Source organism: Carcharodon carcharias, chromosome 8 (assembly GCF_017639515.1).
Source record: "Carcharodon carcharias isolate sCarCar2 chromosome 8, sCarCar2.pri, whole genome shotgun sequence".
Lineage (NCBI taxonomy): Eukaryota > Metazoa > Chordata > Chondrichthyes > Lamniformes > Lamnidae > Carcharodon > Carcharodon carcharias.
Window position 1 is genome coordinate 114,277,892 of NC_054474.1, and position 144,179 is coordinate 114,422,070.

At 47.5% G+C, this 144,179-nt stretch overlaps 1 protein-coding gene, 1 non-coding gene and 1 pseudogene across 2 annotated transcripts; all 3 read right to left on the reverse strand.

Moving 5' to 3' along the window:
• Nucleotides 1-20,741: 20,741 nt before the first annotated feature.
• Nucleotides 20,742-100,108, reverse strand: LOC121281338 (ectonucleoside triphosphate diphosphohydrolase 2-like). The gene is made up of 9 exons (XM_041194246.1): nt 99,686-100,108; nt 46,354-46,471; nt 45,074-45,224; nt 41,804-41,963; nt 38,488-38,718; nt 37,439-37,708; nt 31,648-31,767; nt 30,476-30,613; nt 20,742-21,201 (listed from the first exon to the last, which is right to left on the reverse strand). The coding sequence occupies exons 1-9, from the start codon at nt 99,797-99,799 to the stop codon at nt 20,998-21,000; spliced, it is 1,506 nt and encodes a 501-aa protein (XP_041050180.1). The 5' UTR covers nt 99,800-100,108; the 3' UTR covers nt 20,742-20,997.
• Nucleotides 24,124-24,209, reverse strand: trnastop-uca. The gene has a single exon. It is a non-coding gene; the product is annotated as a tRNA-Sec (tRNA).
• LOC121281680 lies at nt 26,444-26,562 on the reverse strand (annotated as a pseudogene).
• Nucleotides 100,109-144,179: the final 44,071 nt, after the last annotated feature.

A 144,179-nucleotide genomic window follows, 5' to 3' on the forward strand; every position in this document is an offset into this window, starting at 1 on the left:
GGGCTCTTGGTGCAAAATAGGGCATGGGTCATTGGGTGGTGGGTTTCTGCAGGAGTTGTAATTTATAAAGATTCCACTTTGATTTAAAGCTTGATCATTATTACTGTAAGAAAAATCCTAATTTTTATTGCACAGTTTCAGAATGTGACATTTCCAGTGTGCAGTAAATTGTGTTCCTTCCACAGTCATGATTTAAATTAGAGCAATCAATCAATGGTATTTGTTCTTCTAGATCTAACTCCTGGTTGCTGAAAACCAGCCTGGGAATGAAGAGAGCAAACTTTAATATGTACAGAGGGGCCAGCACTGTCCATCAAGGCTATAGTCCATTTACATGACTTGATGTAATGATTAAGGGCAATCTAAATGCTTCTCAAATTGTTCAAAGAGCTATCTGGTTTGTTAGCTGCACTGGGAAGTGAAGACAATTAAGAATATCCTGCTTTGCTCTGTGTGTCTTTTGTTGCTTAATTGTCCCTGTGGAATTATTCAGCCATAATGAGTACTGATGGCACAGAAAGCACTATCCCAGAAAGCAATTTGCAGTAGACGAGAAATGCTCTTGGCTCGGAAGATCAAGATGTAGAATCAATTTGGGTGGAGATAAGATAAAGCAAGGGAAAGAAGTCACTGGTGGGAGTAGTTTATAGTATTGTCTATCCCTTACCAACAAGGATAATCGTCTTCAATGAGTCCAAAGATGGCTGATTCATAATCTGCAGGCTTTATGGCACGTAGGACATTTGTTGTTATGTGGGACATCTGGCTGTGCGTTACCAGTTTGGGTCATGGTTCTTTGGACTAGTTTATAGACCACCCCTAACAGTCGCTACACTGGAGGACAGAGTATACATCAAGAAATAATGGGGGTCTGTAATAAAGGAACTGTAATAATCCTGTATGACTTTATTCTTCAAATAGATTGGACAAATCAAATTGGCAAAGGAAGCTTTGAGGACAAGTTCATAGAATGTACTCGGGACAGTTTCTCAAAACAATATGTTGTGGACCCAACCAGGGAACAGGCTATTTCAGACCTGGTCATGTGTAAAGAGACGGAATTAAATAATGATCTCACAGTAAAGGATCCGCTTGGTAAGAGTGATCATAACGTGATAGAATTTCACATTCAATTTGAGATTGCGAAAGTTAGGTCTGAAATTAGTATCTTAAACATAAATAAAGGCAATTACAAAGGTAGGAAGAGAGAGTTGACTATAGTAGGCTTGGAAAAAGTAAGACGTTTAATTAGATATTTAATAACTCAACAGATATATAATGGGGGGGGTGGGGAAACGGTGGTGTGATGATAATGTCACCAAACTAGTAATCTAGAGGCCCATGCTAATTCTTTGGGGACAAGGGTTCAAATCCTGCCATGGCAGTTGGTGGAATTTAAGTTCAGTTAATAAAAATCTGGAATGAAAAAGTTAGTCGTGGTTATGATGACCATGAAACCATTATCGATTGTCAGAGGCTGGGAATTCTGCCGAGTGTAACTCAGCTTCTGACTTCCCAAAGCCTGTCCACCATCTACAAGGCACAAGTCAGGGGTGTGATGGGATACTCTCCACTTGCCTGGATGAGTGCAGCTCCAACAACACTCAAGAAGCTCAACACAATCCAGGACAAAGCAGCCCACTTGTCTGGCACCCCACCAACCACCTTCAACATGCATTCCCTCCACCACCAATGCACAGTAGCAGCAGTACCATCTACAAGTTGCACCTCAACAACTCGCCAAGGCTCCTTAAACAGTACCTTCCAAACCCACGACCTCTACCGTCAAGAAGGACAAAGGCCTAAACACATGGGAACACCACCACCTGGAAGTTCCCCTCCAAGCCACTCACCATCCTGACTGGGAAATATATCGCCGTTCCTTCACTGTCGCTAGGTCAAAATCCTGGAACTCCCTCCCGAATAGCACTGGGTGCACCTACACCACTCGGACTGCAGTGGTTCAAGAAGGTGGCGCAATAAATACTGGCCTAGCCAGAGAAGACTATGTCCTGTGAAAGAATTTTTTAAAAATGTAAAGCATATATATATTCCATTGAGAAAGAAAGATTCTACGTGATGGATGTATCATCCGTGGCAAACCCTAGCAAGTTAAGGATAGTATCAATTTGAAAGAAAAGGCCCACAATGCTGTGAAGATTAGTGGTAGGGAAACTAAAGGCTGACAAGTCCCCTGGACTTAATTGCCGGCATCCTAGGATCTTGAACAAAATGGCTGCAGAGATAGTCATGCTTTGGTTGTGGTCTTAGTGTTCCCTAGGTTCTGGATAGGATGAGTGGATTGGGAAACCACAAACGTAGTATTTCTATCCAAGACAGGAGGGAGTCAGAAAGCAGGAAATTATGGGCCTAACATCTCTAACGTCTGTCAGTGGTCAAATGCTAGAATCCATTTTTAAGGAGGTAGTAGCAGGATATTTAGAAAATTATAACACAATCAGACAGAGTCAATGTGGTTTCATGAAAGGGAAATCATGAAAATGTTGACAAATTTACTAGAAATTTTTGAGGATGTGACAATCAGAGTGGATAAAGGGGAACCCATAGATGTGGTGCATTTGGATTTCCAAAATGCATTCTCAACCCCAGAGAGTTGTGGAGGCTGGGTCATTGAATATATTCAAGGCCAAGATAGACAGATTTTTGAACAATAGGGGAGTCAAGGGTTGTGGGCAGAGGTCTGAAACCTTACTGACAAGAAGAACTATTTCTTAAATTTAGTCAAAAACACATCAATAGCCACAATGCTGTTGGTTAATAACAAAGAAAAACAAGACAGACACACATTTATGGATTTTGATGCAATGCTGTTTTACTGACAATAATGAAAGAGGACATTTGATTATCAACATTTTAAAGATTTTGCTAATTGAATGATGCTTTCTCACAAGTATAATGTTAGTAAAAGTTTAAAACAACAAAACAAGCAATTTAATCAACACCAACTCCTTCCTTAAATAAAAAGCTCTTACTTAAATACAATTTCTGCTACTGGATTTCTGTTTGATATCTGGACAGTAAGCTGTCATTTTCATTTTCAACAGGATTGTAACCTTGAATCATTCAATTGGCTTCTCACCTTGCTTTGTCTAGAATTCATACTGGAAAACACTTGCTGACACATGAACTGAATTTCTATCCTTGCCCTGCTGCCAGGTGATATCTGAAGCCATTTTCACTCTTCTGTCCCTCATGGCCTTTGCAAATAAAGGCATATCTTTAATTTTTTGGATGATTTCATTTTTGTTTTTGAAATCACTGTACAGCTGCTTTGAGAATTTGATAAAACACTCTTACATATTCACCATCTGTGAACATCTTTCCTTGTTTCACAATCTCTTGAACTACCACAAAACCAACAGCAGGTGAGCAACCTAATGATTTCACCCACTTGGCAAACTTGTTTCTAGATTCCTCTGCCTTATTCTTCAGCTTCTTCATCACTTTCTTTTGGGCTTCTCCAGCTGGATAACTTTTAGCTAAAGCACTCTGCATTTTAACCAAATACCTCTCAAGATTTGATTTCTTCTTGTTGGCAAATTTCTCATTGTAAATCACACACACACACAGACCAGGTGAATGTGGGATGTATGCCCATAAATCATTAACCCAAACTGTGATCTACCCAACAGAAGGATCTTTTCCTGCAATGGAATTCCCAGGACATCCTGAATCTTGAATTCTGGACAGTTCCAATTTGAAAAGGAATTGAGATTTAAGTGTGAACTAAGGTAGTGACATAACCTTGGCCTTGAATCTAATGTGGGGCAGGATTGGAGTGTGTGATGGGGCGGGGGCGGGGTGGGGTTGAGTGTTAAACTGGCCTTGCCAATTCCAAAGAAGAAAAAGGTTCAGCCAACCAAATATCTAAATTGTCCTCCATAACAACTGAATCCACCTCATCTTGTTTAAATTCACCAGTATTTTCAACAGTAAGTTCGTCTTCATGGTCTGACCATTTGCTTTGCTTTTTCAGGAGATACAGGTTTAATCCTGCCTCCTTTTGTGCAAGCAGCTCATTTTTTTCTGCAGGGTAAAATCTTCTTTAACTGCTTTAGGAACTTTATTGAATTTATTTCAATGTTCAGCTAGGATGGATTGATAATCCTTTTTATTTAGTTCATGAATTCTATTAATCTCTTCTTGTTTTTCTTTACTCCACTGATTTTTTTTCCAATTCACCTTTGGCAACTGCTGCTAGTTGTTTTTTTCTGAAGTTCTAATTTGTGTTCTAGAGCAGGTATTTTTCCCTGCAGTTCTGTTGTATTAATACTGGATCCAGCTTTCTCAGTTTCTTTCAAGCATGTTTCATCTATTCCTCATCATTCAATTATTGTTACTGTCTGCTTTGCCACATTTTGTTCATGCTTTTTATGCAGTTTTAGTTCAAGTTGTTTGTAGTTCTCTGGCACATCTTTAGTAAGAACATCAATCTTAGCAGCAGATTCATTAAGAGTAAGCTTTTTCTTCAAATCAACTAGCTTTTCCTGTAAAACAATAGTTTCAGCTGCCTCAGTAGGCTTTCCCAAAACCCCTGAAGACACCAAAACTTATCCCCAGCCAAGTAATTCCCTATCAAAAAATACACACATTTCATGGGAAAACTAGGAACATCACCAATGATAATAGAGCCAGTGACCAAGTCACATTTTAAATCAACAAGGGAATAGGTAATTAATTTCCACCACTCCCCTGAATTAATACATTTGCATTCCATGAACTACTTGGAGCAAACTTCATGTCAGCTGCCAATATCAGTGACTGTATCTCGAAGGATGACACTTGACTTGCTTGCCTTACGAGACAAACATGGGGACACTTTACCCTCAAACAATATTTCTGTAGATTTCTACACCAAAATTCACTCCAAAGTAAGCATGGGAGAAACCTGCTTGTCATGAGCTTTACTCACTAGAACAGTGTTGTCCAGAGGGACACTACAAATGTTACAGGCATTTTTTTTTTCACTTCCAAAACTCAGCCTTCACATGTTCTTTTTTATGACAAAAAAAGCAGTTTGAACCAAACTTATCCACTGGATTTCCTTTTTTACTAACTTGAGTTTCTGTGTCTTTATCTTTTCCATATTTCTCAATAGAGCCAGATTTCTTTTCATTATGAAACTTCCTATATTTCCAATTTTTCTGCAAGTTTCCAAATTGGGGCCTGTTACTAAAATAATTGTGAGTCAATTCAGAATCATCTGCTATGACAGTGGTTTGTCTTATGAGCTTTATGTTCTTCCAGGTGGGACCTTATTCTCAAAGGGACACTATTTTTGAGTTCTTTCAGCAGAATCACTTCACTAAGGCTCTCAAAGTCTTGCTCAATCTTCATCAATCCACACCACCAGTCAAACACCATTTCCTTCACTCTCGCAAATTCCACATAGGGCCGGCCCTGTTTCCTCTTCAAATTTCTGAATTTCAGTCTGGTACCAATTCAAAGGCATTGAGAACAGCAGCCTTTACTCTGTCATAGTCAACAAAATGTTCTTCTCTGAGAGATGAGTACGTCTCTTTCCCTAAGAGAACACTAAGTAGTAGAAATAGTTGTTTGGTAGTCCAGATCTTGAGTATTGCTGAAAAAAGAGATATTTCGAAGCTTTTCATCTTACACTCATCAGGACACCTCGCAAGAATACCAATATAAAGGGAAAACAACAATTTATACTGTATGTGAAGAGAGAACTGGTTGGTTGGCAAGCAGACTCTGATTGGTAGAAGCGTTGCCATGGAGAATGCACTAGTGATGGTGACTGACAGTTAACTGCCAAGCATTGTTTGAAATTTGAACAAGGCAGCTTGACTCTGATTGTTCAAGGCATTGCCCTGAAGCATGAGTGAGTGAATGGCTGTCATTTGTGTTGTTTAGCTGAAACAGGTGTAATGTGTCTACATGTTCTTTCTCTCTGCAAAGAACAGGGCCTTGTGTATTAACATACTGGAAACTACATATATTAATACACAGGGCCCTGTTCTTTGCAGACAGAAAGAACATGTACACACATTGCACCTATTTCAACTAGGCAAAATAAGTGACAACAATTCACTGACTCATTCCTCAAGGCAATGCTTGACCAATCAGGGTCAAGCCGCCTGATTTAAATTTCAAACAATGCTTGGCAGTTAACCATCATTCACCATCACTAGTGCATTTTCCATGGCAATGCCTCTACTAATCAGAGTCCACTTGCTAACCAATCACATACAGTATAAATTGTTGTTTTCCCCTTATATTAGTATTTTTGTGAAGTGTCCTGATGAGTGTAAAACAAAAGTCTTCAACATGTCTCTTTTTTCAGAAATACTATGTAGCAGCATAGACCAACTTCTGTAGGTGATTCAAAATACATGACAATTTTCTCAAATGACATAAAATATATTTCTGCACCCTCCTCACTGAATTTAGATACCAATTGTTATGAACAGGAGGGGCTTTAATTTAAACACCCCTGATTTCTCCTCTCTCCACCCGTCCATAAACAGAAAGGTGTTTTGATTTGCTTCTCCCTTTATAAGCGATGGCATATTTCCCAACCTCTCAGTTTTGGCATGATCCAATTTCTATTAATAATCCCACATCAAACTCAAAATACGGTAAACTCAGAGGGTTAGTTTATTTGCACATACTCAAACAAGGGAGGGGTTCGCTACATAGCCCCTGTGCATTCATACAATAAAGAGGCATAGAGTAAGAAAGATTTACAAAGCAAAGACCATGAAGAAAAGAGTTATTGTTCCACATGAGTCCAGAGTCCAGAATCAAAGTCCAATGGTATATTCCTTCACAGAGGTCGGTAGACTGAAAATTGGGGATGCTGGATAATTTGCTTTTCCAGTAGAGATGATTTCCGTAATGAGATGAATTAGTTTTGTAGGCGATGGTTCAGTAGTTCCCGTGGAAACAGTACGGATGTGGCCAGGCATTCAAACCTGGACAGAGCCCATTTTCTGTGCTGCTGCTTGGTAGATGGAAAGATGGCAGACTGAGCTTTGCAGATCCACAAGCAAGGGGGGTCATATCACATGACTTCTACCTCTCCACTTTGACTTTGACAAAGGGAGTTTGCAGGGTCCTTTGTCCTAGCAGATGAATCAGCTGTGGTTGGCCAGGCCTGGCTTATGAAAGGTCTTTGTATAGTTCCCTTTGAATTTGGTCATTGCAGCCCACAGGGGTTGTTAGCATCTCTTCAGAGATAGCAAGGTACAAGTTTCTGCAATACTGCCAAGTAGTTCTTATTGTTTGGGGGTCATAGCCAGACATAGCTTCAGCTATTTTAAAAGGTCATTACCCAGTTTTAAAATTTTAGAAATTGATCAAAAATATACAGTGTGAGGTCATGGTCCCATTACACAAGTGAATATTCTTTGCCAAATCAGAACTACAAGGAGTTTGCTCTGGGTCATCCTCAACTTTCACCCTCAAATGCAAGTACTTTGAGCCTTTCTCTTTCCAACTCTAATTTCTCCCTCTCTACGCTTGATTTTCCTCTTTTCCTCAATCTACTTTTGTCTTTTTTCTTCCTCCTTCCCTCTCTTTCTAACTTTTCACTTTCAAATTCAAGCTTTATCATTTTAAATTTAAGTCAAGCTAGTTGTTGTTGATCACTTGCAGAAACATCCTTTTCCTTCTTAAACTTCAGGAGATTTGCCAATTCTTCAATGATTCCTGTCTCCTTGCTCCTACTTTTAAGCTGACCCCCATTCCCTCTGCTACAGCCTTTAAATTATATTTTGTCAACTGTTCCAAGGCAATAAAAGACATGTTCTTTCTGTCCACAAAGGCTTGAACATCGAAGTTACTCATGTTAATCCCCAGTGAATACAGTAAAATTAAACGTGATATCTTGTTTGATTAAGTTCCGGAAAATTCAGGTGAGCTTGTTTTAAAGTCTAATTTGGTTCAGATCCCAGACAAGCCCCTAATTTTGTTATGATCTCCATGGAGACCAACAAACTAGAAGAACCAAATTTGCAAAATGACTCCAATGAAAAAACATAATGGACACTATTTCAATTTTTATAACTTTTACCTTAAAATCAAACCAAAATCAACATAAATTAAATATGAACAGGTAATTTGCATTCAATATAAACAATCAATTACTCTTTAAATGATAACTACAACAAAGAAGGATCTCACAGATTTCTCAGGTATCTGTTCAGCATATATGGCATCAATCTCAGCAAAAAGTCATTTAAGACACTATCTTCAGTTCTGTTGAAGGTTCATGAGGACTCAAAACGTCAACTCTTTTCTTCTCCGCCGATGCTGCCAGACCTGCTGAGTTTTTCCAGGTAATTCTGTTTTTGTTTTACAAAGTTGTCATACTAGCTGCATCACACTGAATGGGCATGGGTTAATCACACCATCAGTCAGGCCTGGGAGGTGGGGGATCCACAGCCCATTCCTCACATTTATCAACTTGAATAGTGTCTCAATTCAAGCTGTAAATTGATGTTCATTTTTTACAACTATAGTTTGGCTGAGTAGCTCACTGTTCCTATCTGATCAGTGAATTTTAACAGGCTTGTGTGGAAATCCAGGGTTCAAAGTTTGTTTGCTTTTCATTGCCATTGTTTCAGATAATCCTTTGAGTGGCCAGCAAAGAACTGGCAGTCGACCCAGATTAAAGGTTGGCACTGTTGTCTCCCAGGCAACAATTGTGTGTGCGTAATGTTACCTCTAACTCGACTATCGCAACGCACCAATGTACTCCTGGCTGCTCTCCGGTATTCTACCCTCCGTAGATTCAAAATCTTGCTGCTTGTGTCTTAACTTGCAGCAAGTCACATTGCTCCATCACCACTGTGCTCGCTGACCTGCACTGACTCTGGGTCAAGCAACGTCTTGATTTTAAAATTCTCATCCTTGTTTTCAAATTCTTTCATAGTCTCACCCCTCCCTATCGCTGTAATCTCCTCCAGCCCCACAAGCCTCTGAGATATCCGAACTCTTCTAATTCTGGAGTCTTCGCTGTGCCTTCAGCTGCCCGGGCCCTAAACTCTGGAATTACCCCATTAAACCTCCCTGTCTCTGTCTGCCCTTCCCTCCCCCTTCAAGATGCTCCTTACAATCTACTTGTCTGATCATGGTTCTAGTCACCTGCTCTAACATCTCATTATGTAACTTGGTGTCAAATGTTGCTTTTTAATCATTGTATGAAGCTCCTTCAGGCATTTTATCACTTTAAAGATGCTGTGTAAATATAAATTGTCATTATTGTTCTGTGTCTTTCTCACCTCCCCTCCGCTGCCATGCTCAGTTGTTGCCAGACACTGATTGTTCTCTGAAACAAAAACAAAAATACCTGGAAAAACTCAGCAGGTGTGACAGCATCTGCGGAGAGGGATACAATTAACATTTCAAGTCTGTATGACTCTTCATCAGAACTAAGGAAATAGAGAAATGAGGTGAAATATAAGCTGTTTGAGGAGGGGTTGGGGCAGGTAGAGCTGGATAGGGGGCCACTGATAGGTGGAGGCAAAGAAGAGATTGCCAAAGATGTCATAGACAAAAGGACAAAGGGGTGTTGACGGTGGTGATATTATCTAAAGGATGTGCTAATGGGGACATTAAGGGTAGCAAGCAGGAAAAGCTAGTGGCAGATGGCACTAGTGGGGGTGGGGTGGGGGGAAGAGATCGAAATGGGCTAAAAGGTGGAGGTAAAACAATAGATCAAAATAAATTTAAAAATAGGTGGGAAAACAAATATATATATATTTTTAAATTATAAATTATTGGAAAAAGGGGCATCGGAAAGGGGGTGGGGTTGGAGGAGAGAGTTCATGATCTGAAATTGTTGAACTCAATATTTAAGTCCAGAAGGCTGTAAAGTGCCTAGTCGGAAGATGAGGTGCTGTTCCTCCAGTTTGCGTTGAGCTTCACTGGAACATTGCAGCAGGCCAAGGATGGACATGTGAGCATGAGAGCAGGGTGGAGTGTTGAAATGGCAAGCGACAGGGAGGTCTTGGTCATGCTTGCGAACAGACCAAATGTGTTCCACAAAGCAGTGACCCAGTCTGCGTTTGGTGTCTCCAATGTAGTGGAGACCGCATTGGGAGCAGTGAATGCAGTAGACTAAATTGAGGGAAGCGCTGCTTCACTTGAAAGGAGTGTTTGGGCCCTTGGATGGTGGGATGGGGTAAGTAAAGGCGCAGGTGTTGCACCTTCTGCAGTTGCATGGGAAGGTGCCATGGGAGGGGGTTGAGGTGTAGGGGGTGATGGAGGAGTGGACCAGAGTGTCCCGGAGGAACGATCCCTGCAGAAAGCCGTCGGGGGGGGTGAAGGGAAGATGTGATTGGTGGTGGCATCATGCTGGAGTTGGCGGAAATGGCGGAGGATGATCCTTTGAATGCGGAGGCTGGTGGGGTGATAAGTGAGGACAAGGGGGACCCTATCATGGTTCTGGGGGGAGAGGAAGGTGTGAGGGCGGATGCATGGGGGATGGGCTGGACACGGTTGAGGGCCCTGTCAACCAACGTGGGTGAAAATCCTTGGTTAAGGAAGAAGGAAGACATGTCAGAGGAACTGTTTTGGAAAGTGGCATCATCGGAACAAATGTGACGGAGGCGAAGGAACTGAGAGAATGGGATGGAGTCCTTACAGGAAGCGGGGTGTGAGGAGCTGTAGTCGAGGTAGCTGTGGCAGTCGGTAGGCTTGTAATGAATATTGGTGGACAGTCTCTCACCAGAAATTGAGACTGAGAGGTCAAGGAAGGGAAGGGAAGTGTCAGTGATGAGCCATGTGAAAATGATGGAGGGGTGGAAATTGGAAACAAAATTAATAAATTTTTCCAAGTCCCGACGAGAGCATGAAGCAGCTCCGAAGTAATCATCGATGTACCAGAGAAAGAGGTGGGAGGGGGCCTGAGTAGGACTGGGACAAGGAATGTTCCACATACCCCATAAAGAGACAGGCATAACTGGGGCCCATGCGGGTACCCATAGCCACACCTTTTATTTGGAGGAAGTGAGAGGAGTTAAAGGAGAAATTGTTCAGTGTGAGAACAAGTTCAGCCAGACGGAGGAGAGTAGTGGTGGATGGAGATTCTTCAGGCCTCTGTTCCTGGAAGTAGCGGAGAGCCATCAGACCATCCTGGTGGGGGGTGGAGGTGTAGAGGGATTGGACATCCATGGTGAAGAGGAGGTGGTTGGGGCCAGGGAACTGGAAATTGTTGATATGAAGTGGGGCATGAGAGGAATCGTGGATGTAGGTGGGAAGAGACTGGACAAGGGGAGAGAGAATGGAGTCAAGTTGGCAAGAAATGTGTTCCATGGGACAGGAACAGGCTAACATGATCAGTCTGCCGGGACAGTCCTGTTTGTGGATTTTGGGTAGGAGGTAGAAGTGGTCTGAGGTTGGGAGACTATGAGGTTGGAAGCTGTGGAGGGAAGATCTCCAGAGGAGATGAGGTCAGTAACAGTCCTGGAAACAATGGCTTGATGTTCAGTGATGGGGTCATGGTCCAGGGAGAGGTAGGAGGAAGTGTCTGTGAGTTGACGCTCAGCCTCTGCAAAGTAGAGGTCAGTGCGCCAGACAACAACAACACCACCCTTGTCAGCGGGTTTGATGACAAATTCAGGGTTGGACCTGAGAGAACGGAGTGCAGTAAGTTCAGCGAGAGAGAGATTAGAATGGGTGAGAGGAGCAGAGAAATTGAGACAGCTGATGTCACGCCGACAGTTCTCACTGAAAAGATCAAGAGCAGGTAAGAATCCAGAGGGAGGGGTCCAGGTGGAGGGAGAATATTGGAGGTGGGTAAAAGGATCCGTTGAACAGGGAGAGGATTCCTGCCCAAAGAAGTGAGCACGGAGATGAAGGCGGCAGAAGAAGAGTTCAGCACCGCGCCGAGCTAGAAATTCATTGGGGTGAGAGCGTAAGGGTATGAAACTGAATCATTTGCTGAGCACTGAACATTTAGCATCAGAGAGGTGAATACATGGCCGGGGCTGAGATTGGAGGACGCGTTGGGGACAGAGGGACGGGCAGGGGTAGAGGGTCCTGGATGCGTGTGGGTGTCGATGAGTTGTTGGAGCTTGCGTTCCTTTGCACCTGAAAGAAAGAGACAAAGTCCCTTGTTGAGGTGGCAGTTGAGACGGAGAATAAAATGAAACTGGGAGCAAGGACAGATTAGAGATAGGGTGCGTAGGTGTTGCAATCGGTGATTTTTGTCTGACTGCCTTATGGGACTGATCTTCATTCAGCAGTTGGATTTCTTCCTCACTAATTATGAAAGCTGTTTTCACTGTGCCAGGGAGACTATCACTCACAGGTTACCTTTTCTTATTTCATTGAGGATTCTGACTGTCACTCCCAAACTAGAGGGGAAAGAGGTTAAAGTTCAGCCCATGCAGGACAAACACAGATGGGAGTGGATCAACTGACCTTAGTGGAAATGAACGTCAAGCAGGTGAAGGATACAGCAGAGGAGGCCATTTCGCCCATCGCGCTTATACGAACTCTTTAAAAGAGTTATTCAATTGGGCCCAGACCCCTACTCTTTCCCCATAGCCTTGCAATCTCTCCTATTCAAATATTTATCAATACCCCTTTGGAAAGTTCCTACTGAATCTGCTTCCACTGCCTATTCAGGCAGTGCATTCCAGATCACAACAACTTGCTGTGTAAAAAAAAAAAAAATCCTCAACTGCCCCAATTCTCTTTACTCCAGATTCTCTGGTGACTGAACCCTCTGTCAGTGGAGACATTTTTCCTTACTTACTCCATCACAACCCTTCATAATTCTGAACCCTTCTATTAAATCTCCCCTTAACCTTTTCTAGTTGAAGGAGAACAATCCCAGCTTCTCCAGCCTCTCCACATAATTGAAGTTTCTGAAAGCATTAGGATCATTTGATTACACAAGTAAAAACATTAAGTCTAGTCCTAGGGCTTCCTAACAGCAGCATCAACATATCCTGACTGTTACACTTTCACAAGGCCCAGTCCTGGATATGATTAATAGCAGCATCCTGAAGATCAGTGTGGGTAAGTGGGAGGGCAATTGCCCCATAGGACAAATCAATTCGGACCAGTTTTTTCATGTTTTTTGTTCTTGGTGAGGAAGGGTAATGAGGGGAGGGTATCTTGGGGAGGGTATCTTGGGGAGGGTATCTTGGGGAGAGTATCTTATGGGGAAGGTAATTGGGGAGGGTAATTGGGGGAGGGTAACTGGGAGAGTGTAACTGGGGGTAAATGAAAGGTGACAATTGGGGAAGATTAATAAGGAAAGAATATTGTGAGAGGTATTGCTGTGTTCAGAACTGGATTCCTGATATGGCGTGGCCTTGTTTAATGGTTTGCTACACTGGGATCCAGTGGGCTCTGGATGGAGTTTCTGCAGTTTTCTGTCAGGCTATGAGGTGGGGCCCTCCGGTGATCTTTGCACAGTGATTGGAGCCTGAGGTGGGCTGGAAGAGCTTATCTTCTCACAGAGATGGAGGCCCAGGATGCACTGTGTGATGGCCAGTGCTCTGCAATTCACACCAACTCTCCGGCAGATTATCTTTTCATTTGTCTCGCTGCTGTTTGTAGGATCTTGCTGTACACACCATGATTGTCACGTTTCCTAAATTACAACAATGACTACACTACAGGAGTATTTCATTGGCTGGTAAATGGCATTAGTTGGCGGGTGGGGAGGGGACAGGGTATGTAGGTCCATCTGGTGTAAGGGACATTAATGTTCAGTCGCTGAAACCCCACTGTACCCACCTGCCTGTTATAATACTGAGTGCCACCTTCAGCTCACAGATGGATTTCCCACACTCAGCCATACCTGTCTGTCTCAGCTCATTCCCATGTTCCCACAGGCCTGTTCGCTTTGGGTCAGTACCCAGTGAAAGCATTGCCAGAGGTGTCGAGGCAACAGCATTGGGATTGAGTACAATGATCCTTGGAATATGCCTGGGGCAGTCTCTTGTGGCTCTGATGTTCCTGGTCCTTCTGGACCATACTCACTTATGGCCCTCATCTTGACTGGGGGTGGGTTTTCTGAGTGATGTGAGGGAGTTGTGTTGGGCTGTGGAACATTTTTCACGGGGGCCTGCCTGGAGGCTGGGCTGATTGACAGGATGTCTGTTGTGGGGGTAAGAGGGAAGTGGGGGACGATCCTCCAGAGGAGGCAACATGGGGAGAGACTGTTGTTGGGGTAGTGGAAGCATGGATGGGTATGTGGCCAGATCTGGGGTGTGCTGGGGGCAGGGTGCTGCAATCCCATGATGGGGGGTCTCCAACCTGGGGGTTAGTGGTGGGGGATTGTGGTCCCCTGGGAGGGGGGAAGGGTTGCTAATCCTTTGGGGGAGGGTCATAGCAAGTAATAACCCTAGGGGGGTACCAGTGGGAGGGAAAATGCTCCTGTTCATTTCGACCCACAAGCAGTGCTGGAAAGACATCCTGGGATTGTCGAAGTTGGCTAGCCTTACAGCTGGAAGGCAGACTAGATTTGAGGGCCCCAACTCTTAGCCCTGGAGATGGGTGGGATTGAGATTTTATATATTTTCATATCTTAACCAAACCCAAACCGCCCGCTTTTGGGAGTTAAAATTCCTCTCAAAGACTCTGAAACGTGGAAAGGCCCATTGAATCCCAACCCAGAGCCCCAGCTTATGCACTGAATTCTCCCCCTCCCCACCAACACCCCAGCCTTCCACCCCCGGCCCACCCTGGTTACCCCACATGCTTAACTGGTCAGCACCTCCTTCCTTTTAGAAAGACAGAGAAAGTAACCTCACATTTGTAAAGTATCAAATAAATATTTATTCAAACTATGGCCCATGACATCAGCTGCAGGAACACCCGAGATGCTCTTCAATATTGCATACACCATGCAGGCAGAAACCAGAACTGACAGTCAGCCTGACCCTTCTGTGAATATGGAGGCTCACTGGGGGCTCAGACGGATGGCAGGGAGGGGAGGGCAGGCTGAGGGGGCAGGCTGAGGGGGCAGGGTGAGAGGGCAGGGTGAGAGGGAAGGGTGAGCGGGCAGGGTGGGATGGAAGGGTGAGGGGGCAGGGTGAAGGGGCAGGGTGAGGGGGCAGGGTGAGGGGGCAGGGTGAGGGGGCAGGGTGAGAGGGAAGGGTGAGAGGGAAGGGTGAGGGGGCAGGGTGAAGGGGCAGGGTGAGAGGGCAGGGTGAGAGGGAAGGGTGAGGGGGCAGGGTGAGGGGGCAGGGTGAGGGGGCAGGGTGAGAGGGAAGGGTGAGGGGGCAGGGTGAGGGGGCAGGGTGAGAGGGCAGGGTGAGAGGGCAGGGTGAGAGGGAAGGGTGAGAGGGCAGGGTGAGAGGGAAGGGTGAGGGGGCAGGGTGAGGGGGCAGGGTGAGGGGTCAGGGTGAGAGGGCAGGGTGAGAGGGAAGGGTGAGGGGGCAGGGTGAGAGGGCAGGGTGAGAGGGCAGGGTGAGAGGGCAGGGTGAGAGGGAAGGGTGAGAGGGAAGGGTGAGGGGGCAGGGTGAAGGGGCAGGGTTAGCAACACATAAACAACTAGACAAAAATCTAAGGTCCATCCTCTCTGGCCTTCACCATCCTGGGAGTTACAGATAGAACACTAACAGGATCCTTCACTAATCAGAGCACCCCGTCTCTCTCAATTAGTCTACAACAGTTCGACTGTGGTGAAGAGTAGCCCCTCGGTGTACGTTAACCAGCTTATCAGAAAGATGTTTCCGTACAGATTGAAAATGCTGGATGGGAAAACAGTAACTGGGGGGAGGGTAACTGGGCGAGGATAACAGGGGGAGGGTAATTGGGGAGGGTAACAATGGGATAACAGGGGGAGGGTAACAGGGACAGGGTAATGGGGGAGGGGTAACTGGGGGAGGGTAACACTGGGAGGATAGCAGGGAGAGGGTAACAAGAGAAGGGTAACAGGGGCAGGGTAACAGGGAGGGCAACTGCCCAATAGGATAAATCAATTCGGACCAGCTCTCTTATTTCCCAGTTTTTACACGTTTTTTGTTCTTGGTGAGCAAGGGTAATGAGGGGAGGGTATCTTGGGGAGGGTAATTGGAGGAGAGTAATTGGGGAGGGTAATTGGAGGAGGGTAACTGGGGGAAGCCTTGTGATTGGGAAAGGTGATACAGAATTTTATTTTTATTCATGTAGAATGTGGGTGTCAGTGACAAGTGCAGCATTTATTACCCATCCCTAATTACCCTTGAGAACCAGCTTCTTGAAGATAACTTGAGTGCCTTGCTGGGCCATTTCAGAGGGCAGTTTAGAGTCAGCCACATCGCTGTGAGTCTGGAATCAGATGTGGGCCAGACCAAGTAAAGACAGTAGATTACAATAACCCAGCAAGTTTCACATTACTGATACTATTTTGTTTATTAATGTTATTAGTTAAATAGTTTTTATTAATCATTCAATTAACTGAATTTAAATTTTCCAGCTGCTGTGATGGGATTTGAACTCAGCTCTGGATCATTAATCCAATCCCGATATTTAGATTACCAGTCCAGTAAGATAAAGCACTCAGTATTTTCAAGGCTGCTTCAGTCCCGGTTCAATCTGAGTTAGCCACCCAGGGGTATGAGACCCACTAACCATGCCGTTTGATGGGGATGGTTACAAACAGGGCTAGCAAGGAAAGGCAGCTGGACCTTTAAACAGAATTGGACCCCAGTTGGACTGAATGAGGCTGTGCCTGCGTGTGACGTTCATGTGAACGGTCAGCCTCTTAAAAAAGGATGTGTTGGGAAACTGGGCTTAAACTAGTTGGATTGATTTTCCCCGGGGACACAGGAGGATCTGCCCCTTGGTCTGGGATTGGATTGATATTGAAAGCGGGAGCTGTTGTAAATAGAAGTTCTGAGCTCTGCACTGCTTGGGGCCCCATTGTTTCCTGACACAGTAACACTTGAACAGGCCGCGGGCACTGGCAGTCCCAGCTGCACCCTCTGGGTTTCAGAGTCACATTATAATGAACACCAAAGTCAGCTGGTCACTCATAATTCAAACAATCAGAATTAAAACCCAACTGAAGGTTCCATTTGAAATGTTTCAACCAGTGCCAGGCTCCATGCACACACTGGCACATGCTACGGTGCCAGCACCCTTCCAGCCTAATTCACCTCCAAAATGTACAAGCTGAGGGCACCTCACCTGCCTGCTCTGTGCTGCACAAGGGAGGCTGAAGGAAGCATCCTCCAGCTCGGGCTTTGGACAGTTCGGAATTGGATTGATTGACCTGATCCCTGATCCCTGTCATGAAGGGGTTAACCAGGAAGAACAAGCTGAGGAATCATGGTGGATCTTTCTCAGCAAATGAAAATCGAGTCAGAGAGCATAACCAAGGAATTAGTTGAAGGAGAGACATCAAGAGGCAATGAGGCAGCTTACTGCAGAGTGAAGAGGGATTGAGGGATATGGGAGAGGGCGGGTAGGCGGGGTGGAAAGATATGGGAGAGGGCAGGTAGGTGGGGTTGAGGGATATGGGAGAGAGCGGGTAAGTGGGGGTTGAGGGATAGGGGAGAGGGCACGTAGATGGGGGTTGAGAGATATAGGAGAGGGTGGGTAGCTGGGGTTGAGGGATATGGGAGAGGGAGGGTAGGTGAGGGTTGAGGGATATGGGAGAGGGTGGTTAGGCGGGGTTGAGAGTTATGGGAGAGGGTGGGTAGGCGTGTTTGAGGGATATTGGAGAGGGCACATTGGTGGGGTTGAGGGAAATAGGAGTGGGCAGGTAGGTGGGGTGGAAGGATATGGGAGAGGGCGGGTAGGTGGGGTTGAGGGATATGGGAGAGGGCGGGTAGGTGGGGTGGAAGGCTTTGGGAGAGGGCGGATAGGTGGGTGTTGAGGGATATGGGAGAGGGCGGGTAGACGGGGTTGATGGATATGGGAGAGGGCGGGTAGGTGGGGGTTGAGGGAAAAGGGAGAGGGCGGGTGGGCGGGGTTGAGGGATATGGGAGAGGGTACATAGCTGAGATTGAGGGATATGGGAAAGGGCACGTAGTTGGGGTTGATGGAAATAGGAGTGGGCAGGTAGGAGGTGTGGAAGGATATGGGAGAGGGCGGGTAGGTGGGGTTGAGGGATATGGGAGAGAGCGGGTAGGTGGGGTGGCAGGATATGGGAGAGGGTGGGTAGGTGGGGGTTGAGGGATATGGGAGAGGGCAGGTAGGCAGCGTTGAGGGATATGGGAGAGGGTACATAGATGGGGGTTGAGGGATATGAGAGAGGGTGGGTAAGCGGGGTTGAGCGATATGGGAAAAGGTGGGTAGGTGGGTTTGAGGGATATTGGAGGGCACATAGGAGGGATTGAGGGATATGGGAGAGGGCAGGTAGGCAGGGTTGAGGGATATGGAAGAGGGCACATGGGTGGGGTTGAGGGATATGGGAGAGGGTGGGTAGGTGGGTTTGAGGGATGTTGGAGGGCACATAGGTGGGATTGAGGGAGATGGGAGAGGGCGGGTAGGCGGGATTGAGGGATATGGGAGAGGGCACATAGGTGGGGTTGAGGGATATGAGAGAGGGCGGGTAGGTGGGTTTGAGGGATATTGGTGAATGCACATAGGTGGGGTTGAGGGATATGGGAGAGGGCAGGTAGTTGGGATGGAGGGATATGGGACAGTGTGGGTAGGTGGGAATTCCATATATCAAGATGGTTTGACTATCTCTGACAGACTTTTCCTGCTCCTGCAAATTGTCATGGTTATACAGTGAGAGGGAGAGAGGGTCAGTGAGGGGTGGGTTGGGGGGGGAAGTGGATGTGGGGTTGAGGAATATGGAATTGAATGTTGCAAATGCTTCTTGGGAATGCTAAATTACATTAAATCTGCTTTGAGTGGTGCCTCAGGAGATCCTGCTAGTGAAGCAAGGAGCTTGAACATGACCCAGTTCTGGACCTGCACTGAATCCTGTGGTTAGTTTTAAACACAATTAGATGAGGACTAAGTGGGGATGGGAGTGAGGGGTATTTGCAGTGGAGCGAGGAGCTGGGGTAAAGGGGAGTGAGAGTGAGGGGGTGGGGTAAGTGGGGGTGGGAGTGAGGGGCTCGTGTGGTGGGAGTGAGGGGTACGTGTGGTGGGAGTGAGGGGTACGAGTGGTGGGATTGATAAATATGAATGGTGGGAGTGAGGGATATGTGTGATGGGAATGAAGGGTACATGTGGTGGGAGTGAGGAGTACGTGTAGTGGGAGTGAGGGGTACGTGTGGTGGTAGTGAGGGGTAGGTGTGGTGGGAGTGAGGGGTACGTTTGGTGGGAGTGAGGGGTAGGTGTGGTGGGAGTGAGGGGTAGGTGTGGTGGGAGTGAGGGGTAGGTGTGGTGGGAGTGAGGGGTAGGTGTGGTGGGAGTGAGGGGTGCGTGTGGTGGGAGTGAGGGGACGTGTGGTGGGAGTGAGGGGACGTGTGGTGGGAGTGAGGGGTACGTATAGTGGGAGTGAGGGGTTTGTGTGGTGGGAGTGAGGGGTACATGTGGTGGGAGTGAGGGGTACATGTGGTGGGAGTGAGGAATACGTGTGGTGGGAATGAGGGGTACGTGTAGTGGAGTGAGGGGTACGTGTGGTGGGAGTGAGGGGTACGTGTGGTGGGAGTGAAGGGTACGTGTGGTGGGAGTGAAGGGTACGTGTGGTGGGAGTGAGGGGTACGTGTGGTGGGAGTGAGGGGTACGTGTGGTGGGAGTGAGGGGTACGTGTGGTGGGAGTGAGGGGTAGGTGTGGTGGGAGTGAGGGGTAGGTGTGGTGGGAGTGAGGGGTAGGTATGGTGGGAGTGTGGGGTAGGTGTGGTGGGAGTGTGGGGTAGGTGTGGTGGGAGTGTGGGGTAGGTGTGGTGGGAGTGTGGGGTAGGTGTGGTGGGAGTGTGGGGTAGGTGTGGTGGGAGTGAGGGGTACGTGTGGTGGAAGTGAGGGGTAGGTGTGGTGGGAGTGAGGGGTAGGTGTGGTGGGAGTGAGGGGTAGGTGTGGTGGGAGTGAGGGGTAGGTGTGGTGGGAGTGAGGGGTAGGTGTGGTGGGAGTGAGGGGTAGGTGTGGTGGGAGTGAGGGGTAGGTGTGGTGGGAGTGAGGGGTAGGTGTGGTGGGAGTGTGGGGTAGGTGTGGTGGGAGTGTGGGGTAGGTGTGGTGGGAGTGAGGGGTAGGTGTGGTGGGAGTGAGGGGTAGGTGTGGTGGGAGTGAGGGGTAGGTGTGGTGGGAGTGAGGGGTAGGTGTGGTGGGAGTGAGGGGTAGGTGTGGTGGGAGTGTGGGGTAGGTGTGGTGGGAGTGAGGGGTGCGTGTGGTGGGAGTGAGGGGTGCGTGTGGTGGGAGTGTGGGGTAGGTGTGGTGGGAGTGAGGGGTAGGTGTGGTGGGAGTGTGGGGTAGGTGTGGTGGGAGTGAGTGGTAGGTGTGGTGGGAGTGAGTGGTAGGTGTGGTGGGAGTGAGTGGTAGGTGTGGTGGGAGTGAGGGGTACGTGTGGTGGGAGTGAGGGGTACGTGTGGTGGGAGTGTGGGGTAGGTGTGGTGGGAGTGAGGGGTAGGTGTGGTGGGAGTGAGGGGTAGGTGTGGTGGGAGTGTGGGGTAGGTGTGGTGGGAGTGTGGGGTAGGTGTGGTGGGAGTGAGTGGTAGGTGTGGTGGGAGTGAGGGGTACGTGTGGTGGGAGTGAGGGGTACGTGTGGTGGGAGTGAGGGGTAGGTGTGGTGGGAGTGAGTGGTAGGTGTGGTGGGAGTGAGGGGTAGGTGTGGTGGGAGTGAGGGGTAGGTGTGGTGGGAGTGAGGGGTAGGTGTGGGAGTGAGGGGTAGGTGTGGTGGGAGTGAGGGGTAGGTGTGGTGGGAGTGAGGGGTAGGTGTGGTGGGAGTGAGGGGTAGGTGTGGTGGGAGTGAGGGGTACTTGTGGTGGGAGTGAGGGATAGGTGTGGGAGTGAGGAATAGTATGGTGGGAGTGAGGGGCTTTGTTAATCTCTTGCTGTTAGTATGTGGCACAGTGTAAGGGGCTACAACCCTCCAGTCAGATTGAGAAGTGCCACTGGTGGGCTCGAGTTAGTAAAACTAAGATTCAAGCCGAGGGATTGCTCCATACACTACAACACTGAGTCATTCTTCACTGAGCGAGATGACAAGACAAAGAGCAGGACTCCTGCTACAATCACCAGGATACAGATGACAATGAGGACTGCCCAAGCACCAAGCATCTGGACTTTCCAGGTACCAGGATCTTCAGCTGGTATCATGTTTGTGAGATTGAGCATGTAGCCCAGTGCCCATCCGATGGTGCTGCCCCCAGCCTGAAATAGGGAAAAAACAAGAAGGATGGTCAGGGGCAATGCAGCAGCAGTGAAGACAGCAAATCAGAATAGGAGGATGGGTTCAGGGGAAGAGAGTGACAGAGAGAAAGAGACAGAGAGAGACACCAAGAGAGAAAGAGAGAGAGAGAGAGAGAGTATGAGACAGAGAAAGAGAGAAAGACCAAGAGAGATTGAGACAGAGACCCTGAAAGGCAGAGAAAGAAAGATCGACTGAGAAAGAGAGAGGCAGAGAAAGAGTGAAAGACAGATGGAGGCAGAGAAAGAGAAAGAAAGAGAGAGACTGAGGGGGAGAGAGACAGAGAGAGAGTGAGACCCCGAAAGTGAGAGCGTCAGACAGAGAGAGACCAAGAGAGAGAGAAAATACACACGCAGGGCGGAATCATCCCAGGTTTGCACTTGGTGCGGTAGCGAGCGGGAAAAAGGCCGTTTTACCCACCAGCCACAATGACGGCTTTTCACACCGTATCGCCCCGATCCCGCCTCATTAATTATGCTGTCCTGGGAAACGCCGTTTCCATGGCGGGCGGGCCCCCATTTGCCCACCACGCCATCAAAGGGGAACAAAGAACTAAGAACAAAGAAAAGTTCAGCACAGGAACAGGCCCTTCGGCCCTCCAAGCCTGCACTGATTATATACTGCCTGTCAAACTAAAACATTTTGTACTTCCAGGGTCTGTATCCCTCTATTCCCATCCTATTCATGTATTTGTCAAGCTGCCTCTTACACACCACTATCGTACCTGCTTGCACCACCTCCTCTGGCAGCGAATTCCAGACCCTCACTACCCCCTGCGTAAAAAACCTGCCCCACACATCTCCTCTAAAGTTTTCTCCTCTCACCTTAAATCTAGGTCCCCTAGTAAATGACTCTTTCACCCTGGGAAAAAGCTTCTGACTATCTACTCTGTCCAAGCCACTCATAATTTTGTAAACTTCTATCAAGTCGTCCCTCAATTTCCGTTGCTCTAGTGAGAACAATCTGAGTTTCTCCAACCTCTCCTCATAGCTAATAACCTCCAGACCAGGCAGCATCCTGGTAAACCTCCTCTGCACCCTCTCCAATTCCTCCAAATCCTTCTGGTAATGTGGCGACCAGAATTGCACGCAATATTCCAAGTGTGGCCTACATACACCTCACTGCTTCATCACACTGGGCGCCATATTTAAAGTGCAGCCACGCGCACACCTCTCAGTGTTTCCAGCCCAGGACTGCTGCACGAAGACATGGCCCGAAAGGCAAGAAGACTTCAGCCTCCGGGTTTCATGACGCGTCCCTCGAGCGTCTTTCGGAGGCTCACGTGATGTCCTCTACCCCCACCCCCGCTCTGGCCGCAGGATGGGTAGCAACATCACCAATCTGGCTTGGGAGGTGGTGGCAGCGGAGGGGTCAGCACCAACGCCCTTCAAAACAGGATAGCCACCCAGTACCACAAGAGGATGAATGATCTCCTCCATTCCACCACGTAAGTCACTCTTTTCATCACTCTCAACTCACACACTCACAAATCCATCACATATCTACAGGGATCTCACTCACTGCCTGTTCAAGAGACATCACCATTCACTCTCTCACACTCACTGTCATTGTTCTCAACCCTGTCCATGGGACCCCTCACCACCCACATAGGCCAGGCATACTTATCATCTGGCCTGGCAGGTGTCCTGCTTACACTTTCTTGATCTCTATCCATGCAGGATGAGCCAGCACATAACAAGAGGGAGAGGTCACAGACCAGTGGAGGAACACCTGAAATCAAAGTCTTCACAGACTTTGAAAACAGAGCCATCCAGCTGGCCGGCAGGAACTCAGCCGGTCCTGTGCTGATGGTGAGGTCGGTGCTGCTCTACCAAGTGAAGATCCAGCAGTGCAACATCCATCAGGCAACTGCTGTGAGTGATGTGTCCTCTTTCACAGGCCACTGCCATGCACCAGTTATCTCCCCATGCTTCCACAGGCACATCTGGAAAACAGCTGACGGAGTCCACGACCCAGGACCTCCAATCAAGCCCTCTGAAGATGAATCTGGAGGCACCCTCCTTGAAGTCCCGTCACAGTGCTCACCCACACCTTCCACCAGCACAGAGACACACACCTCAGTGGGACCTAGCTTTAGAATAGCCTCGGGATCACAGTCAAGTGAACATATTGCACTGTCTGATCCACAGCAGCAGGGACTTCCCCAGGTCCCCGGCACTTGGAGCACTGCTGGAACCAGAAATCTGCTGAGTCCAAGTCAGATGACAAGCCTCTGGACTCTTTCATACTTCAGTTGCTGGAGCTGCAAAGGCAAGCTCGGGAACATCGGGAAGGGATGTCCGCTGCACCCCTCAGATTGCAAGGCATGATGGAGGAGTCTGTCCGTCTTCAGTCTGAGGTGATAGCGCTGGCATACTAACGCACTGAGGCTGCCATGGAGACCTTGGTCCAGGACATCACTCCTGCAGTGCTGCGCGGGCTTAACTCCAATGCTGATGCCATAGTTGGCTTCCAAAGTGTGTATGTGAGAGGGATGCTGGGCAGCTCGGTCTCACTTCAGCTACCTCTTCCGCTCGCGGAGTCAGCCAGGGGCCCTCTGACAACCATAGGGAGGAGGATCAGCTGGTGCACACTCTGGGGCCATCCACCCAGGGGGCTCCGGGAGTGTCCGGCCCATCCGTGTCCCCTCTTCCTGTGACCTCAGCAGCTCCAGTTGCACAGGCCAAGGAGGATGCCACCACCACACAGCAGGACCCCGAAAGCAGGCCGGGGCCCTCCAAGTCTCGGCCCTCCAAGGGACGCCCGCCAAGGTAATCACAGACAGGGAGTCACAGTCAGCCTCCACCTCCGCTGTGGATGTCCGGGGAGCACCAAGACACAGCAGCAGATGATGTACTTTCCAAGACGCAACCATTGAGCAGTCACACCTGAATGTTGGAATTGACCTCTCTGTCACTAGACACCTACAGGTTTGAAGCCTGCACCCCAGACCACTGAGTGTCATGCAGGTTAGCAGATGATGTAACTCTTTCGAGTACAAACTCGTTTCCATCTGTTCCTATTCAGATGAAGTTACATTGTTTCATAGTTTGCCATTGTGAGATTTGAACTCTTGATAATCTTTTAAATGAAAACCAAATCAACAAAATTAGGATAAATCAGGCACAGCCCCTAATTCAGGTCAGCTGTAAAACCAAGAACAAAGTTTAAAGGAAACTTACAAACTTTAAATCAAAATGTGATTAAAGGGGTCAACAAAACACCCCAGTCCCCGCGGTGCCCACCGAGCACGGAAGGCCTTGAGAGTGCCAGCAGACACCGCGTGCTCCTTCTCCAGGGACATCCGGCAGCGAACGTAGCCACGGAAGAGGGACAAACAATCGGGCGGAACTCCCCCGTCGATCGCCCGCTGCCTGGACCTGTTAATGGCCAACTTGGCCAGGCCCAGGAGCAGGTTCACGAGGAGGTCCTCCTCCTTCCCGACCCCCTTCCGCACCGGGTGCCCATAGATCAGGAGCGTGGGGCTGAAGTGCAAACAAAACATCAATAAAAGGTTTTTCAAATAACTAAAAAGGGAGTGCAGCCTACAACACCCTATGTATACATGGTCCACGGACTCCACAAGACCGCAAAAAGGGCATGTGTCCTGAGAGTCCGTGAACCTATGCATCCTCTTATTATAAGGGACTGCTGCATGCAACACCCTCCAACCCAGGTCCCCGATAGAAAGGGGGAGGACACCTCCGTAGAGGGACTCCCATCGGGGGCCTCCGCTGCCGGACGGCAACAAGGCACGCCAGGGCGTGTCCAGTCGACGGACAAGGGCGAGAAAATGGAAGGTGTGCAGCAGCAGTCCGTACAAAAAGCCCCTCTTTGCCGTGCCAAAAGGCACAGAGGGCATGTCCCCGAGGCGGCTCATATTGCGGGGCACCAGCACCCGAGGGAGGGTTCGGGGCTTGGGGCCAATGTGGAATTCCGTCCGAACAGGGGAACGCTCAGACGGAAGACCACCGCGCACCTGGGCCACCTCAAGACCCAAAATAACGTCGGGTCCGAGCACGACCGTTCTCAGGTCTTGGATGGCATCGGCTGCAACCTGGACACTCACAGACGCGTGTCGCGCCAACTCCTGCGGGAGCATCCAGCCCAGTCCTCCGCCACCCAGCACGTCCCCGATCCTGGTCACCCCTGCAGCCACAGCCCTCCTCTCCGCCAACCACTGAAAAGGACGGAGGGGCGGATTCCTGAGCAGCGGCTCTCTGACGATAGCCGCTACTCCTGACGGGGGAGAGCTGCATCGCGAGGCGACCACTTTCCAGACTTTGATCAGGTCCTGGTAAAAGACGGGCAACGCCTGCAAGGAGCCACCGAGGCCCAGCTGTTCTATAAACAGGAGCTGCACGTCATAATTCAGGCCATGCACCTGACGGAAGAAATACGTCATCAGGGCACACCATCTAGGAGGAGGCTCGACGTAGAGGTATCGCTGCAGGGTCTGAAGGCGGAAAGTCGCCACCTGTGTGCGTAGGCACACTAGCGCCTGACCACCCTCCCTAAGCGGGAGACTCAGAACCTCGGCAGCGACCCAGTGTAATCTTTGTCCCAGAAGAAGTCGACTAACAATCTCTGGATTCTTGTGACAAAGTCCGGGGGAGGGGTCAAAGTGACCAGCTTGAGATTTGAACTCTTGATCTTAGGGTTACAAGCCCAGTACCATAACCACTTGGCTATTTAGGGCAAGCCATTAAATTTCACCAGTGGGATTTGAACCCATGTCTCCAGAGCATTAGCCTGGGCCTCTGGCTTACAAGTCCAGTGATATTAGCACTACGCCACCATCACCATTTATTTCAGCAGATGATGTAACTCTTTCGAGTACAAACCCATTTCCATCTGTTTCAGATGAAGTTACATTGTTTGCCATTGTGAGATTTGAACTCTTGAGGTTGGGGTTGCAAGCCCAGTACCATAACCACTTGGCTATTTAGGCCAAGCTAATCAAATTCACAAGTGTAACTCTTTCGAGTACAAACACATTTCCATCTGTTTCAGATGAAGTTACATTGTTTCATAGTTTCCCATTGTGAGATTTGAACTCTTGATACTCTTTTGAGTAAACCTGTTTCCATCTGTTTCAGATGAAGTTACATTGTTTCATAGTTTGCCATTGTGAGATTTGAACTCTTGATCTTGGGGTTACAAACCCAGTACCATAACCACTTGGCTATTTAGGCCAAGCCCCAAAGCCAACTGCACCTGGTATTCCCAGGCAGTCTCCCATCCAAGTACTAACCAGGCCTGAGTCTGCTTAGCTTCCGAGATCAGACGAGATGAGGCCTTTTCAGACTAGTATGGCCGTAGGCTAAAATCCGTAGTTTGGCACGTTTATGTGCTTAGCCGCCGGCTGAACCAGACATTGTGAGATTTGAACTCTTGATCTTGGGGTTACAAACCCAGTACCATAACCACTTGGCTATTTAGGCCAAGCTCAGCAGATGATGTAACTCTTTTGAGTTAAAACCAATAAAACCAAATTAACAAAATTGGGATAAATCAGGCACAGCCCCTAATTCAGGTCAGCTGTAAAACCAAGAACAAAGTTTAAAGGAAACTTACAAACTTTAAATCAAAATGTGATTAAAGGGGTCAACAAAACACCCCATAATATGTAACTCTTTCAAGTACAAACACATTTTCCATCTGTTCCTATTCAGATGAGGTTACATTGTTTCATAGTTTGCCATTGTGAGATTTGAACTCTTGATACTCTTTTGAGTAAACCTGTTTCCATCTGTTTCAGATGAAGTTACATTGTTTCATAGTTTGCCATTGTGAGATTTGAACTCTTGATCTTAGGGTTACAAACCCAGTACCATAACCACTTGGCTATTTAGGCCAAGCTCAGCAGATGATGTAGTTGCACAGCCTGGGCCTGGATGTTAATCGCTTATACATTATGTTCACTATTATTAATAAATTCCCAAGACTGTCTCCCTACCTATGGCTCCTTGTTCTGATGAGCAGTGTTCATGTCACTCAGATGGGAAACCTTTCTGCACAAGATAAAAGGCAGGTGTCTCAGTCCAGGGCCTCTTCACTGTGGCCTGTGCAGCCTTCAGACCAGTGATGGTCCAGTCTCACACTCCCTGGACATGTTAGTGATGCCTGCACCTCGGCAGTGCTGGTCATTGCTGCCAGAATATAGTGGGCAGATGCCACAGAGTTCTCTCTTTCTCTCTGTGTGCTCTCAGCACCTTTAAGCTGGGGCTGACCCCCATCACACCAGCATCTGCGACCAGCGATGCTCTGCACTAACTCCTGAAGGGCTCAGGTGCAGAAGGAGGACAAAGGATCAGATGCTTCTAAAGTTTCACGGCTGCATCTCTATGATATAACCCTGATCACAGAGTGCAAGTGAGCTGCCCTCAGCCACACAGGAGTCAGACATTCTCAGAGGCTATGTGAAGATCTATGGAGTGTCCTCACTGCATTCTCCACAAAAAAGCAGCTATGAGGGCCTCCTGAGCGTGCCTGTCTCATATGGCCTCATTGCTGTCATCTTCGCCTTCGAGGACCTCCTCACCTTCATCAACATTGATGCCCTCCTCATCAGAGGAGACCTCCAGCTCCTCCTCAGTCAGCTCCTCTCACCATTGCAGCACCAGGTTGTAAAGGGCACAGCAGACAACGATGATGCATGAAACCCTCTGTGGACTATATTGCAGGGCTCCACCAGACCGGTCCAGGCACCGGAACCTCATTTTCAGCATCCCAATGGTCTGCTTCACCAAGTTGCAGCGTCGCTCTGCTGCAGTCTGAGGCCGCTAGAAGGGTGTCATCAACCATGTCCTCTGGGGGTAGCCCTTGTCCCCAAGGAGCCAACCCTGCAGCCTCTGTGGATCCAGGAAGACATCAGGGATCGGAGACCAACTGAGGATGTGGGAGTCGCGCACACTCCCTGGAAACCGTGCTCAGACCTGCAGGATGTGTTTGTAATGGTCACACACCAGCTGCATATTCAATGAGTGGAAGCCCTTGTGGTTGACATAGTTGACCGGGTGCTGCAATGGAGATCTGAGTGCCAAGTGAGTGCAGTCGATGGCACCCTGCACTTGTGGGAAACCCGAGATCTGGACAAATCCAGTTGCTCTTGCATCCTGGCTCTCCTGGTCCCTCGCGAAGGTGGCATCCATGACCTCATGGATGTATTTTTGGGTGGAGGCTTGAGAACTCCCACAGAGGTCACCTGTGGAAGCATGAAAGGAGCCATTGGCATAGAAATTGAGCGCTGTGGTCACTTTCACAGCCGCTGGTGGTGGATGCCTCCATATCCCCATGGTGCCAAATCCTGCAGAAGGTGGCAGATATGACTGACCAGTTCCCTAGACATGTGCAGTGTTTGGCGACAGTGGTTCTTGGTCATCTGCAGGAATGAAAGATGGCATCTATAGACCCTGGGTCTAGCTAGCGCTGACCAGCGATGGCTCGCTGTGGCCCTTCATCGGCATGTGCAGGAGCCCCAGCCACCCTTTCTTCCTGAGGGTGCTGCTTCTCCCTCTGCACAGCCAGGCGTCTCCATCGCTCTCTTCTCCGTCGTCTCCACTATGCTACAAGGCATACAACTCGGTCACCAGGCTCCATGCTCCTGATGTACTCCTCCTGCAGGATGAAAGAGAGAGATGTGTGGGTTAGCATGGGTGTTCTAAGAACCTGCCTTGGTTAAGTCTGAAGGGCCTTAATGCATCCCAGAGAGTGCTGGCCGCCACTTGGATGGCCAGAGTTTATTGCGCTGCATGGCTGCCCGAAACCCCACCCACCTCCACCCCACTCCGCCCAACCGATTGGCCTCAGCTTTGCTCACTGGACTGCACACTGTGCTCTCAGCTCAGGCGTAGGCATTCTCCTAACCCACACTGCAACACTGCACTGTTAGCTTGAACCATGGGGGGCACTGGTCGAAACTGGGATGCTGACATTGCAAGGGGCTGTGAGCACCTCCAGCAGTGACCGCCCCATGGCCAGCTTTAGCAAGGAGATTGTACAACTATTCTTCAGTCCACTAAACCGCTCATTATTTTGCAGTCTGTGCCCGAGGGGTGAAAAGCTCTGGAGCATTTAGTGACACTTTGATGCCTGCATATTGCTTGAGTGGGCAGATAAGCTAGAGACCCGACTCCAATGATATCAATGTGGCTGAACCTGAACTGTTTCAGCTGCAGAGGAATGGTTACTTTATACAAGGTTTCCCTGATGCATGGGCACTTCCCTCCCCCCCACACTGCACGTGCTTATGTGCCACCATCAACCAAAGGGCAGCCCTTGCCCCCCCACCCAACTTGCCTCAGCCGCTGGGCAGCCCTCAACCTTGAAGTCCAAGAGGCGACCCTAGCGAGCGCTGCACGCTTTTACTGTGCACTCACATCGAGTTTCCCTCGTAGTGCAGCTCACCAGGTGCATGCCTTATATATGCTGCTGTGAAAAGCCACCGTCCTCAGACCATCCAGCATGGGGGGATAATTCCGGTGGGATTGGCATGATGATATGCTGATTTTTTACAATGGGGTTCCCGATGTCTGATAGCGAGAATTGTGGCCGGTCATTGATGGGCAGAGCGGAAGATTGCAAACTGGTTTCATGATGTTGTGAATCTGATTTTTGGCCTTTTTGCCATATTGTCTGCTCGTGCTGCTGAACACACCTGATGCCAGCAGGCACGGAAAATTCCACCCACAGAGATCGAAAGAGAGACACACACAGAGACCCAAAGAGAGAGAGAAAAATAGGCAAAGAAGGAGAGAGTGAGAGATATGGACACACAGAGAGAGGCTTAAACAGTCACAGAGAGAGAGATAGAGCAAAGGGGAGAGAGATGGAGCATGACAGGGAAAATAAGGGGCAGAGACAGATGAATACAGAGACTGTGGCAGAAATAGGAAAAACTTAAGAGATTGAGAAAGACATAGAAAGATAGTGTGCAAGGGAGTGAAAGTAAAACAGAATGAGTTAAGAACTCAAATAGAGGAGAGAGAGATAGATGGAAACAGTCAGACCAACCGAAGGAGACAGATGATAGAGTGAGACACCTTATGTGAGAAACAAACAGAAAGGCGGAGAAAGACAAAGACAGAGAGGGAAGGAGAAATGATAGATGAAGGGTAAATAATCTCTGCAAAAAGTCAGAGAGACCATGAGGCAGAGAGAACAATTGACACAAATGAAGACAGAGAGAGAGAGTCAACAGGCAAGTTACAGCGATGACAGAGGTTAAACTCTGACCTTTTTCTGGAATGAGATATTTTTAAATGTTTCGTTGTTGAATTTGTAGCCTCTGGTTGTCAGGATATGAATGTAGGAAGCAGTTGTGCAATAATCCACAAGTCTTTTCTCTGTCACATTGGGTGCCATCTCCTTCAGCTGCAGGAGAAAGGAACAGAGTTAGAATCACTGGAATACAGGACTGCCCATTCAGTTAGAGCAGACATAAAGATCAGCCCTGCTGCTCTTCAGTGTGGACTGGACACAGGAAATGAGTGCAGCCCGGCCTGGGCTGGATACTGAGGCACAACCAAGGTTGGGCCTCGAGAAGTTTCACATGAGGTCAGCAGGCAGCAGGAACCGGCTGGGCTTCCCAGACAGTTCATTGGCAATGGTCCTCGGGAGGACCTGGGAGGAACTCTGGAGCAGAAGGTGGGGGGGGCGGTGGGGCGGGGGGGGGTGGCGGTGAGGAATAGAACATGAGGAGGGAGGGAGTGATTGGGAGAAATGGATGATTAAGGAAGAGAGTGGGCTGATCATGAGAGAAAGAGGTTTGGGAAAGAGGCCGAGATGGTTTGTGAGTGAAATGACATTCTGGCGAAACAGAGGGGTCGGGAGAGAGAGGGGTTTTGGGAGGGGGAGTGGACTTACGAGAGAGAGAGGAGTTTGAGGGAGAGAGTATTGAACAGTGAGAGGATTAGAAGACAGAGAAGGATAAGAAGCAAGGAGGGGTTGGGAGAAAAAGAGGGAGTTCAGGAGAGTAAGGGAGTGCAGAAGGGAGAGGGGTTGCAGGAGAGCAAGGAGGTGCAGGAGGGAGAGGGGGTGCATGGGGGAGAGAGGGTGCAGGAGGGAGAGAGGGCGTGAAGGAGGGAGAGGGTCTGCAGTGGGGAGAGTGGGTGCAGGAGGGAGAGGGGGTGCAGGAGAGAGAAGGGTGCAGGGGGTTGGGGGTGCAGGGGGGAGAGGGGGTGCAGGGGGAGAGGGGGTGCAGGATGGTAAAGGGGTGCAGGAGGGAGAGGGGGTGCAGGAGGGAGAGGGGTTTTGGGGGAGAAGAGGATTTTGGAGAGGGAGGGACGTGAGACAGAAAGGATTGAAAGAAAGAGAAGGATAGATAGCGTGGGCATTCAGAAAATGGGGATGAAAGGAACAAAGCCTGTGTGATGGTTTCTGTTCGCGCCTCTGTTATTTACAGTCACCTTTTTGAAGTCCATCGAACAGATGATATCAGCTGCTTCCTTCAGTTCACTGGTTGAAGTAATTCTCTTATTCAAAGTGTCCTTCAGGAAATCCAATGTGTAATAGAATGCTGCAAAGGCCTGGTCATGGAGAAGAGGCAATATTATCAGATTAACGGTAATCACCAGCTAAAGTAAATTGATAAAACCTCAGCTGTAACAGAAGGAAATCCATAAACAGGATTAAACAGAGTGCAGAGAATTGATATTCATTAGAAAGTGTCTCATGCTGGGGACAGAACTCTGGACAGAACCAGGGTTTGTGAGAGAAACATACAGATCTAGTTAGCCTGAGTATGGTCCCGGGCAGGTACAGCATGGGGTTAGATACAGAGTAAAGCTCCCTCTACACTATCTCCATCAAATACTCCCAGGACAGGTACAGCACGGGGTTAGATACAGAGTAAAGCTCCCTCTACACTGTCCCCATCAAACACTCCCATGACAGGTACAGCACAGGGTTAGATATAGAGTAAATCTCCCTCTACGCTGTACCCATCAAACACTCCCAGGACAGGTACAGCACGGGGCTAGATACAGAGTAAAGCTCCTTCTACACTGTCTCCATCAAATACTCCCAGGACAGGTACAGCACGGGGTTAGATACAGAGTAAAGCTCCCTCTACACTGTCTTTAAATACATATTCCACCTTTCTATAGAAAACAGCAAGAACAGTTGCTGTCACTGGAGAGAACATCCCTGCTCTTCTCCAAAATGATACGATAGGGTCTTTTAGATGACTGGGAAGACAGATGGGACCTCGGTGCCATGGCTCACCTGTAAGATTAATAAATGATTTCACTTTACGGGTTCCTATGAACAGTTTCCAAACAAATCATCTCTCGTTCCTGAAGAACTCAGAGTTATCTGGGAGGGTCAGTAACCTTGAGTGAAAGATGGGCTGAAGGAGATTCCTGAAGGGAATAGGAAAGCCAGGAGGAAAGCAGTGACAGGTGAGAATGCCAAAGGGCACACTTGAGACACTACAGTAATGGTTATTAACCCAAGCTAGAGTGGGTATGAGGAAAGATCACTGATCCAGATTTGGGAGGAGCAGAGCCTTCGCACAGGGGACATGCATTGGTTAAGATTTCTTTGTAATAGAGGACAATATCATGAGGGAGGGGACTAAGTGATGAGGATAGTGAGCCCAGAATGCTGGCATACAAGGGTGATGGATGCCTGCCATTCTGAGATGGGCGTGGACACAGAGCTCTGCATTGTCTACAGGACAGAAGGGTAAGGGAGCAACAGATGAAAGGTTTGGATGAGTTTGAAGTTTGGATACTTGCTCCCATGTCCCATGGGTTACCTCATGTTCCTGCTGCCTGAGTTACATGGTTAAAGTTAGACTATCTAATCAAAACCTCATCAACTTTTTTGAGGAGGTAACAGAGAGGGTAGACAATGAGAGAGGTTCGAAACATGAGGGATGGAACTACAGTTGAAATCCACGTGGGGTAAGTCGGAGATGGAGACAGTCACTGAGGAAGGAAATATGGCTATTAAAGTGAGTTTTCATCCCTCATGTTTCGAACCCACCCAGGATTATAGGTATCTCTGGGATATACAAAGCTCCTCGGACTGCTGTTCTCATCACATCCTGAGTGCCATGCGCCGCCACATGAACACACTCGACCTCTCCCTCCAGCAGCAATGACACACCCTATTTCTAAGCTGTCCTTGCCCCCAGTTTCATTTTATTCTTTGTCTCATCTGACACCTCAACAAGAAACTTTGTCTCTTTCTTTTTGGTGCAAAGGAACGCAAGCTCCAACAACTCAACACCACCAAGGCCCATCCAGGACCTTCCACCCCTACCCGTCCCTCTGTCCCATCCCATCCTTTAATCCCAGCCCAGGCTGTGTATTCACTATACCCCCTGACTTCCCCTCTCTGATGCTGAACGTTCAGTGCTCAGCAAAGGACTTGGTTTCATACCCTTACGCCCTCATCTCAATGAATTTCGGGCTCAGCACGAAGCTGAACTCTTCATCCGCCACCTTCATCTCTGTGCTCACTTCTTTGGACAGGAATCCTCCCCCTGTTCAACGGATCCTTTTACTCGCCTCCAATATTCTCCCTCTGCCTGGACCCCTCCCTCTGGATTCTTACCTGCTCTTGATCTTTTCATTGCGAACTGTCGGCATGACATCAGTCGTCTCAATTTCTCTGCTCCTTTCACCCACTCTAACCTATCTCTCTCTGAACTTGCTGCATTCCATTCTCGCAGGTCCAACCCTGACATTGTCATCAAACCTGCTGACAAGGGTGGTGCTGTTGTTGTCTGGCGCACTGACCTCTACCTCGTGGAGGCTGAGCGTCAACTTGCAGACACTTCCTCCTACCTCCCCCTGGACCATGACCCCACCACTGAACCTCAAGCCATTGTTTCTAGGACTGTCACTGACCTCATCTCCTCTGGAGATCTTCCCTCCACAGCTTCCAACCTCATAGACTCCCAATCTCAGACGGCCCGCTTCTACCTCCTACCCAAAACCCACAAACAGGACTGTCCCGGCTGACCGATCTTGTCAGACTGTTCCTGCCCCACGGAACTCATTTCTTGCTATCTTGACTCCATTCTCTCTCCCCTTGTCCAGTCTCTTCCCACCTATATCCATGATTCCTCTCACGCCCCACATCATATCAACAATTTCCAGTTCCCTGGCCGCAACCACCTCCTCTTCACCATGGATATCCAGTCCCTCTACACCTCCATCCCCCACCAGGATGGTCTGAGGGCTCTCCTCTTCTTCCTCGAACAGAGGGCCGAACAATCCCCATCTTCTACTACTCTCCCCCATCTGGCTGAACTTGTTCTCTCACTGAACAATTTCTCCTTAAACTCGTCTCACTTCCTCCAAATAAAAGGTGTGGCTATGGGTACCCGCATGGGCCCCAGTTATGCCTGTCTCTTTATGGGATATTTGGAACATTAATTGTTCCAGTCCTACTCTGGCCCCCTCCCACAATTCTTTCTCCGGTACATCAATGACTACTTCGTGCTCTCGTCTGGACCTGGAAAAATTTATGAATTTTGCTTCTAATCTCCACCCCTCCATCATTTTCACATGGTCCATCTCTGACACTTCCCTTCCCTTCCTTGACCTCTCAGTCTCAATTTCTGGTGATAGACTGTCCCCCAGTATTCATTACAAGCCTACCAACTCCCACAGCTACCTTGACTACAGCTCCTCACAACCCGCTTCCTGTAAGGACTCCATCCCATTCTCTCAGTTCCTTTGCCTCCATCCCATCTGTTCTGATGATGCCATTTTCCAAAACAGTTCCTCTGACATGTTTTCCTTCTTCCTTAACCAAGGGTTTCCACCCACGATGGTTGACAGGGCCCTCAACCGTGTCCGGCCCATCTCCCACACATCCGCCCTGACACCTTCTTCTCCCTCCCAGAACCATGATAGGGTCCCCCTTGTCCTCACTTATCACCCCACCAGCCTCCGCATTCAAAGGATCATCCTCCACCATTTCCGCCAAGACCAGCATGATGCCACCACCAAACACATCTTCCCTTTACCACCCCGGCAGCATTCCGCAGGGATCATTCCCTCCGGGACACCCTGGTCCACTCCTCCATCACCGTCTACACCTCATCCCCCTCCCATGGCATCTTCTCATGCAACCGCAGAAGGTGCAACACCTGCGCCTTTACTTCCCCCCTCCTCACTGTCCAAGGGCCCAAACACTCCTTTGAAGTGAAGCAGCATTTCACTTGCACTTCCCTCAATTTAGTCTACTGCATTCGTTGCTCCCAATGCGGTTTCCTCTACATTGGAGAGCCCAAACGCAGACTGGATGACCCAGACCTCCCTGTTGCTTGCCATTTCAACACACCACCCTGGTCTCATGCCCCCATGTCTGTCCTTGGCCTGCTGCAATGTTCTAGTGAAGCTCAACGCAAACTGGAGAAACAGCACCTCATCTTCCAATTAAGCATTTTACAGTCTTCCGGACTTAATATTGAGTTCAACAATTTCAGATCATGAACTCTCTCCTCCATCCCCACACCCTTTCTGATTCCCCTTTTTCCAATAATTTATATATTTTTCTTTTCCCATCTATTTCCATTATTTTTAAATGTATTTCCATCCATTGTTTTATCTCTACCTTTTAGCCTATTTCGATCCCTTCCCCCCACCCCACCCCCACTAGGGCTATCTGTCCCTTGCTCATCCTGCTTTCTACCCTTAATGTCACCATTAGCACATTTCTTAGCTAATATCACCACCGTCAACACCTCTTTGTCCTTTTGTCTATGACATCTTTTGGCTATCTCCACCTATCACTGGCCCTCTATCCAGCTCCAACCTCTCCCCCCACCCCCCCAAACCAGCTTATATTTCACCTCTTTTCTATTTTTCCTTAGTTCTGGTGAAGAATCATACAGGCTCGAAACGTTAACTGTATTCCTCTCCGCAGATGCTGTCAGACCTGCTGAGTTTTTCCAGGTATTTTTGTTTTTGTTTTGGATGGATTGCTAGTTGGCTTCATGACAGAAAGCAGAGAGTGGGAAGAGATGGGTAATTATTCAGAGTGACAGAAGGTGGGAAGCAATGTTCCACAAAGATCAGTGCTGGGACCACTGCTGATCACAATTTACATTAACAGTTCGGACTTTGGAATCAAAAATACAATTTCTAAATTTGTAGATGACACCAAATTGGAGAGGGGATGGTCAATACTGAGGAGGACTGCAACAAATACAGGGGGACATTAATAAACTTGCAGAATGGGCAAATACTTGGCAAATGAAGTTCAACACAGATAAATGTGAGATGGTACGTTTTGGTAGGAAGAATAGGGAGGTCACTTATTACTTGGAAGGTGTGGGCCTGGGTAGGGTAGAGGAATAAAGGGATCTCGGAGTACAAATACATCATTGAAAGTTGCTCCACAGGTTAGCAAGGCTATAAAAAAGCAAACCAAGCACTAGGTTTTATTCTAGAGGGATGGAATATATTTAAGGCTGGGGTAGACAGATTTTTGGTCTCTCAGGGAATTAAGGGAAATGGGGAGCGGGCAGGAAAATGAGGTTGAACCCCTCAATCTGCTATGATCATACTGAATGGCAGAGCAGGATTGACAGGCTGAATGGTCTACTTCTGCTCCTAACTCTTATATTCTTAATAGTAGGAAAGTTATACTAAGCCTGTGTCGAACCTTGGTTAGACCCACATCTAGAGCATTGTGTGCAGTTCTGGTTCTGCCTTATTATGAAAAGGATACAGAGGCACTGGAGAGGGTGCAGAGAAACTTTACAAGGATGATAGAAATGTGTGGGTATACATATCAGGAAATGACTGACAGGCTTGGTCTCTCTTCAAAAAGGAAAGTTTAGGGGTGACCTAACAGAGGTCTATAAAATTCTGAAAAGTTTTAAAAGAGTGGATACAGGGGGAATGTTTCCTCTTGAGGGGAAGAGCATAACTAGAGGCCGTCAATATGAGAGTCCACCAAGAAATCCAAAAGGGAATTCAGAAAAAACTTCTTTACCCAAAGAGTGGTGTGAATGCGGAACTCACTACCACAGGGAGTGGTTGAAGTGAATTGTATGAATGCACTTAAGAGGAAACTAGACAATCATGTGAGGGAGAAGGGGATGGAAGGTTACAAGGAAGATTTAGATGAGAAAATATGGGAGGAGGTTTGAGTGGAGAAGAAACACTGACATGAATTGGTTGGACCACATGGCCTGTATCTGTACCAATATGTAAACTAATGTAAAATTACCAGAAAGCTGCCAGTAACCTCGGGCTGATATACGTTGTTGAAGGCACAGTTGCTGTGGGTGCATGGAGTAAAGCTGAAGATGGAGCTGACAACTTTAGAACACTCGTCTGGGTTTGAAGAGCCTCTGAAAGTTACAGTACTCTGACGTAAATAATCTGGAGCACTCTCATTAGCAGTGCACCAGCTGCCGTATATAAAGTCCTGTGAGTAATTGAAGTTGTAGCCCTTTGGCATGCATGGGTTGATAATGTCACTCTTGTAACCTTGGGCCTGAGGAAAGAACAGAAGGACTGAGAAGTAATTAGACTTCTGACTACAAAATCAAACTCCATCAATCCCACCCACCCACTTCTTCCATGTCCCTCGACCCCACCTACCCACCCTCACTCCATACCTCTCAATCCCACCTACCCACCCTCTCCCCAAATCCCCCAATCCCACCCTCTCCCCAAAACCCCAACCCACCCTCTCCCCATATTCCACAATCTCATCCTCTCCCCATATCCCACCCCCTCCCCAAATCCCATATCCCTGAACACCACCTACCCACCCTCTCCCCATATTCCTCAATCCCACCTACCCATCCTCTCCACATATCCCTCAATCTCACCTATCCACCCTCCCCCATTTCCCTCAATCCCACCTACCCACCTCACTCCATATCCCTCAATTTCACCTACCCATCCTCTCCACATATCCCTCAATCTCACCTATCCACCCTCCCCCATATCCCTTGATCCCACCTCCCCACTCTCACTCCATATTCCTCAATCCCACCTACCCAGTCTCACTCCATATCCCTCAATACCACCAACCCATCCTCACTCCATATCCCTCGATCCCACCCACCCTTCACTCCATCTCACTCAACCCCGCCCACCCTGACTCCATTCCTCAATCCCACCCATCCACCCTGCCCCATATCCCTCGATCCCATCTACCCACCCTCTCCTCCTATCCTTCGATCCCACCTACTCACCCTCTCCCCATATCCCACAATCCCACATGCAAATTGCATGAAATCCTTTAATGAAAGTATAGTGTCTTACCAACATCATTTTCGAGAACACTTTCTTCATGACCTGGTCTCTCCCATAACAGAGGTAGCTATGAGTGTACACTTTATAGTCATGGCCATATAGACGTAGAGAGAATTCACTTTTAGGATCATCTATCTTCTGTATAGTGGGTACGAAGGAGATCTGGGTGGATGCTCCTCCTAGGTCCATTGCTCCCACGGTACTTTTTGCTGGCTTAATCCACCCTCCGAACAATCCGTACTGTAAAGTAAAGGAACGTGATTCATGAGATATTTGTGTTACTCAGTCTGACACAGGGAACAACACAGTCGACACTGTGGGGTAGGTGATGCACAACATCTGAAATTGTCCTTTTCTTCAACATGCCTCATCTCCAATTGGGAGTTGAAAGTGGAAGGTAAGAATTTGCAGGTACAGAAAAAGTCTATTACAGATAGTTAAAACCACCTTGGAATCATATAGTATTCCCACCTATCCACATCCCTCAATCCCACCTATCCAACTTGCAGAAGTGCGGGAAAGGGACAGCATACATAGACCTTATGGGAAGTGGCGGGGGAGGTGTGATGGTTCTTGCCTGTCTAATGGGTGAAATGATGAGTTTATGTTGATTATCTGCTTCACCCCAACTATTCCCATTCCTTATGCTCTCACCATCACAAAGATGCTGCTTTAACTCATTGCCAAGCAGTATTCCTGGGCTGTCACCTGTTGCTGCATTTCCTTTTCTCTGGGAATGGATGTGTGTTGGGTAACTTCCATTCCACTTCTTCTTGAGTTCTCTGTCTGATTGCAGGTCTGACCCACAGCACCATGTCCTCCACCATGGGTAGGGCAAGGATGCAGATCCTGAATCCACCCCACCCAGAACAGGGATCAATCCCAGTGCTTTTGGCATCAATTGGATCCACCGGCCATTTGACAAACAGAGGTGACCAACCCTGAAAAGGGGTTTGAGTTGCTATGGCAGCATATGCTTTTACATGGATGTTGCCTCTGGAGCTATAGATAGTGATGATGAAGGCTCTGATTCCTTTCCATCACATGGCTGATCAGGAATCTATCCTACTCTTATAGAGTGTGCTGGATTTACAAATTTATACTCTACGTGTTTGGCCACGTTATGAATGCACCTTCCTTGGCCATCAAGTCCTGGAGTGGGACTTGAACCCTGAGCTTCTGGTTTAGAGGTCGGGACTCTACCCATTGCACCACAAGACCTCCCTCTTCCATTCCACCTCTGGGCAAACAAATTATCCAAGTGAATTCTCTCTTTAAAAAAAACTATAACTTCCTGTTTGCATGAATCCAAATGAGAGGGTGTTATGACCCAGCAGTTGGTGAAGACTGAATTATTTAAAAATCCCAGAGGGAAACTTTAAACAATTACCATAACCATTATTTTCATTTCGCATGTTTGAAATGCAACTCTGAATACAGGCATAAAACCACCAGTTCTCAGGAGGTTTTTATATCAAACTACATGAGACATTTATTAATTTACACAAGTGAAATATATACACATGGCTACAAATTACTACGCTCATAACTTTTAACAAATTCCCAAACTAATCTCCATTAAGGCAACAGCAACCCAAGCACCAGGCAAAGCATTTTCACCTTACGAATTTAAAACGAGGTTCTTTTCATTTTGGTTCCTTTGCAGACAATTGTAGGCTTACAGCTGCTTTGATCTTACATTGCCTCTGTCCTGCACACACAAAACTGCTGAAGTTATACCCAGCACTTCTCTTTGAATGTAAATTCTCATTGTATCACCAGCCTCTTTGATCTCCACCTTTTCTAACAATAAAACCTCTTTCATAGTGCCAATTTTATTCGTAATATAAACATTGCTTGGGCTCTGCTAGCTCGGTGCCAGATTTCACTCCCCTTCTTAAATGCTCTATTCAACAAAATGCAAATGCACTCTAACTAGTATGCATCAAAGCGCCCAGACTAAATGGTTTTAGTCCTAAAGCTCTATTTAAAAAAATTCCAACAATATTATATACATTAGTAGCTTCATGACAGAGGGCATGGTATCAGATTAATACCTCTACACCCAGAGGACACAGTAATGGTACTCACAGTAACAATAACTCTACTGCAGTAACAATAACTGTATTGCCATGAACTCTGCACTTTAAAAACTTGTATTTGTGAGTTCTGCCTTTAATCCAAAGAGAAACTAAGTTAGCACTGGGAAAGAAATTTTTCATTGGATTTGTTAGCTGTCAGATCATCTCTAAGAAGCGACCTGTGACTTGACATTGCTATGGAGGAGAGGTGAGAAACCAAAAAAGGCAAATCATCGAATGGTTGCTATGCAGAAGGAGGCCATTCAACCCATTGTGCCTGTGCTGGCTTCCTGAAGGAGCAATTTTCCCCGTAGACCTGCACATTTTTCATTTTCAGATAATGATTCAATTCCCTTTTGAAAGCCTTGATTGAACCCCCCACCCCATCCGGTTCCACCACACTCTCAGGCACATGTTTCAGATCCTAACCACCCGCTGTGTGGAAAGGTTTTCCCTCATGTTGCCATTGCTTCTTTTTGCAAATTGCCTTAAATCTGTGCCCTCTGTCTCTCAATCTTTCCACCAGTGGGAACTGTTTCTCCCTATCTACTCTATCCAGACACCTCATGATTTTTGAATACCTCTATCAAATTTCCCCTCAACCATCTCTTCTCCAAGGAAAACAGTCCCAACTTCGTCAACCTATCTACATAACTGAAGTTCCTCATCCCTGGAACCATTCGCGTGAATCTTTTCTGCACCGTCTCTAATGTCTTCACATCCTTTCTAAAGTGTGATGCCCAGAACCGGAAACAATGCTCCAGTTGAGGCTGAGCCAGTGTTTTATACAAGTTTAATATCATTTCCATTTACATCACTATTGATAAAGCCCAGGATACTATATGCTTTACTAAATGCTCTCTGAACCTGTCCTGCCACCTTCAATGATTGATGCACATAAGCAGGTCACTCTGCTCCTGCACCCCCTTTAGAATTATACTCCTTTTTATATTGTCTCTCCATGTTCTTCCTACCAAAGTGAATCACTTCACACACTCTGCATTAAATTGCATCTACCACTTTATCCACCCATTCCATCATTCTGTCTGTGTCCTTTTGAAGTTCTGCCACTATCCTCCTCACAATTCACAATGATTCCAAAGGCAAAGGCAAACTTTGAAATTGTGCCCTGTACACCAAGGTCTAGGTCATTAATATATATCAGGAAAAGCAGAGATCTTAATACCGATCCCTGGGAAACTCCAATATAAACATCCCATCAGTTGGAAAAACAACCATTTTACCTTTATGAAGTTCTCCTGCAGGTAGTTGGCTGTAATCCATCCGAAAACCCCCTCCTCATTTCCTGTCAGGATCTTTGCTCCCTGGTAGTTAAAGTTGTAGGATCTCAGGGTGGTAATAATGGAAGTCAGGATCCTATTGGTAGCCTCAGGATCAGTTAGACTGTGGAGAAACAAAGATAAGGGATATGGTTGCTTAGTGTTGTGGGATTGTCCTGGTAACTTTGAGATGAATGGCCAGATCAGTTTCTTGGCAGGGCGCTGGAGCTGGGGTAGGGTGGTGGATGGACAGGAAACTGTCCACACCCCCAACCCCTGAGAGATTTTAACTCCAGGCCTCACCTCAATGGCCCCCTTCAGCCTCCCACATGACTCCATTATTTACTGATCAAGGGGGAGTGTTCTGAGTGTAAACTGACATGCTCCCTCATGTCCTTTAGGAAGGGGGGCTTGCCACCCGTCCATCGACCCTACCATCCCTCCCTATACCAACCACCCATCCCTCGGTCTAACACCCATCTCTGGACTTACCATCCATACCTCGGCCTACCACTGCTCCTTGGGCCTACCACCTGGGCTGTCACTGAATGAAACACTAGGGTCACCAACTGTGATTAAATGTATTCCTGGAGGTTTCATCACATGACTTGCCCCCATGTTCTAGCCATTTGTTGGCCAACACATCCATCCTGGTGATGCACTGCCTTCCTACACCAATTGGAAAGCAAAAAGGCTCATTACCCAATTGGATGATCCTTGACTGTCAGCCAAACAGCCCTTTTTTGTTTCATTTTATATCTAGTAAAGAGAAATGTTCAAAGCAAATTACAAAAAACAATCATTTTTTTAATGCCCCGATGATTTTTCTCCAAGGTTACCAACAGCATTGTCCTGGAGATTGATCTTCAATTCCTGGAGGCCAATCCTGGAGGGTTGATAACCCGAGAAACACTCCATTGACTCCCTCATCTGGAGTGTCCCATGGAACTGATGGATTCAGCATTTACTCCCCTCATTCTCAAGTTTCTTTTTTTTCTCTCTCTCCCAATCTTTATCTTTTCTCTGCCTCTTTCTCGCCTTGTCTCTTGCTCCCTTCCCATTTTTGTCTCCATCTCATCTCGCTACATTTCTCAACCTCCTACATCCTCTTTTCTGTTCTCTTTCTGCCTCCTCAGCTCTCCTTCTCACCATTTTCTCCCCCTCTCTCTCTGCCTCAGTCTCTTAGTCTCCTTTCAATCTGACTCCAGACCCACAGTAAGGTGGTTGACTCTTAATTGCCCTCTGAAATGGCCTAGCAAGCAGCCAGTTGGATCAAACCTGTTACCAGTAGTTCAAGAGGATGTTCTTGCTACTGAGAGGTTTCTTTATTCTTTCATGGGATGTGGGCGTCACTAACAAGGCCAGCATTTGTTGCCCACCCCTAATTGCCCTTGAACTGAGTGGCTTGCTAGATCATTGCAGAGGGGAGTTAAGAATCAACCACATTATTGTGGGTCTGGAAAAACATGTAGGCCAGACTGGGTATCAGAGTACCACAGTACCTTTACAGTGCAGAAGGAGGCCATTCAGCCCATCGAGTCTGCAATAGATCTCTGAAAGAGCATTCCACCCAGTCCCACTCCCCTGCCTCATCCCCATAAACTTGCACATTCTCTCTTCTCAGATAGCAATCCAATTCCCTTTTGAATACCTTGATCGAACCTGCCTCCATCACCCTTTCAGGAAGTTTGTTCCAGACTCCAAACACCCTCTGGGTGAAAACATTTTTCCTCCCATCACATTTACTCCTTTTGTCAATTATTTTGAGTCTGTGCCCTCTAGTTCTTGATGTTCTCTTGAGTGGGAGCAGTTTCTCACTATTTGCCCTCTCCATACCCCTCAGGATCTTGACTACCTCCATCAAGTCTCCTCTCAGCCTTCTTTTCTCTAAGGAAAACAGTCTCAACCTCTCCAATCCATCCTCATAGCTACAGTTCTTCATCCCTGGAATCATTCTTGTGAATCTCCTCTGTACTCTCTTCAATGTCTTCACATCCTTCTTCAAGTATGGCGTCCAGAACTGGATGCAGTACTCCAGATGGAGCTAACTAATTTCTTGTACAAGTTCAATATGACCTCCTTCCTCATGTGCTCAATGCCCCAATTAATAAAGCCTAAGATGCTATATGCTTTATTAACTGCTCTCTCAACATGCCCCGTTAACTTCAATGACCTATGTACGTATACACTGAGGTCCCTCCATTTCTGCACCTCCTTTATGGTAAAGGTGGCAGACCTCCTTCCCTAAAGGTCACTAATGAACCAGAAAGGTTTGTATAACAATGAATTATAGTTTCATTGTTACTATTACTGAGACTAGTTTTTTTTTAAAATTCCACCAGCTGCTGAGGTGGGATTTGAGCCCATGTCCTCAGAGAATTAGGCTGACTCTGCAGATTATTAGTCCAGTAACATTATCACTGCACCATCATCTCCCCCATTGTGAAGCACAATCCAATCAGTGACAGACAGGGCCCTCCCCAGAGCTTCCTTTTATTCTACAGGATGCATATGTCACTGGCAAGACCAGCATTTAATGTCCATCCCTAACCATCCTAATAGAGAGAAGATGGTGATGATCCACCTCCTTGAATACAACTGAGTGGCTTGCTACACCATTTCAGAGGGAGTTCGGAATGCTGTGAATCTGGAGTCACATGTAGGCCAGACCGGGCACTGGATTTCTGTCTCTAAAGGACATTAGTGAACCAGATGGGTTTTCACAACAATCCGGTATTTTCATGGCCACAATTACTGAGATTGGCCTTTATTCCTGATTTTATTTATTAATTGAATTTAAATTCCCCAGTTTCTGCAGTGAAATTTGAATTCCAGGTCTGGATTTCTAATCCAGTAACATATCCACTCTGCCATTTTGGGATTTGAATTTGTACTTCCAGTAACATCTTTACACCGCTGAATAGTAACTGAGCAAAGGCACTCTTGTATGTGTTCCATGGGAATTCCTGGATCTAGCCAGCATTTTGGGGATTATGTCACCTCTGTGTCTAATGTTCCATGAGACCATGAGAATGACTAGGGCCCGATAGTGATTGGTGGAGAGAGTGCACGGCTTGTGGTGGTTGGTGGAGAGTGTGTACGACCTTTGGTGATTGGTGTGAAGGGCATATGGCCTGTTGGTGACTGGCAGAAAGAGTGTATGGCTCTTTGGTGATTGGTGGAAAGAGTATACAGCTCTTAGTGATTAGTGCAGAGCACAGAAGCATTACCTACCTCAGCAAGCGCATCCCAGCCGTAGCGCCAAGGTAGAGGGGGGTCTCAGCATGTCGCCCTGAGGGAATAGTTTTCACAGATTGATCAAGGCAAGGTTTCAGACTCTTTCCAGCTCCTGGCGGGTCTGCTACATAACTTGAGATTCCAGGACCTACAGAACGACATTGAACATGGCATCAGTACATTTGGAATTTCTGTGCCTGGAGTGTGTATGACTTGTTTATCTCCTCCCACACCCCAGCCCTAGAGAAGGACAGTGTGATTCCCTCCAGTGTTTTGCAAAAACCCCCATCTTTCATAGATCGCACCTTTGATGGCTTCACAAAACATTTTTATCGAGGCAGAATATCCCCTCCCCACCACAGGGGGCCAATGAACCCCATTTACAGACAACCCATCCAAGCTCAGACTAGCTCAGTCTGAACCAGCAGTCAACTCAGAGCCTCACATTGTGCTGAATTTGAGCTGGATTAATAATGGCTCAAAGAAAGCAAGAACTCCTCAAGTGAAAACACTCCCAGGGCAGGTACAGCACGGGGTTAGATATAGAGTAAAGCTCCCTCTACGCTGTACCCATCAAACACTCCCAGGGCAGGTACAGCATGGAGTTAGTTACAGAGTAAAGCTCCCTCTACGCTGTACCCATCAAACACTCCCAAGTCAGGTACAGCACGGGGTTAGATACAGAGTAAAGTTCCCTCTACACTGTACTAATCAAACACTCCCAGGACAGATACAGCATGGGGTTAGATATAGAGTAAAGCTCACTCTATTGTGTCCCCATCAAACACTCCCATGACAGGTACAGTACGGGGTTAGGTACAGAGTAAAGCTCCCTCTACACTGTCCCTGTCCCAAATGTAGATCCGACCTGCTAACAGCGCCTGCTAATACCCCATCCCAGGACCTACCCCTCCTCCATCTCCCCTTCTCATTCCACTAACAATCTGCTCAGTTATTTCACCCTCAGCCACTTTGAATTATTTGCCTCATTTCTCCCTTCTCCAAAACCTGCTCCCTCTCCTCTTGCACATGCCAACGATTTTCTGTGTAAAATAATTTAATCTAATCATGTTCTGCCCCTTCCCTGCTGTAGGCCCAAGCCTGTGGTATGGTTGTTGAATCTGTGGTAATCTCGCTGGAGTTACTGGGGCTGGGGATAGGTGAGTGAAGAGGCTCTGGTTGGCTTGTTTCTGTTGAAGGCCTGTACTGAGGCTAAGCGCTCACAACAATTCTCTGTTAATTCAGCTGCCATTCCCGGATGGTCTGTTGGCCTTTACCTTCCACGTCACATTTGACCTCCTCAGTCACGATGCCCGTGTCATTCTCTTTCCCAGCCGGCCATTTGTAAATAAACAGGGTGGTGTGAGAGGAACCAGCATCAATGACAATACCATACTGTGGGAACAGAAAACAAGGAATGTACTTTAGAATGCCTTTGTCATATATAAGTTTAGGAAGAGCAGAGTTGATAAATAAAATATCTATAGGACTGGACTGGATAAATGCCACAATGGATTTTATGTTATTGGGACTCAGTGAAGAACACTCTCAGCTTCAAGACCCACTCCAGAGACATGAACAAAGTCCAGGCTGTCACTCCAGTACTGAATGAATGCTGCACTGTCAGAAGTGCCATCTTTCAGATCAGACATTAAGCCAAGACCCAATCTGCTGTCTCAGGTGGCTGTACAAAGTTTCATGAGCTTTAAAGAACAGCAGGGGGCTTCACCCTGGAGGCCTGTCCAATATTTATCTCTCAATCAACATCACAAAACTACGCAGATTATCAGCTCATTAACACATTGCTGTTTGTGGGACCTTGTCACATTTGAATTTTTTCCAGATGTCCTACAGTGGTGACTACACTTCAAAAAGTACTGAATTGGCTATAAGGCAATTTGTTTTATCCTGAGGATGTGAAGGATGCTATATAAATGCATGTTTTTATTGTCTGGGTCTGAGACTGAGTTGGGTATGTTAAAGCATTGACGGTCAGTACAGGGCAAGCTATGTTCAGTGAGTGTGGGTCTGAGTGTAGCATACAGCAATGATTTGCTACAAAGATAAAAACAAAAAAAACTGCGGATGCTGGAAATCCAAAACAAAAACAGAATTACCTGGAAAAACTCAGCAGGTCTGCCATATCGGCGGAGAAGAAAAGAGTTGACATTTCGAGTCCTCATGACCCTTCAACAGAACTGAGTGAACATTAGGAAAGGGGTGAAATATAAGCTGGTTTAAGGTGTGTGTGGCGGTGGGGGGTGGGGGGGTGGTGGGTGGGGGTTTGTGTGGGGGGAGAGAAGTGGAGGGGGTTGGTGTGGTTGTAGGGACAAACAAGCAGTGATAGAAGCAGATCATCAAAAGATGTCACAGACAACAGAACAAAAGAACACATAGGTGTTAAAGTTGGTGATATTATCTAAACGAATGAGCTAATTAAGAATGGATGGTAGGGCACTCAAGGTACAGCTCTAGTGGGGGTGGGGGGAGCATAAAAGATTTAAAAATATTTAAAAATAATGGAAATAGGTGGGAAAAGAAAAACCAAATAATTTATTGGAAAAAACAAAAGGAAGGGGGAAGAAACAGAAAGGGGGTGGGGATGGAGGAGGGAGCTCAATACCTAAAGTTGTTGAATTCAATATTCAGTCCGGAAAGCTGTAAAGTGCCTAGTCGGAAGATGAGGTGTTGTTCCTCCAGTTTGCGTTGGGCTTCACTGGAACAACGCAGCAAGCCAAGGACAGACATGTGGGCAAAAGAACAGGGTGGAGTGTTAAAATGGCAAGCGACAGGGAGGTTTGGGTCATTCTTGCGGACAGACCGCAGGTGTTCTGCAAAGCAGTCGCCCAGTTTATGTTTGGTCTCTCCAATGTAGAGGAGACCGCATTGGGAGCAACGAATGCAGTAGACTAAGTTGGGGGAAATGCAAGTGAAATGCTGCATCACTTGAAAGGAGTGTTTGAACCCTTGGACGGTGAGGAGAGAGGAAGTGAAGGGGCAGGTGTTACATCTTTTGCGTGGGCATGGGGTGGTGCCATAGGAGGGGGTTGAGGAGTAGGGGGTGATGGAGGAGTGGACCAGGGTGTCCTCAACCCCCTCCTATGGCACCACCCCATGCCCATGCAAAAGATGTAACACCTGCCCCTTCACTTCCTCTCTCCTCACCGTCCAAGGTCCCAAACACTCCTTTCAAGTGAAGCAGCATTTCACTTGCATTTCCCCCAACTTAGTCTACTGCATTCGTTGCTCCCAATGTGGTCTCCTCTACATTGGAGAGACCAAACATAAACTGGGCGACCACTTTGCAGAACATCTGCGGTCTGTCCGCAAGAATGACCCAAACCTCCCTGTCGCTTGCCATTTTAACACTCCACCCTGCTCTTTTGCCCACATGTCTGTCCTTGGCTTGCTGCATTGTTCCAGTGAAGCCCAATGCAAACTGGAGGAACAACACCTCATCTTCCGACTAGGCACTTTACAGCTTTCTGGACTGAATATTGAATTCAACAACTTTAGGTCTTGAGCTCCCTCCTCCATCCCCACCCCCTTTCTGTTTCTTCCCCCTTGCTTTTGTTTTTTCCAATAAATTATTTGTTTTTTCTTTTCCCACCTATTTCCATTATTTTTAAATATTTTTAAATCTTTTATGCTCCCCCCACCCCCACTAGAGCTATACCTTGAGTGCCCTACCATCCATTCTTAATTAGCACATTCGTTTAGATAATATCACCAACTTTAACACCTATGAGTTCTTTTGTTCTGTTGTCTGTGACATCTTTTGATGGTCTGCTTCTATCACTGCTTGTTTGTCCCTACAACCACACCAACCCCCTCCACTTCTCTCCCCCCCCTCCCCCAACACCTTAAACCAGCTTATATTTCACCCCTTCCTTGGATTCATTCAGTTCTGTTGAAGGGTCATGAGGACTCGAAACGTCAACTCTTTTCTTCTCCGCCGATGCTGCCAGACCTGCTGAGTTTTTCCAGATAATTCTGTTTTTGTTTTATGATTTGCTACAAGCCTGGTTAGGTGTTTTCATAGAGACTAGAATGGTTACAGCACAGAGGCCATTTGGTCTGTCATGTCTGTACTGGTTCTCTGCAAGAGTTACTCAGCCAGTCCCACTTCTCTGCCTTTCCCTGTAGCCCTGCATATATTTTCTCTTCAGATAACAATCCAATTTCCTTTTGAAAGCCTCCATTGACCCTGCCTCCACCGCACTCTCAGGCAGTGAATTCCAGATTCGAACTACTCGCTGCGTGAAAAATGTCCCTCTGGTCTTTGGCCTTTCCACCAATGGAAACAGGCACCTCATGATTTTGAACACCTCTATCAAATCTCCTCTCAGCCTTTCCTTCACCAAGGAGAACAGTCTCAGCATCACCAATCTGTCCACATAATTGGAGTTCCTCATCCCATTCTTGTGAATCTTTTCTGCACTCCCTCTAATGTCTACGCACCCTTCCTAAAGTATGGTGCTCAGAACTGGACACAGTGTTCCCATTGAGACCAAACCAACGTTTTAGAAAGGTTCACTGTAGCTTCCTTGCTTTTGTACTCTGTGTCTCTATTAATAAAACCCAGGATTCTGTGTGCTTTATTAACCACTTTCTCTACCTGCCCTGCCTTCAATGATTTGTGCACACATATCCCCAGGTCCCTCTGCCCCTGAATCCCTTTGAATTACACCCTCTATTTTATTTTCCCACTCCTCATTCTACCTACCAAAATGAATCAGTTCACACTTCTCAGCATTAAATTTCATCTGCCCCGTGTCTTCCCATTCTACCAACCTGCCAATGTCCCCTTGAAATCTATCACTATCCTCCTCACAGTTCACAAGATTTCCAATTTCCATGTTGCCCCAAATTTTGAAATTATGCCCTCCACAGCCAGGTCTTGGTCATTAATATAGATCAAGAGAAGCAGGGTTCCAAACTCTGACCTGTGGGACAAAACTACAAACCGTTCTCCAGGGCAAAAACAACCTTTCACCACAACTCTCTGTTTCCAAATTTCTCATTGAGCCAGAAAAATAGTGCTGTTGAAAATTCTCCTGAGCACACTTCAGAAACTCTTTTACCTTTCTGCCCTTTATACTACTATTGCAGCCTATATATGAATAATGGAAAACCCCAAGAAAACGATAAACAGTCATTTGGTAGAACAGAAGTTGAGTACTGCTGAAAAAAAAGAGAGACATCGGAGCTTTTCGTCTTGCACTCATCAGGACACTTTGCAAGAATACCAATATAAGGGGAAAACAACAATTTATACTGTATGTGAAGAGAGTGCTGATTGGTTGACAAGTGGACCAGTGATGGTGACTGACAGTTAATGCTTGCCCAGCCAGTGAAGCCCATGCCCCATGAATGAATAATTTTAAAAAGACTCTGAATTAAAGAGAGGAAGCCACGGGGAGTAGAATTAAAGCAAAGTGGGATTGCTAGAAGCCAGAAGGTGAAGCAGTGATGTCTGTTGGCATAGCTGAGTATCTGGGAGAGTGCATGGCAGGCGAAGCTTTAATGCACATGGTGATCCAGGGGAGAGTAACATTGGAAGGAGAGATCGAAACCCTGGAGGTGGATCCTTGTTGAAGATGTTCCAGAAAAAGTGTCATTTGGGAGAAGATCCCAAGGTAAGTTCTTCGAGAATGAAGATTGGAAACTCTGATGAGAAAGACGGAGTTTCCATGAGCCCAGTTTGCTCACAGAGTGATGAGGGTCTGGGGGGAGTTGATGAGAGATCCATAGCATCTGTTTGGGTGGCTCTGTCACTTGATCTTGGAGTGTAGTGTATCCAACCACAAGTCACCTCTTGATTTACATGGGCTGTATACTTACTGTGAAGATTAAAGTATAAGATTTTGTAACTTGTATTATCCTTACAAATCTGTATATATCTGTAAAGGCATGGCTGTGAGTGAAGGCGTGGTGTGATACAGTTCCTTTTACTTCATCAATTCCTGTGACTAATTTGTTTTCCTGTCCTTGTCTCTTGGCCAGGTCTTTGTAAGTATTTAGATTAAGCTTCCTTTGTGGTTTGACTATGTGGCAATATGCCTTAGATTTTATCTTCAAAGATATGATGCTCCTGACATGCCAATTGCCAGAACAGCATTTTGGGCCTCGAAGGGAGTGGGCAGAGCACATGCCCTTGAAATCTCTTTGTTCTACAGTAATGGAGTCCAGTACGTGCCAAAGTTCTACACTATATAACAACAACCCCACAAGTGTCTTGTTAATTCTTTCTTTCGGTTTCAGCGAACCATTTCTAAGATGCAACAATCCACTGCACTTCTTTCTATTACTCTGCAGAGATCATATCTCACAGTAAATAGAAGCCATTGCCCCTGTAACTGGCTGCCATTTCGCTGCAGGCAGTATCCAGTTTGTTGAACAACATCTGCCAGCTACACCCATAGAACAAAGGACACTTTAATATGTTGCAGTCTGATAGTTTTTTGATCAGTATTATTCCTGCTAGCAGTCTAAACCAGGGTACACTCCAGTGCAGCACTGAGGGAATGCTGCAGTGTCGGAGGGTCAATACTGAGGGAGTGCTGCACTGTTTCAGGGTGAGTGCTGAGGGAGTGCCGCACAGTTGGAAGGTGAGTGCTGGGGGAGTGCTGCACTGTTGGAGGGTCAGTGCTGAGGGAGTGCTGCAGTGTCAGAGGGTCAGTACTGAGGGAGTGCTGCAGTGTCAGAGGGTCAGTACTGAGGGAGTGCTGCACTGTCAGGAGGTCAGTGCTGAGGGAGTGCTGCACTGTTGGAGAGTCAGTGCTGAGGGAGTGCTGTACTGTTGGAGGGTCAGTGCTGAGGGAGTGCTGCACTGTTGGAGGGTCAGTGCTGAGGGAGTGCTGCAGTGTCAGAGGGTCAGTACTGAGGGAGTGCTGCACTGTTGGAGGGTCAGTGCTGAGGGAGTGGTGCAGTGTCAGAGGATCAGTGCTGAGGGAGTGCTGTAGTGTCAGAGGGTCAGTACTGAGGGAGTGCTGCACTGTCAGAGCGTCAGTACTGAGGGAGTGCTGCACTGTCAGAGGGTCAGTACTGAGGAAGTGCTGCAGTGTCAGAGGATCAGTACTGAGGGAGTGCTGCACTGTAGGAGGTACCGTCTTTGGATGAACATTGAATTGTCTACCTTCTCAGGTGGATATAAAGGTTCCCATGGCACTGTGTTGAAGACAAGCAGAGGAATTTTCCATGGTGTACTGGGCAATATTTATAGAAACATGGGAACAGCAAGAGGCCATTCAGCCCCTTGAATCTATCTCAACATTCAATGAGATCATGGCTGATCAGGAAACTAACTCTATATACACACTTTTGCCCCATACCCCTTAATACCTTTAGATAACAAAAATCTATCAATCTCAGATTTAAATTCAACAATAATCTCACATCAATTGTCATTTTCAGAAGAGAGTTCCAAACTCCTCTCAAGCCTTGTGTGTAGAAGTGTTTCCTAATTTTAGGCCTGAACAGTTTGACTCCAATTTTTAGACTTAATATCTCAAGTCCTGGACTCCCCAACTACCGAGAATAATTTCTCTCCATCTACCCTATCTGTTCCCCATAATATATTGAAAAATTAAATCAAATCACCCCTTAACTTTCTAAATTCCAGGAATACAACCCTAGTTTGTGTAATTCCTTCCTATAATTTAACCTTTGGAGTCCAGGTATTATTGTGAGAAATCTAGACTGCACTCCCTTCAAGGCCAATATATCCTTCCTGAGATATGCTGCCCAGAACTGCTCACAGTAACTCCAGGTGTGGGTCTAACTGGGCTGTGTATAGCTGAAGCATGACTTCTACCCCCTTGTATTCCAGTCCTCTCAATATAAAGGCCAGCATTCCATTAGCCTTTTTGATTATTTTCTGTACCTGTTCAGGGCATTTTAATGATCTATGTACCTGGATTCCCCAAGTCTCTTCAAACCTCCACCATATCCAGCTTTTCACCACTTAGAAAGTCTCCTTTTCAATCCCTTGTTTGTTCAAAGTGGATGACCTCATATTCGCCTATAGTGAAATCCAATTGTCCCAGTTTTACCCATTCACCTCATTGCTTTTTTTTATGAATTCATGGGCTCTCAGTGTTGCTGGCTAGACCAGTATTTGTTGCCCATCCATAGTTGTCCTTGAGAAGGTGGTGGTGAGCTGCCTTCTTGTCCATGTGGGGTAGGTACACTCACAGCGCTGTAAGGGAGGGAGTTCTAGGATTTTGACCCAGCGACAGTGAAGGAATGGCGATATATTTCCAAGTCAGGATGGTGAGTGGCTTGGAGGGGAACTTCCAGGTGGTGGTGTTCCCATTGATCTGCTGCCCTTGTCCTTCTAGCCTTTGAGATGGTAGTTGTCATGGGTTTGGAAGGTGCTGTCGAAGGATCCTTGGTGAATTCCTGCAGTGCATCTTGTAGATTGTACACACTGCTGCTACTGTGCGTCGGTGGTGGAAAGAGCAGATGGTTAAGGTGATGGATGGGGTGTCAATCAAGTGGACTGCTTTGTCCTAGATGGCATCAAGCCTCATGAGTACACTCCATCAGGAAAGTGGGGAGTATTCCATCACATTCCTGACTTGTTTCTTATAGATTGTTAACAGGCTTTGGGGAGTCAGGAGGTGAGTTACTCACTGCAGAATTCACAGCATCTGACCTGCTCTTGTAGCCAGAGTGTTTATACTAACAATTTTGAACCAGGTCAATAATTTACATTCAACTCTATGAACTCCAGCTTCAGCTAACAGTCTCTTATGAAGTACTCCTCTCCCCCATGTGTCAGAGTATCTCTGATTCACAGAGATAAAAACAAAAAACTGCGGATGCTGGAAATCCAGAACAAAAACAGAATTACCTGGAAAAACTCAGCAGGTCTGGCAGCATCGGCGGAGAAGAAAAGAGTTGATGTTTCGAGTCCTCATGACCCTTCAACAGAACTGAGTGAATATTAGAAGTGGGGTGAATATAAGCTGGTTTAAGGTGGGGGGTGGGGTGGGGGGAGAGAAGTGGGGGGTGGTGTGGTTGTAGGCACAAGCAAGCAGTGATAGGAGCAGATAATCAAAAGGTGTCACAGACAAAGGAACAAAGAAGCGTTGAAGGTGGTGATATTATCTAAACGAATGTGCTAATTAAGAATGGATGGTAGGGCACTCAAGGTACAGCTCTAGTGGGGGTGGGGTGGAAGACTAGCAGTGCATACAAGATTTAAAAATAATGGAAATAGGTGGGAAAAGAAAAATCTATATAAATTATTGGAAAAAACAAAAGGAAGGGGGAAGAAATGGAAAGGGGGTGGATTCACATTTGAGCTCAGTGACTCTGAGCCAGAGATTCAAGACAGTAATGTCCACTGTAGATGTGTTCACTCAGGACAGATTCACTGTTTATAAACACCCACATACTGCAGTCCAACACATAATCTCTGTCATATCTTAGTCCAAATTCTCTTATTTATAACAAGTTTTTAGTCTGTTGCCAGCTTTTTTTTCTTTTTCTAAGCACTAAGCAGTAGACAAAAACTTTAAATTCTTACTTCCTCAACTTTTGCTACAAGTATTTGGAGGCAAAAAATCTCCTTCCCAACTTATACCAAATTTCCAACTTTAGCACTGTTAATGCTCACTCTCTTTTCACCATTATACTGTGTGGTAACAGCTTCTATTCACATAAACAGACCTTTTTGAGTCACACCCAGGTTACAACAGCTAATAGCAATCACTTATATTTTCATAGTGACTTTAACATAATGAAATGCCCCAAAGTGCTTCACAAGAACATTTTAAAACAGAGTATGACCCTGAGCCACATGAGGAGACATTGGGTCAGCTAACCAAAAGAATGCTCCAAGAGGCAGGCTTTAAGGAGTGTCTGAAAAGAGGAAAATGAGATAAAAAGTCAAAGAGGGTGAGTGAGGGAATTTCAGAGCTTAGGGCAAAATTTTACCTCCCTGTCGAGGATGTGGGTACGTAAAATGCAGCAGCCTGTGCAAAAATCCATTGACTTTGGCAGGTCTGTAAATATCCGCTGGTGTAAAATTCCACCCTAGGTATCAGGCAGCTGAAGGCACGGTCACCAAAGGGGGAGTGATTAAAATCAGGGATGCTCAAGAGTCCGGAAGTAGAGGAGCTCAGCAGAGATCTTGGAGGGTTGTGGGGCTGGAGGAGATTCCGAGATAGGGAGGGATGAGGCCAAGGAGGGATTTAAAAACAAGAATGAGAATTTTAAAATCGAGGCGCTGTTTAACCTGGAGCCAGAGTGGTTGAGTAAACATGGGGGAGATAGGAAAGTGGGATTTGGTACAAATTAGCACATGGACAAAAGAGTTTTATATTTCCTCAGGTTTAGAGAGGGTAGACCGTGGGAGAGCAGTCAGAAGTGTGCAAGAAATGGGGAGCTTTAAGAAATTATATCTTTCAGAATTGTTGTGGGATTGCTTGGCATCACATAAGGGCCACCTCAGCAGAAATACTGTTTTCTTTGTCTCTGGAAAAACGTGAAATGTCGAGATTTTGTGGTTCAGACTTCCATATTAACATTCTTTAATCAGTAGGAAAGTGTCTTTAGTCCATACAAATGTCTGGTAAGGGCTATCAAATGACACTCAGCAGGAGGCAAACTAAAAAGTGACCTTGAGCTAAGAGACAGTCAGTGGGGAGGTGACCATCCTGGCATCTTGGGTATCTGTCCTGTATTCATTGGTTAGAAAGGTTCAAACAAGTGATTGACATTGGGTCAACTACCAACTCCTAGAAATAAAGTACATTAATGAGCACTCGGAGATCAGTTTAGTCCTCAACAGGAAGCTGCCTTCTTCACATGAACAAGGGACCAGGGAAGACTGAGGAAGACGGAGGAAGAGTTTCAGAATACTTTGATGAGAGAGCAGAATGCTGAGATCAACACACTCTGTGCCAAGTGTCAATACGACCTCTGGGATCAGTGAACTGCTCTACATTGTCATGAGTCCTATACATTTCCTCTCTATTCAGCTAATGCATCATATCTAAACAGTTGCTTCTGAATAAACTTAATAAGCTACCTCAAAATTACCTAGAAATATTTGGCTGCCTATCATGTATTTATGGCTCCCAGAACCAAAATCCTTACAGACTGGTGTCAGAAGTGGGACCCACAATAATTGGGGTGTTATTGGCTTGAAATTTGAGAAACATCAGTCTTAGGCTGTAATTAAATGCATGTGGAGTAGTTATTGAGTGAAGCCAGGTGTCACAATGGCATTGGCATACCCTTGGGAATGACTGATAGAGAGTTGGATAGAAAACAGGTGCACCTGGAGCAAGATGTCCTGGGAGGTGTATGTTATGATCGAGCAGTTGGCAAAGCTGAGTTACTTTTTTTTTAAATCCCAGAGAGAAACTTTAAACAACTGTCATGACCTATACAAAACAAAAACAGAATTACCTGGAAAAACTCGGAATTACCTGGAAAAAAAATTCTGTTTTTGTTTTGGATTTCCAGCATCCGCAGTTTTTTTGTTTTTATATCTGTCATGACCTATAATTGTAAGTGTAATGTTTGAGATGCAACTCTAAATTCAGGAATTATACTGCCAGTTCTTGAGAGGTTTTATATTAAGTAAATTAAAGATTTTATTAATTTACACAAGTGAAAAATATACACATGGCTACAAATTACTACGATCATAATTTTGAACAAATTCCCAAACTAATCTCCATTAAGGCAACAGCAACCCATAGACTTAAGCAAACACCAGGCAAAGCATTTTCACCTTACTAATTCAAAATGAGGTTTTTTTTTAACTTTGGTTCCTGTGGAGTCAGTTGGAGGCTTGCAGCTGCCTTTTGATCTCAAACTGCCTCTGCTCTGCACACCCAAAACGGTTGTCTTGTTTTACCTACCACTGCCAATTGAATGTTAATTCTTGTTGTATCAACAACCTCTGAACTGAACCTCTAACAATAAAACCCCTTTCATAGTACCAATTTTACTATCCTCTTCACAGTTCACAATACTTCCAAGTTCATGTCATCAGTGAACCACCATATTCAGTCACCACATCCCCGCTCAAAAGGTAAGTTTGCATCGGAATATGTTGCAGGAAGGTTAGGTGTTCACTTTATTCCAGCGGCAGCCCTGTCTAGATTCCAGCCTTGGAGGAAGTTACATTCAGACCATGATCTCCTGAGGGTTTTGGGTGTGGGTGTGGGGTGGGGGGGGAGATGACTACGAGATGCCCACACACAGAGAGTGCGGACTGTCTTTCAGGGTGAAACAGATTTGGAATTGAGGGGGCAAGTGAGTGATGATGGTGGGGGGAGTGGGGGGTGAACAGTTCTTGACGGCATAAAGAATCAGGCATTACTTGGAAAATCTTTACTCGAGTCTAAGCTCTGTTTCTCCCCAAGTTCCTTATTCCCTTCCGTCTTACCCACACATGGTCCTCTGTCTCTCTGCAACTGTACCCCGTGAGAGTTGGTGTGTGTGGAACCCGTACTCCACTGAGAGTCAGTGTGAGTGGAACTGTACCCCAGTGATAGTCAGTGTGTGAGGAACTGTACCCCAGTGATAGTCAGTGTGTGTGGAACTGTACCCCAGTGAGAGGCAGTGTGTTTGGAACTGTACCCAAGTGAGAGTCATTGTGTGTGGAACCAGTACCCCAGTGATAGTCAGTGTGTGTGGAACTATACCCCAGTGAGAGTCAGTGTGTGTCAAACTACCACAGTGAGAGTCAGTGCGTGCGGGAGTATACCCCAGTAAGAGTCAGTGTGTGTGGAACTGAACCCCAGTGAGAGTCGGAGTGTGTGGAAATGTATGCCAGTGAGAGTCAGTGTGTGTGGAATCCGTGCCACAGTGACATTCAGTGTGTGTGGAACCCATACCATAGAGAGAGTTGGTGTTTGTGCAACTGTACCCAAGTGAGAGTCGTTATGTGTGGAAAAGTACCCCAGTGACAGTCAGAGTGTATGGAACAGTACCCCAGTGAGAGTCAGTGTCTGTGGAATTGTATCCCAGTGAGAGTTAGTGTGTGTGGAACCCATCCCCCAGTGACAAACAGTGTGCGTGGAACACGCACCACAGTGAGAGTTGTTGTCTGTGGAATTGTACCACAGTGAGAGTTACTGTGTGAGGAACTGTACCCCAGTGAGAGTCAGTGAATGTGGAACCCGTGCCACTGTGAGAGTCAGTGTGTGTGGAATCAGTCCACCAGTGAAAGTCAGTGTGCGTGGAAACCGAACCAAAGTGAGAGTTGGTGTCTGTTGAACTGTACCACAGTGAGAGTCAGTGTGTGTTGAACTGTACTCCAGTGAGAATTATTGTGTGTGGAAATGAACCCCAGTGAGAGTCAGTGTGTGTGAAACCCATATCCCAGTGAGAGTTGGTGTTTGTGGAACTGTACCCCAGTGAGAGTCAATGTGCGTGGAAGCTGCAACAAAGTGAGAGTTGTTGTCTGTGGAACTGTACCACAGTGAGATAGTGTGTGAGGACCTGTACCCCAGTGAGAGTCAGTGTGTGTGGAACCAGTCCCCCAGTGAAAGTCAGTGTGTGTGGAAACCGCACCACAGTGAGAGTTGGTGTCTGTTGAACTGTAGCACAGTGAGAGTCAGTGTGTGTTGAACTGTACTCCAGTGAGAAACATTGTGTGTGGAAATGACCCCCAGTGAGAGTCAGTGTGTGTGAAACCCTTACCCCAGTGAGAGTTGCTGTTTGTGGAACTGTACCCCAGTGAGAGTAAGTGTGTGTAGAACCTGTACCCAAGTGAGAGTCAATGTGTGTGGAAATGTACCCCAGTGAGAGTCAGCGTGTGTGTAAATGCATCCCAATGAGAATCAGTGTGTGTGAAACGGTACCCCAGTGAGAATCAGTGTGCGTGGAACTATACCCCAGTTAGAGTCAGTGTGTGTGGAACTGTATCCCAGTGAGAGTCAGAGTGTCTGATAACGTGTAGCAGGAAGGGTCAGTGTGTGTGGGACTGTACCCCAGTGAGAGTCAGTGTGTGTGGAACTGTATCCCAGTGAGAGAAAGTGGGTGTGATAATGTACCCCAATGAGAGTCAGTGTGTGCGGAACTCTTCCCCAGTGAGAGTCAGTGTGTGTGTGGAACTGAACCCCAGTGAGAGTCAGTGTGTGTGCAACTGAAATAAAAACAAAAAAACTGCGGATGCTGGAAATCCAAAACAAAAACAGAATTACCTGGAAAAACTCAGCAGGTCTGGCAGCATCGGTGGAGAAGAAAAGAGTTGACGTTTCGAGTCCTCATGACCCTTCGACAGAACTTGCGTTCGAGTCCAAGAAAGAGTTGAAATATAAGCTGGTTTAAGGTGTGTGTGTGGGGGGCGGAGAGATAGAGAGACAAAGAGGTGGGGGGGGGGGGGGGCGGTGTGGTTGTAGGGACAAACAAGCAGTGATAGAAGCAGATCATCAAAAGATGTCAACGACAATAGTACAATAGAACACATAGGTGTTAAAATTAAAGTTGGTGATATTATCTAAACGAATGTGCTAATTAAGAATGGATGGTAGGGCACTCAAGGTATAGCTCTAGTGGGGTTTTTTTTTATTTATATAATGGAAATAGGTGGGAAAAGGAAAATCTTTATAATTTATTGGAAAAAAAAGGGAAGGGGGAAACAGAAAGGGGGTGGGAATGGAGGAGGGAGCTTACGACCTAAAGTTGTTGAATTCAATATTCAGTCCGGAAGGCTGTAAAGTCCCTAGTCGGAAGATGAGGTGTTGTTCCTCCAGTTTGCGTTGGGCTTCACTGGAACAATGCAGCAAGCCAAGGACAGACATGTGGGCAAGAGAGCAGGGTGGAATGTTGAAATGGCAAGCGACAGGGAGGTTTGGGTCATTCTTGCGGACAGACCGCAGGTGTTCTGCAAAGCGGTCGCCCAGTTTACGTTTGGTCTCTCCAATGTAGAGGAGACCACATTGGGAGCAATGAATGCAGTAGACTAAGTTGGGGGAAATGCAAGTGAAATGCTGCTTCACTTGAAAGGAGTGTTTGGGTCCTTGGACGGTGAGGAGAGAGGAAGTGAAGGGGCCCCAGCTATGCCTGTCTCTTTATGGGGTATGTGGAACATTCCTTGTTACAGTCCTACTCCGGCCCCCTTCCACAACTCTTTCTCCGGTACATCGATGATTACTTCGGTGCCGCTTCATGCTCTCGTCAGGACTTGGAAAAATTTATTAATTTTGCTTCCAATCTCCACCCCTCCATCATTTTCACGTGGTCCATCTCTGACACTTCCCTTCCCTTCCTTGACCTCTCTGTCTCAATCTCTGGTGATAGACTGTCCACCAATATCCATTACAAACCCACCGACTCCCACAGCTATCTCGACTACAGCTCCTCACACCCCGCTTCCTGTAAGGACTCCATCCCATTCTCTCAGTTCCTTCGCCTCCGTCGCATCTGTTCCGATGACGCTACATTCAAAAACAGTTCCTCCGACATGTCCTCCTTCTTCCTTAACCGAGGTTTTCCACCCACGGTCGTTGACAGGGCCCTCAACCGTGTCCGGCCCATCTCCCGCGCATCCGCCCTCACGCCTTCTCCTCCCTCCCAGAAACATGATTGGGTCCCCCTTGTCCTCACTTATCACCCCACCAGCCTCCGCATTCAAAGGATCATCCTCCGCCATTTCCGCCAACTCCAGCATGATGCCACCACCCAACACATCTTCCCTTCACCCCCCTTATCGGCATTCCGTAGGGCTCGCTCCCTCCGGGACACCCTGGTCCACTCCTCCATCACCCCCTACTCCTCAACCCCCTCCTATGGCACCACCCCATGCCCACGCAAAAGATGCAACACCTGCCCCTTCACTTCCTCTCTCCTCACTGTCCAAGGACCCAAACACTCCTTTCAAGTGAAGCAGCATTTCACTTGCATTTCCCCCAACTTAGTCTACTGCATTCGTTGCTCCCAATGTGGTCTCCTCTACATTGGAGAGACCAAACGTAAACTGGGCGACCGCTTTGCAGAACACCTGCGGTCTGTCCGCAAGAATGACCCAAACCTCCCTGTCGCTTGCCATTTCAACACTCCACCCTGCTCTCTTGCCCACATGTCTGTCCTTGGCTTGCTGCATTGTTCCAGTGAAGCCCAACGCAAACTGGAGGAACAACACCTCATCTTCCGACTAGGGACTTTACAGCCTTCCGGACTGAATATTGAATTCAACAACTTTAGGTCGTAAGCTCCCTCCTCCATTCCCACCCCCTTTCTGTTTCCCCCTTCCCTTTTTTTTCCAATAAATTATAAAGATTTTCCTTTTCCCACCTATTTCCATTATATAAATAAAAAAAAAACCCCACTAGAGCTATACCTTGAGTGCCCTACCATCCATTCTTAATTAGCACATTCGTTTAGATAATATCACCAACTTTAATTTTAACACCTATGTGTTCTATTGTACTATTGTCGTTGACATCTTTTGATGATCTGCTTCTATCACTGCTTGTTTGTCCCTACAACCACACCCACCCCCCCCCCCACCTCTTTGTCTCTCTATCTCTCCGCCCCCCACACACACACCTTAAACCAGCTTATACTTCAACTCTTTCTTGGACTCGAACGCAAGTTCTGTCGAAGGGTCATGAGGACTCGAAACGTCAACTCTTTTCTTCTCCGCCGATGCTGCCAGACCTGCTGAGTTTTTCCAGGTAATTCTGTTTTTGTGTGCAACTGAACCCCAGTGAGAGTCAGTGTGTGTGGAACCAGTCCCCCACTGACAGTCAGTGTGCGTGGATCCAGCATCACAGTGAGAGCTGAGGTCTGGGGAACTGTACCCCAGTGAGAGTCAGTGTGTGTGGAACTGTAGCCCAGTGACACTCAGTGTGCATGGAACAGTATCCTAATGAGAGTCAGTGTGTGTGGAAATGTATCCCAGTGAGAGTCAGAGTGTGAGGAAATGTACACCAGTGAGAGTCAGTGTGCATCGAACTGTACCCCAGTGAGAGTCAGGGCGTGTGGCACTGTACCCCAGTGAGAGTCAGTGCGTGTGCAACCCGTACCACAGTGACAGTCATTATGTGTGGAACGCCATACCTCGGTGGGAGTTGGTGTCTGTGCAACTGTACCCCAGTGAAAAAACAAAAACAGAATTACCTGGAAAAACTCAGCAGGTCTGGCAGTATCGGCGGAGAAGAAAAGAGTTGACGTTTCGAGTCCTCATGACCCTTCGACAGAACTTGAGTTCGAGTCCAGGAAAGAGCTGAAATATAAGCTGGTTTAAGGTGTGTGTGTGGGGGGCGGAGAGATAGGGAGACAGAGAGGTGGAGGGGGGCGGGTGTGGTTGTAGGGACAAACAAGCAGTGATAGAAGCAGATCATCAAAAGATGTCAACGACAATAGTATAATAGAACACATAGGTGTTAAAGTTAAAGTTGGTGATATTATCTAAACGAATGTGCTAATTAAGAATGGATGGTAGGGCACTCAAGGTATAGCTCTAGTGGGGTTTTTTTTATAATGGAAATAGGTGGGAAAAGGAAAATCTTTATAATTTATTGGAAAAAAAAAGGAGGGGGGAAACAGAAAGGGGGTGGGGATGGGGGAGGGAGCTCACGACCTAAAGTTGTTGAATTCAATATTCAGTCCGGAAGGCTGTAAAGTCCCTAGTCAGAAGATGAGGTGTTGTTCCTCCAGTTTGCGTTGGGCTTCACTGGAACAATGCAGCAAGCCAAGGACAGACATGTGGGCAAGAGAGCAGGGTGGAGTGTTAAAATGGCAAGCGACAGGGAGGTTTGGGTCATTCTTGTGGACAGACCGCATTCCATTCTCTCAGGTCCAACCCTGACATTGTCATCAAACCCTCTGACAAGGGTGGTGCTGTTGTTGTCTGGCGCACTGACCTCTACCTCGCGGAGGCTGAGCGTCAACTCGCAGACACTTCCTCCTACCTCTCCCTGGACCATGACCCTACCACTGAACATCAAGCCACTGTTTCCAGGACTGTCACTGACTTCATCTCCTCTGGGGATCTCCCTCCCACAGCTTCCAACCTGATAGTCGCCCAACCTCGGACGGCTCGCTTCTATCTCCTACCCAAAATCCACAAACAGAACTGCCCCGGTAGACCGATCGTCTCAGCTTGCTCCTGCCCCACAGAATTCATTTCTCGTTATCTTGACTCCCTTCTCTCTCCCCTTGTCCAGTCCCTTCACACCTACATCCGTGATTCCTCTGACACCCTACGTCACATCAACAATTTCCAGTTCCCTGGCCCCTACCGCTTCCTCTTCACCATGGACGTCCAATCCCTCTACACCTCCATCCCCCACCAGGATGGTCTGAGGGCCCTTAGCATCTTCCTCGAACAGAGGCCCGAACAATCCCCATCCACCACTACTCTCCTCCGTCTGGCTGAACTTGTTCTCACACTGAACAATTTCTCCTTCAACTCCTCTCACTTCCTCCAAATAAAAGGTGTGGCTATGGGTACCAGCATGGGCCCCAACTATGCCTGTCTCTTTATGGGGTATGTGGAACATTCCTTGTTGCAGTCCTACTCCGGCCCCCTTCCACAACTCTTTCTCCGGTACATCGATGATTACTTCGGTGCTGCTTCATGCTCTCGTCAGGACTTGGAAAAATTTATTAATTTTGCTTCCAATCTCCACCCCTCCATCATTTTCACGTGGTCCATCTCTGACACTTCCCTTCCCTTCCTTGACCTCTCTGTCTCAATCTCTGGTGATAGACTGTCCACCAATATCCATTACAAACCCACCGACTCCCACAGCTATCTCGACTACAGCTCCTCACACCCCGCTTCCTGTAAGGACTCCATCCCATTCTCTCAGTTCCTTCGCCTCCGTCGCATCTGTTCCGATGATGCTACATTCAAAAACAGTTCCTCTGACATGTCCTCCTTCTTCCTTAACCGAGGTTTTCCACCCACGGTCGTTGACAGGGCCCTCAACCGTGTCCGGCCCATCTCCCGCGCCTCCGCCCTCACGCCTTCTCCTCCCTCCCAGAAACATGATAGGGTCCCCCTTGTCCTCACTTATCACCCCACCAGCCTCCGCATTCAAAGGATCATCCTCCGCCATTTCCGCCAACTCCAGCATGATGCCACCACCAAACACATCTTCCCTTCACCCCCCTTATCGGCATTCCGTAGGGATCGCTCCCTCCGGGACACCCTGGTCCACTCCTCCATCACCCCCTACTCCTCAACCCCCTCCTATGGCACCACCCCATGCCCACGCAAAAGATGCAACACCTGCCCCTTCACTTCCTCTCTCCTCACCGTCCAAGGACCCAAACACTCCTTTCAAGTGAAGCAGCATTTCATTACATTTCCCCCAACTTAGTCTACTGCATTCGTTGCTCCCAATGTGGTCTCCTCTACATTGGAGAGACCAAACATAAACTGGGCGACCGCTTTGCAGAACACCTGCGGTCTGTCCGCAAGAATGACCCAAACCTCCCTGTCGCTTGCCATTTTAACATTCCACCCTGCTCTCTTGCCCACATGTCTGTCCTTGGCTTGCTGCATTGTTCCAGTGAAGCCCAACGCCAACTGGAGGAACAACACCTCATCTTCCGACTAGTCACTTTACAGCCTTCCGGACTGAATATTGAATTCAACAACTTTAGGTCGTGAGCTCCCTCCCCCATCCCCACCCCCTTTCTGTTTCCCCCTTCCTTTTTTTTTCCAATAAACTATAAAGATTTTCCTTTTCCCACCTATTTCCATTATAAAAAAAACCCCACTAGAGCTATACCTTGAGTGCCCTACCATCCATTCTTAATTAGCACATTCGTTTAGATAATATCACCAACTTTAACACCTATGTGTTCTATTATACTACTGTCGTTGACATCTTTTGATGATCTGCTTCTATCACTGCTTGTTTGTCCCTACAACCACACCCCCTCCACCTCTCTGTCTCTCTATCTCTCCGCCCCCCACACACACACCTTAAACCAGCTTATATTTCAGCTCTTTCCTGGACTCGAACTCAAGTTCTGTCGAAGGGTCATGAGGACTCGAAACGTCAACTCTTTTCTTCTCCGCCGATGCTGCCAGACCTGCTGAGTTTTTCCAGGTAATTCTGTTTTTGTTTTGGATTTCCAGCATCCGCAGTTTTTTTGTTTGTACCCCAGTGAATGTCTTTGTGTGTGGAAATGTACCCCAGAGAGAGTCACTGTGTATGGAAGAGTACCCCACTGCGAGTCAGTGTGCGTGGAACTGTATCCCGGTGAGAGTGAGTGTGTGTGGAAACCATCCCCCACTGACAGTCAGTGTGCGTGGAACCTGCACCACAGTCAGAGTTGGTGTCTGAGGAACTGTACCACAGTGAGAGTCAGTGTGTATGGAACAGTATCCCAGTGAGAGTCAGTGTGTGTGAAACCCATACCCCAGTGAGAGTCAGTGTGTGTGGAACTATTCCCTAGTGAGAGTCAGTGTGTGTGAAACCAATACCCCAGTGAGAGTCAGTGTGTGTGAAACCCATACCCCAGTGAAATTCAGTGTGTGTGTGGAACTGTACCCCAGTGAGAGTCAGTGTGTGTGGAACTGTTCCCCAGTGAGAGTCAGTGTGTGTGAAACCAATACCCCAGTGAGAGTCAGTGTGTGTGAAACCCATACCCCAGTGAAATTCAGTGTGTGTGTGGAACTGTACCCCAGTGAGAGTCAGTGTGTGTGAAACTGTATCCCAGTGAGAGTCAGTGTGTGTGAAACCCATACCCCAGTGAGAGTCAGTGTGTGTGGAACTGTACCCCAGTGAGAGTCAGTTTGTGTGAAATCCATACCCCAGTGGAGTCAGTGTGTGTGGAACTGTACCCCAGTGAGAGTCAGTGTGTGTGAAACCCATACCCCAGTGAAATTCAGTGTGTGTGTGGAACTGTACCCCAGTGAGAGTCAGTATGTGTGAAACTGTATCCCAATGAGAGTCAGTGTGTGTGAAACCCATACCCCAGTGAGAGTCAGTGTGTGTGGAACTGTACCCCAGTGAGAGTCAGTTTGTGTGAAACCCATACCCCAGTGGAGTCAGTGTGTGTGGAACTGTACCCCAGTGAGAGTCAGTGTGTGTGAAACCCATACCCCAGTGAAATTCAGTGTGTGTGTGGAACTGTACCCCAGTGAGAGTCAGTGTGTGTGGAACTGTACCCCAGTGAGAGTCAGTGTGAGTGGAACTGTACCAGAGTGTGAGTCAGTGTATGTGGAATCCATGCCACAGTGACAGTCAGTGTGTGTGGAACACGTACCCCAGTGAGAATTGGTTTCTCGGCAACTGTACCCCAGTGAGAGTCGTTGAGTGCAGAAACGTACCCCAGTGAGACAGAGAATGGGTGTAACAGTGCCCCAGTGAGAGTCAGCGTGGGTTGAACTGTATCCCAGTGAGAGTCAGCGTGTGTGGAACCCGTCGCCCAGAGACAGTCAGTGTGCTTGGATCCTGCACCACAGTGAGAGTTGGTGTCTGAGGAAATGTACCCCAGTGAGAGTCAATGTGTGTGGAAATATACCCCAGTGAGAGTCAGCATGTGTGGAAATGTACCCCAGTGAGAGTCAGCGTGTGTGGAACTGTACCCCAGTGAGAGTCAGCGTGTGTGGAAATGTACCCCAGTGAGAGTCAGCGTGTGTGGAACTGTACCCCAGTGAGAGTCAGCGTGTGTGGAAATGCATCCCAGTGAGATTCAGTGTGTGTGAAACTGTACCCCAGTGAGAATCAGTGTGGGTGGAACTGTACCCCAGTGAGAGTCAGTGTGTGTGGAACTGTATCCCAGTGAGAGTCAGAGTGTCTGATAACGTATACCAGGAAGGGTCCGTGTGTGTCGAACTGTACCCCAGTGAGAGTCAATGTGTGTGGAACTGTATCCCAGTGAGAGACAGTGTGTGCGGAACTCTTCCCCAATGAGAGTCAGTTTGTATGGAACTGTACCCCTGTGAAAGTCAGTGTGTGTGGAAATGTATCCCAGTGAGAGTCAGTGTGTGTGGAACTGTACCCCAGTGAGAGTCAGTGTGCGTGGAACCTGCAACACAGTGAGAGTTGTTGTCTGTGGAACTGTACCACAGTGAGTTAGTGTGTGAGGAACTGTACCCCAATGAGAGTCAGTGTGTGTGGAACCAGTCCCCCAGTGAAAGTCAGTGTGCATGGAAACCGCACCACTGTGAGAGTTGGTGTCTGTTGAACTGTAGCTCAGTGAGAGTCAATGTGTGTTGAACTGTACTCCAGTGAGAAACATTGTGTGTGGAAATGACCCCCAGTGAGAGTCAGTGTGTGTGAAACCCTTACCCCATTGAGAGTTGGTGTTTGTGGAACTGTACCCCAGTGAGAGTAAGTGTGTGTAGAACCTGTACCCCAGTGACAGTCAGTGTGTGTGGAAATGTACCCCATTGAGAGTCAGCGTGTGTGTAAATGCATCCCAGTGAGAATCAGTGTGTGTGAAACGGTACCCCAGTGAGAGTCAGTGTGTGTGGAACTGAACCCCAGTGAGAGTCGGAGTGTGTGGAACTGTATGCCAGTGAGAGTCAGTGTGTGTGGAACGCGTGCCACAGTTACATTCAGTGTGTGTGGAACCCTTACCATAGAGACAGTTTTTGTCTGTGCAACTGTACCCAGGTGAGAGTTGTTGTGTGTGCAAAAGTACCACAGTGAGAGTCAGAGTGTATGGAACAGTACACCATTCAGAGTCAGTGTCTGTGGAACCCATCCCCCAGTGATAAACAGTGTGCGTGGAACCCGCACCACAATGAGAGTTGTTGTCTGGGGAATTGTACCACAGTGAGAGTTACTGTGTGAGGAACTGTACCCCAGTGAGAGTCAGTGTGTGTGGAATCAGTCCCCCATGAAAGTCAGTGTGCATGGAAACCGAACCAAAGTGAAAGTTGGTGTCTGTTGAACTGTAGCACAGTGAGAGTCAGTGTGTGTTGAACTGTACTCCAGTGAAAAACATTGTGTGTGGAAATGACCCCCAGTGAGAGTCAGTGTGTGTGAAACCCTTACCCCAGCGAGAGTTGGTGTTGGTGGAACTGTACCCCAGTGAGAGTAAGTGTGTGTAGAACTGTACCCCAGTGAGAGTCAGTGTGTGTGGAAATGTATCCCAGTGAGAGTCAGCGTGTGTGGAAATGCATCCCAGTGAGAGTCAGTGTGTGTGAAACGGTACCCCAGTGAGAATCAGTGTGCGTGGAACTGTACCCCAGTTAGAGTCAGTGTGTGTGGAACTGTATCCCAGTGAGAATCAGAGTGTCTGATAACGTATAGCAGGAAGGGTCACTGTGTATCGAACTGTCCCCCAGTGAGAGTCAGTGTGTGTGGAACTGTATCCCAGTGAGAGAAAGTGGGTGTGATAATGTACCCCAGTGAGAGTCAGTTTGTGCGGAACTCTTCCCCAGTGAGAGTCACTGTGTGTGGAACTGTACCCCAGTCAGAGTCAGTGTGTGTGTGTGGAACTGAACCCCAGTGAGAGTCAGTGTGTGTGCAACTGTACCCCAGTGAGAGTCAGTGTGTGTGGAACTGTACCCCAGTGAGAGTCAGTGTGAGTGGAACTGTACCAGAGTGAGAGTCAGTGTATGTGGAATCCGTGCCACAGTGACAGTCAGTGTGTGTGGAACACGTACCCCAGTGCGAATTGGTTTCTCGGCAACTGTACCCCAGTGAGAGTCAGTGTGTGTGGAACTGTACCCCAGTGAGAGTCAGTGTGAGTGGAACTGTACCAGAGTGAGAGTCAGTGTATGTGGAATCCGTGCCACAGTGACAGTCAGTGTGTGTGGAACACGTACCCCAGTGCGAATTGGTTTCTCGGCAACTGTACCCCAGTGAGAGTCGTTGAGTGCAGAAACGTACCCCAGTGAGACAGAGAATGGGTGTAACAGTGCCCCAGTGAGAGTCAGCGTGGGTTGAACTGTATCCCAGTGAGAGTCAGTGTGTGTGGAACCCGTCGCCCAGAGACAGTCAGTATGCTTGGAACCCGCACCACAGTGGGGGTTGGTGTCTGTGGAACTGTACCCAAGTGAGAGTCAATGTATGTGTGGAACCGTACCCCAGTGAGAGTCAGTGTCTGAGGAACTATACCCCAGTGAGTGTCAGTGTGTGTGGAACTGTACCCCAGTGAGAGTCAGCGTGTGTGAAACTGTACCCCAGTGAGAATCACTGTGGGTGGAACTGTACCCCAGTGAGTGTCAGTGTGTGTGGAACCCGTCGCCCAGAGACAGTCAGTGTGTTTGGAACCCGCACCACAGTGAGAGTTGGTGTCTGTGGAACTGTACCACAGTGAGAGTCAATGTGTGTGTGGAACTGTACCCCAGTGAGAATCAGTGTGTGAGGAACTGTACCCCAGTGAGTGTCAGTGTGTGTGGAACTGTACCCCATTGAGAGTCAGTGTGTGTGAAACTGTATCCCAGTGAGAATCACTGTGGGTGGAACTGTACCCCAGTGAGAGTCAGTGTGTGTGGAACTGTATCCCAGTGAGAGACAGCGTGTGTGATAATGTACCCCTGTGAGAGTCAGTGTGTGTGAAACGGTACCCCAGTGAGAATCAGTGTGGGTGGAACTGTATCCCAGTGAGAGTCAGAGTGTCTGATAACGTATAGCAGGAAGGGTCAGTGTGTATCGAACTGTACCCCAGTGAGAGTCAGTGTGTGTGGAACTGTATCCCATTGAGAGAAAGTGGGTGTGATAATGTACCCCAGTGGGAGTCAGTGTGTGCGGAACTCTTCCCCAGTGAGAGTCACTGTGTGTGGAACTGTACCCCAGTCAGAGTCAGTGTGTGTGAAACCCATACCCCAGTGAGAGTCAGTGTGTGTGTGTGGAACTGAACCCCAGTGAGAGTCAGTGTGTGTGCAACTGAACCCCAGTGAGAGTCAGTGTGTGTGGAACTGTACCCCAGTGAGAGTCAGAGTGTCTGATAATGTATAGCAGGAAGGGTCAGTGTATATCGAACTGTACCCCAGTGAGAGTCAGTGTGTGTGGAACTGTATCCCATTGAGAGAAAGTGGGTGTGATAATGTACCCCAGTGGGAGTCAGTGTGTGTGGAACTCTTCCCCAGTGAGAGTCACTGTGTGTGGAACTGTACCCCAGTCAGAGTCAGTGTGTGTGAAACCCATACCCCAGTGAGAGTCAGTGTGTGTGTGGAACTGAACCCCAGTGAGAGTCAGTGTATGTGGAACTGTACCCCAGTGAAAGTCAGTGTGTGTGAAAACCGCACCAAAGTGAGAGTTGGTGTCTGTTGAACTGTACCACAGTGAGAGTCAGTGTGTGTTGAACTGTACTCCAGTGAGAATCATTGTGTGTGGAAATGAATCCCAGTGAGAGTCAGTGTGTGTGGAACCAGTCCCCCACTGAAAGTCAGTGTGCGTGGAACCAGCACCACAGTGAGAGTTGGGGTCTGTGGAACTGTACCTCAGTGAGAGTCAGTGTGTGTGGAACTGTAGCCCAGTGACACTCAGTGTGTGTGGAATGGTTTCCTAATGAGAGTCAGTGTGTGTGGAAACGTATCCCAGTGAGAGTCAGAGTGTGAGGACATATACACCAGTGAGAGTCAGTGTGCGTCGAACTGTACCCCAGTGAGAGTCAGTGCGTGTGGCACTGTACCCCAGTGAGAGTCAGTGTGTTTGCAACCCATATCACAGTGACAGTCATTATGTGTGGAACCCCGTACCGCGGTGGGAGTTGGTGTCTGTGCAACTGTACCCCAGTGAATGTCTTTGTGTGTGGAAATGTACCCCAGAGAGAGTCACTGTGTGTGAAAGAGTACCCCACTGCGAGTCAGTGTGCGTGGAACTGTATCCCGAAGAGAGTGAGTGTGTGTGGAACCCATCCCCCACTGACAGTCAGTGTGCGTGGAACCTGCACCACAGTCAGAGTTGGTGTCTGAGGAACTGTACCACAGTGAAAGTCAGCGTTTGTTGAACTGTACCCCAGTGAGAGTCAGTGTGTGTGAAACCCATACCCCAGTGAGAGTCAGTGTGTGTGGAACTGTACCCCAGTGAGAGTCAGTGTGTGTGAAACCCATACCCCAGTGGGAGTCAGTGTGTGTGGAACTGTACACCAGTGAGAGTCAGTGTTTGTGAAACCCATACCCCAGTGAGATTCAGTGTGTGTGGAATCCGTGCCACAGTGACAGTCAGTGTGTGTGGAACACGTACCCCAGTGCGAATTGGTTTCTCGGCAACTGTACCCCAGTGAGAGTCGTTGAGTGCGGGAACGTACCCCAGTGAGACAGAGAATGGGTGTAACAGTGCCCCAGTGAGAGTCAGCGTGGGTTGAACTGTATCCCAGTGAGAATCAGTGTGTGTGGAACCCGTCGCCCAGAGACAGTCAGTGTGCTTGGAACCCGCACCACAGTGAGAGTTGGTGTCTGTGGAACTGTACCCAAGTGAGAGTCAATGTGTGTGTGGAACTGTACCCCAGTGAGAGTCAGTGTGTGAGGAACTGTACCCCAGTGAGTGTCATTGTGTGTGGAACTGAATCCCAGTGAGAGACAGCGTGTGTGATAATGTACCCCAGTGTGAGTCAGTGTGTGCGGAACTCTTCCCCAGTGAGAGTCAGTGTGTGAGGAAATGTATCCCAGTGAGAGTCAGTGTGTGTGGAACCAGTCCCCCAGTGAAAGTCAGTGTGAGTGGAAACCGCACCACAGTGAGAGTTGGTGTTTTTGGAACTGTACCCCAGTGAGAGTAAGTGTGTGTAGAACCTGTACCACAGTGAGAGTCAGTGTGTGTGGAAATGTACCCCAGTGAGAGTCAGCGTGTGTGGAAATGCATCCCAGTGAGAGTCAGTGTGTGTGAAACTGTACCCCAGTGAGAATCAGTGTGTGTGGAACTGAACCCCAGTTAGAGTCAGTGTGTGTGAAACTGTACCCCAGTGAGAATCAGTGTGTGTGGAACTGAACCCCAGTGAGAGTCAGTGTGTGTGAAACTGTACCCCAGTGAGAATCAGTGTGTGTGGAACTGAACCCCAGTGAGAGTCAGTGTGTGTGGAACCCGTGCCACAGTTACATTCAGTGTGTGTGGAACCCGTACCATAGAGACAGTTGGTGTCTGTGCAACTGTACCCAAGTGAGAGTCGTTGTGTGTGGAAAAGTACCGCAGTGAGAGTCAGAGTGTATGGAACAGTATCCCAGTGAGAGTCAGTGTTTGTGGAACCCATCCCCCAGTGACAAACAGTGTGCGTGGAACCCGCACCACAGTGAGAGTTGTTGTCTGTGGAATTGTACCACAGTGAGAGTTACTGTGTGAGGAACTGTACCCCAGTGAGAGTCAGTGTGTGTGGAACTGTACTCCAGTGAGTGTCATTGTGTGTGGAACTGTACCCCAGTGAGTGTCAGTGTGTGTGGAACTGTACCCCAGTGAGAGTCAGTGTCTGTGGAACTGTACCCCAGTGAGAGTCAGTGTCTGTGGAACTGTACCCCAGTGAGAGTCAGTGTCTGTGGAACTTACCCCAGTGAGTGTCAGTGTCTGTGGAACTGTACCCCAGTGAGAGTCAGTGTGTGTGGAACTGTACCCCAGTGAGAGTCAGTGTGTGTGGAACCTGTGCCACAGCGACAGTCATTGTGTATTCATCCCGTACCCCAGTGAGAGTTGGTTTCTGTGCAACTGTACCCCAGTGAGAGTCAGTGTGTGTGGAACTGTACCCCAGTGAGAGTCAGTGTGTGTGAAACTGTACCCCAGTGAGAATCAATGTGGGTGGAACTGTACCCCAGTGAGAGTCAGTGTGTGTGGAACTGTATCCCAGTGAGAGTCAGAGTGTCTGATAACGTATAGCAGGAAGGGTCAGTGTATGTGGAACTGTACCCCAGTGAGAGTCAGTGTGTGTGGAACTGTACCCCAGTGAGAGTCAGTGTGTGTGGAACTGTACCCCAGTGAGAGTCAGTGTGTGTGGAACCAGTGCCACAGCGACAGTCAGTGTGTATTCATCCCGTACCCCAGTGGGAGTTGGTTTCTATGCAACTGTACCTCAGTGAGAGTCAGTGTGTGTGGAACTGTACCCCAGTGAGTGTCAGTGTGTGTGGAACTGTACCCCAGTGAGAGTCAGCGGTGTGCAAATGCATCCCAGTGAGAGTCAGTGTGTGTGAAACTGTACCCCAGGGATAATCAGTGTGGGTGGAACTGTACCCCAGTGAGAGTCAGTGTGTGTGGAACTGTATCCCAGTGAGAGGCAGTGTGTGTGGAACTGTATCCCAGTGAGAGTCAGAGTGTCTGATAATGTACCCCAGTGTGAGTCAGTGTGTGCGGAACTCTTCCTCAGTGAGAGTCAGTGTGTGTAGAACTGTACCCCAGTGAGAGGCAGTGTGTGTGAAACCCATACCCCAGTGAGATTCAGTGTGTGTGTGGAACTGTACCCCTGTGAGAGTCAGTGTGTGTGGAACTGTACACCAGTGAGAGTCAGAGTATGTGGAACCCGTGCCACTGTGACAGTCAGTGTGTGTGGAACACGTACTCCAGTGAGAATTGTTTTCTCGGCAACTGTACCCCAGTGAGAATCGTTGAGTGAGGAAACGTACCCCAGTGAGATAGAGAATGGGTTTAACAGTGCCCCAGTGAGAGTCAGCGTGGGTTGAAATGTATCCCAGTGAGAGTCAGTGTGTGTGGAACCCGCCACCCAGGGTCAGTCAGTGTGCTTGGAACCCGCACCACAGTGAGAGTTGGTGTCTGTGGAACTGTACCCCAGTGAGAGTCAATGTGTTTGTGGAACTGTACCCCATTGTGAGCCAGTGCGTATGGAACTGTACCCCAGTGAGTGTCAGTGTGTGTGGAACTGTAACACAGTGAGAGTCAGCCTGTGTGGAAATGCATCCCAGTGAGAGTCATTGTGTGTGAACCTCTACCCCAGTGAGAATCAGTGTAGGTGGAACTGTACCCCAGTGAGAGTCAGTGTATGTGGAACTGTATCCCAGTGAGAGTCAGAGTGTCTGATAACGTATATCAGGAAGGGTCAGTGTGTGTTGAACTGTACCCCAGTGAGAGTCAATGTTTGTGGAACTGTATCCCGGTGAGAGACAGTGTGTGTGATAATGTACCCCAGTGTGTTTCAGTTTGTGCGGAACTCTTCCCCAGTGAGAGTCAGTGTGTGTGAAACCCTTACCCCAGTGAGAGTCAGAGTGTGTGTGGAATTGTACCCCAGTGAGAGTCAGTGTGCGTGCAACTGTACCCCAGTGAGAGTCAGTGTGTGTGGAACTGTATCCCAGTGAGAGTCAGAGTGTCTGATAACGTATAGCAGGAAGGGTCAGTGTATGTGGAACTGTACCCCAGTGAGAGTCAGTGTGTGTGGAACTGTACCCCAGTGAGAGTCAGTGTGTGTGGAACTGTACCCCAGTGAGAGTCAGTGTGTGTGGAACCAGTGCCACAGCGACAGTCAGTGTGTATTCATCCCGTACCCCAGTGAGAGTTGGTTTCTATGCAACTGTACCTCAGTGAGAGTCAGTGTGTGTGGAACTGTACCCCAGTGAGTGTCAGTGTGTGTGGAACTGTACCCCAGTGAGAGTCAGCGGTGTGCAAATGCATCCCAGTGAGAGTCAGTGTGTGTGAAACTGTACCCCAGGGATAATCAGTGTGGGTGGAACTGTACCCCAGTGAGAGTCAGTGTGTGTGGAACTGTATCCCAGTGAGAGGCAGTGTGTGTGGAACTGTATCCCAGTGAGAGTCAGAGTGTCTGATAATGTACCCCAGTGTGAGTCAGTGTGTGCGGAACTCTTCCCCAGTGAGAGTCAGAGTGTGTAGAACTGTACCCCAGTGAGAGGCAGTGTGTGTGAAACCCATACCCCAGTGAGATTCAGTGTGTGTGTGGAACTGTACCCCTGTGAGAGTCAGTGTGTGTGGAACTGTACACCAGTGAGAGTCAGAGTATGTGGAACCCGTGCCACTGTGACAGTCAGTGTGCGTGGAACTGTACCCCAGTGAGAGTCAGTGTGTGTGGAACTGTATCCCAGTGAGAGTCAGAGTGTCTGATAACGTTTAGCAGGAAGGGTCAGTGTGTGTCGAACTGTACCCCAGTGAGCGTCAGTGTGTGTGGAACTGTGCCCCAGTGGGAGTCAGTGTGTGTGGAACTCTATCCCAGTGAGAGTCAGTGTGTGTGGAACTGTACCCCATTGAGAGTCAGTGTGTGTGGTACTGTACCCCATTGAGAGTCAGTGTGTATGGAACTGTATCCCAGTGATCATCAGGGTGTGTGGAACCTGTACGCCAGTGAGAGTTGGTGTCTGTGGAACTGCATCCCAGTGACAGTCGGTGTGTGTGGAACTGTATTCCAGTGAGAGTCAGTGTGTGTGAACCCATGCTACAATATCAGTCAGAGTGTGTGGAACCAGTACTGTGGTGAGAGTTGGTTTCTGTGCAAGTGTACCACAGCGAGACTCAGTGTGTGTGGAAATGTAGCCCAGTGAGAGTCAGTGTGTGTGGAACTGTACCCCAGTGAGAGTCAGTGTGACTGGAACTGTACCCCAGTGAGAGTCTGTGTGTGTGGAACCGTACCCCAGTGAGAGTCTGTGTGTGTGGAACTGTACCCCAGTGAGAGTCAGTTTATGTGGAACTGAACCCCAGTCAGAGTCAGTGTGTGTGAATCCGTACCCCAGTGAGAGTCAGTGTGTGTGAAACTGTACCCCAGTGAGAGTCAGTATGAGTGGAACTGTATCCCAGGGAGAGTCAGTGTGTGTGGAATTTGTACACCAGTGAGAGTCAGCGTGTGTGTTACTGTATCCCAGGGAGAGTCAGTGTGTGTGGAACCCATTTCCCAGAAAGAGGCAGTGTGTGTGGATCTGTACCCCAGTGATAGTCCAGTGTGTGTGAAACTATACTCCAGTGAGAGTCAGTGTGTGTGGAACTGTATCTCAGTGAGAGTCAGTGTGTGTGATAATGTACACCAGTGAGGGTCAGCTTGTGTGGAACTGTACCCCAGTCAGAGTCAATGTGTGTGAGACTGTACCCCAGTGAGAGTCAGTATGTGTGGAACTGTATCCCAGGGAGAGTCAGTGTGTGTGGAATTTGTACGCCAGTGAGAGTCAGTGTGTGTGGAACTGTACCCCAGTGAGAGAGAGTGTGTGTGGAACTGTACCCCAGTGAGAGTCAGTGTGTGTGGAACTGTGCCACAATGTTAGTCAGTGTGTGTGGAACAGTATGCCAGTGAAAGTCAGTGTTTTTGAAAATGTACCCCAGTGAGAGTCATTGTGTGTGGAACAGTATGCCAGTGAGAGTCAGTGTTTGTGAAACACTACCCCAGTGAGAGTCAGTGTGTGTGGAACAGTATGCCAGTGAGAGTCAGTGTTTGTGAATCTGTACCCCAGTGAGATTCAGTGTGTGTGGAGCTGCATCCCAGTGAGAGACAGTGTGTGAGATAAGGTACACCAGTCTGAGTCAGTGTGTGTGAAACTGTACCCCAGCGAGAATCAGTGTGTGTTGAATCGTACCCCAGTGAGAGTCGGTGCCTCTGGAACTGTACCCCTGTGCCCTGCAAAAGTCAGTGTGTGTGGAACTGTACCCCAGTGAGAGTCAGTATGTGTGGAACTGTACCCCAGTGAGAGTCAGTGTGTGTGGAATTGTACCCCAGTGAGAGTCAGTGCCTGGGAACTGTACCCAATTGCCCAGCAAAAGTCAGTCTGTGTGGGACTTTACCCAAGTGAGAGTGGGTGTGTTTGGACCTGTACCCCAGTGAGAGTCAGTGTGTGTTGAATCGTACCCCAGTGAGAATCAGTGCCTGTGGAACTGTACCCCAGTGCCCAGCGAAAGTCACTGTGTGTGGAACTGTGCCCCAGTGAGAGTCAGTGTGTGTGGAAATGTACCCCAGTGAGAGTCAGTGTGCTGGAGCTGTATCCCAGTGAGCGCCAGTGTGTGTGTAACCCATACTCCAGTGAGAGTCAGTGTGTGTGTGGCTCTCTACCCCAGTGAGAGTCAGTGTGTGTGGAACTGAACCCTAGTAAGAGTCAGTGTGTGTGAAATCCGTACCCCAGTGAGAGTCAGCTTGTGTGCGGAACAGTACTGCAGTGAGTGTCATTTTGTGGGGAACTGTGCCAAAGTGACAGTTAGTGAATGTGGAACTGTACTCCAGTGAGAGTCAGTGTGTGTGGAACTTTACCCCATTGAGAGTCAGTGTGTGTATGGAATTGTAACCCAGTGAGAGACAATATGTGTGTTACTGTATCCCAGGGAGACTCAGTATGTGTGATAAAGTACACCAGTGAGGGGCCGTGTGTGTGGAAATGTACCCCAGTAAGAATCAGTGTGTTTGGAACTGTACCCCAGTGAGAGTCAGTGTGTGTGGAACAGTATGCCAGTGAGAGTCAGTGGTTGTGAAACTGTACCCCAGTGAGAGTCAGTGTGTGCGTGGAACTGTACCCCAGTGAGAGTCAGTGTGTGTGGAACTGTATCCCAGTGAGAGTCAGAGTGTCTGATAACGTATAGCAGGAAGGGTCAGTGTGTGTCGAACTGTACGCCAGTGAGCATCAGTGTGTGTGGAACTGTGCCCCAGTGAGAGTCAGTGTGTGTGAACCCATGCTACAATATCAGTCAGAGTTTGTGGAACCAGTACTGTGGTGAGAGTTGGTTTCTGTGCAAGTGTACCACAGCGAGACTCAGTGTGTGTGGAAATGTAGCCCAGTGAGAGTCAGTGTGTGTGGAACTGAACCCTAGTAAGAGACAGTGCGTGTGAAATCCGTACCCCAGTGAGAGTCAGCTTGTGTGTGGAACAGTACTGCAGTGAGTGTCATTTTGTGGGGAACTGTGCCAAAGTGACAGTTAGTGAATGTGGAACTGTACTCCAGTGAGAGTCAGTGTGTGTGGAACTTTACCCCATTGAGAGTCAGTGTGTGTATGGAACTGTAACTCAGTGAGAGACAATATGTGTGTTACTGTATCCCAGGGAGACTCAGTATGTGTGATAAAGTACACCAGTGAGGGGCCATGTGTGTGGAAATGTACCCCAGTAAGAATCAGTGTGTTTGGAACTGTACCCCAGTGAGAGTCAGTGTGTGTGGAACAGTATGCCAGTGAGAGACAGTGGTTGTGAAACTGTACCCCAGTGAGAGTCAGTGTGTGTGTGGAATTGTACCCCAGTGAGAGTCAGTGTTTGTGGAACTGTATCCCAGTGAGAGTCAGAGTGTCTGATAACGTATACCAGGAAGGGTCAGTGTGTGTTGAACTGTACCCCAGTGAGAGTCAATGTTTGTGGAACTGTATCCCGGTGAGAGACAGTGTGTGTGATAATGTACCCCAGTGTGTTTCAGTTTGTGCGGAACTCTTCCCCAGTGAGAGTCAGTGTGTGTGGAACTGTACCCCAGTGAGAGTCAGTGTGTGTGAAACCCTTACCCCAGTGAGAGTCAGTGTGTGTGAAACCCATACCCCAGTGAGAGTCAGAGTGTGTGTGGAATTGTACCCCAGTGAGAGTCAGTGTGCGTGGAACTGTACCCCAGTGAGAGTCAGTGTGTGTGGAACTGTATCCCAGTGAGAGTCAGAGTGTCTGATAACGTATAGCAGGAAGGGTCAGTGTGTGTCGAACTGTACCCCAGTGAGCGTCAGTGTGTGTGGATCTGTGCCCCAGTGGGAGTCAGTGTGTGTGGAACTCTATCCCAGTGAGAGTCAGTGTGTGTGGAACTGTACCCCATTGAGAGTCAGTGTGTGTGGTACTGTACCCCATTGAGAGTCAGTGTGTATGGAACTGTATCCCAGTGATCATCAGGGTGTGTGGAACCTGTACGCCAGTGAGAGTTGGTGTCTGTGGAACTGCATCCCAGTGACAGTCGGTGTGTGTGGAACTGTATTCCAGTGAGAGTCAGTGTGTGTGAACCCATGCTACAATATCAGTCAGAGTGTGTGGAACCAGTACTGTGGTGAGAGTTGGTTTCTGTGTAAGTGTACCACAGCGAGACTAGTGTGTGTGGAAATGTAGCCCAGTGAGGGTCAGTGTGTGTGGAACTGTACCCCAGTGAGAGTCAGTGTGACTGGAACTGTACCCCAGTGAGAGTCTGTGTGTGTGGAACCGTACCCCAGTGAGAGTCTGTGTGTGTGGAACTGTACCCCAGTGAGAGTCAGTTTATGTGGAACTGAACCCCAGTCAGAGTCAGTGTGTGTGAATCCGTACCCCAGTGAGAGTCAGTGTGTGTGAAACTGTACCCCAGTGAGAGTCAGTATGTGTGGAACTGTATCCCAGGGAGAATCAGTGTGTGTGGAATTTGTACGCCAGTGAGAGTCAGCGTGTATGTTACTGTATCCCAGGGAGAGTCAGTGTGTGTGGAACCCATTTCCCAGAAAGAGGCAGTGTGTGTGGATCTGTACCCCAGTGATAGTCCAGTGTGTGTGAAACTATACTCCAGTGAGAGTCAGTGTGTGTGGAACTGTATCTCAGTGAGAGTCAGTGTGTGTGATAATGTACACCAGTGAGGGTCAGCTTGTGTGGAACTGTACCCCAGTCAGAGTCAATGTGTGTGAGACTGTACCCCAGTGAGAGTCAGTATGTGTGGAACTGTATCCCAGGGAGAGTCAGTGTGTGTGGAATTTGTACGCCAGTGAGAGTCAGTGTGTGTGGAACTGTACCCCAGTGAGAGAGAGTGTGTGTGGAACTGTACCCCAGTGAGAGTCAGTGTGTGTGGAACTGTGCCACAATGTTAGTCAGTGTGTGTGGAACAGTCTGCCAGTGAAAGTCAGTGTTTTTGAAACTGTACCCCAGTGAGAGTCATTGTGTGTGGAATAGTATGCCAGTGAGTGTCAGTGTTTGTGAAACTCTACCCCGGTGAGAGTCAGTGTGTGTGGAACAGTATGCCAGTGAGAGTCAGTGTTTGTGAAACTGTACCCCAGTGAGATTCAGTGTGTGTGGAGCTGCATCCCAGTGAGAGACAGTGTGTGAGATAAGGTACACCAGTCTGAGTCAGTGTGTGTGAAACTGTACCCCAGCGAGAATCAGTGTGTGTTGAATCGTACCCCAGTGAGAGTCGGTGCCTCTGGAACTGTACCCCTGTGCCCTGCGAAAGTCAGTGTGTGTGGAACTGTACCCCAGTGAGAGTCAGTATGTGTGGAATTGTACCCCAGTGAGAGTCAGTGCCTGGGAACTGTACCCAATTGCCCAGCAAAAGTCAGTCTGTGTGGGACTTTACCCAAGTGAGAGTGGGTGTGTTTGGACCTGTACCCCAGTGAGAGTCAGTGTGTGTTGAATCGTACCCCAGTGAGAATCAGTGCCTGTGGAACTGTACCCCAGTGCCCAGCGAAAGTCACTGTGTGTGGAACTGTGCTCCAGTGAGAGTCAGTGTGTGTGGAACTGTACCCCAGTGAGAGTCAGTGTGCTGGAGCTGTATCCCAGTGAGCGCCAGTGTGTGTGTAACCCATACTCCAGTGAGAGTCAGTGTGTGTGTGGCTATCTACCCCAGTGAGAGTCAGTGTGTGTGGAACTGAACCCTAGTAAGAGTCAGTGTGTGTGAATTCCGTACCCCAGTGAGAGTCAGCTTGTGCGCGGAACAGTACTGCAGTGAGTGTCATTTTGTGGGGAACTGTGCCAAAGTGACAGTTAGTGAATGTGGAACGGTACTCCAGTGAGAGTCAGTGTGTGTGGAACTTTACCCCATTGAGAGTCAGTGTGTGTATGGAACTGTAACCCAGTGAGAGACAATATGTGTGTTACTGTATCCCAGGGAGACTCAGTATGTGTGATAAAGTACACCAGTGAGGGGCCATGTGTGTGGAAATGTACCCCAGTAAGAATCAGTGTGTTTGGAACTGTACCCCAGTGAGAGTCAGTGTGTGTGGAACAGTATGCCAGTGAGAGTCAGTGGTTGTGAAACTGTATCCCAGTGAGAGTCAGTGTGTGTGTGGAATTGTACCCCAGTGAGAGTCAGTGTTTGTGGAACTGTATCCCAGTGAGAGTCAGAGTGTCTGATAACGTATACCAGGAAGGGTCAGTGTGTGTTGAACTGTACCCCAGTGAGAGTCAATGTTTGTGGAACTGTATCCCGGTGAGAGACAGTGTGTGTGATAATGTACCCCAGTGTGTTTCAGTTTGTGCGGAACTCTTCCCCAGTGAGAGTCAGTGTGTGTGGAACTGTACCCCAGTGAGAGTCAGTGTGTGTGAAACCCATACCCCAGTGAGAGTCAGTGTGTGTGAAACCCATACCCCAGTGAGAGTCAGAGTGTGTGTGGAATTGTACCCCAGTGAGAGTCAGTGTGCGTGGAACTGTACCCCAGTGAGAGTCAGTGTGTGTGGAACTGTATCCCAGTGAGAGTCAGAGTGTCTGATAACGTTTAGCAGGAAGGGTCAGTGTGTGTCGAACTGTACCCCAGTGAGCGTCAGTGTGTGTGGAACTGTGCCCCAGTGGGAGTCAGTGTGTGTGGAACTCTATCCCAGTGAGAGTCAGTGTGTGTGGAACTGTACCCCATTGAGAGTCAGTGTGTGTGGTACTGTACCCCATTGAGAGTCAGTGTGTATGGAACTGTATCCCAGTGATCATCAGGGTGTGTGGAACCTGTACGCCAGTGAGAGTTGGTGTCTGTGGAACTGCATCCCAGTGACAGTCGGTGTGTGTGGAACTGTATTCCAGTGAGTGTCAGTGTGTGTGAACCCATGCTACAATATCAGTCAGAGTGTGTGGAACCAGTACTGTGGTGAGAGTTGGTTTCTGTGCAAGTGTACCACAGCGAGACTCAGTGTGTGTGGAAATGTAGCCCAGTGAGAGTCAGTGTGTGTGGAACTGTACCCCAGTGAGAGTCAGTGTGACTGGAACTGTACCCCAGTGAGAGTCTGTGTGTGTGGAACCGTACCCCAGTGAGAGTCTGTGTGTGTGGAACTGTACCCCAGTGAGAGTCAGTTTATGTGGAACTGAACCCCAGTCAGAGTCAGTGTGTGTGAATCCGTACCCCAGTGAGAGTCAGTGTGTGTGAAACTGTACCCCAGTGAGAGTCAGCGTGTGTGTTACTGTATCCCAGGGAGAGTCAGTGTGTGTGGAACCCATTTCCCAGAAAGAGTCAGTGTGTGTGGAACTGTATCTCAGTGAGAGTCAGTGTGTGTGATAATTTACACCAGTGAGGGTCAGCTTGTGTGGAACTGTACCCCAGTCAGAGTCAATGTGTGTGAGACTGTACCCCAGTGAGAGTCAGTATGTGTGGAACTGTATCCCAGGGAGAGTCAGTGTGTGTGGAATTTGTACGCCAGTGAGAGTCAGTGTGTGTGGAACTGTACCCCAGTGAGAGAGAGTGTGTGTGGAACTGTACCCCAGTGAGAGTCAGTGTATGTGGAACTGTGCCACAATGTTAGTCAGTGTGTGTGGAACAGTATGCCAGTGAAAGTCAGTGTTTTTGAAACTGTACCCCAGTGAGAGTCATTGTGTGTGGAACAGTATGCCAGTGAGAGTCAGTGTTTGTGAAACTCTACCCCGGTGAGAGTCAGTGTGTGTGGAACAGTATGCCAGTGAGAGTCAGTGTTTGTGAAACTGTACCCCAGTGAGATTCAGTGTGTGTGGAGCTGCATCCCAGTGAGAGACAGTGTGTGAGATAAGGTACACCAGTCTGAGTCAGTGTGTGTGAAACTGTACCCCAGCGAGAATCAGTGTGTGTTGAATCGTACCCCAGTGAGAGTCGGTGCCTCTGGAACTGTACCCCTGTGCCCTGCGAAAGTCAGTGTGTGTGGAACTGTACCCCAGTGAGAGTCAGTATGTGTGGAATTGTACCCCAGTGAGAGTCAGTGCCTGGGAACTGTACCCAATTGCCCAGCAAAAGTCAGTCTGTGTGGGACTTTACCCAAGTGAGAGTGGGTGTGTTTGGACCTGTACCCCAGTGAGAGTCAGTGTGTGTTGAATCGTACCCCAGTGAGAATCAGTGCCTGTGGAACTGTACCCCAGTGCCCAGCGAAAGTCAATGTGTGTGGAACTGTGCCCCAGTGAGAGTCAGTGTGTGTGGAACTGTACCCCAGTGAGAGTCAGTGTGCTGGAGCTGTATCCCAGTGAGCGCCAGTGTGTGTGTAACCCATACTCCAGTGAGAGTCAGTGTGTGTGTGGCTCTCTACCCCAGTGAGAGTCAGTGTGTGTGGAACTGAACCCGAGTAAGAGTCAGTGTGTGTGAAATCCGTACCCCAGTGAGAGTCAGCTTGTGTGCGGAACAGTACTGCAGTGAGTGTCATTTTGTGGGGAACTGTGCCAAAGTGACAGTTAGTGAATGTGGAACTGTACTCCAGTGAGAGTCAGTGTGTGTGGAACTTTACCCCATTGAGAGTCAGTGTGTGTATGGAACTGTAACCCAGTGAGAGACAATATGTGTGTTACTGTATCCCAGGGAGACTCAGTATGTGTGATAAAGTACACCAGAGAGGGGCCGTGTGTGTGGAAATGTACCCCAGTAAGAATCAGTGTGTTTGGAACTGTACCCCAGTGAGAGTCAGTGTGTGTGGAACAGTATGCCAGTGAGAGTCAGTGGTTGTGAAACTGTACCCCAGTGAGAGTCAGTGTGTGTGTGGAATTGTACCCCAGTGAGAGTCAGTGTGTGTGGAACTGTATCCCAGTGAGAGTCAGAGTGTCTGATAACGTATACCAGGAAGGGTCAGTGTGTGTTGAACTGTACCCCAGTGAGAGTTAATGTTTGTGGAACTGTATCTCGGTGAGAGACAGTGTGTGTGATAATGTACCCCAGTGTGTTTCAGTTTGTTCGGAACTCTTCCCCAGTGAGAGTCAGTGTGTGTGGAACTGTACCCCAGTGAGAGTCAGTGTGTGTGAAACCCATACCCCAGTGAGAGTCAGAGTGTGTGTGGAATTGTACCCCATTGAGAGTCAGTGTGTGTGGAACTGCATCCCAGTGAGAGATAGTGTGTGAGATAATGTACCACAGTCTGAGTCAGTGTGTGTGAAACTGTACCCCAGCGAGAGTCAGTGTCTGTTGAATCGTACCCCAATGAGAGTCAGTGCCTGTGGAACTGTACCTCAGTGAGAGTCATTGTGTGTTGGACTGTACCCCCGTGAGAGTCAGTGTGTGTGGAACTGTACCCCAGTGAGAGTCAGTGTGTGTGGAATTGTACCCCAGTGAGAGTCAGTGCCTGTGTAACTGTACCTCAGTGAGAGTCAGTGTGTGTGACCCCAGTGAGAGTCAGTTTGCTGGAGCTGTATCCCAGTGAGCGCCAGTGTGTGTGTAACCCATACTCCAGTGAGAGTCAGTGTGTGTGTGGCTCTCTACCCCAGTGAGAGTCAGTGTGTGTGGAACTGAACCCTAGTAAGAGTCAGTGGGTGCGAAATCCGTACCCCAATGTGAGTCAGCTTGTGTGTGGAACAGTACTGCAGTGAGAGTCATTTTGTGGGGAACTGTGCCAAAGTGACAGTTAGTGAATGTGGAACTGTACTCCAGTGAGAGTCAGTGTGTGTGGAGCTGCATCCCAGTGAGAGACAGTGTGTGAGATAAGGTACATCAGTCTGAGTCAGTGTGTGTGAAACTGTACCCCAGTGAGAATCAGTGTGTGTTGAATCGTACCCCAGTGAGAGTCGGTGCCTCTGGAACTGTACCCCTGTGCCCTGCAAAAGTCAGTGTGTGTGGAACTGTACCCCAGTGAGAGTCAGTATGTGTGGAACTGTACCCCAGTGAGAGTCAGTGTGTGTGGAATTGTACCCCAGTGAGAGTCAGTGCCTGGGAACTGTACCCAATTGCACAGCAAAAGTCAGTCTGTGTGGGACTTTACCCAAGTGAGAGTGGGTGTGTTTGGACCTGTACCCCAGTGAGAGTCAGTGTGTGTTGAATCGTACCCCAGTGAGAATCAGTGCCTGTGGAACTGTACCCCAGTGCCCAGCGAAAGTCAATGTGTGTGGAACTGTGCTCCAGTGAGAGTCAGTGTGTGTGGAACTGTACCCCAGTGAGAGTCAGTGTGCTGGAGCTGTATCCCAGTGAGCGCCAGTGTGTGTGTAACCCATACTCCAGTGAGAGTCAGTGTGTGTGTGGCTATCTACCCCAGTGAGAGTCAGTGTGTGTGGAACTGAACCCTAGTAAGAGTCAGTGTGTGTGAATTCCGTACCCCAGTGAGAGTCAGCTTGTGCGCGGAACAGTACTGCAGTGAGTGTCATTTTGTGGGGAACTGTGCCAAAGTGACAGTTAGTGAATGTGGAACGGTACTCCAGTGAGAGTCAGTGTGTGTGGAACTTTACCCCATTGAGAGTCAGTGTGTGTATGGAACTGTAACCCAGTGAGAGACAATATGTGTGTTACTGTATCCCAGGGAGACTCAGTATGTGTGATAAAGTACACCAGTGAGGGGCCATGTGTGTGGAAATGTACCCCAGTAAGAATCAGTGTGTTTGGAACTGTACCCCAGTGAGAGTCAGTGTGTGTGGAACAGTATGCCAGTGAGAGTCAGTGGTTGTGAAACTGTATCCCAGTGAGAGTCAGTGTGTGTGTGGAATTGTACCCCAGTGAGAGTCAGTGTTTGTGGAACTGTATCCCAGTGAGAGTCAGAGTGTCTGATAACGTATACCAGGAAGGGTCAGTGTGTGTTGAACTGTACCCCAGTGAGAGTCAATGTTTGTGGAACTGTATCCCGGTGAGAGACAGTGTGTGTGATAATGTACCCCAGTGTGTTTCAGTTTGTGCGGAACTCTTCCCCAGTGAGAGTCAGTGTGTGTGGAACTGTACCCCAGTGAGAGTCAGTGTGTGTGAAACCCATACCCCAGTGAGAGTCAGTGTGTGTGAAACCCATACCCCAGTGAGAGTCAGAGTGTGTGTGGAATTGTACCCCAGTGAGAGTCAGTGTGCGTGGAACTGTACCCCAGTGAGAGTCAGTGTGTGTGGAACTGTATCCCAGTGAGAGTCAGAGTGTCTGATAACGTATAGCAGGAAGGGTCAGTGTGTGTCGAACTGTACCCCAGTGAGCGTCAGTGTGTGTGGATCTGTGCCCCAGTGGGAGTCAGTGTGTGTGGAACTCTATCCCAGTGAGAGTCAGTGTGTGTGGAACTGTACCCCATTGAGAGTCAGTGTGTGTGGTACTGTACCCCATTGAGAGTCAGTGTGTATGGAACTGTATCCCAGTGATCATCAGGGTGTGTGGAACCTGTACGCCAGTGAGAGTTGGTGTCTGTGGAACTGCATCCCAGTGACAGTCGGTGTGTGTGGAACTGTATTCCAGTGAGAGTCAGTGTGTGTGAACCCATGCTACAATATCAGTCAGAGTGTGTGGAACCAGTACTGTGGTGAGAGTTGGTTTCTGTGTAAGTGTACCACAGCGAGACTAGTGTGTGTGGAAATGTAGCCCAGTGAGGGTCAGTGTGTGTGGAACTGTACCCCAGTGAGAGTCAGTGTGACTGGAACTGTACCCCAGTGAGAGTCTGTGTGTGTGGAACCGTACCCCAGTGAGAGTCTGTGTGTGTGGAACTGTACCCCAGTGAGAGTCAGTTTATGTGGAACTGAACCCCAGTCAGAGTCAGTGTGTGTGAATCCGTACCCCAGTGAGAGTCAGTGTGTGTGAAACTGTACCCCAGTGAGAGTCAGTATGTGTGGAACTGTATCCCAGGGAGAATCAGTGTGTGTGGAATTTGTACGCCAGTGAGAGTCAGCGTGTATGTTACTGTATCCCAGGGAGAGTCAGTGTGTGTGGAACCCATTTCCCAGAAAGAGGCAGTGTGTGTGGATCTGTACCCCAGTGATAGTCCAGTGTGTGTGAAACTATACTCCAGTGAGAGTCAGTGTGTGTGGAACTGTATCTCAGTGAGAGTCAGTGTGTGTGATAATGTACACCAGTGAGGGTCAGCTTGTGTGGAACTGTACCCCAGTCAGAGTCAATGTGTGTGAGACTGTACCCCAGTGAGAGTCAGTATGTGTGGAACTGTATCCCAGGGAGAGTCAGTGTGTGTGGAATTTGTACGCCAGTGAGAGTCAGTGTGTGTGGAACTGTACCCCAGTGAGAGAGAGTGTGTGTGGAACTGTACCCCAGTGAGAGTCAGTGTGTGTGGAACTGTGCCACAATGTTAGTCAGTGTGTGTGGAACAGTCTGCCAGTGAAAGTCAGTGTTTTTGAAACTGTACCCCAGTGAGAGTCATTGTGTGTGGAATAGTATGCCAGTGAGTGTCAGTGTTTGTGAAACTCTACCCCGGTGAGAGTCAGTGTGTGTGGAACAGTATGCCAGTGAGAGTCAGTGTTTGTGAAACTGTACCCCAGTGAGATTCAGTGTGTGTGGAGCTGCATCCCAGTGAGAGACAGTGTGTGAGATAAGGTACACCAGTCTGAGTCAGTGTGTGTGAAACTGTACCCCAGCGAGAATCAGTGTGTGTTGAATCGTACCCCAGTGAGAGTCGGTGCCTCTGGAACTGTACCCCTGTGCCCTGCGAAAGTCAGTGTGTGTGGAACTGTACCCCAGTGAGAGTCAGTATGTGTGGAATTGTACCCCAGTGAGAGTCAGTGCCTGGGAACTGTACCCAATTGCCCAGCAAAAGTCAGTCTGTGTGGGACTTTACCCAAGTGAGAGTGGGTGTGTTTGGACCTGTACCCCAGTGAGAGTCAGTGTGTGTTGAATCGTACCCCAGTGAGAATCAGTGCCTGTGGAACTGTACCCCAGTGCCCAGCGAAAGTCAATGTGTGTGGAACTGTGCTCCAGTGAGAGTCAGTGTGTGTGGAACTGTACCCCAGTGAGAGTCAGTGTGCTGGAGCTGTATCCCAGTGAGCGCCAGTGTGTGTGTAACCCATACTCCAGTGAGAGTCAGTGTGTGTGTGGCTATCTACCCCAGTGAGAGTCAGTGTGTGTGGAACTGAACCCTAGTAAGAGTCAGTGTGTGTGAATTCCGTACCCCAGTGAGAGTCAGCTTGTGCGCGGAACAGTACTGCAGTGAGTGTCATTTTGTGGGGAACTGTGCCAAAGTGACAGTTAGTGAATGTGGAACGGTACTCCAGTGAGAGTCAGTGTGTGTGGAACTTTACCCCATTGAGAGTCAGTGTGTGTATGGAACTGTAACCCAGTGAGAGACAATATGTGTGTTACTGTATCCCAGGGAGACTCAGTATGTGTGATAAAGTACACCAGTGAGGGGCCATGTGTGTGGAAATGTACCCCAGTAAGAATCAGTGTGTTTGGAACTGTACCCCAGTGAGAGTCAGTGTGTGTGGAACAGTATGCCAGTGAGAGTCAGTGGTTGTGAAACTGTATCCCAGTGAGAGTCAGTGTGTGTGTGGAATTGTACCCCAGTGAGAGTCAGTGTTTGTGGAACTGTATCCCAGTGAGAGTCAGAGTGTCTGATAACGTATACCAGGAAGGGTCAGTGTGTGTTGAACTGTACCCCAGTGAGAGTCAATGTTTGTGGAACTGTATCCCGGTGAGAGACAGTGTGTGTGATAATGTACCCCAGTGTGTTTCAGTTTGTGCGGAACTCTTCCCCAGTGAGAGTCAGTGTGTATGGAACTGTACCCCAGTGAGAGTCAGTGTGTGTGAAACCCATACCCCAGTGAGAGTCAGTGTGTGTGAAACCCATACCCCAGTGAGAGTCAGAGTGTGTGTGGAATTGTACCCCAGTGAGAGTCAGTGTGCGTGGAACTGTACCCCAGTGAGAGTCAGTGTGTGTGGAACTGTATCCCAGTGAGAGTCAGAGTGTCTGATAACGTTTAGCAGGAAGGGTCAGTGTGTGTCGAACTGTACCCCAGTGAGCGTCAGTGTGTGTGGAACTGTGCCCCAGTGGGAGTCAGTGTGTGTGGAACTCTATCCCAGTGAGAGTCAGTGTGTGTGGAACTGTACCCCATTGAGAGTCAGTGTGTGTGGTACTGTACCCCATTGAGAGTCAGTGTGTATGGAACTGTATCCCAGTGATCATCAGGGTGTGTGGAACCTGTACGCCAGTGAGAGTTGGTGTCTGTGGAACTGCATCCCAGTGACAGTCGGTGTGTGTGGAACTGTATTCCAGTGAGTGTCAGTGTGTGTGAACCCATGCTACAATATCAGTCAGAGTGTGTGGAACCAGTACTGTGGTGAGAGTTGGTTTCTGTGCAAGTGTACCACAGCGAGACTCAGTGTGTGTGGAAATGTAGCCCAGTGAGAGTCAGTGTGTGTGGAACTGTACCCCAGTGAGAGTCAGTGTGACTGGAACTGTACCCCAGTGAGAGTCTGTGTGTGTGGAACCGTACCCCAGTGAGAGTCTGTGTGTGTGGAACTGTACCCCAGTGAGAGTCAGTTTATGTGGAACTGAACCCCAGTCAGAGTCAGTGTGTGTGAATCCGTACCCCAGTGAGAGTCAGTGTGTGTGAAACTGTACCCCAGTGAGAGTCAGCGTGTGTGTTACTGTATCCCAGGGAGAGTCAGTGTGTGTGGAACCCATTTCCCAGAAAGAGTCAGTGTGTGTGGAACTGTATCTCAGTGAGAGTCAGTGTGTGTGATAATTTACACCAGTGAGGGTCAGCTTGTGTGGAACTGTACCCCAGTCAGAGTCAATGTGTGTGAGACTGTACCCCAGTGAGAGTCAGTATGTGTGGAACTGTATCCCAGGGAGAGTCAGTGTGTGTGGAATTTGTACGCCAGTGAGAGTCAGTGTGTGTGGAACTGTACCCCAGTGAGAGAGAGTGTGTGTGGAACTGTACCCCAGTGAGAGTCAGTGTATGTGGAACTGTGCCACAATGTTAGTCAGTGTGTGTGGAACAGTATGCCAGTGAAAGTCAGTGTTTTTGAAACTGTACCCCAGTGAGAGTCATTGTGTGTGGAACAGTATGCCAGTGAGAGTCAGTGTTTGTGAAACTCTACCCCGGTGAGAGTCAGTGTGTGTGGAACAGTATGCCAGTGAGAGTCAGTGTTTGTGAAACTGTACCCCAGTGAGATTCAGTGTGTGTGGAGCTGCATCCCAGTGAGAGACAGTGTGTGAGATAAGGTACACCAGTCTGAGTCAGTGTGTGTGAAACTGTACCCCAGCGAGAATCAGTGTGTGTTGAATCGTACCCCAGTGAGAGTCGGTGCCTCTGGAACCGTACCCCTGTGCCCTGCGAAAGTCAGTGTGTGTGGAACTGTACCCCAGTGAGAGTCAGTATGTGTGGAATTGTACCCCAGTGAGAGTCAGTGCCTGGGAACTGTACCCAATTGCCCAGCAAAAGTCAGTCTGTGTGGGACTTTACCCAAGTGAGAGTGGGTGTGTTTGGACCTGTACCCCAGTGAGAGTCAGTGTGTGTTGAATCGTACCCCAGTGAGAATCAGTGCCTGTGGAACTGTACCCCAGTGCCCAGCGAAAGTCAATGTGTGTGGAACTGTGCCCCAGTGAGAGTCAGTGTGTGTGGAACTGTACCCCAGTGAGAGTCAGTGTGCTGGAGCTGTATCCCAGTGAGCGCCAGTGTGTGTGTAACCCATACTCCAGTGAGAGTCAGTGTGTGTGTGGCTCTCTACCCCAGTGAGAGTCAGTGTGTGTGGAACTGAACCCGAGTAAGAGTCAGTGTGTGTGAAATCCGTACCCCAGTGAGAGTCAGCTTGTGTGCGGAACAGTACTGCAGTGAGTGTCATTTTGTGGGGAACTGTGCCAAAGTGACAGTTAGTGAATGTGGAACTGTACTCCAGTGAGAGTCAGTGTGTGTGGAACTTTACCCCATTGAGAGTCAGTGTGTGTATGGAACTGTAACCCAGTGAGAGACAATATGTGTGTTACTGTATCCCAGGGAGACTCAGTATGTGTGATAAAGTACACCAGAGAGGGGCCGTGTGTGTGGAAATGTACCCCAGTAAGAATCAGTGTGTTTGGAACTGTACCCCAGTGAGAGTCAGTGTGTGTGGAACAGTATGCCAGTGAGAGTCAGTGTGTGTGTGGAATTGTACCCCAGTGAGAGTCAGTGTGTGTGGAACTGTATCCCAGTGAGAGTCAGAGTGTCTGATAACGTATACCAGGAAGGGTCAGTGTGTGTTGAACTGTACCCCAGTGAGAGTCAATGTTTGTGGAACTGTATCCCGGTGAGAGACAGTGTGTGTGATAATGTACCCCAGTGTGTTTCAGTTTGTTCGGAACTCTTCCCCAGTGAGAGTCAGTGTGTGTGGAACTGTACCCCAGTGAGAGTCAGTGTGTGTGAAACCCATACCCCAGTGAGAGTCAGAGTGTGTGTGGAATTGTACCCCATTGAGAGTCAGTGTGTGTGGAACTGCATCCCAGTGAGAGATAGTGTGTGAGATAATGTACCACAGTCTGAGTCAGTGTGTGTGAAACTGTACCCCAGCGAGAGTCAGTGTCTGTTGAATCGTACCCCAATGAGAGTCAGTGCCTGTGGAACTGTACCTCAGTGAGAGTCATTGTGTGTTGGACTGTACCCCCGTGAGAGTCAGTGTGTGTGGAACTGTACCCCAGTGAGAGTCAGTGTGTGTGGAATTGTACCCCAGTGAGAGTCAGTGCCTGTGTAACTGTACCTCAGTGAGAGTCAGTGTGTGTGACCCCAGTGAGAGTCAGTTTGCTGGAGCTGTATCCCAGTGAGCGCCAGTGTGTGTGTAACCCATACTCCAGTGAGAGTCAGTGTGTGTGTGGCTCTCTACCCCAGTGAGAGTCAGTGTGTGTGGAACTGAACCCTAGTAAGAGTCAGTGGGTGCGAAATCCGTACCCCAATGTGAGTCAGCTTGTGTGTGGAACAGTACTGCAGTGAGAGTCATTTTGTGGGGAACTGTGCCAAAGTGACAGTTAGTGAATGTGGAACTGTACTCCAGTGAGAGTCAGTGTGTGTGGAGCTGCATCCCAGTGAGAGACAGTGTGTGAGATAAGGTACACCAGTCTGAGTCAGTGTGTGTGAAACTGTACCCCAGTGAGAATCAGTGTGTGTTGAATCGTACCCCAGTGAGAGTCGGTGCCTCTGGAACTGTACCCCTGTGCCCTGCAAAAGTCAGTGTGTGTGGAACTGTACCCCAGTGAGAGTCAGTATGTGTGGAACTGTACCCCAGTGAGAGTCAGTGTGTGTGGAATTGTACCCCAGTGAGAGTCAGTGCCTGGGAACTGTACCCAATTGCACAGCAAAAGTCAGTCTGTGTGGGACTTTACCCAAGTGAGAGTGGGTGTGTTTGGACCTGTACCCCAGTGAGAGTCAGTGTGTGTTGAATCGTACCCCAGTGAGAATCAGTGCCTGTGGAACTGTACCCCAGTGCCCAGCGAAAGTCAATGTGTGTGGAACTGTGCTCCAGTGAGAGTCAGTGTGTGTGGAACTGTACCCCAGTGAGAGTCAGTGTGCTGGAGCTGTATCCCAGTGAGCGCCAGTGTGTGTGTAACCCATACTCCAGTGAGAGTCAGTGTGTGTGTGGCTATCTACCCCAGTGAGAGTCAGTGTGTGTGGAACTGAACCCTAGTAAGAGTCAGTGTGTGTGAATTCCGTACCCCAGTGAGAGTCAGCTTGTGCGCGGAACAGTACTGCAGTGAGTGTCATTTTGTGGGGAACTGTGCCAAAGTGACAGTTAGTGAATGTGGAACGGTACTCCAGTGAGAGTCAGTGTGTGTGGAACTTTACCCCATTGAGAGTCAGTGTGTGTATGGAACTGTAACCCAGTGAGAGACAATATGTGTGTTACTGTATCCCAGGGAGACTCAGTATGTGTGATAAAGTACACCAGTGAGGGGCCATGTGTGTGGAAATGTACCCCAGTAAGAATCAGTGTGTTTGGAACTGTACCCCAGTGAGAGTCAGTGTGTGTGGAACAGTATGCCAGTGAGAGTCAGTGGTTGTGAAACTGTATCCCAGTGAGAGTCAGTGTGTGTGTGGAATTGTACCCCAGTGAGAGTCAGTGTGTGTGGAACAGTATGCCAGTGAGAGTCAGTGGTTGTGAAACTGTACCCCAGTGAGAGTCAGTGTGTTTGGAACTGTAACCCAGTGAGAGTCAGTGTGTGTGGAATTGTACCCCAGTGAGAGTCAGTGCCTGGGAACTGTACCCAAGTGCCCAACAAAAGTCAGTCTGTGTGGGGCTTTACCCCAGTGAGAGTGGGTGAGTTTGGAACTGTACCCCAGTGAGAGTCAGTGTTTGTGGAACCCGTCCACCAGTGAGAGTCAGTGTCTGTGGAACTTGTACCCCAGTGAGAGTCACTGTGTTTGGGACTGTACCCCAATGAGTGTCAATGTGTGTGGAACTGTGCCACAGTTTTAGTTAGTGTGTGTGGAACAGTATGCCAGTGAGAATCAGTGTTTGTGAAACTCTACCCCAGTGAGAGTCAGTGTGTGTAGAACAGTATGCCAGTGAGAGTCAGTGTTTGTGAAACTGTACCCCAGTGAGAGTCAGTGTGTGTGGAACAGTATGCCAGTGAGAGTCAGTGTTTGTGAAACTGTACCCCAGTGAGAGTCAGTGTGTGTGGAACTGTACCCCATTGAGAGTCAGTGTGTGTGGAACTGCATCCCAGTGAGAGACAGTGTGTGAGATAATGTACCTCAGTCTGAGTCAGTGTGTGTGAAACTGTACCCCAGAGAGAGTCAGTGTGTGTTGAATCATACCCCAGTGAGAGTCAGTGCCTCTGGAACTGTACCCCTGTGCCCTGCAAAAGTCAGTGTGTGTGGGACTGTACCCCAGTGAGAGTCAGTGTGTGTGGAACTGTACCCCAGTGAGAGTCAGTGTGTGTGGAATTGTACCCCAGTGAGAGTTAGTGCCTGGGAACTGTACCCAATTGCACAGCAAAAGTCAGTCTGTGTGGGACTTTACCCCACTGAGAGTGGATGTGTTTGGAACTGTACCCTAGTGAGACTCAGTGTGTGTTGAATCGTACCCCAGTGAGAGTCAGTGCCTGTGGAACTGTACCCCAGTGCCCAGTGAAAGTCAATGTGTGTGGAACTGTGCCCCAGTGAGAGTCAGTGTGTTTGGAACTGTACTCCAGTGAGAGTCAGTGTGCTGGAGCTCTATCTCAGTGAGCGCCAGTATGTGTGTAACCCATACTCCAGTGAAAGTCAGTGTGTGTGTGGCTCTCTACCCCAGTGAGAGTCAGTGTGTGTGGAACTGTACCCCAGTGAGAGTCAGTGTGCTGGAGCTGTATCCCAGTGAGCGCCAGTTTGTGTGTAACCCATACTCCAGTGAGAGTCAGTGTGTGTGTGGCTCTCTACCCCAGTGAGAGTCAGTGTGTGTGGAACTGAACCCTAGTAAGAGTCAGTGTGTCCGAAATCCGTACCCCAGTGAGAGTCAGCTTGTGTGTGGAACAGTACTGCAGTTGAGAGTCATTTTGTAGGGAACTGTGCCAAAGTGACTGTTAGTGAATGTGGAACTGTACTCTAGTGAGAGTCAGTGTGTGTGGAACTGTAACCCAGTGAGAGTCAGTGTGTGTGGAATTGTAACCCAGTGAGAGTCAGTGCCTGGGAACTGTACCCAAGTGCCCAGCAAAAGTTAGTTTGTGTGGGACTTTACCCCAGTGAGAGTGGGTGTGTTTGGGACTGTACCCCAGTGAGAGTCAGTGTTTGTGGAACTGTGCCCCAGTGAGAGTCTGTGTTTGTGGAACCCGTACTCCCATGAGAGTTAGTGTGTGTGAAATCCGTACTCCAATGAGAGTCAGTGTGTGTGGAACCCGTACTCCAATGAGAGTCAGTGTGTGTGTGGAACTGTAGCCCAGTGAGAGTCAGTGTGTGTGGAACTGAAACCTGTCGTCAGCCCCTGACTGCGGCTTCACACTGAGGCCCTCCCAGTGTGAAACGCAGCTCCTTACTCGTCAGGCAGGGCCGGGCTGGTGGTGGGGTCCTGTCGGCTGCTGGGTCCAATGGTGACCCAGCCACTGATTTTAAGGCAGCCCAGGCAGCCCTTGGAGTGCTGTCATGGAAGAACATCTGTTCTATGTTAGCAAAGTGATGGAATCGAGTGAGGCTGGAGATACCAGGAGGGAGGGCAGCTAGGATGGGCACTTGGCCCCCCACTTTTCAGGTGAGTGCCTCCCAGTCCTCCTGCACCATTGGACCTCCATTGTCCCCAGAGATGGGAGGAGGAGGTCACTGCGCCTCACAAAGAGGGCATGGGAGTAGGTGGCAGCCTGGGTGAGCAGCCATGACATGGTGCGTCGCACCTGGGTGCAGTGCCGGAAGGGATTCAGTAACCTGCTGCAATCAGGAAGGGTGAGGACAGTGTTGGCAATGGTCAGTGTGCAGAATTATTAAGGTCTGGCCATCCCCCCTATGGAGCTCAGGGGTGTTAGAGTCTGAGTGCCAACTGTCAGCGACGCCGGAGCTGCCAAGGGGGTGAGCTCTGGCTGCTTGGGCTGAGTGCCTTGCACCTTGAGGGCCACAACTTGGATATGCCCTGCGAGGTGTTCCTCAGGTGAGGTTGGCCAGGCTGCAATGGCGCTGCAGGTAGAGAATGGACTAGTCAATGCTCCTCTGCCCTTTCAGGAGAAGACAAGCCATAAACAAGCCGAAATAGCACATTCAGGCAGAGGCCCCCCAACTTGCTGCTGCTCAGCAGATTCAAGCAGGATGCCATCGAGCTGGAGAGCTTGCACGCTCCCCAAGCAACTGGGCATGGAGAGGCTGGGCTGCCAGACGAAGGTAAGAGTGCAGAGCACAGAGGTGAGAGTTTCAGATTGTGCAACCATTCTAGTGTAGTCTCATCATTGATGGGAGCCTCGAACCTGGAGTCCCCATTGATCATTTAAAGACGTTGGCACCATGATGCAGATCTCCATTGTCTCACCAGGACGCCGGGCATGAACAGTGACAGTGTGATGACTTAAACTAATGACATGTCCTTCTTCTCCCTTTTAGATTTACCAGCAGGCACTCACTCTCTGGACCCCGAAGGACCACCCCTGATACCGTAGGACCACCAGGCTTCATCTGCACCTGCGTCACACCCACTCTCTGAACTAGGGACCAGCGTAGATACCAGCACCTCGGTGGCATTAGGTCAGCGGCTTGAATGTCAGGGCACATTGGTTAGGGAAATGTAAGTTAAAGGCACCATGAGCACAAGAGGGACAGTTCACAGCTGATTTTCTGTTCATTTATGTTTGGTTTATATGTCTGCTGGTTTGGATATCAATACTAGTAATGGTAATGTCATTATGCTTTCAATATGACAATAACATTAAGTTTGCTTTTGTTCTGATGGCCTGAGTGTGCTTCACCTTTATTTTCTGGTGCAGGGGATGCCAGTGTGTAACATTGGGCTGAGAGGCTCGATAATTTATTGCACAGGCACTGAGTGGACTTTAAGTTCAAATGAAAGGTTAATTTCAGACACCCAGGATGGAGGCGGCAGCCCTGGTGTGAGGTGGAAGCAGATCCTTGGCAGCCTAGCTGAAGGAGCGATGGATCCTTGGTGTCACTGCCTCCCTGGAGGTTACCGAGGTCTGCCTCCACACACTCAGCGTTCTCCTCACTGTGCTCCTCTTCTCACTCACTACCGGATTCATCATCTATGGTCTGTGTGTCAAGATCCTCTTCCTCCAGTGGGTCCCCCCTCACCAGTGCCAGATTGTGGAGAGTGCAGCATACAACCACTATCAGTGACACCCGTTCTGGGGGGTATTGTAGTGCTCCCCCTGAACGGTCCAGGCATCGGAAACACATCTTGAGAAGATCTATGGTCCTCTCTACCACCATCCTTGTGGAGGCATGAGTCCTATTAAAATGCTGCTCTGCTTCTGTTCTTGGGTGGCAGAGAGGTATCATAGGCCACCTTTTCAACAGATAGCCCTTGTCACCCTTAGAATAGAAGTTGAGGCAACTGTGACCTTCAGAGCCACTGGCATGGGGTGTCCACCCACACAGTCGGAGATGACCTCAGGCCCGATCCCCTGACAGTTGGAGATCACTGTCTTTCTTGCGAGATGGAGCCTCCTTTGGCATTGCACCTCAGGCATATTGACATAGCTGCATCACCGCCTGTAAACCCTGGCAGCAGGATTGTGGTGTCTTCTGTGGTCCCTTCCGCCTTGGACTTCCTGCTGGCCCTGCGCCCCTTGTGCCTGTGCCTCTCCTCCCACAAGTCCCTCCCCTGGAAGCTGCATTGGGAACTTGGCCTCCTTTCCCTTCTGCCCCTCTCTTCTTCCTCAGAGGAGATGCTTCCAGCAGAGACCACAATCCCCATTCCCAGGGTAAGGGAAGGTTGGCTGATACCAGGAAGGCCCCTGGCAGACAGCAGTGAGTCCTGAAATGAAGCCTGGAAATGCTGACCCTTTTTACCCTGCTCTTGGATGAGATTTAGCAAATTGTCGCCTGCCTGCCCGTTTTGCATGTGTGATGAGCGCAAAATCGCATGGGCAATGTAAAATCTAGCTTAATTGCCTTTTTAATGGCCTTAACTGGCCTGGTAATGCATGATGGGTGCAGCTCTGACTCCCGCGTGTGCCCACTGTGCGAGTATCGCGCGAGTGTGTGATGATGTTGGGACACTCGCCCAACGTCATCACGCGTTATTTTAAGCTCGAGTGGGTCGGGTGCGCGCCCTCCCACTCAACAAAAATTGTGCCCCTGTAATTTTTGTCCTTCAAATATTTATCTAATTCTCTTTTGAAAGTTAATATTGAATCTGCTCCATGACCCTTTCAGCCAATGCACTACAGATCACAATGGTTCGCTGTATAAAATCATTTCTCCTCGCCTCACCTCTTGTTCTTCTGCCATTTATCACATATCTCTGTGTCCCCTGGCTATCCATTTGCCAAACTGGCTCAGTGATGATCCCTGACTGCTAAGGATGCAGCAACTCTGGGATCTACTGTGTAGATTGACAGTGTTTACAGCCTCCTCTCACCACACAAATACAGTTCAAACTTGGATTGGCTCTGCCTCCAGCCAGCACCAGCTGCAAATGCTCGAGGAAGGAGGTGTTGTGTGAAGCAACTTCAGAAGGAGCTCAGGCACCAATAAACAGTGGGTGGAATCTGAGTTGGCTCCTCACTGGGAAAGTGAGTGAGACACTGGGTAACTGATCCTGGGATGGAGGGGATGGGGAAAGAGAAATGATTAGAATGAGCAGACAGGATCCTGTGCTGGATCCTGGGATACAAGGGAACCACAGCCCAATGTGTGGAGTATGGGAGGGTTCTGAACAATTGCCCAGCTGAGCTGCTTACCTCCATTGCTCCTGAATAAAAACAGTAACTTTAGCCTTACTGTATCCCACTCAATGTCCTAAAAAACAGTTAGGTAGGATGATGTTTACTGGTACAGTTTCTGGACAGGGAGCAGTCTGCATCACCTGCTCCCATTTTCAGGAAAATCAGGGCAGTTAGCTGGATCCTTCTGAAAACTTGGGACCAGTGCCCCGGCACAGTTGCACTGAGCATCAGCAAACGCCAGACACAAGGAACACCGGACATAGCAACTTTGGGCACGGCAAACACTGGACACGATAAACAATGGACACAATAAACACTGGACACAATAAACACCGGACACGGCAAACACCGAGAACAATAAACACCGAGCACATTAAACACCGAGAACAGTAAACACCGAACACAATAAACACCAAGAACAGTAAACACCGAAAACAATAAACACTGAACATAATAAACACTGAATACAATAAACACTGAACACAATAAACACCGAGCACAATAAACACCAAGAACAGTAAACACCGAGCACAATAAACACCAAGAACAGTAAACACTGAACACAATAAACACCGAACATAATAAACACTAAGAACAGTAAACACCAAACACAATAAACACCGAACACAATAAACACCAAGAACAGTAAACACCGAACACAACAAACACCAAGAACAGCAAACACCGAACACAATAAACACCGAGCACAATAAACACTGAGCACAATAAACACCAAGAACAGTAAACACTGAGCACAATAAACACCGAGTACAATAAACACCAAACACAAAAAACATCGGACATAGTAAATACCGGACACAATAAACACCGGACACAATAAACACCAAGAACAGTAAACACTGGGCACAGTAAACACTGGGCACAGTAAACACCGGGTACAGTAAACACCGGACACAATAAACACCGGACACAATAAACACCAAGAACAGTAAACACCGGACACAGTAAACACTGGGCACAGTAAACACCAGGTACAGTAAACACCGGGCACAGTAAACATCGGGCACAGTAACTCCAGGACAAGGCAGTCACGGGACACAAACACATGGCTCTGGAAATAAAAACAAAAATCTGTGGATGCTGGAAATCCAAAACAAAAACAGAATGACCTGGAAAAACTCAGCAGGTCTGGCAGCATCGGCGGAGAAGAAAAGAGTTGACGTTTCAAGTCCTCATGACACTTCAACAGAACTGATTGAATATTAGGACAGGGGTAAAATATAAGCTGGTTTAAGGTAGTGGGGGGCAGATAATAACACCACCTTCAACACCTCTTTGTTCCTTTGTCTGTGACATCTTTTGATTATCTGCTCCATCACTGCTTGCTTGTCCCTACAACCTCACCCCCCCACCACTTCTCTGCTCCCCCTCCCCCCTCCCCCCCACCCCCCCCCCCCACCTTAAACCAGCTTATATTTCACCCCTGTCCTAAGATTCACTCAGTTCTATTGAAGGGTCATGAGGACTCGAAACGTCAACTCTTCTTCTCCGCCGATGCTGCCAGACCTTCTGAGTTTTTCCAGGTCATTCTGTTTTTGTTTTGGCTCTGGAAATGTTGGGTTGTCCAGGCATCAGGTGGGCTCTGAGCAATTCATCCCAAGCCTTCCCGAGCTGGGCTCAGCTTGAAGGGAAGTGAATACCTGTCTCTGAAAGTAACTGTCAACCTTGTAGCTGTTTTCATTTCACAAGCTGGCGTTATAGACTGACAGCGAGAAAGAGCGCGGACAGTCAGACATGGGCTCTGACTGTTCACCAGCACATACAGGAAGAGGAGTAGAGAGACTCACCTTGTAAAGAGGAGTCAGCTCCTGGTCCCGGCTGGTTGCACACAGCAGGATGATCCCTAATAACCCCAAAACACCGAGTGCCACTGAAATAATGAGGTGATAAATGCCAGGCATGGTGAGGTTATCTGTAAAGAGAATTCTGCAGACAGAGCGGAGCTGTCACACACGCAGGCTGCAGAGAGCTGCTCACGGAAGAGCAGCAGCTCGAGTGGTTGTTGCTGTAATTGTGAAAGTCGGGCACTCCTCAATCACTCCACAGCTCCGGAACTCTCAACGTGCAGAGGCAGCAGAACCCCCCACTCTTCTCCGGGATTGTCCAGTCCACTCTCAGCCCCCTGTCCGCATGGAAACGCTGGACTGCGGCCACCTCTGAGTGGAAACCTCTCCCGGAGAGCTCAGGGCGTCAGAAACACACGAACTCATTTCCACAGCGCAAGCTGAGTCTCTTACACTCACAGCAAGTGCCGACCTGCCCTCCCCGCAGCCTGGTTCTCATTCTCAACCTCACAGAGCAGTGCTGAGGGAGTGCTGCATTGTCTGAGGGTCAGTACTGAGGGAGCGCTGCACTGTCAGGGGGTCAGTACTGAGGTAGTGCTGCACTGTCCGAAGGCCAGTTCTGAGGGAGGGCTACACTGTCAGAGGGTCAGTACTGAGGGAGTGCTTTACTGTCAGGGGGTCAGTACTGAGAGAGTGCGGCGCTGTCAGAGGGTCAGTACTGAGGAAGTGCTGCACTGTCAGAGGGTCAGTACTGAGGGAGAGCTAAACGGTCAGAGGTTCAGTACTGAGGGAGTGTGACACTGTCGGAGGGTCAGTATTATAAATGGAATGGAGTCCCTTCTTGTTAATAGGAGGGACTCCCTCCTGGTTGCTAGAATGAAGTGTTTTCCTGTTGCTAGCTTGGACACTAGGGTTTATTATGCTGGAGAGAGTAGGGTCCCAACATCTAGGCCAGTGGTTCAATGTTCAAGTTCCACTCCAGGAGCTCTTAGCCACAGGATGTATGTTCATGAAGTGGTTTAACAGGCTGATAGCCTGGGAATCCTTCCAGTTCATCCCCAAAGGAGAATAGAGTGCCTGTGATGATACGCTAACAAAGCTTAGTTGGACCCCGCTTCCTTTTAATAGCCTTTTTTCTCTTTCCATTAATAACAAGGGATCCATTCCTGTTCATAGCATAGAGACCTTTCCTCTTAGTAGAATGGGATATTCACAGTAACTCCAGGTGTGGGTCTAACTGGGCTTTGTATAGCTGAAGCATGTCTTCTACCCCCTTGTATTCCAGTCCTCTCGATATAAAGGCCAGCATTCCATTAGCCTTTTTGATTATTTTCTGTACCTGTTCAGGGCATTTTAATGATCTGTGTATCTGGATTCCCCAAGTCTCTTCGAACCTCTACCATATCCAGCTTTTCACCATTTAGAAAGTCTCCTTTTCAATCCCTTTTTGGTTCAAAGTGGATGACCTCATATTCGCCTATAGTGAAATCCATTTGTCACAGTTTTACCCATTCATTTAAATTTGATACTGATCCAGTAAACAGGTTATAGGTGCTGGTCACAGTGCTGGGATTTAAGAATTTCTGAAAAGAGAGGAGAGGTGGTAAGTAGGAAAGATGTAGGGAGAGAATTCTGGAGTTAAGGTCCTAGACAATTAAGGGCACAGCCAAGAATGATGGAGCAAAAAAGAAATTGGGAATGCTCAAGAGGCCAGAATTGGAGGAACGCTGAGCTCTCAGAGAGTTGTAGGCATGCAGGAGCCAACAGAGATTGGGCAAGCTGAGATCATGGAGGGATTTGAAAACAAAGATGAGAAATGTAAAATTGAGGCATTGCTGATCCAGGAGTCAATATAGGGAGCATAGCAGTGATGGGTGAATGGGACTTGGTGCAAGTTAGGATGCTGGTAGCAGAGTTTTGGACAATCTCAAATTTACAAAGGGAGCAAGCTGGGAGGCCAGCCAGGGGTAAAGGAGGTTGAATGGTAAAGGTTAAGGGGTAATGGAGGTTAAAGTAACAAAGGCAGCAGCGGATGATCAGCTGGAACAGAGTTGGGTGATATTACAGGGGGTGCAAATAGGTGGCTATGAGGCCAGAAGCTTAGTTTGGGTTCTGATATGACAAGAAGATTATGAACCATCTGGTTCAGCCTCACAAAAGCCAGGGAGGGGAATGGAATCAATAGCTAGAGAACAGAGTTTGTGGCTGTGACTGAAGACACTTGGAGAAAATCTGTGTTCACTCAATACTGGATGTCAGTGTAGCAAATGGAGGGGTGGAGACAGGTGGTGGTGAGGTAGAGCTGGGTATCTCCACCATACATATGAAAACTTAAGTGTTTTTGAATGGTATCACTGAGTGACAGCATGTAGATGGGAAATAGGAAGGGGCCAAGGGTAGATCTGTGGGGACACCAGAGGTAACGTTGTGGGAGCAGGAAGAGAAGCCATTGCAAGCGATTCACTGGCTATAACTGGAAGATAAGAATGGAACAAGGTGAGAGCAGTCACACTAAGCTGGGCCATGGGGAGAGGCCTTGGAGAAGGATGGTGTAGCCTATCAAGTCAAAGGCTGCAGATAGGTGAAGGATGAGGAGGGAAAGTTTACCTTGGTCACAGTCACATAGGATGTCATTTGTGATATGGGTAAGAACTGTTTCATTCCTGTGGCAGGAATGGAAACCTGATTGGAGCAATTCAAATATGGAATTCTGGGAAGGATGGGAAACGATTTGGGAGGTGACAACGTGTTCAAGGTCTTGAGAGAGGAAAGGGAGGTTGGAAATGGAGCAGAAGTTTGTGAGACAGGGGGGCCAAGAATGAGTTTTTTGAGAAGGTGGAGTGATGATGGCAGAATTAAAGGAGAGAGGGACAAGAAGAGAGAGAACCCTTAACAATATCGACTAACATGGTGACCAGGAGGGGAGGTTGGGTGATCAGCAGTTTAGTGGGAACATGGTCAAGGGAACAGGAGGTGGGTCTCATGGACAAGACAAGCTCGGAGATGACAAGAAGGGGAGAAAGAGAAACTAGAGAAAGCTTCGGGTTTAAGGTCAGGTCAAGAGGGAAACCTGAGAGGAAATGTGCCCAGTGGATTAGGGGGAAGGAGGGAAGCAGCTGATCAGATTGTCATTCAGATTGAGGCTAAGAAGCTCCATAAACTCTTCACTCGTGTTGGTGGAGGAGGTAAAGGAGAGGGGTTTTAGTGGAAAAGAGGAGCCGGGATTATCCTGGAATATTGGACAGTTTAGGCATCTGATTGTCCATCCGGAACTGGCGATTAATTGGCCTAACTAATTATTCAACATAAATGTTCAAATCTGTGTCCCTTGGATTTGGGGAATGAAGGTGAGGCTGTATCAGAGGGAATGGCCAGGGTGAGAGAGAGTGATGGTTTTCATGAAGATTAGAGCATCACAGGTGGAGGTGAAGTTGATTGGTAGCTGCAGAATGTCATAGTGAATGGAGGAGCAAAGGTTAGACAGTTGGTATTTAGAAAATGCAGTTGTGAGTGAGTGTTTTTTCCCAGCGGTTACATAGAAGGAAATAGGATTGGGAGGAGCTGGGAGATTTGCGTGGGGAGTGATACCAGGAAACAATCAGGGATGGACTTATCTGTGACTGACATCATGGGGGCAGAGAGGCCACACATAAGATGGCAAGATTGAATGTATAGCCATGAATATGGTTGGGGAGTTTATGTGAAAGGAAAGATTAAGGAAGGGAAATGATGGTTGAGAACAAGGTAAGCTGAGATGGATGGTGAAGGTGAGAGGCTGAGATAGGAGCACATATATATGAAGATATATATCCGAATGAGAATATCTTTATGGTACTTGGATGGGTGGTAGAGAACAAAGATTATAAATGAAAGATGAGAGGGGTGCAACAAAGTGAGATGCTCAAAGGAGGAGAAAGTACCAATTCATGCCAATGATTTTTGTACATAAATCATTGAAGGTGGCAGGGCAGATTGTGAGTGTGGTTAATAAAGTATACAGCATCTTGGGCTTTAACAATACAGACACAGAGTACAAGAACAAGAAAGTTATAATAAACTGGTTCCACCTCAGTTGGAGAATTGTGTCCAGTTCTGGGCATTGAAATCTAGGAAAGATTTGAAGGCTTTAGTGAAGGTGCAGGAAAGATTCACGAAAAGATTCCAGGTTGGAGAAACTGCGACTGTTCTCCTGAGAGAAGAGAAGGCTGAGCAGAGATTTGATAGAGGGATTCAAAATCATGAGGGGTCTGGACAGAGTAGATAGAGAGAAACTGTTCCCATTGGTGGAAGGATCAAAAACCAGAGGAAACAGATTTAAAGTAATTGGAAATGGAGACATGAGAAAAAACTAAGTATTTGGAATGTGCTGACTGAGAGTGTGCTGGGGGCAGAGTCAATTGAGGCTTTCAAAAGGGAATAGGATCATTATCTGAAAAGGGAACATTTGCAGGACTACAGGGAAAAGGCAGGGGAGTGGGTCTTTATGAATTGCTCTTACAGAGAACCAGCACGGACACAGCAGGCTGAATGGCCTCCTTCAGTGCTCCAGCCATTCTGTGATTCTGTGAGCAAGGGGTTAGACAAAAGTGGGATTTGATAATAGGAGCCACACTGCCACTCCCATGGCCTGGGCAGAACACGTGGTGGAAGCGTAGTGACATAGGGAGGCTTCATTTAGGGGGAAGGGGATCATCACCCCTCAGTTAGTTTTCTGCCGCGTCCATGATATTGACGCAAACATGGACAAAAGAGCTGAAGTCCCGAGGTGAGGTGAGAGTGACTGCCCTTGACACCAAGGCTGCATTTCACCAAGTGTGGCATCAAGGAGCCCTAGCAAAACTGGAATAAATGGGAATCGGGGGAAAACTCTCCACTGGTTGGAGTCTTACCTAGCACAAAGGAAGATAGTTGTGCTTGTTGGAGGTCAATCATCCCAGTTCTAGGACATCACTGCAGGAGTTCCTCAGGGTAGTGTCCTCAGCCCAACCATCTTCAGCTGCTTCACCAATGACCTTCCTTCCATCATAAGGTCAGAAGTGGGGATGTTCGCTGATGATTGCACAATGTTCAGCACCATTCACGACTCCTCAGGTACTGAAGCAGTCCATGTCCAAATGCAGCAAGACCTGGACAATATCCAGGCTTGGGCTGACAAGTGGCAAGTAACATTCATGCCACACAAGTGCCAGGCAATGACCATCTCCAACAAGAGAGAATTTAACTATTGCCCCTTGATATTCAATGGCATTACCATCACTGAATCTCCCATCATCAACATCCTAAGGGTTACCATTGACCAGAAACTGAGCTGGACTAGCCATATAAATACTGTGGCTACAAGAGCAGGTGAGATGCTGGGAATCCTGCGATGAGTAATCCACCTCCTGACTCCCCAAAGCCTTCCACCATCAACAAGGCACAAGTCAGGAGTGTAATGGATTATTCCCCATTTGCCTGGATCAGTGCAGCTCCCACAACACTCAAGGATCTTGACACTGTCCAAGACAAAGCAGCCCACTTGATTGGCACCACATCCACAAACATTCACTTCCTCCACCACCGACGCTCAGTGGCAGCAGTGTGTACCATCTACAATTTGCACTGCAGGAACTCAACAAGGCTCCTTAGGCAGCACCGTCCAAACCCATGACCACTACCATCTAGGAGGACAAAGGCAGGAGATACATGGGAACACCACCACCTGGAAGTTCCCCTCCAAGTCACTCATCATCCTGACTTGGAAATATATCGCCGTTCCTTCACTGTCGCTGGGTCAAAATCCTGGAACTCCCTTCCTAACAGCACTGTGGGTGTACCTACACCACATGGACTGCAGTGGTTCAAGAAGGCAACTCACCCCCATCTTCTCAAGGGCAACTAGGGTTGGGCTATAAATGCTGGCCCAGTCAGCGAAGCCCATATCCTGTGAATGAATAAAAAAAACATCCACAATGAGCTCATGGATGGCAAGGGCCTTGTTCACAACTGAGAGGAGATTCTGGAGAGAGTTGTGGAGAGTTGGTGGGGTAGGGAGAGTGTTAGATCCAGTGCCCTTAGTTTTATTGGGCTAAAGGACCGGGGTTGCACGTTTTTACTGGGGTGACCGAGTTGCTACAGAGGCAGGGAACTTCAGGAGATCGTTGTTAGAATATACACATGCTGTTTATTTACAAACTAAACTCTGCAGTTACACTTGTGCTCATAACATCAAACTCTGCCTTCACTCATTAATGACTGTCAAGATTCTCTCACACAGAGGTAGCCCACGCTATTGGGTATTAAGATCATGTGATCTTACATGACACTACTTGCCTTAAAGGTATAATACATATCAGATTACTACATCCCTCCCCCTTTCATGAAAAATACATTTTACAATTTTTCAATACATCAAGTTATTTTTACAGATCAATTATTTACAAAGTCAGTCTCTCTGGGGGTTTCCTTTTACGTGTAGAATGTCTCAGCTCTACAGCTTTTGAAGTTTGATTTGGAACCTCCCTCACTGAAATCGTCCGAGCATCAGGTTCTACAGCAGGTTCCTGTAAATTTGTTTCTTCAACTCTTTCAGGTACAATTGGCCCTTTAAATACATTTGTACTTGGCTGAGTTCTTTCAACAGGAAAAGTTGATTCAGTCTCGAGCACTGGTGGAATTGCTTCTGGATATTTGCTTTCTCCTCTTCTTATGTGATCCACGTGTCTCCTTATTATTTAACCTCCGACTTTCACATGGTAGGAAAGAGGTCCCGTTACAGCACTTATTTCACCTAACAACCATGCTGGTCCTCTAAAATTTTTTACAAATACTTTCTCTCCTACATTAAATGTTCTGCCCCGACTGTAACAATCATGTCCCATTTTCTGACTTTCCTGCCTTCCTTCTACCTTGGCCCCAGAAGTGCAGCATGATTAGGCTCAGTCTCGATCGGTGATGGTGCTTCATCAATAATTCTGCAGGTGTGACACCTGATGTTGAATAAGGGGTGGTTCTATAATGAAAAGCAAATGTGCCAATTTAGTTGCTATCAAATCTCCAGATAATTTCTTCATACCAGATTTGAACATCTGAACTGCTCTCTCGGTAAGTCCGTTTGAAGAAGGGTGGTGTGGAGATGTCTTCATATGAACAATACCATTGAGACTTGTAAATCAGCTAAATTTAGCACTTGTGAATACTGTTCCATTGTCTGATACTAGCACTTCAGTTAATCCATTTATAGCGAAGCTTTGTCGTAGCTTGCCTATTGTCACTGAAGATGTAGGTTACCTCACTTCATGTATGTCCATCATTTTGAATGGACATCCATGATAAGGAGAAACTGTTCCCATAAAAGGTCCCACATGATCAACATGTACTTGGACCTATGGTCTTTCTGGCCAATCCCAGGGGTGTAACGGAGCTGTTGCAGGTAATTTTTGCACTTGTTGACGCCTCATACAACTTCTCACTAAGTTTTCTATTTCTCTATCCGTCTCCAGCCACCACATACAGCTACGTGATATTACCTTCATTTTGGAAATTCTGGGATGTGCAGCGTGAAGTTTGGGTAACAATGGCTTTCGTCCTTTTGGAGGAACAATCACCTGAGCTCCCCACAATAAAATAACCTTCTTGACTGGTTATCGCGTATCTTCTCTGGAAATACAGTTTCATTTCATCAGACTCTTATGTTTGTGACCAACCATAAAGAACCTGATTTCTCACTTTGGATAAGACTGGGTCTCAGTTTGTCCAATATTTAATTTGTTTTGCACAGATCGGTGATGAGTCCAGGAAGTTCAATAACAAAAAGAATTCCTGAGGAATTGGAACATCCTCATCTTTTACTTGTGAGGGTAAATGACTGACTGCATCTGCATTCGCAATTTGACTCCCTTAGCAGATGGGCTGCTAAGATCAACACCCATCTTTGTACTCTAGCTGAGGCTACGGGGAGTACAGCATTATCTTCACCAAAAAGTCCCAATAATCTGCTTATGATCCGTTATAACGGCAAAATTTTGACTGTGTACAAATTGATGAAGCTTTTTAACACAGAAAATGATTGCCAGGCCTTCTTTTTCAATTTGTGAGCACTTTTTCTCTGCAATACTAAGTGTTCTTGACACATATCCAATAGGTCGTTCTGATCCATCATCCGTTCGATGGGAAAGCACTGCTCCTACTCCATAAGGTGATGGGTCACACGTTAATATCAACTCTTCCTTTGAGTCAAAATGTACTAGCAGTGTAGAGGATTGAAGCTTTTGTGAAAGCTTTTGTTTCACTTTTGTGAAAGCTTCTTCCTGTGGTGTTAGCCAAGACTATCTCTGGTTTTTCTTGAGCAAGTATTTCAGGGGTACCAGATCTGTCGACAAATTAGGCAAGCAGTGTCTGTAGTAATTGATCATCCTGAAGAATGATTTCAGTTTGGATGTATTTTTTGGTGCTGGAGCTTCCCCAAAGGCTTTCACTTTTTCTTCAGCTGGATGTAGGCCTTGTGAATCTACTTCGTGACCGAGGTAAGTTACCTCTTTCGCCTGGGATGTGCATTTTTCCTTTTTCAATCTCACTCTAACCTGGGAAAAACGTTTCCATAAGACCATAAGACATAGGAGCAGAAATTAGGCCATTCGGCCCATCAAGTCTGCTCCGCCATTCAATCATGGCTGATAAGTTTCTCAACTCCATTCTCCCGCCTTCTCCCCATAACCTTTGATCCCCTTACCAATCAAGAACCTATCTATCTCGGTTTTAAATACACTCAATGACTTGGCCTCCACAGCATTCTGTGGCAATGAATTCCATAGATTCACCGCTCTCTGGCTAAAGAAGTTTCTCCTCATCTCTGTTCTAAAAGGTCTTCCTTTTACTCTGAGGTTGTACCCTCGGGTCCTAGTCTCTCCTACTAATGGAAACATCTTCCCCACGTCCACTCTATCCAGGCCTTTCAGTATTCTGTAAGTTTCAATCAGATCCACCCTCATCCTTCTAAACTCCATCGAGTATAGGCCCAGAGCCCTCAAATGTTCCTCATATGTTAAGCCTTTCATTTCTGGGATCGTTCTCGTGAACATCCTCTGGACCCTCTCCAGGGCCAGCACATCCTTCCTGAGATACAGAGCCCAAAATTGCTCACAATATTCTAAATGTGGTCTGACCAGAGCTTTATAAAGCCTCAGCAGCACATCCCTGCTTTTATATTCTAGTCCTCTCGAAATAAATGCCAACATTGCATTTGCCTTCCTAACTACCAACTCAACCTGCAAGTTAACCTTAAGAGAATCCTGGACTAGGATTCCCAAGTCCCTTTGCACTCCAGATTTCTGAATTCTCTCCCCACTTAGAGAATAGTCTATGCCTCTATTCTTCCTACCAAAGTGCATGACCTCACACTTCCCCACGTTCTTTGCCCATTCTCCTAACCTGTCTAAATCCTTCTGCAGTCTCCCTGCTTCCTCAGTACTACCTGCCCCTCCACCTATCTTTGTATCATCTGAAAACATAGCCAGAATACCCTCAGTTCCTTCATCTGGATCATTAATGTATAAAGTGACAAGTTCTTCCAAGTTCTTCAAATGTTCCTTTTCGGTGAGTCCAGTCATGAGAACGTCATCCAAATAAACTACAAAGTGGGGCAGTCCCTGTCATAAATTTTCCATGGTTCTTTGGAATATGGCGCAAGCAGATGGTAAGTGGGTGTATTGATAAAATCCCTTGTGTGTCTTTATGGTGATAAGCTTCTAGGATGTTTTCTCCAACTCCAGTTGCTGGTAGGCATGACTCATATCTAACTTCGTGTAGGCATTTTCACATACCAGTTTAGCATATAACCCTTCAATTTTAGGAATGGACTGTCTGTCCAATTTAGCCACTTTATTAACTGTCAATTTATAGTCTCCACACATTCTAATGCTTCAGTCAGATTTGAGAACAATTGGAGCTGCCCAATCTGAAAATTCTACTTCTTGTATCACTCCCAATTTTTCTATTCTGTACAGTTCAGCATCTACCTTATCCACATTGCATAAGTTACAGGTCTCACCTTCATGAATCCTGGTGTTGCCTTTGGATTTACATGAATTTCTGCTTGAGAACTGAGGCACATTTTTGTAAAAGCTGTGATAACCCATTAGTTCTTAGTTGGAAGATTTCAGTCCATTTCAATTTAGTTTCTTTTAGCCAGTTTCATCCGAGGGGACTAGGTCCCTCGCCTGCTACTGCCATCAAGGGTAACTCACTACAAAAACAGAATTACTTGGAAAAACTCAGCAGGTCTGGCAGCATCGGTGGAGAAGAAAAGAGTTGACGTTTCGAGTCCTCATGACCCTTCCACAGAACTGGGTGAATATAAGGAGAGGGGTGAAATATAAGCTGGTTTAAGGTGGTGGGAGGGGGGGGGGGAAAGAAGTTGGGGGGGGGGGTGGTGTGGTTGTAGGGACAAGCAAGCAGTGATAGGAGCAGATAATCAAAAGATGTCACAGACAAAAGAACAAAAGAACACAGAAGTGTTGAAGTTAGTGATATTATCTAAACGAATGTGCTAATTAAGACTGGATGGTAGGGCACTCAAGGTACAGCTCTAGTGGGGGTGGGGTGGAAAGACTAGCGGGCATAAAAGATTTAAAAATAATGGAAATAGGTGGGAAAAGAGAAATCTATATAAATTTATTGGAAAAAACAAAAGGAAGGGGGAAGAAACAGAAAGGGGGTGGGGATGGAGGAGGGAGTTCAAGATCTAAAGTTGTTGAATTCAATATTCAGTCCAGAAGGCTGTAAAGTGCCTAGTCAGAAGATATGGTACTGTTCCTTCAGTTTGTGTTGGGCTTCACTGGAACAATGCAGCAAGCCAAGGACAGATATGTGGGCAAGAGAGCAGGGTGGAGTGTTAAAATGGCAAGCGACAGGGTGGTTTGGGTCATTCTTGTGGACAGACCGCAGGTGTTCTGCAAAGCGGTCGCCCAGTTTATGTTTGGTCTCTCCAATGTAGAAGAGACCGCATTGGGAGCAACGAATGCAGTAGACTAAGTTGGGGGAAATGCAAGTGAAATGCTGCTTCACTTGAAAGGAGTGTTTGGGCCCTTGGATGGTGAGGAGAGAGGAAGTGAAGGGGCAGGTGTTGCATCTTTTGCGTGGGCATGGGAAGGTGCCATAGGTGGGGGTTGAGGAGTAGGGGGCGATGGAGGAGTGGACAAGGGTGTCCCGGAGGGAACGATCCCTACGGAATGCCGATGGGGGGGGGGGTGAAGGGAAGATGTGTTTGGTAGTGGCATCATGCTGGAGTTGGCGGAAATGGCGGAGGATGATCCTTTGAATGCGGAGGCTGGTGGGGTGACAAGTGAGGACAAGAGGGACCCTATCATGTTTCTGGGAGGGAGGAGAAGGCGTGAGGGCGGATGCGCGGGAGATGGGCCGGACACGGTTGAGGGCCCTGTCAACGACCGTGGGTGGAAAACCTCGGTAAAGGAAGAAGGAGGATATGTCAGAGGAACTGTTTTTGAAGGTAGCATCATCAGAACAGATGCGACGGAGGCGAAGGAACTGAGAGAATGGGATGGAGTCCTTACAGGAAGCTTTTATTTCGAACCCACCCAGGATTACAGGTATCTCCGGGACATAAACCGTTTCTCGGACTGCTGTTCCCGTCACATTCTGAGATCCACACTCAGTGCCATGCGCCGCCATATGAACGCACTCGACCTCTCTCTCCAGCAGCACCGCCATACCCTTTTTCAAAGCTGCACTTGCCCCCAGTTTCATTTTATTCTTCGTCTCATCCAACACCTCAACAAGAAACTTTTTCTCTTTCTCTCAAGTGCTAAGGAACGCAAGCTCCAACAACTCATCAACACCAACACCCATCTAGGACCCTCCACCCCTGCCTGTCCCTCTGTCTCCACCCCATCTTCCGATCCCAGCCCCGACCGTGTATTTACTATACCCTCTGACCTTCCCGTCTCCGACGCTGAACATTCAGTGGTCAGCAAAGGACTTAGTTTCATACCCTTATGTCCTCATCTCAATGAATTTCGGGCTCAGCATGTTGCTGAACTCTTCTTCCGCCTTCTTCGTCTCCGTGCTCACTTCTTTGGGCAAGAGTACTCTCCCCATTCAACGGATCCTTTTACCCACTTCCAATATTCTCCCTCCACCTGCACCCCTCCCTCTGGATTCTTACCTTCTCTTGATCTTTTCATTGAGAACTGTCGGCGTGACATTAGTCGTCGCAAATTCTCTGCTCCTCTCACCCATTCTAATCTGTCTCTCTCTGAACTTACTGCACTCCGTTCTCTCAGGTCCAAACCCAACATTGTCATCAAACATGCTGACAAGGGTGGTGCTGTTGTTATCTGGCGCACTGACTTCTACCTCGCGGAGGCTGAGCGTCAACTCGCAGAGACTTCCTCCTACCTCTCCCTGGACCATGACCCCACCACTGAACATTAAGCCATTGTTTCCAGGACTGTCACTGACCTCATCTCCTCTGGAGATCTTCCTCCCACAGCTTCCAACCTGTTAGTCGCCCAACCTCGGACGGCCCGCTTCTACCTCCTACCCAAAATCCACAAACAGAACTGTCCCGGTAGACCGATCGTGTCAGCCTGCTCCTGCCCCACGGAACTCATCTCTCGTTATCTTGACTCCCTTCTCTCTCCCCTTGTCCAGTCCCTTCCCACCTACATCCGTGATTCCTCTGACATCTTACGTCACATCAACAATTTCCAGTTCCCTGGCCCCAACTGCTTCCTCTTCACCATGGATGTCTAATCCCTATACACCTCCATCCCCCACCAGGATGGTCTGAGGGCCCTTAGCTTCTTCCTCGAACAGAGGCCCGAACAATCTCCATCCACCACTACTCTCCTCCGTCTGGCTGAACTTGTTCTCACACTGAACAATTTCTCCTTCAACTCCTCTCACTTCCTCCAAATAAAAGGTGTGGCTATGGGTACCCGCATGGGCCCCAACTATGCCTGTCTCTTTATGGGGTATGTGGAACATCCCTTGTTCCAGTTCAACTCCCGCCCCCTTCCACAACTCTTTCTCCGGTACATCGATGATTACTTCGGTGCTGCTACATGCTCTCGTCGGGACTTGGAAGAATGTATTAATTTTGCTTCCAATCTCCACCCCTCCATCATTTTCACATGGTCCATCTCTGACACTTCCCTTCCCTTCCTTGACCTCTCTGTCTCAATCTCTGGTGATAGACTGTCCACCAATATCCATTACAAGCCTACCGACTCCCACAGCTACCTCGACTACAGCTCCTCACACCCCGCTTCCTGTAAGGGCTCCATCCCATTCTCTCAGTTCCTTCGCCTCCGTCGCATCTGTTCTGATGACGCTACCTTCAAAAACAGTTCCTCTGACATGTCCTCCTTCTTCCTTAACCGAGGTTTTCCACCCACGGTCGTTGACAGGGCCCTCAACCGTGTCCGGCCCATCTCCCACGCAGCCGCCCTCACGTCTTCTCCTCCCTCCCAGAAACATAATAGGGTCCCCCTTGTCCTTACTTATCACCCCACCAGCCTCCGCATTCAAAGGATCATCCTCCACCATTTCCGCCAACTCCAGCATGATGCCACCACAAAACACACCTTCCCTTCACCCCTCCGGCGTCATTCCATAGGGATCATTCCCTCCGGGACATCCTGGTCCACTCCTCCATCACCCCCTACTCCTCAACCTCCACCTATGGCACCTCCCCATGCCCATGCAAAAGATGCAAAACCTGCCCCTTTACTTCCTCTCTCCTCACCATCCAAGGGCCCAAACATTCCTTTCAAGTGAAGCAGCATTTCACTTGCATTTCCCCCAACTTAGTCTACTGCATTCATTGCTCCCAATGCGGTCTCCTCTACATTGGAGAGGCCAAACATAAACTGGGCGACCGCTTTGCAGAACACCTGTGGTCTGTCCACCAGAATGATCCAAATCTCCCTGTCGCTTGCCATTTTAACACTCCACCCTGCTCTCTTGCCTACATATCTGTCCTTGGCTTGCTGCATTGTTCCAGGGAAGCCCAACGCAAACTGGAGGAACAACACCCCATCTTCCGACTAGTCACTTTACAGCCTTCTGGACTGAATATTGAATTCAACAACTTTAGATCTTGAACTCCCTCCTCCATCCCCACCCCCTATCTGTTTCTTCCCCCTTCCTTTTGTTTTAATTTATATAGATTTCTCTTTCCCACCTATTTCCATTATTTTTAAATCTTTTATGCCCGCTAGTCTTTCCACCCCACCCCCACTAGAGCTGTACCTTGAGTGCCCTACCATCCATTCTTAATTAGCACATTTGTTTAGATAATATCACCACCTTCAACACCTCTGTGTTCTTTTGTTCTTTTGTCTGTGACATCTTTTGATTATCTGCTCCTATCACTGCTTGCTTGTCCCTACAACCACACCAGCCCCCCAACTTCTTTCCCCCCCCCACCCCCCCACCTTAAACCAGCTTATATTTCACCCCTCTCCTTATATTCGCTCAGTTCTGTGGAAGGGTCATGAGGACAAGAAACATCAACTCTTTTCTTCTCCACCGATGCTGCCAGATCTGCTGAGTTTTTCCAGGTAATTCTGTTTTTGTTTTGGATTTCCAGCATCTACAGTTTTTTGTTTTTATATAGGGGTAACTCACTGTTTGACCCTCATAATGTACTGTGGTTTTACATATATCCTTGACTTTCTGTCTTCTCCTGTGTAGTTTTTTAGTTTTTCTTCAGTTTCTTTTAAATTCAGCTTATGTTTCTCATGATTCAGGTATTTAAACGTATGCTCATCAATCACCTTAGTGGCTGCACCAGTATCCATCTCCGTTCTGAGAGGCTTCTCAATCACTCTCATGGTTACATAGATAGGCTCTGTTCTGCCTACCTTTACATTATACAGTAAATAGATAACAGAATCCATTACTTCAGGCTTTTCAACACTGGTTATCTCATTGAGTTTTTGCTTTTGTCTGACAGTCTGCCTGATTCTATCTTTACAATGTTTCATGAGGTGTCCATATCAATGGCAGAAGAAACATTTGATCTTTTTAAACTGTGTTTCATTACAGGGCTGTCTGCTTCTATCTCTGTCACTATTATGCCATTTTTCTGCTGTTGAGTTATCCCTTTTTAATTTGTCTGCTAGTGGTGGCTGCTCCCCATTTCGGAATAAGGCTCTGCATTTTGCATTCTTTTTGGTTGAGGATCCGGTGCCATATTTCGTTCCTTGAATGGTTTCTGAGTCTCGCGCTGCACCTTCCATTGCCAGAGCGATTTCCTATGCCTTCTAAAAACCTAGATTTGTTTCATCAAGTAATCTTTTCTGAATTGCATTTTCGTTTATACTACGCACCAAATGATCTCTAAGTATATCATTGATGGACGTACCAAACTCACAATTTTCTGTTAATTGTTTCTGACTGGCCACATAACAAGCGACTGTCTCCCCTGCAGCTCTATATCTCCAGTTCAATTTAAACTGTTGTATTGTCACTGACGGCTTGGGCTGATAATGATTCTTTTAATCATCAAAACTTTCCGAGTCTGGGGTACTGGGCACCAATAGATTCCAAATGTGTCTCTATGCCTTTCTCCCACACGTGGACAGAAGGATCGTGTGCTGCTTCCCCTCCCCCGCAATGTCATTCACCTGGAAGAAGAACGGTCAACATAGTGAGACCAGTCGTCCGAGGTCGTATCAAACGGCTCCACTCTTCCAAATTGCAGCATTTTCTTCAGGAATCGCTTCAATGCTCAGGAGGAAAATTTCTTTTACTTACGACTATCATGTGATATATGGCCCAATTTCAGTTCCTCTGGATTCCTTTGTTCTTTTGCACTTTTTACCTCGTTTTTTCCGTGATTCTTCTTTCTTTTAGTATCATTCCAGTTTGTTGGATCCAGTGCCTTTAGGTTTGTTAGACTAAAGGATCCGAGTTTCACACTTATACCTGGGTGACCAAGTTGGTAGAGAGAAAGAGAACATCAGGAGATTGTTGTTAGAATAAACACATGGGGCAGAATTTTGATCTCATCCGGCGGGCGCATCCCTTACCCGCTTGAGTGCAAAATGACGCTTGATGACATCAGGCGAGTGTCCTGATGTCAGTGCGCAGTCACGTGATATTTCGGTCAGCGGGTCCACACAGGAATCAGCAGCGCGCCAGCCGACAGTTAGAAGGCCTGTTACGGCCGTTAAAGTCTCAATTAACTGACTTTATTTACTGACCGTCCCACCTCAGGCGAAAAGGCCAAGCGCCTTTGCACTTTTTAAGAACCTCATCGACGGCAGTATGTGGTTTCCTAAAGCAAATAAAACTAAAAATAAAATAAGAATTTTTAAATTTAATTAACTAAATGTCCCTGCTCAGAGTCACATGAGGGGACATGTTTTATAACACTTTTCATTTCTTTATTCTTTTTTTGAAAACTCTTCATCCCCCTGAAGTAGCTTTGTGCCTTGGGGAGTTTCTCAAGTAGACACTCGCGCACATGCATGAAGTTTACGCTCGCCCTGCTTGCCCTCCTCCCTCCCCCACCCAGCACAGGCAGTGCTGAGCGCTGCCGCTCGTGTTTCACCCTGGGCAGGCTTTAATTGACCTTCAGCATGAAGCCACCTTCTAGCCTCGATCGGGAGCAGAGGTCAGCCCCCCGACCGGCCCTGCCCGCCCCCACCAATCCCACCCGACAAAGGCTAAATTCTGCCCATGCTGTTTATTTACAAACTAAACTCTGCAGTTACACTCGTGTGCTCACAACATCAAACTCTGTCTTCACTCAGCAGTGATTAACTCAAGGCTCTGCACAGAGAGGTAGCCTGTGCTACTCTGCTATTGGGTATTAAGATCATGTGACCTTACATTACTCTACTTGTCTTAAAGACATATTACATCTCAGATTACTACAGAGAGCTGATGCATTGGCTGAGTCAACAAGGTCCACGCTGGGAGGAGTGAGTGAGATGGGCAGGAGATTGGAATTATTACCCCTTAGCAATACGCTGAGCGGGAAGGTCAGTGAGAGAGTGGGACGGGGTAGTGGGATTGCTCCTTGTGTGTCGAGCAGTCCCAAGTGCTTCAGTAAGCCCTATCGAGGATGCTAATAGAGGCACAGAGAGAAGCTGCAGGCTAATCTAAGAGGGAACCAAGTCTAGTCCAGTGGCAAGGGGTGTATGAAGATGAAGGAATACTCAAGGGCTGGGTTAGAGATTTGGGTGGGTAGAGTACCTGAGTTGGGGGAGAAAGGTAAGGAGCTGTGAGAGAAATGTCTGGAAGGGTTAAAGAGAAAGGAAGAGAAAGGGGTTGTGGAACTAATGGGCTCAGATTGGAGGGGCAGGAAAAACACTCACAATCTCAATTTACAAAGGCCACATGGCCAGACCAGGATAGGCCTGACCTGGTCACAAATGGGAAAGGGAAAGAGACAACAGGCTTGAGTCCCAGTTAAAATCAGGTGTCCTGTGTTCGGATAAAGTTAGGTAGCTCAGTAAATAGTGTCAGTAGGAGCAGATTTGGAAAGGGGCACTGATAGAGTGAGTGAGTAGACAAAACGGTGGCAGATGGAGTTTGATGTGGGGAAGGACAGAGTCATCACTTTGGACCAAAGAAAGCTGAGAGTGTTTTCTAAATGGTGACAACCATGAGATGTGCCTGAGCAGGTATTTAGGGAGCCATGTACACAAATCAAGAAAAACCAGGGGACAGGTACAAAAAAATAATCCAAAAGGTTTACTACAGTGTTCCACTTCATCCTATAGAGCTGAAGTACAAAAGAATGCAAGTTATATTCCAGTTATGCAGGGCTCTGGTAGCTCTGTAATATTGTATTCAGTCCAGGCCACTTCAACTCAGCAAGTCTTGGAGGGGGTACAATACAGATTCACCAGAAAAATACCAGGTCTAAAAGGGTTAAAAAATGAGGACCGGTTTTACAATCTAGGCTTGCAATCCTCCAAGTATAGAAGATTAAGGGATGATCTAATTGAGGTGTTTAAGATGATTAAAGGATTTGAGAGGGGAAATACAGAGAAACTATTTTCTTGTTGGGGTACTTAGGAATAAGAACATGAGAATATGTGAATTAGGAGCTGGAGGAGGCCATTCGGCCCCTCAAGCCTGCTCCACCATTCAGTAAGATCATGGCTGATCTGATTGTGGCCTTAACTTCATTGTCCTGTTTGTCCCCCACTAACTCTCGAATCCCTTGTCAATCAAAAGTCTGTCTAACTCAGCTTTGAATATATTCAATGGCCCAGCCTCCACTGCTCTCTAAGGAAGAGAATTCCACAGATTAATGACTCTCTGAGAAAAGGAGACAAAATGTTAAAATTCGAGCCAGCCTGTTCAGGGGTGATGCCAGGAAGTACTTTTTCACACAAAGGGCAGTGAAAACCTGGGCCAGGATTTTCCAGTCGTTGGACAGGCTTGATGAGGGTGAGCAGGAGCAGCCAGGGAAACGGACAACCCACCACCTGCGATCAGCCCCTGACCGTGATTTCACACTGGCTAGCCAATTAACAGCCAGCCAGCGTGAATCACACGCTGCAGTGCCCAGCACTGCCGGGGAGGAGATGGGAGGAGCACAAGTGATGAAGTTCCTGTATGCCCATGAGTGCACACAGTAAAAGCTCCCTGAGGCACACAGCTGCCCCGGGGAGCTGAAGATTTCTATCACTGAAAGTAAAAACATTAAAAATAATGGAAACATGCCCAGTCATGTGACTCTGTCACATGAGCAGGGACATGTTAAATATAAGTGTTAAAAGATTTAAATTTTTTTTTAATCACTGGTTGAAACCTCATTCTATCTGTGGCCAACCGAATGGTTGGATGGGCAGCTAAAAATTGGAGTCAATTAATTGATTAAGGGCCTTAATTGGCCACTTAATTGTCGGCGGGCCTGTTGCTGACTCCCGCATGCGCCTGCCAACCAAAATATCGCGCAAGTGCACAATGACATCGGGATGCTCGCCTGACATCATCGTGCGTCATTTTACGCTTGTTCGGGTCGGGCACTCGCTCGCCCAGTGAGCGGAATATTCTGCCCCTGGAACTCTCTTCCCCTGGAGGTCAGCTGAAGATTTCAAAACTGTGATTGATGTTGGCCTCAGGTTATGAACCATGTTTTGTATTTCATTCATTAACAGGATGTGGTGGTCACGGACAAGAGCAACAATTACAGCATAATCCTAATTGTGCTTGAGAAGGCAGCGTGGATGAGGCAGCTTCTTGATTGCAACTGAGTGCCTCTCTGGGCAATTTCAGAATCATCCACATTGCTGTGAGTCTGGAGTTACACATGGGCCAGTCTGTAAGGACTTTCCCCAGCAATTCAGTAGTTTCACACTCAACATCACTGATACTAACATTTCATCCCAGCTTTTACTCATAAACGGAATTGAATTTCCTCAGCTGTCATGGTGGGATTTGATCTCACACTTCTGGATCACCAATCCAGACCTCTAGATTACTAATCTAGTAAAGTGACCACAATGCTACTGTACCCCATGGCAGATCAAGTTGAAGCATAGATCAGTCAGAATCTACTTGAATGACTGAATGGGCTTAAGGGCTGAATGTCCTCTTGCTGTTGCTATGATCTAATAGGGGAGGAGGCTGAGGGGACTGATCAGGGGTTCAGGAGATGGGGGGTGGTTGGGGTGGGGAGAGGGGGCTGATGGGGCCCTGGGTGAGAGAATCGTTGGTCAGCAGTGGAGACATTAGGGAGGGTGTTTATTTGTGGGTTCGGTAGGAGTGAAAGTGCTTACGTTCAGGCTGGTAACTCGGGCCTTGTTGCAGGTGATCCCTCAGACTGAATTCCCAAGTACAGCCTCAGGCCAAAACTGGAGAAGGCACTTGAAACAGGTGAAAGCAAAATACTGCGGATGCTGGAAATCTGAAACAAAAACAAAAATTGCTGGAAAAACTCAGCAGGTCTGACAGCATCCGTGGAGAGAAATACAGTTAACGTTTCGAGCTCGTATGATTCTTCATCAGAACTAAGAAAATGGAGAAATTAGGTGAAACATAAGCTGGTTGAGGAGGGTGGGGCAGGTAGAGCTGGAGGAAGGGCTAGTGATATGTGGAGGCCAAGAAGAGATTGCCAAAGATGTCATAGACAAAAGGACAAAGGGGTGTTGATGGTGGTGACATTATCTAAGGAATGTGCTAATGGGGACATTAAGGGTAGCAAGCAGGACAAGCTAATGGCAGATGGCCCTAGTGGGGGTGGGGTGGGGGGAAGGGATCGAAATGGGCTCCAATCCCCCTTTTTCCAATAATTTATGATTTTAAGAAAAATATATTTTTTCTTTTCCCACCTACTTTTAAATTTATTTCGATCCATTGTTTTATCTCCATTTTTTAGCCCATTTCGATCCCTTCGCAAACCCCACCCCCACTAGGACCATCTGCCACTTGCTTGTCCTGCTTGCTACCCTTAATGTCCCCATTAGCACATCCTTTAGATAATATCACCACCATCAACACCCCTTTGTCCTTTTGTCTATGACACCTTTGGCAATCTCTTCTTTGCCTCCACCTATCACTGGTCCCCTATCCAGCTCTACCTGTCCCATCCCCCTTTACCAGCTTATGTTTCACCCTAATTTCTCTATTTCCTTAGATCTGATGAAGAGTCATACAGACTCGAAACGTCAACTGTATTCCTCTCCGCAGGTGCTGTCAGACCTAAAACAAGTGTTGGGCAGCTTATTTTGCATATGCAAAGGATCTAACATTAGGTATAAGCTGCCATCTGTCCATCTCTATAGCTAACATAGCAGCTGCTGCAATTTTTCAATGTTTTCAATGTAAGTATGTGCAGGTTTGCTGTACAATTGGAGCTTTAGCAGTCCAAATAGTGCCTGAGAAATGGGAGCTGTGAGGAGCAATCTCTATTCCATTCTTCCAGATAACAGTCTGAGTACATTCCAGAAATTCACTGCTTTCCTGTGCTGTCCTGTTTCTCCCAGTCTCTGTGAAAATTAAAATCTCCCACTGGAAGCACACAGTTCCTGCTGCACGCACCTCAGCAAGTTACAGTCTCCATCCGACCCCTACCTATCATGTTTATCTCCCATCTTTTGACATCCCACATTTTCTTAGGAATTATGCAGTGTGCTTGAAACATCAGCTACTTTATCAGGCATTTGAAACATTTCTTTCTGTTTTAAGGGGTTTTAATATGATTTTTCTCAGATTGTATGATCTGATCTTTGCTCACATTCCCCTTTTCTATCAGTACGTTATTATCACTGTTACTTTTCTTCTCACAAACCCTACCCTTCTGTTATTGGTCTGCATCCTCCCTACAGCCTGATTGATCCTTTCCAGCTCCGTTCAGCTGGAGTCCGGCCCAGTGATACACTTCTTTCCTCTCCCAGCACTGGTGCCAGTGTCCCATACAGTGGAACTCTCTTTCCCACCTCACTCTCTTTACAGATGTTTTGACCATCTGCTGACATCAGAGTTTTGTAGAGCTGTTAACTGATGACATAATTGTGAAGAATTTGCTTGCTGGGGCCTGCTCAGCCTCATGTGGGACACAACTGAGGTGTTGTAAGTATGGAGGAGGTGGTTTGATGCTGAGGCTATGTGACAGGTAAAGAGAGGCAGAAATATGCCTGTGTGTGTCTGCGTGTGTTGATGAGCTCAGTCTTTGTAACTCCTGTTAAGTGGGTTCTGTGGGAATAATTAGAGCAGGACTCATGTCTCATTGCACTCACTCTGGGTTTAGAGACTCCCACTGGAATTACTGCAGGGAACGATTAAGCATCACTGCAAGCTGAGAAAGTGGTGTGACAGAGGCTGGGCCCAAAGCATAACCAGTAATTGCAAATTTCAAGTTAAAGAAAGGGTTGCATTTAAACAGCACATTTTACAGCTCAGCACATCCAATGTTCTTCATTGTCAATGAAGTCATTTTGAACTCACTTGGTTCCATATCCCTTAAATCCCCTTACCCAATAAAAATCTATCAATCTCAGCTTTGAACTTTTCAATTGATCTCCAGCCTCAGCAGCTTTTCGGGGACAGAGTTCCAGATTTCCACTCCCTTTCGTGTGAAGTAGAGTTTACTGACATCACCCCTGAATGACCTGGCTCTAATTTTAAGTTTGCATTCCTTTGTTCTGGACTCTCCCACAAGCGGAAATAATTTCTCTCTATCCGCCCTATCAAATGCTCTAGTTATCTTAAACTCCTCAATTAGATCGCTCTTTAAATTTCTACATTCGAGAGATTACAAGCCCAGTCGATACAACCTGCCCCTGCCATTGAACCCAGTGTCATTCTGGTGAATCCACGCTGTAGCCCCTCCAAGGATGATATATCCTTCCTATAGTCAGGAGTGTGATGGAATACTCTCCACGTGCCTGGATGAGTGCAGCTCCAACAACACTCAAGAACCTTGAAACCATCCAGGACAAAGCAGCCTGCTTGATTGGCACTCCTTCCACAAACATTCACTCCCTCCACCACTAATGTACATTGGCAGCAGTGTGCACCATCTACTAGATGCACTGTAGGAACTCACCAAGGCTCCTTTGGCCGCACCTTCCAAGCCCATGACCGCTACCATCTAGAAGGACAAGGACAGCAGATTCCTGGGAATACCTGGCAGTTTTTTTTTGCAACAATATACTTTATTCATAAAATATCTGAAAGAACATTAAAAAATGTTTCAAAATAACTATTACAGACAGTGCAATTATATTCATGTTTTCTACCTAGATCATGTTGCACCCTGAGGTGCTTCAATACAATCAAAGGAACATTACAGACATTTCAACATGGTTGCTCTAGAAAGTGCAGTGGCATTTATGTTGTCTACATAGATCATGTTGCACTCTGAAGTGCTTCAAAACAATTGTGATACATATAATATTCACCAAGTTCCTTTCCAAGTCACTCACCATCCTGACTTGGAAATATATCGCCGTTCCTTCACTGTCGCTGGGTCAAAATCCTGGAATTCCCTCCCTAACAGCACTGTGGGTGTACCTACACCACATGGACTGCAGCGGTTCAAGAAGGCAGCTCACCACCACCTTTTCAAGGGCAATTAGGGATGGGCTATAAATGCTGACCCAGCCAGAGACGGCTGCTTCCTGTGAATGAATTTTAAAAAAGGCAAGAACTCATGGTGTTGGATGTGATACATTAGCATGCATAGAGGATTTGCTAACTAATAGAGAGCTGGGATAAATAGGTCAAACTGTAAATACTGGAATGCCACAGGGATGAGTGCTGGGGTCTCAAATATTTATGATCTATATTAATGTCTTGGATGAAGGGACTTCATTACTTTGGCATTGTAGCCAAATTTGTTACAAAGATAGTAGGAAAGTAAGTTGTGAGGAGGATACAAAGAGTCTGCAAAGGGATGTAGATAGATTAAGTGAGGGGGCAAAAAATGGCAGATGGAAAATAATGTGGATCAATGTGAAGTGTGAAGAATAGAAAAGCAGAATATTATTTAAACGGAGAGAGATTGCAGAACTCTGCAGTACAGAGGAATCTGGGTGCCCTAGTACATGAATCACAAAAGGTCAGCATGCAGGGACAGCAAGAAGTTAGGAAGGCAAATGGAATGTTGTCCTTTATTGCAAGGGGAAGGAGTATAAAAGTAGAGAAGCCTTGTTACAACTGTACAGGTTGTTGGTGAGACCACATCTAGAGTACTGTGTACAGATTTGGTCTTCTTACTTAAGGACGAATATATTTTTATTGGAAGCAGTTCAGGGAAAGTTCCCTCAGCTGATTCCTGGGATGAAGGGGTTGTCTTATGAGGAAAGGTTGAGCAGGTTGGGCCTGTACCCATTGGAGTAGAAGAATGAGAGGTGATCTTATTGAGATATATAAGATTCTGATGGGACTTGACAGGGTGTTCCATTTAAGACAGAGATGAGGAGGAGTTTCTTCTCTGGGGATTGTTGATCATTGTAATTCTCTTCCCCAGAGAGCAGTGGAGGCTGAGTCATTGAATATATTCGAGGCTGAAGAGAGTCAGGGGTCATGGGAAGTCAGGCAGGAAAGTGGAGTTAAGACCACAATCAGATTAGCCATGATCTTATTGAATGGTGGAGCAGGCTCAGGGAGGCTGAATGGCCTACTCCTGCTTCTGTTTCTTCTGATCTTCTGATCAGAAAGAAGACAAAACACTGGCACAGAGAGCAAGTGCATCACTGGGATAGAGGGAGGGTATACCTCTGGGACAAGGAAGTGAGTACAACTCTGGGACAGAGGGAAATGTGAAAAGATACAACATTGGGTCAGAGATACGCAGCACTATATTGGGCACAGGGGTGTGAGTAAAACACTGAGACTGAGAAATTACAACGTATGGCAGAACGAAGGTAAAACACAGAGGGAGCATACAACACTGGGACAGAAAAAGGGCACGACACTGGGATAGAGAGAGAGGGAGAGATGGTACAACACTGAGAAGAGGGAGAGAAGAAAACATTGGAACAGAAGATAAGGATGCAACCCTGGTACAGAGTGAGGGTACATCCACGGTACAGAGTGAGGGTACAACCCTGGTGCAGAGTGAGGGACAAACACTGAGACAGAGAGAGTGTTAATCAATAGAACAGAGAGAGCATACTACACTGGAATATAGGGATTGGGTACAACACTGAGACAAAGAGAGGGCAGAACACTAGACGGAGAGTATTACACCACTGGGACCAAGAGATTGTACAAGATTGTTAAAGAGGTAGGGAACAAAACTGACAGAAAAGTGTGACACAAGGGCAGATGAAGGAAGTACAACATAGGGGCAGAGAGAGCATTTAACATTGGGATGGAGGAAGAGGGTACAACACTTGGACAGAGCGAGTGTAACACTGGAACAGAGCGAGTGTAACAATGGGACAAAGTGAGTGTAACACTGGGACAGAAGGAATGTAACTCTGGGACAGAATGTATATAACCCTGGGACAGAGAGTGTGTAACTCTGGGAAAGAGGTAATGCAAAACTGGAACAGTGTGTAACTCTGGGACAGAGTGACACTCTGACACTGGGAAAGAAAGACAGGCTGCAACACTGGAACAGAGACACAGGGGAAATTACTGGGGAAAAGGAGAGAGTGAGTGCACAGCACCAAAAAAAAATAGGGTAGTAATAGTGGGGGATTTCAACTTCCCCAACATTAACTGGGTTAGTCATAGTGTGATAGGTTTAGAGGGAGTGAAATTGTTAAAATGCATCCAGGAGAGCCTTTTAAGCCAGCATGTAGAAGGTCCTACAAGAGACAGGGTGGTCCTGGAATTAATTTTAGGGAATGAAGCTAGGCAAGTGGTAGAGGTGTCAGTGGGGGAGCATTTTGCAGATATTGATCATAACTCCATTAGATTCAAGATTGTTATGGAAAAGGACAAGGCCAGAAATCAGAGTTCTAAATTGGGGAAGGCCGATTTTAATGAGATCAAATATGATTTGCCCAGAGTAGACTGGGAGCAGCTACTTTTAGGTAAATCTGCATCAGAGCAGCGGGACTCATTCAAGAAGGAAATAGGGAGAGTACATGGCTAACATATTCCAATAAAGACAAAGGGTGGGACCAACAAATCCAGGGAACCCTGGATGTCGAGGGATATACAGGATTGGATAAAGAGAAAAAGGGAGGCTTATGGCAGATACCGAAGGCTAAAAACAGCAGAAGTCCTAGAGGAGTATAGAGTGTGGGGGAGGAATTTAGGAAATTAGGAGAGCAAAAAAGAGGCATGAGAAAATATTGGCAGGTAAAATAAAAGAAAATCCAAAGTTATTTTACAAGTACATTAAGAGTAAGAGGATAACTAGGGAAAGAGTAGGGCCCATTGAGAACCATAGTGGTAATTTGTGTGTGGAGCTGGAAGACGTAGGTAGGGTTTTAAATGAATAACTTTGTGTCGGTGTTCACAAGTAAGAGGGATGATGTGGGTATGGAAATCAGGCAGAAGGACTGTGATATCATTAAAGATATTAGCATAGAGAGGGAGGAGGTTCTAAATGGTCTGGCAGGCTTAAAAGTAGATAAATCTCCAGGTCCGGATGAAATGTATCCTAGGCTGTTGAGTGAGGCAAGGGAGGAGATAGCAGGGGCACTGGCAATAATTTTCAATACCTCCCTGGCTACAGGAGAGGTGCCAGAGGACTGGAGGACAGCCAATGTGGTACCGTTATTCAAGAAGGGAGGAAGGGATAAACTAGGGAACTACAGGCCAGTCAGTCCAACGTCAGTGGTGGGGAAACTATTGGAAGCAATTCTTAGGGACAGAATTAACCTACACTTGGAGAGGCAGAGATTAATCAAGGACAGTCAGCATGGTTTTGTTAAGGGGGGGTCATGTCTGACTAATTTGATTGAATTTTTCGAAGAGATGACCAGCTGTGTAGATGAGGGAAATGCATTTGACGTAGTCTATTTGGACTTCAGCAAGGCTTTTGTTAAGGTCCCGCATGGGAGACTGATAACAAAGGTAAGAGCCCATGGGATCCAAGGCAATTTGGCAAATTGGATCCAGAATTGGCTGAGTGGCAGGAAGCAGAGGGTGATGGTGGAGGGGTGTTTTTGTGACTGGGTACCTGTGTCCATTGGGGTTCCACAGGGATCTGTGTTGGGTCCCTTGCTGTTTGTGGTATATATAAATGATTTAGACTTGAATGTAGGAGGGTTGATCAGTAAGTTCGAGGATTACATGAAAATTGGTGGAGTGGTAAATAGTGAGGAGAATAGCCTTAGATTACAGGAGGATACAGATGGGCTGATCAGCGGCAAATGGAATTTAATCCTGATAAGTGTGAGGTGATGCACTTGGGCAGGACAAACAAGGCATGGGAATACACAGTGAACGGTAGGACCCTGGGAAGTACTGAGGATCAGAGGGACCTTGGTGTGCAAGTCCACCAGTCCCTTAAGGTAGAGGTGGTTATGAAGGCATACGGGACACTTGCCTTTATTAGCAGAGGCATAGAATATAAGAGAAGGGAGGTTATGCTGGAATTGTATAAAACGCTGATTAGGCCACAGCTAGAGTATTGTGTGCAGTTCTGGAATCCGCATTATAGGAAGGAAGTGATTGCACTAGAGAGAGTGCAGAGGAGATTTACCAGACTGTTGCCTGGGCCGGAGAGTTTTAGTTATAAGGAGAGATTGGATAGACTGGGGTTATTTTCCCTGGAGCAGAGGAGATTGAGGGGGGAAATGGCTGAGGTATATAAAATTATGAGGGTAGACAGGAAGGAACTTTTCCCCTTGGTGGAGGGATCAATAACCAGGGGCAAAGATTTAAGGTAAGGGGCAGGAGGTTTAGAGGGGATGTGAGGAAGAACTTTTTCACCCAGAGGGTGGTGGGATTCTGGAACTCACTGCCTGAAAGAGGCAGAAACCCTCATAACATTTAAGAAGTATTTGGATGTGCACTTGCGATGCCATGGCATACAAGGCCTAGTGCTGGAAAATGGGATTAGAATAGTTAGGTACTTGTTTGACCGGCGCAGACTTGATGGACCAAAGGGCCTTTTTCTGTGCTGTAGACCTCTATGATTCTATGACTCTGACTCTATGAGGACAAAGGAAGAAAGTTGAAGACTGGGGAAGTCAGGCCTCCCACCATCTCCCTGCATAAACTTCACTCATCTAAACCTGCTGCCTGTATCCTAACTTGCACAAAGCCCCCTTTACTGATAACTCCAGTATTCACTCTCTTACATCTGACATAGCAACACTGCCAATTTAAAATTCTCAGCCTTTTTGTTCAAATCCCTCAATGGCCTCACCCCTCCCTATGCCTGTAACCTCCTCCGGCTGCATAACGCTCCGTGATCTCTGTAATGCTCTAACTATGTCTTCTTCTACACTCCTGATTCCAATGGCCCACCGTTGGTACACATGCCTTCAACTCCTGAGACCTTTGAATCTGGAATTCCCTCCCTGAACCTCTATGTCTCTCTATCTCTCTCCTCCTTTAAGAGGCTCGTTAAAACTGACATCTTTCACTGAGCTTTTGGTCAGCTGACCTAATATCCCTCTTTGTAACTCGGTATCAGATTTGCTCTGATTACACTCCTGTGAAATGCCATTGGATGCTTTTGCATTAATGGTGCCAGACTGTGATCTGTTGCCCTGCCATTAGAATAATGACATTAATTCTCGGGGGTCAGTTTCTATGCTCTGAGAAGGTGATAGTGGGTGGTTTTCTTGAACGTCTGCAGAAGGCTGATTCAGCTGAGTGGCTCTCTCACACAACGCAGAGAGTATTTAAGAGTCAGTCATGTTGGTATGGGACCGGGGTCACATCGAGGCTCACACCAGGTAAGGGCAGCATGTTTCCTTCCCTAAAGGGCATTTGTGAAGCATAAGTTGGCTTTTCCCTGCAATCTGACAGCTTCATGCCATATTTACTAACACCAGTTTTTAATTCCAGATATTTTACACTGAATTCAAATGGCCAAAATATCACAATGCAATCTATCTTGTGTTGAGAGCCATACAACCCACCTGGCCCATCCCTGAATCTATTCTCTGCATTAGCCTCCTTCTGCTCTACTTCATCTCACTTCATCAACACATCGACTGTTCCTTACTCCCTCATCTACTTATCTAACTTTCCCTTAAATGCATCTATTCTATTCCCCTCAGCCACTTCCTGTGGTAGTGAGTTCCACATTCTCACCACTCTATGTGAAGTGCTTTTTCCTGAATTCACAATTGCATTTATTAATAACAACTTTATATTGATTACCTTTATTTTGAAGTCCTGACATCTGATCACATCTTCTCGCCACCTACCCTATTCAACTTTTTCAGTCTTAAAGATCTTTATCAGGTTATCCATTGTCTGTTTATTTTCTGAAGGAAAGGACCCCAAGTCTCTTCAATCTTACCTACGAGTTATTACCTCTCAGTTCTGTTATCATTTATTAAAGTTTATTTTCACCTTAGCCAGGGCCTTTAGATCATTTTTATAATATAGAGTCCAGAACTGAACAGCACAGTATTCCAAATGTGGTCTAATCAAGATTTTAAACAACTCTGCTTTTCAATCCTACATCTCTAAAAGTGACCCCCAAAGTTTTGTTTGTTTGTTTTATGATCTTTTTAACTGTGGCATTATTCTTAGTGATTTGTATATCTTTACCCCAGTGCCCCCGCTCCTCAACCCCATTCAAACTCTTATTTTTCAAGCAGCCTGTGTCCTCTTTATTCTTCCTGTCAAAATGTACCACTGCACACTGATCCTGTACTCTGCCCGGAAACTTTGAGTGTGGGGTGTCAATTGAAAATTTCAAAGTGGAAGTTTATGAAGTAAGCAGAATAAGAGATACAATACCAAGACAGGTAGATGGAGTTAAGATACAAATCAGTTATGATCCAACTGAATGGCCACCTTGTGTCCCTGTGTCTCTACCTGCTGTCTCCTCCACATTATACATGTGTGTGTCCTGTTAGCAGAATATCGGGCTCCACTTGTTTAAATAAAAGCTTTGCCTGCAGTACAGATGACCCCATCCAAACGTGGTGAATTGTCATGACCAACAGCAGGCCTATATCATTGCTGCCCTCTGACTTTGAAGAATGCTGATTACAGAATCTCTCAAAGTGCTTCAGTTTGAATCTCTGTGTGGTTTTCAGTTACTGTGCAGGGCCCAGTCTCTGTGGTTGATTTATTCTCCTCAATGTGATTGGATGTTCTGCAGTGTGTATCAGCCAGTTTCCCTTGTTGTGCTTGCACTGTGTGCTGCTCCTGCTCCTGCACCAATGCAGAGCTGAGAGCTGAGTTTGCTGCCCTCTCAAAATGGAGCCTTCCTCTGTATTTGGTGCAGGGTCTCAGCACTGTTCTGCTCTCTGATAGGCAGCGCCCTTCCCTTAGTTATCCTCTTGCTCTTTTATAAAACATCTTTGAGTTTTCCTTGATTTTACTTGCTAATACTTTTTGGTGCCCAATCTTTTTTCCCCTAATTTTCTTCTTAATTTCACCCCTTCTCCAGGTTTTCTGCAAGATGGAATTCTCCATATCTGATGTAAGATTCCATTTTTTCCTTATCTTATCCTGTAGTCTCTTTGGCATCTGAGTACTCTAGATTTGGGAGCTCCACTCTTTTTCTTCGTGGGATCATATTTGCACTGAATCCTCCAGTTGAATACCTCTGACTGCTCAGGCACTGATTTATCTTCCAGTAGCTGTTCCCAGCTCCACTTTGGTCAAATCACATCTTAGATTGGAGAAAGGCCAACTATACTAAAACTTTTAGTTCTGGTTCACCTCTTCCCTTTCCACCTCTCCTCGAAGTCTGACTGAATTATGATCACTATCATTAAAAATCCAGGAACTCCCTTCCTAACAGCACTGTGGATGTACCTACACCACACGGACTGCAGTGGTTCAAGAAGGCAGCTCCCCACCACCTTCTCAAGGGCAATTAGGGCTGGGTAATAAATACTGCCCCAGCCAGCGACACCCACATGAAATGAATGAATAAAAAAAGGCTAAAATGTCTTCCACTGTTTCCCCTTTTGCTTGCCCAGAATACTTTTCTAAAACTAAATCCAGCCCTTCTCTTGCTGGGTTTTCTATGCACGAGCTAAAAATGATCACCTAAATGCATTTTAAAAATTCTGCACTCTCTGTACCTTTTACACTGAATTTATCCCAGTTAATATTAGGGTAGTTGAAATCTCCCATTATTATTGCTGTTGTAGGGTGGCTGAATTGTGCTATTAATGATAGAGTTGATCTGCAGACACTTCTTGGGTGGAAATATTAAGTTTATTTACAATATATTCAGCAGCAACTACACGTGTGCTTTCAACTCCAACTCTAACTCTACACTGACTGCTGAGTAGCCCATGCTACTCTCCTATTGGTTACTACAGATCGTGTGATCTTCCTTAACACATATTATTCTTAAAAGTGCAATACACCCTAAATAAAACCATAATTATTACATTCCTCCCCCTGTAACTTGGCTATACATATTATATTTGCAAATACATATTTTTCAAGACAACAGTATATTTACACTGGGTAAGGAATTTACAAATTAAGTCTATCAGGTGGATTCCTGGTACGTGTGGAACATTGCAGCTCCACAAATTCAGATTCTTTGTCAGGAACCCCCTTTTTCATGGTTGCCTGAACATCAGGTGCTTCAGTGGACACTTGCAGTTCTGTATCCTCAACTCTTACAGGAACTTCGAACATGTCAGTCCTGGGGTGAGTATCCTCGACAGGAAACGCAGACCCGGTCATGGTCACTGGTGGAACCAATTCTTGATGATCTGTCTCTCTCTTCCTTAAATGGTCCACATATTTACGAATGATCTAGCCTTCCATTTTCGATATATATGCCAGGGTTATTAACAGAAGGATAATATTACAATTTCTTGTAATATTTGATGGTACAATTCTAAAGGGGATGCAGGAGCAGAGGGAACCTGGACGTATATGTGTTGAGAGAGCGGTTAATAAAGTGCACATTATCCTAGGCTTTATCAGTAGGGGTATAGAGTACAAAAGCAAAGAAGTTATGTTAAACCCGTATAAAACACTGATTCGGCCTTAACTAGAGTACTGTGTCCAGTTCTGGGTGCCATGCTTTAGGAAGGATGTGAAGGTATCAGAGAGGGTGCAGAAAATATTGCCGAGAATGGTTCCAGGGCTGAGGAATGTCAATTATGTGGAAACATTGGAGAGGTTGGTGCTGTTCTGCTTGGAGAAGAGTAGGCTGAGAGGAGATTTGATAGAGATATTCAAAATCCTGAGGGGCCTGGATAGAGAGAAACTGCTCCCATTGGTGGAAGCATCGAGAATGAGAGGGCACAGGTTTAAGGTAATTTACAAAAAAAGCAATGGAGACATAAGGAGAATCTTTTTCACACAGCGAGCAGTTAGAATCTGGAGTGCACTGCCTGAGAGTGTGGTGGAGGCAGGGTCAATCGAGCGCTTAGGATCTGGAATGCACTGTCTGAGAGTGTGGTGGAGACGGGGTCAATTGCGGCGTTAGGATCTGGAATGCGCTGTCTGAGCGTGTGGTGGAGGCAGGGTCAATCGAGTGTATAGGGTCTGGAAAGCACTGTCTGAGAGTATGGTGGAGACAGGGTCATTTGCGGCGTTAGGATCTGGAATGCGCTGTCTGAGAGTGTGGTGGAGACAGGGTCAATCGAGTAGTTAGGATCTGGAAAGCACTGTCTGAGAGTATGGTGGAGACAGGGTCAATTGCGGCGTTAGGATCTGGAATACGCTGTCTGAGAGTGTGGTGGAGACAGTGTCATTGAATAGAAAATTGGATTGTTATCTGAAAGGAAAAAATGTGCAGGGCTCTGGGGGGAAGGTGTGGGCATAGCTTTAGATGAATTCAGAGGGCTGGTGCATACATGATGGGCTGAATGGTCTCCTTCTGTGCTGTAATAATTCTGGGATTCTGTGAAATCCTGACCTTGCCAGTGACACCAATATTCCAATAAAGAACAAAAAAAGACAATCGCTGGCTGCTTACCCTCCCCCCTCATGGTGCTCTGCACTCACTCACTGACATCCTTTACCTGAGCACCAAGGAGGCATCATACATCCTGGATTCAGATCTGTAGCCACAGAAACACTCCCCTATCAAACCGCCCAACACTATCACTTTTCTGAACTTTCTCCTGCCCCCCTGAGCCACACATGGTGCTGTGATCTTGGCCCTGGCTGCACTCCACAGAGTAACCATCACTTTAACCAAGATTCAGACTGGAATACTGGTTGGAAGAGTGAGAGGCACTCAAGGGGCATTTACACTACCTGGCTGGTCATCCTTGATTGCCTGGTGGTCACCTATTCCCTTTCTGTCTGTATACCCTTAAAGCTGTGTGATGACCACCATCTGAAAAGTGCTATCCATGAAGATCTCAGCCTCATGGATGCAGCAATTACAACTGCTGTTCAAGCTCTGAAACCCGGAGCTCAAGCTGTTCCGGTTGATGGCACTCCTTCACATGTGTTTGTCCGGAACACAAGAAGTGTCCTGGAATTCCCATGTGGCACAGAATGTGCATTCAACAGGACTGTGGTGCCCTGCCCTGTCTTTATTTATTTGGACTATGAACAAAATTTCTTAGTTTAATCCACTGCCCTAATTTAGAGAGACAAAGACAATATTAAATCTCACCAACTAATCATTTACTTTCTAATCTGTTTTGCCACATCTTGATTTTTGTTCTTTTTGTATACATGAACTGCTGTCTTTGCTCAGCTCCATACCATGCCCCGGGCCTCACTCCCACTGTCTTTATTTTCCTTCCATATCTTTTCAGGTCTGCACTTTGTCAAATTCTTTAGGGTTTCATTGAGGAGACGCTTTTCTTGTCAGTGTTCTGTTGGATTGTGGCCTTGTGCTTTGCAGGAATGAGTAGGATTTCTCAGGGGCAGTAATCACCATCTTAACTCATTTGCTTTATGAATTTAATTGTATTGGTTGCTTGTGCTCTAAGTGCCTTTGATCCGCCCTTGAATTTAACAGGGCACAGGTTTCCATTGTTTGGCCATAGCACAGGGAGAAAGCTGGGCAGTACGATTAGTTTGGGGTTGATACAGGGCTAGGGGGAGAGAGTGGGGCTGTGGGATTAGTTTGGGATTGATACAGGAATATGGAGAGAGAGTGGGGCAGTGGGATTAGTTTGGGATTGATACAGGGCTATGGGGAGCGAATGGAGCAGTGGGATTAGTTTGGGATTGATACAGGACTATGGGGAGCGAATGGAGCAGTGGGATTAGTTTGAGATTGATACAGGGCTATGGGGAGCGAATGGAGCAGTGGGATTAGTTTGGGATTGATACAGGGCTATGGAGAGAGAGTGAGGCTGTAGGATTAGTTTGTGATTGATACAGGGCTCTGGGAAGAGTGCAGGGCAGTGGGATTAGATTGGGATTGATACAGGGCTTTGGGGAGAGAGTGAGACAGTGGGATTAGTTTGAGATTTATATAGATGTTACAGACCTGGGGAGGGGAGTTAATTTAATTAGTGCTGATTTCTCCTCTCACCACCAGTCAGTAAACAGAAAGGTGTTTTTGATTTGCTTCGCCCTTTCCAAGTGATAGTGTATTTCCCAACTCCTCAATTTAGATGTGATGCAATTTTCTATTAATAACCCCACAGCAAACTCGAGATAGTGTGAACTCAAAGGGTTAGTTTATTTGCATGCACTCAAAATGTATGGAATGTGCTGGTTGCAACATAGCCCCATTTGCATTCATACAGAAAAAGAGGGATAGAGAAAAGAAGGATTTGTAGTGCAACATGACAACAGAGAGAGCTTCTCATGGGCTCAGACCCAGAATCAAAGTCCAGTGAAGTATTCCTTCATGGAGATAGTGGGCTAAAACCCCATGTGGTGTAATTCACTCTTCTGGTTGGTGTTGACTTCACACGATGAGATAGGAAAGCAGAGATGAACCAGTCTGGTTGATGATGGTCCAGAAGTGCCAGTAGACACAGTATAGATGGGGGCATGTATTCAATCTGGGCAGAGCCCCTTTTTTATTGATGCTGCTAGTTAGATGGTAAAATGGCAGACTGAGATCTTGCAGTGCAGCAAGACAATAACACTGGTTACACAAGCCTGAGACCCATGTCACATGACTCCCACCTTTTCACACTGTCTTTGACACAGGACATGTATCCCTCATCTGAATCCCTGGGATGATTTCATGTGTCAACCATAAAGAATGGAAAAGAAGGTTGAGGAACCCTTTTTCATAACAGACAATTAGACTCCGGTTGGTCAATTTGGGTTATGCAATGAAAATGGCCTTTATATAGCTGTCCTTGAATTTGGTCTGTGCAGCCCACACTGTGTCAATAGTGTCTCTTCAGAGATAATGAGGGATAATTTCTTTGAAACTGCCAGATAGCTCCTTTTGATCAGGGGTCACAGACAGACATAGATTCCATCATTTTAAAAAGTCTTTGTCCAGTTTTAAAAATTTTAGAAATAGCCTTGAGGATATCTATATGTGTATTTTGTTAAAAATATACAGTGTGAAGTCTTAGTCCCCTCAGAAAGGGCTATGGGGAGAGATTAGGGAAGTGGGATTAGTTTGGGATTGATACAGGGCTATGGGAAGAGATTGGGGCAGTGGAATTTGTTTGGGATTGAAACAGGGCTATGGGGAGAGAATGGGGCAGTGGGATTAGTTTGGGATTGATACAGGACTATGGGGAGAGAGTGGGGCAGTGAGGTTAGTTTGGGATTGATACAAGGCTATGGGGAGAGATTGGGGCAGTGTGCTTATTATCACTGAAGATGTAGGTTACCTCATTTCGTATATGTCCATCATTTTGAATGGACATCTATGATATGGAGAAACATTGTTCCCATAAAAGGTCCCACATAATCAACATGTACTTGTACCTATGGTCTTTCTGGCCAATCCCAGGGGTGTAACGGAGCTGTTGCAGGTAATTTTTGCACTTGTTGACGCCTCATTCAACTTCTCACTAAGTTTTCTATTTCTCCATCCGTCTCCAGCCACCACATACAGCTACGTGATATTACCTTCATTTTGGAAATTCTGGGATGTGCAGCGTGAAGTTTGGGTAACAATGGCTTTCGTCCTTTTGGAGGAACAATCACCTGAGCTCCCCACAATAAAATAACCTTCTTGGCTGGTTATCACATATCTTCTCTGGAAATACAGTTTCATTTCATCAGACTCTTATGTTTGTGACCAACCATAAGGAACTTGATTTCTCACTTTGGATAAGACTGGGTCTCAGTTTGTCCAATCTTTAATTTGTTCTACACATCTTGGTGATGAACCTAGGAAGTTCAATAACAAAACGAGTTCCTGAGGATTTGGAGGGTAAATGACTGACTGCACCTGCATTTGCAATTTGACTTCTGAGTCTATGAATAAAAGTATACTCAAACGCTGCCAAGATCAATGCCCACCTTTGTACTCTAGCTGAGGTTAAGGGGAGTACAATATTATCTTCACCGAATAGTCCCAATAATGACTTATGATCCGTTATAACAGCAAAATGATGACTATGTACAAATTGATGAATCTTTTTAATGTCAAAAATTATTGCCAGGCCTTCTTTTTCAATTTGTGAGTACTTTTTCTCTGCAGTACTAAGTTTTCTCGACACATATCCTATAGCTCATTCTGATCCATCATCCATTCGATGGGAAATCACTGCTCCTACTCCATAAGATGATGGGTCACACGTTAATATCAACGCTTCCTTTGGGTCAAAATTTACTAGCAGTGTAGAGGATTGAAGCAACTGTTTCACTTTTGTGAAAGCTTCTTCCTGTGATGTTAGCCAGGACTATCTCTGGTTTTTCTTGAGCAAGTATTTCAGGGGTGCCAGATCTGTCGACAAATTAGGCAAGAAGTGTCTGTTATAATTGATCATCCTGAAGAATGATTTCAGTTTGGATGTATTCTTTGGAGCTGGAGCTTCCCCAAAGGCTTTCACTTTTTCTTCAATTGGATCTATGGACCGAGGTAAGTTACCTCTTTCGCCTGGGATGTGCACTTTTCCTTTTTCAATCTCACTCCCACGAGGAAAAAGCATTTCAGAACTACTTCCAAGTTCATCAAATGTTCATTTTCGGTGAGTCCAGTCACGAGAACGTCATCCAAATAAACTACAACATGGGGCAGTCCCTGTCATAAATTCTCCATGGTTATTTGGAATATGGCACAAGCAGAAGATACGCTACATGGTAAACGGGTATATTGATACAATCCTTTATTTGTAATTATGTGGTAAACTTCCGGGATGCTTTCTATAAATTCCAATTGCTGGTAGGTGTGACTCATACCTAACTTTGTGCAGGCCTTTCCACTACCAGTTTAGCATATAACTCTTCAATTTTAAGCATGGGTTGTCTCTCCAATTTAACCACTTTATTAACTGTCAATTTATAGTCTCCACACATTCTAATGCTTCAGTCAGATTTGAGAACAATTGGAGCTGACCAATCTGAAAATTCTACTTCTTGTATCACTCCCAATTTTTCTATTCTGTCCAGTTCAGCATCTACCTTATCCACATTGCATAATTTACAGACCTGGCCGTCATGAATCTTGGTGTTGCCTCTTGATCTACACGAATTTCTCCTCAATTTTTCCAAGTTCTTCCTTGAAAACTGAGGCATATTTTTGTAAAAGCTGTGATAACCCATTCCAATTTAGTTTCTTTCAGCCAGTTTTATCTGAGGGAACTAGGTCCCTCGCCTGCTACTGCCGTCAAGGATAACTCACTGTTTGACCCTCATAATGTACTGTGGTTTTACATATATCCTTGACTTTCTGTCTTCTCCTGTGTAGGTTTTTAATTTTTCTTCAGTTTCTTCTAAATTCAGCTTATGTTCCTCATGATTCAGGTATTTAAACGTACGCTCATCAATCACCTTAGTGGCTGCACCAATATCCACCTCCGTTCTGAGAGGCTTCTCAATCACTCTCATGGTTACATAGATAGGCTCTGTTCTGCCTACCTTTACATTATACAGTAAATAGATAACAGAATCCATTACTTCAGGCTTTTCAACACTGGTTATCTCATTGAGTTTTTGCTTTTGTCTGACAGTCTGCCTGATTCTATCTTTACAATGTTTCATGAGGTGTCCATATCAATGGCAGAAGAAACATTTGATCTTTTTAAACTGTGTTTCATTACAGGGCTGTCTGCTTCTATCTCTGTCACTATTATGCCATTTTTCTGCTGTTGAGTTATCCCTTTTTAATTTGTCTGCTAGTGGTGGCTGCTCCCCATTTCGGAATAAGGCTCTGCATTTTGCATTCTTTTTGGTTGAGGATCTGGCGCCATATTTCGTTCCTTGAATGGTTTCTGAGTCTCGCGCTGCACCTTCCATTGCCAGAGCGATTTCCTATGCCTTCTAAAAACCTAGATTTGTTTCATCAAGTAATCTTTTCTGAATTGCATTTTCGTTTATACTACGCACCAAATGATCTCTAAGTATATCATTAATGGATGTACCAACCTCACAATTTTCAGTTAATTGTTTCTGACTGGCCACATAACAAGCGACTGTCTCCCCTGCAGCTCTATATCTCCAGTTCAATTTAAACTGTTGTATCGTCACTGACGGCTTGGGCTGATAATGATTCTTTTAATCATCAAAACTTTCCGAGTCTGGGGTACTGGGCACCAATAGATTCCAAATTTGTCTCTATGCCTTTCTCCCACACGTGGACAGAAGGATTGTGTGCTGCTTCCCCTCCCCCGCAATGTCATTCACCTGGAAGAAGAACGGTCAACATAGTGAGACCAGTCGTCCGAGGTCGTATCAAATGGCTCCACTCTTCCAAATTGCAGCATGTTCTTCAGGAATCGCTTCAATGCTCAGGAGGAAAATTTCTTTTACTTACGACTATCATGTGATGTATGGCCCAATTTCAGTTCCTCTGGATTCCTTTGTTCTTTTGCACTTTTTACCTCGTTTTTTCCGTGATTCTTCTTTCTTTTAGTATCATTCCAGTTTGTTGGATCCAGTGCCTTTAAGTTTGTTAGACTAAAGGATCCAAGTTTCACGCTTATACCTGGGTGACCAAGTTGGTAGAGAGAAAGAGAACATCAGGAGATTGTTGTTAGAATAAACACATGGGGCAGAATTTTTTGTTTGGTGGATAGGCACATGCCTGACCCGCTTGAGCGTGAAATAATGCGCAAGGGAGTCAGCCAAGCGTGCCGATGTCAATGCGCACTAGCGCGATATTCCGCTAGGCAGGCGCGCGATGGAGATGGAGGCACACCCGCCATTAATTAAGAGGCCAGTTAAGACCCTTGAGACACCAATTGTCGAGCTTGTGTAGCCCGTGCAATTTTTTGGCCGTTGCACGGACCCAATGGGCAGGTGGGCAGACCACAATTAGCAAAAGCTCATCCACGGGCAGGATAAGAGGGGTCAGTGGGCTTGTCAAAGTGATTATTGAGGAATGCAGGATATTACTTGCTACTGGTTGCTTCTGTGGCCTAGACAGTTTCATCTTACTTCAGAGCTTCATTCAGAGAATTTCGATGCTTCAGTTCAGGACTCAGTGTTGTTTTCGAGGAGGATTCACACCGTGTCGGGCCTTCCAGGTATCAGACAGCCTTCCCCTTATCCTGGGAATGGAGTTGTGGTCTCCGCTGGAGTCATCTCCCCTGAGGAGGAAGAGAGGGACAGAATGGAGAGGAGACCAGGTGTCCCAGTGTAGCTTCCAGAGGAGCGACCTATGGGAGGAGAGGCACAGGCACAAGGGGCACAGAGCCTGCTGGAAGTCCAAGGCAGGAGGTGACATAGAAGATGCCACTATCTTGCTGTCAGAGTTTACAGGCGGTGATGCAGCTACCTCAATATGTCTGAGGTGCAATGCCAAAGGAGGCTCCGCCTCTCAATCCCTTGTGACCTCCATCTGTCAGAGGGTCAGCCCTGAGATCAGCTCCGACGGTGTGGGTGGACACCCTATGCCTCCAGCTCTTTCCAGAGCTCAGTGGGGGATCTGTGTGGAGTCTCCCAATCACCTGTCCGCTGTTGTGTCAAGCTGGTGACAGAGGCTCTGTTCAGGCAGGTATTGACTTTCATTTATTTCCATACATACGAGGCCAGCCAGACAGGGTGAGTCAGAGGCTTCGCAACGATTATTGGGCTCCCTGCAACTGGCCGCACACATGTGGCCATCAAGGTACCAATGGGTGAGCCCGGTGTCTGTGTCAACAGGAAGGGCTTCCACTGCATGAACGTGCAGATAGTGTGTGATCACAGGATGCTGATTCTACAAGTCTGTGCAAGGTACCCAGGCAGCTCCCATGAGGCTTACGCCCTGAGACACTCCCAGGTGCCGAGGCTCTTCAGTTCTCTAGCCCGACTGGATGGACGGCTGCTAGGTGACAAGGGCTATCCCCTCAAAAGGTGGCTCATGACACCTCTCCGCCATCCAACAAACAGAAGCTGAGCAGCGGTACAATAGGAACCACGGCTCCACAAGGGCAGTGGTTGAGAGAACCATCGGTCTTCTCAAGATGCGCTTCCGATGCTGAAACCGTTCAGGGGGTGCACTCCAATACCCCCAGAGCATGTGTCACTGATAGTGGTTGCATGATGCGCTCTGCACAATCTGGCACGAAAGGGGGGACCCAGTGGAGGAAGAAGATCTTGACACAGCTGCACAGGGTGAGTCAGTAGTGAGCCTGAGGACGAGCATGGTGAGGAGAATGCTGAGGGCATGGGCGCTGACCCGTGTAACCTCCAGGGAGGCAGGGACACTTGGGATGCTTTGATCCCAGGCTCCTTCAGCTAGCCTACCAAATAAGAACAACCACCACATGCCAGAACTACAGGCTCCATACTCGATCCCTGACAGGACCAGCTCCTTATACGTACACTCTGTGGCTTTGCAATAAAGTTTCAGGAGACACACGTCCATCATAACATTATGGCTTACCCTGCACTGACAGAACAAATGAAGCTTACAGAGGCCAATAGCACAAAATAGCATCTAATGTAATTGTGAATGTGAAACATAGCAGAAATTAACATTAACCAGTATTTTTAATCACACTATGAAAACTGTAAATCAAAATGGGGAAACAAAATATCACTTGTGATAAGCCCGTCTTGTGCTTAAGGTGCTTTACATATACATTTGCAGGTGCTCCCCCCTCACTGGCACTGGCATCTGAGACAGCCTGCTGAATCTGCTGTCTTGTTGGCCTTGATGACCTTGGCGGGCATCCTCTGGCCCATGGAGCGTGTGAAGGCCCAGCCTGGAGGGAGTGGCCAGTGCCACAGCTGGCATCTGCCCAGTCACCGCAGCCTCAGCAGATGATACAGTCACTGGCAGAGGGGCGGACGTGCTGCTGCCCTCATCCAGAGCGCCCTGAGAGGAGCCCATAGAGACCTTAGGCAGCTCATGCGCCAATGTGAGGTCGCTTTGGGCCTCCCTGCTCACCATTGATAGACTGGCACAGAGCTGGGATACTGGGTGACTCATCCATCTCCCACTCTGACAGTGACCACCTGGGGTCATTGCCGGTGTAAGGGCTTGAAGGTCCGAGGGTATTTCCAGGAACCCCTGATTCTGTCCTTGGAAGAGGCTCTCCATGAAAGTCACCACTTTCTCCATGGAGGAGTCATTGTGCTCGGCCATGAGGGTCAATGCATTGCTCAGGCTGTGCAGGGACTCCTCCACAACAGACACCATGGCACACATTCCCTCATGTATCTCTGTCAGACCCTCCTGCGCACCCTGCTAGACATCCAGCATCTGCTGCCACATGGACAACTCCAGAGGCTCATCATCAGCCACCGACTGAACATGTTCCTTGTCCCCAGCAGTCCTCGGACTGCCAGCGCCCTGGGCAGTCTCTGCCTCCTCCTGCACCTCAAGCGCGTGTGAAGTGCCCTCACCAATGTGCACTGATAGACTACACGGCGATCTTATGCCCATCAAGGTGCTGGTACCTGAGTTGGTGCCTGCTTGACAGAGAGGGTGTGACACAGGATCGTGGTGAGCATGGTCAGGGGTCAGGGGTGAGCATGGTCCGGGGTAAAGGGTGGATCTTCAGGCTCCTCATAGTGACCGCCTGCTGGTGATCCTAAAAGGGACAAGAAGGACGTGTCATTAGTTTAAGTCATGACACTGTCACTATGCATGCCAGGCTGGTGAGACAGAGATATGCATCATGGTGTCCTCGTCTTTCCATTATCAATGGGGATTCCAGGCTCGAGGCTCGCATCAGTACAGAGACAACACTGGAATGGTTGCAATAGCCAATATTCTCACCTCAGTGCACTGCACTCTGACCTTCCTCTGGCACTCCAACCTTGCTGCGGCCACTTGACCAAGATGCATGGCACTTCTCCAGCTCCAGGGCCTCCTGCTAGTATTGCATGAGGATGAGGAGGTGTGGGGTCCCCTGCCAGTCCACAACCTTTCAGCATTATTGTGGGCTGTCTTCTCCTGAAAGGATAGGGGAGCATTGATTAGTCCACCGTCTACCTGCAGCGCCATTGCACCATGGCCGACCCCACCTGAGGAACACCTTGCAGGGCTCAGCTGATTCATGACCCTGGAGCCGCAAGACACTCAGTCCAAGCAGCTAGGGCTCACTCCCTTGGCCAGCTCCTGCCTCACTGACATTTGTCACTCACGCTCTTACATCTCTGAGCTCCATGGGGGGAGGTGGGGGGGGGGGGGATGGGCAGCTCTTAACCACTCTGCAGAATGACCCATGCCAACACGGTACTCACTCTTCCCAATCGCAGCAGATCATTGAGCTGCTTCCGGGCATTGCACCCATGTGTGCCTTACCACATCGCGGCCGCTGACCCTGGCTGCCACCTCCTCCCAGACCTTTTTGGTGAGATGGGGGGGGCCTCCTCCTCTCGTCCCTGGGGACAAGGGTTTCTCTCCATGCTGCCTCCTCCTCCAGGAGGGCAGCAAGGCACTCACCCGAAAACGCATGGCCACCTGCCCCGCCATCCTGCCCTCTCAGCTGACGTGTCCAACTGCAATGGATCCATCTCCAGTTCAGTATCCTTCCGTCGCAGCCTTCCAGGGACTGCCTGGGCAGGTTTTGAATCAGCCGCCGGGTCACCATTGGACCTGGTGGACATCATGCCTTCACCTCCCACCCACCTCTTCTTGCTGATTCCCCAGCCATCTTTCATGCTGGGCAGGCCTTAATTGGCCAACCCCCGCCAGTGTGAAATTGCGGTGCGCTGCTGACCACAGGCAGCGGTCAGGTTCCCGGCTGCCCCCTACCCCTATCCCACAACCTCCCAACACCTCCCCCCACCCCCCGACCGCTCCCACTGAGCCCGCACAGTGGGATTAGTTTGGGATTGAAAGAGGGCTATGGAGAGAGCATGGGGCACTGGCTAGTTTTGGATTGACACAAGCCTATGGAGGGAGAGAGTTGTTCAGTGGGTTAGTTTGGGATTGACACAGGGCTATGGAGAGAGAGTGGGGCAGTGGGATTTGTTTGGGATTGATGCAGGGCTATGGGGGGAGAGCGGGAGAGTGGAATGTGGTGGAATGATACTGTGTTTGTAATTTAGCTGTTGATTGACAGTATGACTGGCAGTTAAGATGTCTCTGATGAATTTGTTGCTGTGCGGACTCTCAGCAGCCTCTTTCTCATGGCTATTATTGGTGAGTTGAAGAACCGCCTCTTGGCTTTGTTTGAAATACAGCAAAGCGACTCCAGGCCAGGGGGTGGGAATGGAAACCTGATGGCAAACGTAATCTGTTTATGAGCTAATGAGGCCTTTCTGTAGTTCATCTGAGTCTGGCACCTACACAGCAGTTCCACTGGCTTTCTACTGTCTCCTCCAGAAGAGGCCAGCTGGGCTAGGGGCTCCTCCACATTCCTCCTTACTTTTGGGATGCTTTTGTTTACAGAACGTGCTTATAAAAAAAACCTTCGTAGTTTTCTGCATGTTTACAGCAAGTCTTTATTTATTATTTGTAACTATATACAGTAAAGGGTGCAGGCGTGGAGCTATCTCCATGCTTGTTCTTGACACGTCTCTTGCTCACACCAGACTGCCCCCAGCTCTGGGTCATGAGCCTTTTTACAGTGCTGTGTGGGTGGTACTGTCCCACATTAACCCCGTATGTACCTAACCCCACTACTATATCTTTCCCCCAAACCTTAATCTCATGGACATCGAGTTACTTTAGTTTACTTCAAGTCTTACGTTGTTGGAAGTCTTGTGCATTTAACTTACTGTTATAACCTTAATGCTTTTCCAGCATTATTGCTATTACAGTATTAACATTAACAGCATTCTCGCTACCCATCTCCACCCTTCAAGTCCTTGGAGTTAGAGGTTCGGCCAGTCTGGAGGCTTTATAACCCTTCCACATCTCATTTGCCATTTCAGGAGAGTGGTAGGCTCTGGTGGTTCTGGTTCTTGTTGTTGACTACTTGTGGAATTACTTTCCCCAACTTGGATTGTCCCTGTGTCCTTGTGACCTGAAAAACTGGACTGCGGGTTGGCTTCTGCCCCATGTTGTATTCTGTCCCTTAGGGTGGTCTTGTGTTGTTCATGTAGCTCAGACAGTCTAACTAGCTGTAGTAATTATGGTTTTATTTAGTGTGTAATGTACCTTTAAGAATAATATTCATTAAAGAAGATCACATGATCTGTAGTGGCCAATAGGAAAGTAGTGTGGGCTTCCTCAGCAGTCAGTGTAGTGTTAGAGTTGGAGTTGAAAGCACACGTGTAGTAGCTGCTGAGTATATTGTAAATAAACTTCATGTTTCCACCCAAGAAGTGTCTGCAGATCAGCTCTATCATTAATAGCACAACTCGGCCCCCCTGCAACACTAGCTGGATTGCTTTGTTTAGGGTAAGATTCTGCAGGTGTGTGGAATTTTTACTGAAGTCTGGAGCAACGCTATCCCATAAAAATATTTCCCTCCAAAGAGTCAAATGTTGTGCAGGTCTGGACCTTGGGTAAGTCCCTGTGCATTTGGAAGTGTGGAGTTGTGATCCATGTTGAAGATTTTTAAAGTGTGGCTGC

What these genes read in the sequence shown, in the direction of transcription:
- LOC121281338 (XM_041194246.1), bottom strand. Translation starts at nt 99,799, where the DNA reads ATGCCTGGCATTTATCACCTCATTATTTCAGTGGCACTCGGTGTTTTG. An exon ending in AGCTGACTCCTCTTTACAAG is followed by an intron (nt 46,472 to 99,685) that starts GTGAGTCTCTCT and finishes CTGTTCCCACAG; the next exon opens with TATGGTATTGTCATTGATGC. An exon ending in GCTGGGATGCGCTTGCTGAG is followed by an intron (nt 41,964 to 45,073) that starts GTAGGTAATGCT and finishes GTTTCTCCACAG; the next exon opens with TCTAACTGATCCTGAGGCTA.